The 142,113-nt window shown below is 46.0% G+C and overlaps 1 protein-coding gene across 1 annotated transcript; it reads right to left on the bottom strand.

Annotated features, from left to right (window-relative positions):
- Window positions 1–13,884: 13,884 nt before the first annotated feature.
- On the bottom strand, window positions 13,885–104,158 carry LOC133349220 (serine/threonine-protein phosphatase 6 regulatory ankyrin repeat subunit B-like). The gene is given in 29 exon segments (XM_061562528.1): window positions 13,885–14,684; window positions 20,355–20,495; window positions 21,198–22,581; window positions 23,913–24,119; window positions 25,782–25,979; window positions 27,633–27,747; window positions 28,605–28,744; window positions 30,570–30,668; window positions 32,512–32,613; window positions 34,567–34,773; window positions 37,346–37,444; window positions 38,905–39,105; window positions 41,061–41,159; window positions 42,470–42,586; window positions 46,576–46,704; window positions 48,220–48,348; window positions 49,794–49,892; window positions 53,735–53,836; window positions 58,631–58,831; window positions 62,215–62,313; window positions 67,163–67,264; window positions 72,234–72,335; window positions 73,591–73,689; window positions 74,599–74,631; window positions 74,633–74,704; window positions 75,532–75,645; window positions 87,862–87,960; window positions 91,932–92,033; window positions 102,984–104,158. Coding segments are annotated over 29 exon segments (4,956 nt in total). The 5' UTR covers window positions 103,137–104,158; the 3' UTR covers window positions 13,885–14,472.
- Between the last annotated feature and the right edge of the window lie 37,955 nt (window positions 104,159–142,113).

Here is a 142,113-nt window from a genome sequence, read left to right on the forward strand (position 1 = left end):
AGAGCGAGAGAGGCACAGAGAGGAGCAGTCGAGAAGCGAGTCGTGGTGGGGCAAGTCCATGGAGGGATTTAGAGACGAGTGTTGTTTTGTCCCATGTTGACTTTGAGTTGTGCTGAGTGTACGGTGAGTGCACTGACTGCTAGTGTCTTGTTCAGGCTGTTGTATTTGAAGTGTGTTGTATTCTAGTGTCATGTTTTTGTGTGTTGCTTTTTTGACGTGTCATTGTGCCTGTGGGAGCCAGTGCGGAAAGTAATTTTTTTTCTGATCTGTCTTGCTGAATGTATGTATGTTGAACTTATTTCGTACCGTACGTAGCTGGCCGTGCTTATCGGAGGTGCGGGGAAAGGACAACAAACTAAACACAAAAAGGAGTTCTAAAGAAATTAGTTTTCCATCTCGATTTAAACACGCATAGCTCCAGTGGCTTCCTAACATCAAAAGGAAGAACGTTCCAGACGGCCTCAGAAACGCATCTGAAAGCGCGCGATGCAGTGACCGTCTTTGTTCGATAGCCAGCCAAACGCCGCTGCGAGGATGACCGGAGTTCGCGAGTTGGTGTATGCTGCTCGACAATATCAGCAAGATATTGTTAATTTGTAGTAAGAATCTCGTGTGTAAAGTGTGCGACGTTATCATGGATTCGTTCGGCAACAGAAAGTCAATGCAGCTCAGCGAGCACTGATCTTGCAGTACCCGTCACGACACGTGCTAGAGGATGTTGTACACGCTGAAGCTTGGAAAAAACACATTTTGCCAGACGTCCCGTAGAGTAGTGAGTTGCAATAATGGAGCCTCTTCGATAAACTACTATTGCCACACGCCATCGTGTTAGCTGTGTCGCGACTCAGCAGTGGTCGAATGTGTCCTGGAGCCCCAAATATGAGCATTCCAGGGACGTGTTTTACGATCATCCGGCGCGTGCAGCGTGAAACGAGATAATTCGTATTTGGATGGGGAGTAAATTGGTAAACACGGATAGAAGTAGCGTGATGAGTCGCGCGATCTGGAGTTTGGGAAACCCTGATTTAATGTAAAGTAAAAATTTAATAGAACATTTAACTGTCTAATATATTTGGGATACATAGTATAAAAATGGGTTACGTTGAGTTCAGACCTACATGAAAGGGCCAATATATTTACCACCACAAAGGGTATGCGATTCGATGGACGATGTTAAAATGTTACGTGGAGCAAGAGAAACAATCTCAGCCATCTCATTTTTAAGTTGGATTTATCCTGCCATCTGGTGGTTACAACTGACCATTGCTTCATCGTTTTACGCATCAACTTCACGTCAACTTTCCGGAGAATCCTATTAATTATGCTTGAATTCATAGGATTACAATTAAGCTATCCCAGAAGGCCTTGTATTTGTGTAAGAAATACTCTAATTTTTTTTTATATATACATGAACTTGACATTTTCCGTTTATTTATTTCGTTACTTATGCTCTCAATAATGACGCTCAAACTATGTCGTGTCATTTAAATTAACATGAGTCACTGAGCTTAAACATCATCTGCGAAAAAAATATAGCTTCATAGCCCATTTGATTCCTCCAGTCGAAGTAAAGATTCTGATTCCTGGTATTGTATATATTTTTTCAAATGTTATAAAGTATTCCTGCCCACACTATGTCAGTCGTAAGTGATGTTTGACCATGCTTCACCAGACTGGCCGGGCGGAAACGTTTATGATTTCCCCCACCGCTGACTTGAGCTTGTGACCAGCAATTAAACTCAGAGGGTCGTAGGGTTCACCGTGCAGTGAGATTACCGCGCTTACTGCAACCCACAACAAGTCATCATAACCAGCCAAGATCAATCCACTGCTTGGTGACGGAAACCCCAAGACATCGTCCAGGAATCGCCGTCCTGCGATGCTCCATTTCTGAAAGCTCCCGCACAGGAGCCGATGTCATGCCATCACCCAGTGGGCACAGCCATCAACATCATCATCGTTGTCGTCTTCATCTCCTCCAGCGGTGTGTCCTGCCCAAATCCACTTCCCTCAACACCTATTGCTGTGTTGCGTTTCATTGTTGCAAAAAAAAAACAATTATGTACGAAATAATTTCAAACTTGTAACGCGCAAAGTATCCGCTCACTCTCGGAAGAAGAAAAAATAACAACGCGGGGGGCGTGAAACCCCACGGAAAAGCGAGAAAGGCAGCCACGCGATGACACCAATTGGCCAAGCTCTGCGGGCCCCTGCATATGAAGATGTTATCGGCCAATCAATGGGTGTTTGCATGCAGGAGGAGAGCGAATTACTCAGAGAAAACCGACGCGTGTGAGGTGGAAAACACTGTCATGCAAACCGAACAGTAGTCCACGTGCTTGCTGTATTCCCATCTCTTGGCGAGCATTGGTTACGGCTCCTCCTCAACGCTCACGGACGGGTCCGCAACGTCTCTACCGGTGATCCACCAACCCTCCCCCCCCCCCCCCCCCACAGCGCTGGATTGCAGGCTACCGGGAGTGCCATACATTTGAAAAGGAGAGCCGACACAAGATTGCAGGGGTTTCGTCTTTTAATCCTTTTCTCCCATCCACACCTGTCCCCAGCCGTCCCAATCTCGTTCCCGCCAAAGGCCCCCTCTTCCCGCCCGTTCTCCCCTTATATCTACTCGATCACCCCTCCCACTAACCCTCCTATTGGTGGGAATCCTTCCCCTGACACCCCTACACATTTCACGAACTGAAAACTGAAGTGTTGATTTTAGTGAGATCAATGAGCGCGGGAGATGGGACTAGCTTGCCTCTACTTTGAAGTAAATCCTGTTGCCAGTGAAATGTACGTGGATCATAATCGGGGCTATTCAGCGCATTTACGCTAATTAGAGTTTCTGCAGACCGAATGTGGTTGCGGATATTAGTCGATTGGGAGACACGTGGCGAGATGTTTACTAACTCGCCAGGTATACAGGAGATGTTAACTACCTCGCCTGGTACACAGGAGATGATAACTACCTCGCCTGGTATACAGGAGATGATAACTACCTCGCCTGGTACACAGGAGATGATAACTACCTCGCCTGGTATACAGGAGATGTTAACTACCTCGCCTGGTATACAGGAGATGTTAACTACCTCGCCTGGTATACAGGAGATGTTGACTACCCCGCCTGGTATACAGGAGATGTTAACTACCTCTCCTGGTATACAGGAGATGTTAACTGCCTCGCCAGGTATACAGGAGATGTTAACTACTTCGCCTGGTATACAGGAGATGTTAACTACCTCGCCTCGTATACAGGGGATTAATAGGCTCATCCCGACCCTCACGCCTGCTGTGTATTTGGAGCGTGCATGTTTCTCTCTCCCCGTGGTCGCGTGGAATTTTCTCCGGGTCCTGTTTTTTTTCCCCTGCACACTTCAAAACACGCGTTTAGAGAGCATTTGGCTGCAGTAAATTTCGACAAGATGAGCCACTTCGCTGAGCTATAATTCGTGACCAGGTCGCTTCTGGAAAACAGCTATGCAGCTCAGTGGGCCTTACCTGGTCAAATAAAATAGTTTCATATTGTCTTGTGTAATCAGGAAGAAGATGCTACGATGTGGTTGGTGCCCCAAGGTTCATTGAACGTTGAAGCACAGGTCCATGTTTCCTGGGGACGAACAGCTGGTGAAGTGTTGTAGGAAGGCATCAGCGGCAATGTGATCGCGTCACACTCGGGCTCAGTGTGTGGCACGTGTGCTGACCACAGTGTGGCAGTATTTCACTGCTGTGTGTTGTTTTTGAATGCTTGTGTCCAGAAAGATGCTCTTGCCTTCGAGCAAAATGCAAGACAATTCGCGTCGTTGTGGAGACTATAAATAACAAAATAGATAAGCGGACAATACGTCTCCTTACGCATATATGTTTGTCGCAGAGGTGGGACAAAGTCATTGTTATGCAAGTCCAAGTCGAGTCTGAAGTCATCAAATTCATGACTCGAGTCTGACTCGAGTCCAAGTCACATGACTCGAGTCCACACCTCAGAGGTGGGACAAAGTCATTGTTATGCAAGTCCAAGTCGAGTCTGAAGTCATCAAATTCATGACTCGAGTCTGACTCGAGTCCAAGTCACATGACTCGAGTCCACACCTCAGAGGTGGGACAAAGTCATTGTTATGCAAGTCCAAGTCGAGTCTGAAGTCATCAAATTCATGACTCGAGTCTGACTCGAGTCCAAGTCACATGACTCGAGTCCACACCTCAGAGGTGGGACAAAGTCATTGTTATGCAAGTCCAAGTCGAGTCTGAAGTCATCAAATTCATGACTCGAGTCTGACTCGAGTCCAAGTCACATGACTCGAGTCCACACCTCAGAGGTGGGACAAAGTCATTGTTATGCAAGTTCAAGTCGAGTCTGAAGGCATCAAATTCATGACTCGAGTCTGACTCGAGTCCAAGTCACATGACTCGAGTCCACACCTCAGAGGTGGGACAAAGTCATTGTTATGCAAGTCCAAGTCGAGTCTGAAGTCATCAAATTCATGACTCGAGTCTGACTCGAGTCCAAGTCACATGACTCGAGTCCACACCTCAGAGGTGGGACAAAGTCATTGTTATGCATGTCCAAGTCGAGTCTGAAGTCATCAAATTCATGACTCGAGTCTGACTCGAGTCCAAGTCACATGACTCGAGTCCACACCTCTGGTTTGTCGAAGGACAGAGTTTGCTGATAATGCCTGCTTAAATGATGTGCTCCCTGAAGGCGGTGGGGCTGATGGGATGTGTAAAACTAATTTGTATCTTTACATGGGGAGAGAATTGCATGACGAAGGCGTTGCCTACCGATATAGCTCTTCGGGATTGTATTATAATCAAGTCACGTGGTTTGGACCGGGCATTAATAAGATGTATTTCCACATAAGTCAAACAAACACTTTAATAAGCAATACAGTACGATAGTAATCTACATCAAGTCGGTACATCCACTGCTGGATGATGGAGTCCTCTCAGCTTGTGCAGCGTGAGGGATATTTGATCATACTTCGCCGTGCTGGTCAGTGAAGGCCTGAAACGCCTCCTACAGTCGTGTTTGTGTAGGCAATTCAAGCACCGTCTGTTGAGATCTGATGCATTCAGTGTGATTTGGCCATAGAAGGCAATGCAGCATTACAAGGTTTAGATGCCTGTTCAGACATTAAAGTAACAATGGTCAGCATGGCTCAAGAAATAGATGAAGGTGAAGAGGTCATGTAAATTGGCAGTGATGCCACCACGCTAGTCCACAGCCGACCTATAATGTCTGATCTCATAGTGTCCACGATCTGGATTTAGTAAGGACTGGAAGGATCTTTGTTAACGCAGGCATCGTCTGAGCTGGCATGGGGAATGTGTATGGGATCGCATGCCGTGTGGGTAGAGTGGTTGTTGGCCGAGCGCTCCTCTGTCAATGTTATTGGACGTTCTTGTCCTCTCGGGGTTCGTCTGCCTCCAGTAATTATACTGCACTGGGGACAGTGTCGTCCACTCTCACGCAGCACATGTGTCTGCACGGGGGTTTGCCGTATTTATCCACAGGAGAGCAAACCCAGAACATATTTCTCTCAAAACGAAACGATAAATTATTTGTATTTTACAAGGCAAGGCCCACTAAGCTAGACAGCTCTTTTTTCAGAAGCAACCTGGCCACAATTGACAGCTCAACTAAGTAGATTTTCACGTGAATATGTACAGCTGCCAGATACTCGAAACACGTGTTTCTAAATGCGGAGGGAGCAAACCAGAGGACTTGGGAAAAAATCCATCTGAACACGGGGAGAGAGAGCCCAAAAGTACGGGGAGAGAGACATGCACACTTCACATATACCGGGTCAGCATTGAACCCACGACCTCCTGTATACCAGGCGAGACAGTTAACATATCACCACTGCAACACCCCAGTCTCCACATTGTAAGCCACCTTTGTTGAGCTATGATTTATGGCCAGGTTCGCTTCTGAAAAATACGTTAATAGCTCAATGGGCTTTACCTGGTAAGATAGAATACACAGTTTTTTTTATTTGTATATTTAAAGTGATTTGTTTAACTTTCCTAGACGTTGCACTCCGATCCTGTTTGGTATTATTATTTGTTCTTGTAACGTTCTGACCCGCCCCTACTGGACATTTGTGATAAAAAGAGATTCATAGCTCATCAAATTCATCCAGTATAAATACATATTCTCATTCTGCCGACACTATGTAACACAATTTTTGTTCCTGGGTAGTAGGTGTTATTTCATAATTGCTTATGCCTAAAAAGTATGGAAAATTGCTATTATTCCCCACAAATTTTGCTTTTGTGACCAGGGCAGTGATATTTAGAAATGTACCTATTTTTTATGAGAAAACGGGCGAATTTGTGTCTTTTTGTTCACATTAAGTCAGAAGAAAACAACATATGAATAAAAAGTAACATGTATTTTAACTAAGGTAATACAAAAATTACTACAAATATTTAGAAGTGAGTAGTTTTTCGAGATTTACGATTATACTGTAAATCGCTTTCACGAATCAGCCCCCAAATGTGGTCTACCATCATGTTCTCTTTATACTATTCTTGGTAGTGGCATTCAAAGTCCAGTGTATCCTGGTGGAAGTGCTCGCCTTGCTCCTCCGAGTACACTCCCATGTTCTACTTGAATTTATCAAGATGAGCATCAAGGATATGGACTTTGAGGGACATCCTACAGCCCATTGTGCCGTAGTTCTTTACCAGTCTCAACCAGCTCCACGTAGTTTTCGACCTTGTGATTGCCCAGGAAGCCATGAATCACTGCGACAAAGCTGTTCCAAGCCGCTTTCTCCTTACTAATGAGCTTCTTGGGGAATGAATTGCACTCCAGGATTTTCTTTATCTGTGGTCCGACGAAGACACCGGCTTTGACCTTTGCCTCAGACAGCTGAGAGAAGAAGTCTTGAAAGTACTTGAAGGCTGCCGACTCCTTATCTACAGCTCTGACAAATTGTTTCATTAGGCCCAATTGTACGTGCAGTGGTGGCATCAGCACCTTCCGGCGGTCCACCAGTGGCTCCCACTTGACGTTGTTCCTCCCCACAGAGAACTCGGTCCGCTGTGGCCAGTCCCGCCTGTGGTAGTGCGCCTTGGTGTCCCTGCTGTCCCAAAGGCAAATATAGCAGGGAAACTTGGTTAAACCACATTGGAGACCCATCAGGAATGCCACCATTTTGAAGTATCTGATGACCTCCCAGCCGTACTCATCATACTTCAAGGCAGCCAGCAAGGTCTTGATGCTGTTGTAATCCTCTTTGAGGTGCACCGAGTGAGCCAGGGGAAGAGACGGGTACTTGTTACCATTATGGAGCAGCAGGGCTTTTAGACTCCTGGATGAGCTGTCAATGAAGAGGCGCCACTCATTCTGGTTATAGGCGATTTCGATTGCCTCAAACAGTGGTCACATTGTGGCAGAAGCAGAGCCCATCTTGACGAGTGAAGAAGCTGCAAAAAGGTTGGTGACGCTTCCTCTGATCTGCGACTTGCACACTTTCATCCAGCACGTTCCACTGCTTAAACCTAGACGTAAAAAGCTCGGCATTGAACTTGGTGAGACCAAGATCTCTGATCAAGTCTTTGAGGCATTTTTGGTTGGGGTAGTATGGGTTTCTCTCCTCAGCTCCACCTCTGAAATTGTCATTTGGATCTACATCGTCTTCCTCGCTCTCTGACTTGCTGCTCTCTTCTAAAGACGGCTGCTCTCTCTTCCGGAGGAGTGGGTACGGGGAGCTCATGGCAGTGTGGCACCGGGACGATGGATGAAAGAAGGTCCGGATACGTGATAGCAGGTGCATTCTTGGCAGTCTGACATTTGGAAGGGTTCACCATGCAGCAATAGCAGTTTCTTGAGTGGTCAGTGGGTTCCCGCCAAATTATTGGGTTAGCGAACTTCATGGCTCTCTTTTTCCTTCCGTACCATCCTACAAAAATACATTTATTTCACCCATGACTAATCTGTAAGAAATTCTCGCAACATTTTTCATATTTGATATATATTTTCAATAACATTGAAAATTATAAAAAAATTCAAATAAAAACTTTAACAATTTTACAAATTTTATAACATAAACTTCTGAGCAACAATTGTCCATCTTACCTTCCAGAGTTTTTTTTGCATTGCTCGCAGATGAAATGAGGTGCCCTGGGTTTGTCTTGATCCCTGATAGCTATGCCGAAATATGCCTTGTAGACCTCATACATCTTAGCAGATGCTTCCATAGAGTACTTTTTCGATCTTGTCTTGATAAATTGGCCGCAGACATAGCAAAATGTGTCTGCCGCATGCTTGCTACCTCTTGATGCCATCTCAGAAAAATGCAAATATGTATCCATTTAGGCAGCTGGAACTAAACTGAACTGGTGGGCTTAAGGCTACTATTTATATTACTGGAAAGTTTTAGAGTGTTCTAGAAGTTACTCCAAATTTACTGAATCTATCTGGAATGTTCTGGCGGGGTGAGGGGCCCTCTTTCCCTCCTACATTGTCTGTGCTCAGTCTCTTGTAAATGTGACTATATCGAATGAGGAATTTCCATCACTGGCTCAGAGATGCAAACCTGGCCCCCTTGAACAGATCCACTCATGATGTACAGCTAGGACAGGAGGATGGATTTGGGGATGTTTTAAACACGCTGCCGTGATGTTATGGTTATCACACTGGCTTTCCTGCAATTTTCATTAATTCCCCCACCTCTATAAGGGGATGCACCACAAGTAGTTGGCAAGTCACGTGCGGTGGGGTGAAAATGTTTGACGATGGAAGAGTAGTACTCTTTGGTTATTTCGGTAAAGTCACGTAGGTGAAAGAAAAAATAATGATAAACTCACGACGTTTCGGGCGCAACACAAGCGCCCGTCATCAGGTGGGACACAAGTTAGAAACAACTGCTGAACTGGGCAAGAAATCTGCAGAGAAACAAGATAAGACGCTATATTATGATTTATATAGCGTCTTGTTTCACTGCAGATTTCTTATTGCGCCCGAAACGTCGTGAGTTTTTATTTTATTTTATTTCACCTACGTGACTTTACCGAAAGAACCATAGAGTATGGATTCTTGCAGTCACAAAAACTTCAAATCTAGAATGATGGAAGAGTAGGCCAAACATTCCCTCGATTCAGAGGTCCGAAAGCTATTGCTGCCATTAGGGCCTCCACCAGAGCCATTCCAGAAATATCATGGCTGCACCTTGACTTCTCTTATATTTCAGTCGGCAGCCGGAGGAAGGTTGTATTTATTCATGGCCACAGAGGTTCACATGCGTACACGTGAATGGAGGACCCATAGTGTTCCCATGCACTGGGAGGCATTTAGAGACTTATTTTTCCTTCCTGACGTTTTGCAACATTCACAAGTAGCGTTTGCTTTTATAGTGCTCTGTAAATAGATGGCCAGTGTGTAACTGTAGTTAGTTTGTGTGTTCCGACACTGGTTCCGTGTCATTCCATGTAATCGTAAATATATCGGTGGAATTTCATCAATGGCTCAGAGATTCAAGCAGAGATGAACATCACCGTACTTTTGAGCAAGGGGAGAATCTGACATGAGAATGTTGACATTTTACAGCTCTATTGCTAAACGGAGGTCAGTGTTGTCATGTCTAAAAGACACATTATACTGGTAGGAACATCCTGGTTACACCAGCCCACAGGGGATTGTGTGTCCGTCCGTCGTGCATCCAAAAATGGGAAGGGTGGGGCTGGGTGGGGAGGGGCTGGGTGGGGAGGGGATGGTGGGGAGGGGCTGGTGGGGAGGGACTGGGTGGGGAGGGACTGGGTGGGGAGGGGCTGGGTGGAGGGTGGGAGGGGTGGGGCTGGGTGGGGAGGGGCTGGTCACCCCGTGGTGCCCTTATAAAACTCAGCGCTTAACCTACTCACGCCGGCTTGTGCCCGCCCTCCCAGTCGGCCATATTTGCGGAATACACCCTGGCCATTGACCCTGGCCATTGACCGAGCAACCCAACGTTCCTACCAGCTCCCTCCGCAGGAATGTGTTTACAAAACATCAGTGTCTCCTGGCCAAAATGAGCATTAGATGGGCAGGTGCTCATCACCGTTCATGGTTTTTAAGCCAGCAGATGAAATTCCACATACCCATGATGGCGACCAGTTTCTCCAGAGGACAATCAATCTCTGCCGATGTTGGGCCACGCAGAATAATTCACTGCACAGCACCTCTTGGTCAATCCACTGCTGGATGACGGCCCTCCCCACGCCGTATCAGTCATTGGGGTTGTCTGATCATCCTCACTCTGCGCTGGTGAGTGTCGGTCGGTCAAGAAGGGGGGGGGGGACAAGACCGGTTCGGATATCAGTCGACACTGATGTTCACCGCGAACTCGCACAGATCTACCGCACATTTACAAGCGGCATTGAAACCCATTGTGGCTGTCATTGAACGCCTCGTTAAGTGTACGTAACGTAACTCAAAACTACCGAGATTGCCCAATGCTGTATAGAGGCGGTTCCTCGACTTACGTTGGCTCCTCGACTTACGTCGATTCCTCGGCTTACGTCATTTCGACTTACGTCGATCGGCACTCACGGCAGGTCGCCAATCGTCACAGCCGCGTTGTTACTCTCGGCGCCGGTTCTGCTTACGAACTGACGTACGCACGTGTGTGTTGAACTTATTCTGCACATTACGTCTTATGGTTGTTATTGTTTGACTTGCATCCCACTGGGGTTTTTGCACACAGCGTTGAAATACGGTGTTTTTTTACTGGAAGACTTTGCTGTTTTTTCCTGGATTTTTCTGTTGCGTGTAGTCACTTTAACATGTTTCTTGTTCGTGTTTTTGTTTTGTTGCGGTTATATACCTAATAAATGAAACTAAAACGTAGCCAGCCGTGCTAATAAGATGTGCGCGGGAGGGAAGTGGACCAATCAGTGGGACTGCCGATTCCGCGCTCCGGTGCTAAACCTCTGTGCATTCGTAACTGATGCATCAGCATGTTTTAAATTTATTTCATCCTTTAAATATCGCTGATGAAAGGAAATGGGCAGCGCTCCAGAGATGACACTGATGTTCATTTACCTTCACATTTCTTGCAGTAATTCTCCCTCTTTAACTACAAATGTTCAGTTCAAATAAGCCGGGCATTATAAAGAATCGAGATAAGACCTTTCTAAACACTATTATTGTACTTTATATATGATTGGTAGTTTATTAAACGTGCTATTTGTATTCATATCTATAATAAATAAATAAAGTTCCATATCTCTGTGAAAATCGGTCTCAACTTTTCGTTACGACCAATGGCACGTTTTCTCGGAATATAACCTGATTGTGGGAAATTGCTTTAACAATTCTATCCACAATTGTGTTTCCTGATCAGAGTTCGTTGGCAAATTCATCCTGTATGCAGTCACCGGCATTCTTTCTCCCGTGGATACATAAAATAGATTCACAGATAAACGCACGGATCATATGATCCACGCTGTATATTCCCCACACTACCATGTAAAAGAGTTGTTTTGTTATTAATTTTGCAAGGCAACACACACAACAAACGTTATTGTGACCATATTTATTTATTTTTTAATGAATAAACGTATCATGTTATGGAAATAAATACTGTAGTTTTATACACCACTTCATGTAGTAGTAGTAGTAATAATACATAAAGTTGCACATATCATCACAAGAATACAAATCGAAATACTGAAAGACAACTGAATTACAATCGTACGGTCAACTGTTAAAATTCAGTCATAAAGGCAAATTGTCATCAACATACACACTGGCCTTCCACGGGAATAGAAGATGTTTTCTAAGGCAGCATCGGTGACCTGTCATGGAAATAAGTATTCGTGATTTCAACTCGCAGCGCACCGCCACCGCACAGAATCCGCTCGCTCTCCAGGACAGAGCGAGCAGCGACTCGGAGGAGCTAGGAGTAAACCACAGGCGAGGGGGGGGGGCAGCAATCACGTGGTGAGGAGCCGGTCCCAATGATTGCCCAAAGTTTAACACGTAGCAGGTTTTCGCGACCAATATTACTCATAATCAACGTTTTTGGGCTTAGATCGCGTTATTTATAAATGTGTCGTAACCCTCCACCACCCGACACGGCCAATCAGCAAAAAAGTGTCACGTTGACAAAAGACAAATAGTTCACTGCTTTAGCCCACCGGTGTGTTGAAGTGTGAAACCACAACATTTACAATGTTTGAGTACGACGTTTTGCTGGTAATTGCATGTCTTTTGTCAACGTGACACTTTTTTACTGATTGGCCGTGTCGGGTGGTGGAGGGTTACGACACATTTATAAATAACGCGATCTAAACCCAAAAACGTTGATTATGCTTGCGCAAAGCTCTGCCGTCCTCGGCCTATTAAGGTGTTATCCTTGAGGCATTCGTGGACAGCGCCTTACAGATAAATGTAAATTATTCTTATTATCATCAGCCAACTAATGAGTGCTTAAATATGAACGGTCTCTCGCATTCTACCGCATGAATACAAAAAAAGGCAGCGTCCAAATTATTGTGAAGAAAATGCCATGATCACTTGTGTAAGTGGTACTAATGTTATTAATTTAGGTTCCAGCCACAACTGAAAAACGTGTTCGCTGTATAATACATTGCGTAATTACTGCGAAATTGTTTCAACAGCGAAGATCACTTACGTAGGGTATACTGCATGCCATACGCACCAACACATTTCATATTAAAGCATATATCAAGTTGACGAAATGTCGACCGTTTGTCAATTAAGTTAAGCATGCCCTATTGCGTATTTATTACAATAGAGCTGTCATGGTTGTTAGAATTACATTTGATTGCTAAATTTGATCACAGCGCAGTCAATAATTAGCTTCATAAATCTAGAATCTAACCAGGCTATGTTCAGCATCAAAAACACTGAGAAATATCTCAGCAATTCAGCCAAACTTTAGCGCTTCATGCTGTAATGTAGTTTTCATTTTTTTTAAACTGTAAAATGAAACATTTGGATTACCCAACGCGTATACGTTCATTGTACAAGTAAAACTAAACATTCAGTAAGCTACGTTCATTGTAACATTTGGTTAGCACATTACACCATTGCCAATGCACTTCAGTAACTTGTCGGTGTTAATTCCACGCTGTTGACCTTCAGAACCTCAGCAACTTTGGTTTCAATTTCCACCTGGTTACAGCTCTGCATCGTTTGCAGTCATCAAGCCGTTTGAGTTCAAATTTGAAAGACACAAACACGGCCGGGCAGTTTGATTCACAGCAGGCGGATTGGTGGTTAATTGCGAGGCTATAAAGATACAAGATTGATCCCACCACTTATTTCAGAAAGTCCGGGAGGGATGCCGATGATCACGATGATGACGATGACGACAATGATGATAGCAAACGATGACGACGACGACGATAGCGATGACGATATTTTGTTGAGTTGACCTCAACTGAAACTTAACCGACCAGCAGCCCGTGTGTTACAGCGTAGGAGATGCCCTGTACTCTGCGTTGTCCTCGAAGATCCTGTTACGTGGCCAAAATCTGTCCGCATAAGTTCATCGAACTCGCAGGATAGATTGCTCCTCATTTTCCGGAGATATTTCGCAGATAAAATATGTTGCCACCGGTGACTCCTGTTATCCGTGGTTATTTATAGGATAATCCATGGGGCGTATATCCTAATATCAGTGTTTATCTGCAGAATCCTGTGAGATGATGTTGATGGATTGATGATGGTGATTAAGATGATGATGTTGGAGTTGAAGATGATGACGGTAAATTTCGATTTAAAGCTTTCGTGACTGCAGGGATTCATCTTCTTGGTTCTTTCGGTAAAGTCACGTAGAATGGAAATAATAAAACAATAAAATAAAACATAATAAGATAACGTCGTGAGAATGATCTTATTATGTTTTATTTTATTATTTTATTATTTCGATTCCTATTAGAAGAGTCGAGTGGCAAATTGCTCCTGTCATCTGAGTTATTTGTAGAGAGGCAGCAGTCCTGAAGTGATCGAATTACATTTTATAACGACTCGAGTGAGTGATGTCTGATGATTGTGAGCGCAGAGTCTCAGAGGAGAATCTGCTGAAGGTCAGGTGAGCGTTTGGCGGACGATCTACTCAAGGCTACGATTTTGGCACGGAGATCGTGAATCTGAATAAACTTTAAGAAGTGGCTTGAGACGCACGCTAGATTCGGAACTTCCTTCATTTCCTTTCAACAAGGCCATACGTCGGGGGCATTGGGGGGCGGGGGTGACTTTATTTAAACATGCAAACGGTCATTTTAACAGCTCATTCGCGTAATTTTTGTTCATTTATTTTTGTTATTACAAATATTGACACCGCTTTTAGGCGGGGCCGTCCTCCCAACTTATCCCGTGGCCAATCGACGAATGTACCCTTTTCTTCTTTGCTATCTCCCCGCCACCCGCGAATTTTCTACCGACAATCATTACCGGCGCCAATAAAGTAGCCTTAAGTCGCGAGTCCGGTGAGGGCGACCATGCGCCTCGCGCGGCAGCTACGCCTTGACCCCGTTGAGCGCGTTCGAGGCGACGAGGAAGGGCGCCCTCCTGCGGGTGCTCCTATTGCCCAGGGGGAACGGCGTCTCCGGCTGCTGCGGCCCCACGGCGCCTCGGCCCTTCATGGCGCGGTACCGCGCCGCGACGTCCTGCCAGTCCATGGCGTCCTCGATCCGCGTCGGTCCGTGCTGGCCCCTGCCCCGGTGAACGCCTGCGAGCGTGGCACGCGCGCACACGCACACGTGCGTACAATCGCAACGTACACGCACGTGCGCTACACTATGCGCGCGCACACTTACGCGTGCACACATTTACACGCGCACACTCGCGCGTGTGCCACTGGTGGGCAGATTGCAAAAAGGCAGACACGTGACTGTGCGCCACTAATCTAGAAGGTGCAAAGAGAAGGGCTGAACGTGCATCACAGTGCAGTGTGCTCACCACGTAGAGAAATAATAATATTATTATTATTCAACTTGTATCGCGCACTCGCTGCTGAAGAGCGAGAATGACTCGGAGCCACGAGGAACCACAGACACGCGGGAAGGCAGCCACATGGTAAGCTGATGCTAGCAATTGCCCAGGCTCTTCTGTGCTCCTATTGCCAGTTAGAAGTTTACTTGTGGGAGGAAACTGGAGCACCTGGATACAAACCATGTGTGCGACGGGTAAACACTATCCCATCACATGACGTGGATGTACAAAAGACTACGAGCTCTCATCAACCATACAGGCTGGTGGTACAAATGCTGTTATCGAGCACCTACTCAGGCTGGCAATAGCACAATGTTCGATTGAAAACTAATTTATTTTTAACTGCTTTCCGTGTTTAGTTTGTTGTCCATTCCCCGCACCTCTGATTAGCATGGTTTGCTACATACGATGTGAAATAAGTTCAATATACATACGTGGCTGATACCACGCTCCATTACCTTTGTATTCCCAGTGCTGAAGTTACACACAATGCCTGCTACTCATTTAGGGCTCAGTTTGGCCTTGGGGTGGTTCAACATGGGTTCAACTACACGTTCTGATGCTGGGCACCTGCTAACAGCACTTACCCCTGCTGCCAATCCAGCTGAATGCGAGCAGCAGTGCAGTAATGAATGTACTGGTCTCTCTAAGGTTGACTTAGCCTTAAATGTGTGTCTGGCAGTGTATACACATCAGCTTCTTGGAAGCAAAGGCAGCGAAGCGTGGTGCTGACTATGCCGTGCTGCCTTTATTAGGTGCTCACTAACAGCGCTGCCCCCTATGATCTATATAGCTAAATAAGGGATCTTTACTCTTTGGTTCTTTCGGTAAAGTCACGTAGGTAGAAAAATAAAATATAAATAATAAATCACGACGTCTCGATCGCAACACAAGCGGTCGTCCTCAGGCGGAAAAAATTATCCGGCTGTGGAACTGCGATCGAAACGTCGTGATATTTTTACTTTTTATTTTTCTACCCACGTGACTTTACCGAAAGAACCAAAGAGCACGGATTCCTGCGGTCACGGAAGCTTCACATGAAGGGATCTTTGTTGAGCGCCTGCAACATGCGACACGTCGGTACGGACAGAATCTCCGTGAAGGGCAATGCTCGTCTCCGCGTTGGCTGCTCTCAGCCAGTGGCACGAGATTCCACATTCCCATGGCAGAAGCCGCTCTCTATAAGGGCGGCCACTGTTAGATCCCCACCAAGTGGGGCTTTGTTTATTAGCCTCCAAAGGCGATGATTGGCTAAAACCCACTCTCTCAATAACCCGGAAAGAGGACAGCAAAGCCCTCTGTCTTCATTAGCCAAGACGCCACGCGCAGAGGGCATGCATCTAATGCAATCGCGAACCCCTTGAGTAGCCCAGCAGGGCACGAGAGGATCAGTGATATATTACCGTATTAACGAAATCAGCTTAGCCTGTATTCATTCCTGGAACACACTGCCCTGCCTTTGACAAGCACCCCAAGTTCAGCGTGTGTGCGTCCAGCAAGCCTCGCAGAACCTCGTGTGTGTGCGCGTGCACGTGTGTGTGTGCGTCACGACGGTAGTGGTAGCGATTCGCGCGCTGCGCTACGAACCCGGCGACCCGGGTTCGATTCCCGCTCACGGCCACCACCAGTGACGATTATCTGAACCGGTCCTGGGCCTCCCCTAGGTCGACTCAGCCTCAAGTGAGTACCTGGTGCGGTGTGTAAACATCGCCACTGGGGAGACAAAGGCGGTCGGGCGTTGTGCTGGCCACCCACCCCCTCGTGTACCGTTCCGGCCATCATAGGTGCTCGCTAACAGCACTTGCCCCCAGAGTCTGTTAAGGCTATACGGGGGATATTTGTCTTTGTGTGTAACCCCTCCAATGCAAGCAGCACTTTGAAATCCACCTAACCGTGCGGAGATCCTTAATCTGGGATTGGTGCTGGAATGCAGCCGGCATGCTCAAGTGCTGCCGTGCTGACACACACAGATTACACGCTGTGGCTTGCAGTGCTATGTAGAGGCGAGGTAAGGACGCATTGTTCAAGCCACTGCAGGTGCCGACGATTCTCTCTTCCATTCAACCTGTCCCTCCTCCTTCAAGTCCAGGCTCACTCTTTCTCTTCTGCCAACGATTGCCTATCTCCTCACTAGAATGCATAGACTATATATATACTACCGTCAGCATGACGCACATGTCAAAGTGTTTTGTTGAGCATCTTGAGATGCAGTTCCGCTCAGACGCTATATAAATCCGAATTGCATTGCACTGTATTCAATGTATTCAATGTATGTATGTATGTTGAACGTCTTTCGCACCGTACGTAGCCAACCCTAAAACAAACTATGACACCTATTTACACAGACTCAAGTAGACGGGGCACAATGTCAATGTTCTCAATGTCAATGTCCAGCCATAATTATTCAAACTTGTTTGAGTCCACGGACACAATTTGACTTGTTTAAAATTATCATTGTCCTCATCGCCTTTTATTACGTAACACAAATGTAATTTTTTGAGCAAGGTTAAAAGTGAGCCTTATAAATGGCCCTATTAATGGCCAGAAGGTATTTTAGTGAGTGACAAGAGGGGATTTCAGAGAGCATAGGGCCTTGTATAAGGCAGAGGAATTTTTAGTGGCGAGACGCAATTTCATGAGCAGGGCAGAGGGGCTTGCAAGTGGGCAAGGGGACATGATACATTGCAAAGATTAAATCTTGATTTGAAGCTTTCGTGACTGCAGGAATCCATACTCTTTGGTTCTTTCGGTGAAGTCACGTGGGTAAAAAATAATAATAGATCACGACGTTTCGATCGCAACACAAGCGACCATCTTCAGGTGTAAAAAAGGCACAGCAAAATAAGAGTTATACAGCAAAGTAACAGTTATTTTGCTGTGCCTTTTTTTTACACATGATGAAGGAAGCTTGTGTTGCCTCCGAAACGTCGTGATTTAATTTAGTTGTTTTCATTTATTTTATTGTATTGATTGTTTTACCTACGTGACTTTACCCAAAAAACCAACAAGTATGAATCCTTGCAGTCACGAAAGCTTCAAATCTCGAACCAAAGAGCATGCGAAGCTTCTGTTGGATTTTTATTGACTAAAGGTGTGACGAGGAAGAGGGCAACGCTCCACTGACTCTGCATGTTGTGTGGAGGTGAGGCAAAGACATTTAGTACGTGTGTAATAAGAGCCTATGTCGGATTCACGTGGTGATCGGCTTTGCCGGTCCTGCTTTACAGCCAATGGGGGGAGAGCCTGGGAGCATGGCCTCGGCGTGATCACGGGATGTCAGCTAGGTGATTGGTTTCGCTGGTCTTGGCCTCAGCCAATGGGAAGACAAGTCAGGGGCGTGGTCCCGGGAGTTGATGGGGGATCTGGAACATTCGGCGCAGGCTGTTGAGGATTGGCAGGAGTGTACCACGTGACCCAGGCATTAAATAAGGGGAGAGAGGAGAGACACGGGGTCAGACACGGAACGAAGAGAGAGAGAGGCCAAGCGCGAGTGGGACTCCGGGTGCCACGTGGTGGTGTGTCTCTGGTAGCTGTCTGCCCGCTTCCCGTTGCCTGCCAGCAACGGGAGTGTTTGTGAACTGCAAGAAGTGAAATAAAAGGACCGATTCCACAAGCCGTCTCCAGCGTGTTATTACACGTGTGGCAGCACGCAATGGAACGAGCATTGGGGGAGGGGGGTGGGGTCAACTCGATCGGCAGTCCTGAGCCAGTGGTGAAACGTTTAATTTGTTGAACCAGGTGGTGGTGAGAACTCAAGAGACCAGGATGAGGCATTTGCAAGGGTGGCCTGGGTCACCGTACAGATGGGATATCCACTCATAATCAACGTTTTTGGGTTTAGATCGCGTTATTTATAAATGTGTCGTAACCCTCCACCACCCGACACGGCCAATCAGTAAAAAAGCGTCACGTTGACAAAAGACAAATAGTTCACTGCTTTAGCCCACTGGTGTGTTGAAGCGTGAAACCACAACATTTACAATTTGAGTACTGTGACGTTTCTGGCGAATTGCGCGATGATGCTGGATGCAATTATCAGCGAAACGTCGTACTCAAATTGTAAATGTTGTGGTTTCACGCTTCAACACACCGGTGGGCTAAAGCAGTGAACTATTTGTCTTTTGTCAACGTGACACTTTTTTACTGATTGGTCGTGTCGGGTGGTGGAGGGTTACGACACATTTATAAATAACGCGATCTAAACCCAAAAACGTTGATTATGAGGGAAATCCACTATTGAATGCTCACTTGGTGAAGATCATATTGCTGAGCGAACAGGGACGATGGGTTGAGTTTAACGCCAACTGGAATTTAAGGACCGTTGGTGATAGAACACACATTTTATCGTACATAGTCCAACATTATGCAACAACTTTATTTATTTTCAGGAAAGTTTCCAGGAACATTTTTTTAAAGTTTCTGGCACACTCGGTGCAACCGAATCACCATCGTCCAAAATCTAGAGCAACTTCCTCATCGTCATCGCCATGATCACGTTGGTGACAATGATCACAACAGGTGCGCAATACAGTGGCACGAATGCGCACCAGGGTTGCGATTTCCGCATGGAAAATGCGGAAGGAGGGTTCAAATTTTCCCGCATTTTTGCTAAAGTCAACCGCAAACGGTGGAAAGACTACTCCTATGACCGCGCGCTTTTAACAACACGTTAATGCGTTCTATTGGAAAGGATACATGCAAGGCCCAGCATCACGTAGGGCTTTGAGTTACTGATTGGAATGAATATATGATTTCCGCATTTCCGCACAAGAACCACATACTTTATTCAAATGCGGAGCCGTGATTACGAGCACATGTACATGATGTATCCTTTCCAATAGAACGCATTAACGTGTTTGTTAAAAGCGCGCGGTCATAGGAGTAGTCTTTCCACCGTTTGCGGTTGACTTTAGCAAAAATGCGGGAAAATTTGAACCCTCCTTCCGCATTTTCCATGCGGAAATCGCAACCCTGGTGCGCACCCTGCACCAGGCATCCCCATTCGGGCTGAATTTGCTTGCGGGAAAGTTCGGAGCAGGAGCCACTGATCTTTGCCAGAACATGTTCAGGGCATCTCATTCACCTCTTTGCCACTGTGCAACGAACCGTGCCGGGGCCGTGCCAAGCCAGCCCGCGAAAGCAGCTGTCGTTACAACAACATTTTGGTGGGGACGACGGCCAAAATATCCGAACCGACTCCGGTGCGCACGGTGGGCAGTTGTACCCAACTTAATGTACGTGTGCATCTCGAACTTCTTTCGCGCCATACGTAGCCAATCGCACCAATCGTTACCGACCACGTGGCCGGTGGCCGCAGACGGCAAACGAAAGGCGTCTGTCCACCGCTACAGCCGCCGTGATGGAAAAAGCGACGGCGGTAAAAACGAGGAGGGGTGGGGGGCCTTACCGTCGGGCGTGACTCTCGCGCTGCGCCGCGTCAGCGACTCTGCCCACGTGCCCGGGTGGAGCTGCAGGTCCATGCAGCAGGTGTCGGAGACGCCGTCGAATTGCGCGACGTCGCGCGACGGCTCCGCTCGGCACAGCTTGCCTGCGTCCACGGGGCAAAGCGCTGCGTCGTTAACCCTTACGCCCCGTTCCGAGAAGCCTGCAAGTTGCAGTGTTTGCATGTTCTGCCACAAGTACGTGTGCTTAATGCGGACTTGGTGCCTTACAAAAAAGGTATCTGTTTGTTGTTTGAACATCTTGACACCTGCTTTATTGCCAGAAAGGCTCAAGCTCTATTATTATTATTCCATTAGGGTGGGTCCCGTTCACCGCCGAATCTCGGAATGTGCAAGCGGTTCGGCGTTAATTTTAGAGAGGCGTAGCGCCGCTGTTTTTAAAGGCACTGTATTCGCCGTGGAGAGCCGTCGTGACACGACCGCACTCGACGATAGCCGGAGCCAAACTGTGCCACGCACCCTCCCGCGTGGCCTTTTACTCCCGATTTCGTTCCATCGATGTACGTAAACGTACGTTGCTGTACGCGTACGTCATCGGAACGGGAAAAAGTTAAGTTGTGCGGTGCCCCGGCAAGGGACGGAGTGGGGGCGGCCGCGAAGGCGAGCGGCGGTAGCGGTGGCGGTGGGGCCGGTGGCTCCGAGGTCGTGCGGGTAGGCTGGGGGGGGGGAGCGGGGGGTTTGGGCTGGGGGGGGCGGGGGGGGCGGGGGGGGCGGGGGGGGCTACGAATACGGGTGACACGGGGAGCCGCGACGACGAGAGCTCGAAGCGAAACGGGCGCACGCGTTACCCCTGCGCCGGCAGCAAACGGCGACGTATTGGAAGACGTTGGTGAAGAGGTTGAGGGGCGACGCGGCGGACGACTTGCGCTTCATGTCCCGGATGAGCATGGCTCTTCCGAACTTCCACTCGGTGTCGGACTGCGCCTGGATGCGCTGGTACGTGTCGCTCATCATCGCGATCAGGAGGTTTATCAAAACGATGGAGGTCACGATGAGGTACACGCCGAAGACTATTTGGACGATGACGATGGTGAAAGGGGGCGACCGGCTGATGCTCGGCAGGTTTTCGGGCTCCACGAGTCCGAACAGGGCGAAGAAGAGCAGCACGACGATGTCGAGGGGGCTCTGCACGCGCGTCGCCTCGTCCGCGTCGCCGCTCGCGGTCACGTTCTCGGCCGTCTTGTTCTTCGGCGCCGGGTAGACGGGCTGGTAGACGGCGGTGAGGTGGAGCGTGAAGGCCGTGTGGAAGAGCGCCAGGATGATGCCGAACCGGGCGAGGTCCTTCATCAGGTCGCGGATGATGATGGCCCAGGGGCCGAAGAGGTGGTGGAACGTGAGGAACTCGAGGAACTGGATGAAGCACAGCGTCATCGCCACCGCCAGGAACATGTTCCGCGCGTAGAGGGTCTCGAGCCGCCCGTCCGTGCCGGGCGGGTAGGCGAACGCGAGCAGGTGGGACACGAAGCTGACGGCCGCGATGACCAGGATGATGACGCGGATCCAGGCGAGGCCCGCCCGCTCGCCAGGGTCCGTGAGCTCGGACACGAGCATGCCCGTGAGCCACGACAGCAGCAGCCACTCGTTCCACGAGGGCAGCAGGCGGCCGAGGAACACGGGGCTGAGCGGGGGCCACGCGACCGTGAGCATAAACAGCAGGATGAGGAAGATGTGCGACGCCAGGTGGCTCATGAACTTGATGATGGGGATCTTGTTGAAGCGGCTGCGCAGCGGCAGCGAGAAGGCGAGCCACACCGGCGGGCAAACCAGGAAGGCGAGGAACAGCAGCGACAGCTTCCAGTCGGCCCAGCCAAGGTCGCCGTACCACACGTCGGTGAGGTAGCGTTGCACGGCCGGGTGGGCCACCACCTCCTTCTGCTCGCACTCGATGAGCACGTCCAGCAGGCTGGTGGCGCGGTGGTCGACTGCGCGCAGCAGCACGCCGGCGCTGTGGTCGCCCGAGGCCATGGCGAGCAGCTCGACGGCGAGGCCCTCGCAGAACTTGGCGGCGCGCTGCAGGTCCACCGAGCGCTCCTTGTAGCGCAGCGCCGTGAGGCCGAAGGCACGCGACAGCTTGACGGCCGTCTCCAGCGGCGCAGCCGAGCGCAGAACCAGCTCCTCCATGAGCCGCGTGCTACTCTGCTGCTTGCCGCACACCATGAGGTCGAAGATGAACTGCGCGGGCGAGAGCGTGGCATGCGGGGCACCGCGTGAGCGAGAGCGAGGACTTTGTGGATTTGCATTTTCGTTGTCAGGGGCTCAAATGGCTCGGCGGCTCGATGCGCCGGACGTGGCATCTCCTCTCAACCGTTCCGTTGCTCTACTGCAGTCTGGGGCAAGGGGACCCCCGATGGTGGCAGCTGCCCCTGTGTGGCGCAATGTCAGCGGAGCACCAGAATAATCTGCCAGTAGGGGGGGGGGCAATATTGCTTCGTGGCTTTTCCCAATTATATAATCTGCAGTTAATTTACGTGCAATATTATGCAGGTCCACCGCTGGGCTTGAACCACGAACCTCTGCAACAAGCGGCAACTGCGCTACGGCTCGGCCGTGTCAGTCTCTCTGTTCAAATGAGCAATGGGGAGGCGATTGCCCTCATTGGCAACTCCAAGTGGCTGATGGCAATTCAGCATTGCAATGATGGGGACCAGCTTATCCATTGAATGACCACTGTTGACTATTCAGACAACCGCCGTTAATCTATCAACCCCGATGGGGCATTGAGTTGAGTTGAACATCAAACCAGGACTTGAATTTGCAACCATTTGATTGTAAATGGATTTCTTTAACCATAGCACTAAATGGCCTGATTAATAGCATGCCACAATCAGAAGGCTACGACTGCAAATTCGGGTCGGGGGCCATATCGGCTCAAAAATAACCTCCGGTGTCAATGAAACGAGCACCACTTTGTGGGACATTAACAGTGGATATTCAACGGATATTCTGGCCTCTGTCATCCAAATGTGGAGCTGCTACCACAAGTTACGGGCCATACAGAAATGAGTGCCACCCCTACACTCAATTGAGAGCAGGGACCCGTATACCCTTTTCCACTGGCACATCCGAGCCACTCCAGCACAAGGCTGGAGTGGCAAGGGGGCTTTCCACTGGCTACTTGATAAGCTCGTCTCACGAGACAACTGAATTTGGCTCGAGGCCATACAAGGCCTGGGGTGCGACTTATGACCCATTCATTGCGTGCGATATCAGTCAGCACGTAGTGTGGACACGAGGTCACCGCGTCATCTACAGGGGTCTCTCATTTACTTCGCTGTGCGTGACGTCAGCGGCACGTTCGGTTTCTGCAGTGGAAAAATATATAATCTGGCACCTCCTGAGGTGCTCCAAACTGGTCTTGAATGGCCCCGGCACGGCTCGGTTGCACAGCGGAATCGAGGCATTACACACGAGGCTATTGTACGAGCCATTTTTGTTCGCTGCAAACACAAATTAACACAACTACGAGCGAGAAACGTTTGGAAGCAGGGAATCCCCTCCCGTACCTCTCGGTCCTCCAGCAGCCGGAGCGTGTTGTGGCCCCGGTGCAGGAGGAAGCTCACCACGTCCTGGTGGTTGCTGGAGGCGGCGTACTGGATGGCCGTCTTGCCGTCTTTGCACTCGGTGGCCGGGGAGGCCCCGCTCTCGATGAGCAGCTGCACCACGGGCAGGAAGCCAGCCTTGGCCGCGAAGATGAGCGCTGTCCAGCCGAGCTGGGGGAACGGCGGGGCCCGAGAGACGGGCGACAGGCAGCGCGCCAGACAGAAGAGGTAGGCAGACAGATGAGGGGAAAGATCAAGGGACAATCAGGCAGAGAGGTAGACAGAAAAACAGGTAGATATAGAGGCGGATACCTTGTTTTGTATATGTTTACTGCTGGAGACAAATCAGCCTTAAGTAGGCGGATGGCAATGAGGAAGGTGTGGCTACAAGTTGGTGTCTTGCTGCAGCCACCCAAGCATCACACCACGAAACTGACAAGAGGCAACGTGTTGACATCGATGGCTTTGGCCACGATGACGTCTCGATCTTCATCTGGAGACGCACCGTGCGTGTTTAATTGTCGGGATACCTGCGTCAATTAAAAAATAAAACACTGCTGGAAAGATCCCTTAATGTGTGCGCAGTTTAGGGCGTGTTGCGACATCAAGGACGTGATTCGTGGGTGCTTTGCGTAACCTTTTTTGACCCCCCATTGACGGGTTCATGGCCTATGTATTCCGGAGCGGTGGGAAAATAAACAACAACAACAACAGAATTGGTACTGCATTGGCAGTGGTGGAGAAGCACCAATAATAACAAAAAAAAACACATTCGTCTAAAGTATAATAAAACATTCGTAGCATTCAGACGCTGTCTTTCCGACAGACCTGTTCTTCACCTGAGGACGGCTGCTTGCGTTGCGGCCGAAACGTCGTGAGAATTATTTTATAATGTTTTATTTTTATTATTTTATTATTTCCCTTCTACGTGACTTTACCGAAATAACCAAGAAGATGAATCCCTGCAGTCACTGAAAGCTTTAAATCGAAATTTATTCGTAGCAAAGATACGTATCTGCGATGATGTAATGATATTATGTGATGTTTTCTCGATAGGGCAATGTTGTTGGCGTCTAAGTTGAGTTTCTTTTCGACTGATGAGAGGTCGATCGATCGTCCGTGGCACTGGTGAGGCACAGGGAGTCGCCCCGACAGAGTGCACATGACGAGAGTCGTCACGGTAAAAACAAAACCTTTATTTTAGCTCTTTATCAGAAGCGACCTGGCCACTAACGATGGCTCGACAAAGTGGCTTGTGGAAATGTACAGCAGCCAAATACTGGAAACGCACGTTGTTGATTCTAAATGTGGAGGGAAAATCGGAGGAGGATCCCGGAGAAAAATCCATGTGACCAAGGGGAGAGAGAAACATAAAAAAATGAAATTAAAATTAATAAAAATAAAATAATAAAAATCACGACGTTTTGCTGCATCAAGTGAGCCTCACTTGATACAGCAAATCTGGCTGTGACGGTCCCACCTGATGACGGAGACTTGTGTTGCCTCCCAAACGTCGTGATTTTTATTTTACTATCATTTTATTTTTATTAATTTTTATTTCATTTTTTTGTACCTACGTGACTTTACCGAAAAAACTAAGAGTATGAATCCTTGCAGTCACGAAAGCTTCAAATCTAGAATTATGCACATACCAAATATACAGGCATAAGTGTGGGTGGTGGGGGGTAATCAAGAGTGTATCACGCTGTGATGATGGAACATGTGGACGAGATGAGCACGCCAGCCCACGTTCATTTTAGTCGGTGGGGGGGCTCTTCCCGACTCCTTAGCGTCACTCTTCTCGTGCCTGCCGCGGACAGTCTGCTCCGCTACCTTGTCGATCCCGTTGATCTCGGCTCCCTGGCCCAGCAGCACCCGCACCATCTCGCAGTGGCCCCCCGAGGCCGCCAGGTGGAGGCAGGTGCGACCGCTCTTGTCGCGCACGTGCAGCTGGGACGCCGACTTGCTGAGCAGGAGCCCCACCACCGCTGTGTGGCCGCTCTGCGCCGCCAGGTGCAACGGGGTGGCTCCCTACGGAGGAAGAATCATCATCGTCGTCGTCATCGTTACCGTCGTCATCGTTGCCGTCGTCACCGTTACCGTCGTCGGGTGTGAACGAGCAGCACATTCGTCACGGTCGCCATCGTCAGGCGTGTGGCTTCCGAGAGTGACAATCAAAATCGTTATCATCATCGTAGTCATCATTATCGAATCTTCAGCACATGAGTGCAGTTGGTAATTTCACAGCGCAAGGCTATCACGAAGGCCGTTGAGGTAGCCTCGCAGGCGGCGGCGTTGCTGCGTGGCTTTACCCAGCGAGATACTTTGCGAGCGGTTTTCAAAATGTGGACCGCGAAGATGGCACAAACACACAGACGGCCTACACTTTTACCAATCGGCATCACTGGAGCTTTATAATGTCCGCTGCGAAGCGAAGGCCGTGCATTTTTTTGGCGTTGGTCTATACCAGGGGTCGGCAACCTACGGCTCCGGAGCCGCATGCGGCTCTTTACGGGCTGATTCTTGACGATATGTACGTATGTACAGTATGTACTCAGATGCATTGCGGCTCTTGAAATACTGAATTTTGTACCGAATTGGAAAGAAATGGCTCTTCTTGTTATTTTGGTTGCCGACCCCTGGTCTATACGCTCGTTAATGTGGAACGCCCTTCCCTGAGACCTCAGAAAATCCGACTCCCCTGGTCGCCTTTAAAACTAGGACTGCAAAAGCATTCGTGAAGTTTTATGACAAAAAAGAATAACTCCTGCTGATTCCGTGACAAATGCAACGCACGTGTTTGAATGGGTTTTCTCCTTCTGCGCACTGCATACGGTAATGCTCTTGCGCTCTTTCTGTGACCTACTTTTAGAGTATTGGCTCTTGGTGAGTTTCCTCTTATTGCATGAATAGCTGTGAATCCCTCCCGTTTGTGAATTGTGCACCGAATAGATATAGCTGACCGTGACACGCGTGAGTGAATGATGCTCGTGCTAATGGCGTTCTAGAATAGATAGATAGGTCAAATATGTCACATATCTACTGTTAGAGCCTATGACAGGCTGTCCCCACTTTACGACGTTACAATGCTTTCCTGAAAACGACGTCGTAAATATAATCTTGTTTTTTTTTCCATAGACAGTAGAAACGGCAGAAACATCTCTTGCCGATGTATTTTTCCGTTTATCAGTCATATTGAACGGGGTTTAAAAGGTAAAAATCCACACAAAACACACCAAGTCACATCGCAAGCCAGGCTGCCTCTGTTCAAGTGTGTTCAGTCGTGTCGGAAGATGTGTCCGTAAATCGATCTAAGGTGGCATATAAACGTCGTAAATGTGGACCGTCGTAAACCGGAACCCACCTGTACATCTCACTAAAAAAATACCGATTTTTTTTTTTATAAAATAATTTCATACCCTGGGCTAAATTAAGGGTAAAATATTTAAAACTTTTAATTTTATAAACCCAGGCCTACAAAAGGTTTGTATAAGTGGTTTCGAAGGTTCATCATCGTCATCAGCCATTGTCTATCGACTGCCAGATTTTAGGCTTCCTCCAGGCCCAATCCTTCTGCTTTCCTCCTCGCTCCGGCCGCACGCTCCGATCCCGTCGCTCCGTCTCCGTGGCGGCGGACGCCCCCTGGGCACACGTTGAGCTGTTGCGACGACGGGGGCCCCTCACCTGCAGGTTTGTCTGCGCGTCGGCCAGCACGCCCGGGTAGTTGAGCAGCAGTCGCACCAGGCCCTCGTGCCCCGACTCAGCTGCCAGGTGCAGTGGAGTGAATCCTGACTGCGACACGCACAGAGAGAGGACAGAGAATGGGGGGGAAGGGGGGGGAGAGGAATTTAGCACTCAGCCTTCCGATAACGCTTTGGCAGCATCCACAGGAATCGTCGATGATCAGTCTACCCTCCGGGTGCCCACCAGGCTTCGAGGAGATTCGATTTTCTCATCAGCCGTTGGTTTCTGTCTCTCTTGGTGGTGCAAATCCATTGTTAAGGAGAACAGTGGTAGATCTGTATTGACAACGGTGCATGTTGCTGTTTGTGTATGTATGTGTAACTGTACGCGTGTGTGAGCACGTTTCTGTATGTGTGTGTGTAATTATGAGTTGTGCGTGCCAATCAGTCAACCCATGGCACCTGGGTCTGCCCCCTGACCTACTGCCAGCGGGCGTTCGACACTACACGTGGCCTCAAGGTGCACATGGCCTGGCACAAGCGTCGTGGTGACGTCATCGCCACTTAGTGGCGAATGGCGGTTGTTGTTGTGTGTGTGAGCACGTTTCTGTATGTGTGTGTGTGTAATTATGAGTTGTGCGTGCCAGTCAGTCAACCCATGGCACCTGGGTCTGCCCCGTGACCTACTGCCAGCGGGCGTTCGACACTTCACGTGGCCTCAAGGTGCACATGGCCTGGCACAAGCGTCGTGGTGACGTCATCGCCACTTAGTGGCGAATGGCGGTTGTTGTTGTTGTGTGTGAGCACGTTTCTGTATGTGTGTGTAATTATGAGTTGTGCGTGCCAGTTGTTACTTTGTGTGTGCGTGGGTGTTTGCGTATGCATGTTCGTGCATGTTCCCATGCGGGTACGTGATATGCTCGTCATGATTATCTTTGGGCAATGATCGCCGCCCTACCTCGTGCAAGTGCTCTTGGATGACGACGACGACGACGCGTCCAGAGACGCCTTTGGCGGCTGGCTCTGTACGGTTGCCGGCACCTTGGTCAGCATCTCCCGCACAATGTCTATTTGTCCAAAGTGAGCGGCCACGTGCAACGCTGTCATCCCGGTCTGTGCGGCGCGACACGCGGAGGGTAGGATAACACGGGGATCTGTTAAGGGGACGTCCATAAATGACGTCACGCACCTGGGGTGGGGGTCAGACATTTGTGACGATGTGTGACGAGGGGGGGGGGTGAGAAATGTGACGTCACGTAAAAATGCGCAACTTTAAATAAATATAGACAACACGTTCTACTTAATTAAATAGACTTTTTAATAAATGTGTTCTCCTACAACATCAGAGTGCAGCGCCACATTAAATACGCACTACAATGACAATAGTTTAAAGCGATTTGAAGCATGTTTTATATATTTGGGGGGGGGGGGGCAGAGCTTTGTGACGTCATATTTGAAGGGGGGTCTGACTTTTTGTGACGCCGTGTGACGAAGGGGGGGGGGGAGGCGCAAAAATCGGCCAAAATCGCGTGATGTCATTTATCGACGGCCCCTAATGGGCCGACTTGCAACCAAGCCGTGTCGGGGCTGCGTGCTTGTTCCTTCCCTTTGGAACCCTTGAGCCGTGCCGCCGATGACAAGCGAAGTGAACGCGTCGAAACGCGCGTGGGTGGCACGGTGACGACTGTGTGTTTGCGTCCGTACTGACGTGGCGTGCCAGACAATGAACGGCGTCATTATCCCTACCCCTTGAAACCCCCCCCCCCCCCTCCTAAGCCACCAAGCGAGATTCATATTTCGTCTTGCGAGGCCAGCTGATCGCGGTTTTAGATCCTGCTCGGCACGGCAAACAGCCAGTGGGCACAGGCGGTGGCTCAGCTCCGATGTGCCAGCGATAAGGAGGTGAAAAAGTCAAAAGTGTTACTTGATGCAACGCTCTACTCCACTGCCAGTCCTGAGCCAGTAGTGTGAAGTCCCTAGTCCTGTGGCAGGGGGCCCAATATATACTCATAGAACAACCACTGTTATCTTCAGCAAAAATAAAATGGTGCTCATTTAATTCACTCTGAAGAAATGATGGGCAGAGTCTTCCCCTGTGAACAGGTATGACCTCACAATTGTCTAATTGTAAGTCACATCACCTACGACTGCATCTAATATAATGTAAGTAAAAATACATTTTCGATATGGTCTTATGGTGATAATATATGCAACACACAACATATTACGTGTCGCACGACATGATTTCAGGAATACTAAGTTAGCTAAAAGCATGATAAATGACCAAAATAAATAGGCCAATGCTTAGAGTTTTAAACTGCTGGGGAAATAAACATACGAATCTTAATCACATCGTAATGGGCACCCATTTCATACTCAGCCAACCTACGTTATGTCCCTCCCGGCAATGTTGAAATACCATCTGCCACTAGTGTGCAAGCCAGGCTAGGAATCGAACTGCATCTGAGGTGCTCGAATCGTAGTTCAATGTGCAAGCCACTAAATCTCCTCTCTCCATGCACAACGTACACAATGCACACGTGGTTACTCACCAGCATGCGTGCACAATAAGACAAAGACAAACATCCCCCGTGCGGACTACATAGGCTGTTGGGACAAGTGCTGTTAGCGAGCACCTATAAAGGCCGGCACGGCCAACTTTGTCTCCCCGAGGCTGATGTTTAAACACGGTTGCAGGTACTTAAAGCTAGATTAATCTTAATCTAGGGGTGGCCTATCACTGGTCTAGTGGCCACTGGCTTTGGCTGTGAGCGGCACCCAAACTAAGGTTGCTGGGTACATAGCGCAGCGTGCTAACCGCGGCACCACCGCAAACGCAAATCCGATGTAAGCAGATAATTATGCCGAATGTAACGACGTGGATATTTTTTCCGGGAGCCTGAGCAGTGGGTGCATCGATGTTGCCCGTGAACCTCACCTTGGTACTCGTAGCTTTGAAAGAAACGTTGTCTTTGACGGCTTCCAGCACGTTGACGTGTCCGTTTTTCGCTGCCAGATGCAATGTGGCCATGCCTTCCTGCAGTGCGAGCAGAGCCACTATTACATTGAAGCATAACCACGGTTTAACAATTGGCAACACTTGCCAACGCTGTGCATTGCAGGCAGACCCATGAATGCCGAAAGGTTGTTGTGGTAAGAACATTCTCTCTTATCGCCCATTGCTGCACGTAAAATGTGAACTATCGAGACTGTCATGAGCCGAATGTTCGTACTCCAGTAACTGATTCATCGAGTCAAGGAATGGCCCCACAAGATGATGATGATGACGATGCTGGCAGAATTGCTTTTGGCGTCACTTAAATCGGTGCATTTCACCAAGAAGTTTATTTCGATTGAATCGGGCGAGAACTCGAGGAAGAAGAGGAGTGCGTATTTTTCAAGAGTGACCCCGGGTAAAAAATGTTTTTTTAAATAATGTTAAAAAAACATAGGCAAGTTAAAAAACAATGAAGCGTCACGGAATAAATCGAAAAGCAGTTCACAGGCATTAGTCGATATTAAATCAAAGACATTATACGAAAGTCGTGCTCATTATCAATTTACTTTAAAAAACCGCTCACAACAAAATAAAGTTACGGAAACATCACAATGGGTGATGGGCGATTTCTGCACTCGTACTGTGAACAGGCATGGAAATGCATCAAATAGAATTGCGGGTGAAGTAGTTGTAGGAATTGTACATCAGTGAAAACGTGCTTTATAGCTCATCGGATTCCTCCAGTATAAATACATATTCTGATTCTGTCACTGCTGCAGTAGTCTCTACAAACAGTACACATGTTGCAGCAATGATTATAAACAATTAAACTATTAGAGCAGGGCTAGATTCAATGAAATGAAGCACATTTTTCGTTAGCACAAGATATTGCTCGAACCATTAACCTGGAGCATGTTTTCGATTACAAATCAATGTTAATGATGAGAGTAAACGAGTTAGTTCTCGTACACCACTGCTTAATCGTATTCAAGTGTAAATAATGTTTTCCATGCAGTTGTTGCTGGTGTCTGAGTGAAGTCTTTCAACTCGCAGCAATCACCTATTTCCCAAGTGACTGTCCAAATTCAAATCCGAGATCTCAGCATTGTCCACCTCCGAGCCATGAGCAGCATGGCCATTTAACCCTCTCAGTAAAAAAAATAGCTTTTTAGCGTTCATGCGTTTCCATGAGCGGATGTTTACAAAACGCAAGGTCTGCATGCGACCCAATGGCAGCTGAGCCAATGCACCGCTCTGTCGTGTTTAGAGAGCGGTCACAATGCGAACATGAAAAAAAAAGCTTTTTTAATTTACACGCTTTTATTTAACTCACTCTGTCTGTTGTATCCTCAACTCTGTCTGTTGTCGTAACCTCAAATCTTGTAACTCAATTTTAACCCACTTCCCGATGTCGTATCGACTGCAAACTTGGTATACTTATGTCATACTGATGACAATACTATATTCTATCATTAAAAATACAAAACTATATATTTTTAAGCAATCTTTTGTATATTTTATGTTTCGGCTTGGGTCTAATTGTCCACGCTCAACTCACGTTGGCTGTAAATCACCACGACCCCTTGCGTTACGGCAAGCCTCGGGGCCATTTCATGGAGTCGTGGAGTTCTGCCATTACTCGTACGGTACATTTCATTAAAGCGTGTTTTTTTTAAAGTATTTTTTATATCTCTTATGAGTAAGGTGCTTGGAGGTCATCGAGTGATTCATTGAGACCGTCCGTTTGAATCATCGGCACCAATTTCCCACAATGCAATGTATGTACGTTGAACTTCTTTCGCACCGCACGTAGCCAACCGTGCTAATCGGAGGAGATGCGTGCAATGGGAGAGCCAGCGCGGCCTGAGTGAGACACACGTACGGAGTTTTCTTCGGACGCAGCAGCTCCAGCTGCCAGCAGCACCTTGACCACCTCGGCGTAGCCCCCAGCCGCGGCCAGATGCAACGGCGTGGAGTCGTTTGTCTGGGGCACAGGGAAGCGATTCGCGAGCGGTTCACCCGGCATCCGATGCCGGGTTCTGGCTGCTAGTTTCGAGTTGCTGCCAAAGGCAGGGGCCGTCCATAAATGACGTCACGCGATTTTGAACGATTTTTGACCCCCCCCCTCCTCATCGTCACACGGCGTCACAAAAAGTCAGACCCCCCCCCCTCAAATATGACGTCACAAAGCTCTGCCCCCCCCCCCCCACCAATTTATTTTTATAAAACATGCTTCAAATCGCTTTAAACTATTGTCATTGTAGTGCGTATTTAATGTGGCGCTGCACTCTGATTTTGTAGGAGAAAACATTTATTACAAAGTATATTTAATTAAGTACAACGTGTTGTCTATATTCATTTAAATTTGCGCATTTTGATGTGACGTCACATTTCTCAAACCCCCTCGCCCCTCCTCCTCGTCACACAACGTCACAAATGTCTGACCCCCCCCCCCCCTAGATGCGTGACGTCATTTATGGACGGCCCCTTAGGAAGGTGAGGAGTCACCGTCGCGCTCGATGACTTTACTTCGACCCGCAGCCACTTGCTGGCTGAGATAAAAACGCTTAAATTGTCAAAAACTTCCCCGACGCGCGGCAAACTTCACCCTGAGAAAAACTCACAGGAGAACCGTCAAACAATGCCCACGTAGCGGAAGCCTCGCCATTCAAGCGAGGCTCTTCTGGGCAAACACCGGGGGGGGAGGGGGAGCACGTGGCCACCTTAGCCGCCGGCTCCACGAGCGAAACCACCAAGCGCTCGTTGAACTTCTTTCGCGCCGTACGTAGCCAACCGAGCTCATCAGGAGGTGCCACACACAAGGCCACACAAAAAGATCCCCCGTAGAGCCTGAACAGACTTGTCGGGGCAAGTGCTGTTAGCGAGCACCTATGAAGGCCGTCACGGCACACGAGGGGGTGGGTGGCCAGCACGACGCCCGGCCGCCTTTGTCTCCCCAGTGGTGATATTTACACACATCAGGTACTTATTTGAGGCTGAGTTATCCTAGGGGAGGCCAAGAAAAGCTTCATATATTCATCACCGATTTTGGCTGTGAGCGGGAATCGAACCGGGGTCGCCGGATTCGTAACGCAGCGCGCGAACCGCGACACACACACACCGCGCACGATGCGCGCTCACACAACGTACACCACCACCACGCACACACAACGTACACCACCACCACGACCACGCACACACAACGTACACCACCACCACGACCACGCACACACAACGTACACCACCACCACGCACACACAACGTACACCACCACCACGACCACGCACACACAACGTACACCACCACCACGCACACACAACGTACACCACCACCACGACCACGCACACACAACGTACACCACCACCACGCACACACAACGTACACCACCACCACGACCACGCACACACAACGTACACCACCACCACGCACACACAACGTACACCACCACCACGACCACGCTCACACAACGTACACCACCACCACCACGACCATGCACAAACGTACACCACCACGACCACGCACACACAACGTACACCACCACTACGCACACACAACGTACACCACCACCACCACGACCACACACAACGTACACCACGACCACGCACACACAACGTACACCACCACCACCACGACCACGCGCAACAACCGTACACCACCACGACCACGCACACACAACGTACACCACCACCACCACGACCACGCTCACACAACGTACACCACCACCACCACGACCACGCACACGCGCAACAACCGTACACCACCACGACCACGCACACACAACGTACACCACCACCACGACCACGCACACACAACGTACACCACCACCACGACCACGCACACACAACGTACACCACCACCACCACGACCACGCACACACAACATACACCACCACCACGACCACCACGACCACGCACACACAACGTACACCAACACCAACCTTGTTGCGCGCGGACGTGACGCCCCCGCGGTTGAACTTGAGCAGCTCCTTGACGACGGCGACGCTGCCCTTGCCGGCGGCGATGTGAGCGCACGTGGAGCCCGACGCGTTGGCCGAAGTCACCAGCTCGGGCCGCTGCTTCAAGAAGAGCTTCACCACCTCGGAGTGGTCGTTCTCCGCCGCCAGGTGCAGCGGCGTCTGCCCGTGCTGCCCCCCCACCCCCCGCCGCACACGCCACGCGGAGAGATCGGTCAGGGCGAACTTTGTCCGCCGCGATGAAAATTTCCGCACAGAGAGCGCTTTCGTGTGCGAAACGTACAGGTTGCGTCGGTACGGTTTGAGATGCACGAAGAAAAGTCTACGCGGTTTTAAACATATTCAAGAGATTGTGAGATGCATCTTCAGCCCGATTTTAAAAACTGCAACACCTTCCTTATCAGACGCCGTTCATGGTGCACTCCACTTGACCACAACCTCGACCGGCACGCTGCACCAATGAACACCCTACACCTGCACCATGAACACCCTACATGTTGCACCATGAACACCCTACACCTGTACCATGAACACCCTACATGTTGCACCATGAACACCCTACACCTGTACCATGAACACCCTCCACCTGCACCATGAACACCCTACACACTGCACCATGAACACCCTACACACTGCACCATGAACAACATACACACTGCACCATGAACACCCTACACACTGCACCATGAACACCCTACACACTGCACCATGAACACCCTACACACTGCACCATGAACAACATACACACTGCACCATGAACACCCTAAACCTGCACCATGAACACCCTACATGTTGCACCATGAACATCGTACTCGCAGAAACCGGACTGGGAATCCTGATCCTCCAACTACGAACCCACAAACCTAGGCTATATAGCTCATAAACCTGGACTACGAAACCCACATCCTGAATTAGCAACCCGATAAACCTGGACCAAGAGACCACAAATGCAGAATGAAAACCCACAAACCGGGATAATGAACCCACTCCGAGCACGAAACCTCGTTCCATGCAGAAACCCATGGAACTAGCTTTCAAAGAGCTGGGTCTTCAGCAGCCCTTTGAAACGTGAATAAACGACCACCTTCTCTGATGTCAATTGGGAGGTCATTCCACAACCTGGGAGACAAACACTGGAAGGAGCATCCTCCCAAAATAACACATCTCGACCGAGGAACCGCAAGGGGGCTCTGCGCTAAAGCAACGGACACGAGATGCCAGGGTCGGTCTGTCGTCGGTGCTTTTACTCGAGTCGAGGGCGTGAGTTGGGCCCGCGAGATTTACGAATTGGCCGAAATGCATCGTCCTGCTCTGCCCTCTCCTCTTGCCGAGGTACCTGAATCTGGAGAGATCACCCATAGGGCACACGTGGCGTTGAAACTATGCCATGTGCAGGCTAATGAAGCGAGACAGAATTCTAGGGGGGAAAAAAAACATCTTCTAGCATGATACATATTTAGTATTCTTTGGGTCTTTCGGTAAAGTCACGTAGATAGAAAAAATTATAAAAATAATAAATATTATTTTGTATTATTGATTCTATCTACGTGACTTTACCGAAAGACCCAAAGAATATGAATTCCTGCAGTCACGAAAGCTTTAAGTCAACATATTTAGTAATTGCACGCTTTCAGATGTACTTCTGCGACCATCTGATATTGGAAGCCACTGGAGCTAGGCACTTTTAAATTTAGTTTGAAAACTCATTTATTTAAAACTGCTTTTTATGTTTAGTTTGATGTCCTCCCCCCGCACCTCCGATGAGCATGATTGGCTACATATGGTGCAAAAGATGTTCAACGTACATACATCAAGAAAGGTGTACTAATAAAATCAAAGCGTGCCTTTGCCCTTACACTGAAACTCGGCACCATTTTTCACTGAAACGATTTCGCCCTTTGTTTAACTTGATACGACATAACAAAACCTGAGAGCATTTTTTTGTTTGTAACGTTGAATGCTCTAAAATCAAATCCAGCTTTGTCTCAGGTGTTCGAGTCCATGTAAAACAAAATGTATCGATCTTCTTGGTTCTTTCGGTAAAGTCACGTAGAAGGGAAATAATAAAATAATAAAAATAAAACATAATACAATTATTTTCACGACGTTTCGGCCACAACGCAAGCGGCCGTCCTCAGGTCTGTCGGGAAGACAGCGTCATTCAGTCGCTGTCTTGCATTGTGGCCGAAACGTCGTGAGAATTATTTTATTATGTTTTATTTTTATTATTTTATTAATTCCCTTCTACGTGACTTTACCGAAAGAACCAAGAAGATGAATCCCTGCAGTCACGAAAGCTTTAAATCGAAAAATTTATCGAATCAATACTACTGCGTAGGCTGTCGCGGTTCTGCTCTGTGGCTCTCCGACGTGCGTTGGGATCGTGCCCGGCACAAGGTCGGACGTTTTACTCCCACGTGCTGGGAGCTTCATCAGGGAATTCATTCTTCAGCCGTGTGTGCAGAATTTAAACATCTGGTTTTTTGAATGCAGGTGCAAATGGAGGCTCTCATGTATCTCACAGCAGGATAAAGTGGGAAACTCGTTTCTACAGAAGCTTCCAGCAGCTGGGAGCAAAACTCGGGACATCATGCTGACCACACGGTACTATACGAACAACCACATCGGAGAGCTAACCAGAAATCGAATCAACGTTCTGACATTGAGTAGGGGTAGCCCTGCGGTTCAGAACGGAACGCTCTGTGAGTGAGTGGCGGGCTCCCGGACAACACGCTATACCCACAATGTCAGTGGCGTTGATGTCTGCGTTCATGCGCAGGAGGCTGTTGCACACATTCAGCTGTCCATTCAAAGCTGCCAGGTGCAAGGGCGTCCTTTTGATCTGCATATCAACAGACGCACAGACGCACCACACAGAGCAACACAGACTGGTAATGCAAAACCCAAACAGTGGATTCTGCAGTGCAGCAAAATCCACTCTGCCCACCTTCAAAAAGCCGCACTGACCAGCGTGGGGAAGTATGGCCAGCAATCCCTGATAGCCCACAAGGCTTTTGGAAGCCCACTCATCCAGCAGTGGATTGACATAACGGGCCGTATATATGTGTCCTTGTATGGCGGAGGGGGATTAACAGTTAATGTAAAGTGATATCACAGTGGTTAGGACACTGCAGTCTGTGCCCGATTGTTTTTAATGTCTTATATGGTGTATGCGTAAATTGTATAGAGCATATGCAGCATCCATGATAGTTGAGCAGGCTGTGCTACGAACCCAGAGAACCAAGTTCGATTCCCGCTCATAGCCAACACCAGTGACGATTATCTAAGCCGGTCCTGGCCCTCCTCCCCTAGGTCGACTCAGCCTCCAATGAGTACCTGGTGCGGTGTGTAAACATCACCACCGGGGAGACAAAGGCAGTCGGGCGTGATGCTGGCTACCCACCCACTCGTGTGCCATGCCGGCCTTCATATGTGCTTGCTAACAGCACTTGCCCAAACAGTCTGTGAAGGCTACAGGAGAATCTTTGTCTTTGTTTTTTTTTATATCCTTTTGTTAAAAAATCCAATTACCCTCCACAACCCTTTTTTGTTTCCTGTTGAATGCCTGGATTTGGACACCCTGTCATGTCCCAACACCCAAATGTAAAGTTTTCCTATCATTATGAGATCAATAATCATCCTTGTGTGAATCAGACCTCTCAGCTCTTTCTAACAATGGAGATAAATGGCCTTCTACCTGCTTAAGGAAAGGAAATCAATACATTTTGAACGGGAAATCAATTGTTTTCATCATATTTTCAATACTTATTGTAATGGAAGTTCGGTGGGTTTTTTTTTTGCTCTCAGCATTGTGGGTCCCGAAATTAAGCTCCTGGATTTTGAGTACAGCTGCATATGTATGGAAGGAATTTCATGGAAGCATAACATAAGCAACTTGGAGGCCAAGTTTTATGAAGAAGACCTTGCTGTATCGTGGAAAGCACAGAGGTCGCAAGCTTTCCCTCCAACAACTGGCGAATCTAGACAGAAGGAAGGAGGCGATGGCCTGCGGTGATGGCAGCAAAGGGACCGAGTCCTCAACATGGGTGGCGGAATCAACGATTGAAGTTCGTGGCAACAGTAACCAGGGCAGTCGTGATAGAAGAGTGATACATGCGGGGAACGGACTGCCAGTGAGCGAATTGGCCACCCAGGGTCTCAAGGATTTGGGTACTCCTGACGACGACAACTACTGCGGTGAGGAAGCGTGTGGGATTCGAGGTGGAGGTGAAAGAGCCGAACAAACGCCCCGACCAGCTCGCCAGCCAGCAGCAGCGGCAGCAGCTGAAGCCATGCACTGACCAGCGAGAGGGCATCGATGGTGGCGTGGTGCGTCTCGCACAGCAGCCGCACCAGCCGGTTGTAGCCGCGCTCGGCCCCCAGGTGCAGCGGCGTGAGGCCCAGCTTGGTCTTGGCGTTGACGAAGGCCTTGTGCCACAGCAGGATGTCGGCTATGCCCTCGTGGCCGTTCTCGGCCGCCAGGTGCAGCGCCGCCTTGCCGAGCTGAGGCGGCACGGGCGTGTGTGAGCAAGTGGACGCACGCGTGAGGGCACGTGGGGCACGTGCGGGAGCACGTGAAACGCGATGAAAGTCACAAGGGGGTGCTCCGAATGTCAAGACACAGAGTTATTATATTTATATGAACAATTCACGTTGGATGATTTCATTTATTTTAACAAATGTTCAAACTCACTCTCATTAACATTAAAGCATGCATGCATTCTATTTTAAATGAATTTAGATGACCCCACAGGAAGAAGAAAAATAGACATTACTAATGACAATAGATAAAATATTGCCTCGAAGACTAAGCAATTAAAATGTTGTAATGCCAGTGTTAAATAAACGAAACAATCCAATATGTCCTGACTTTCAGGGCAGCCTGTACATGATGGTGGCTAGGCTGCACGTGGCGTGGCCTGCAACCCAGCCTTGTGGTGGCAGCAGCCAGGGTTGATGGATCACCACGCAAATATTGCGAAATTCCCTTCACGTGGCCAACGTGGAGGGCCCATAACCCTGGCTCGCCACGAGAAGGTGGTGAAGCGAACATGAAGACTCCAACCTGTTCCATCTGATGGGATAGAGTGTTTCCCCCTCGCATGCCTGGGTTTGCAGTCCTCAATATTTTAATATATAGAGAGGACTGCATCATTGCAAGTACTGCAACGCGATGTGAATACATAGTATTAGTATCTATACAAATAGAGTTGTAGCTACCAGTTTAAAATAAAATGTATCACAAAAGCAAACACATATTTCTAATACTGGTAGGAACCCACTGGTTCCACCAGCCCACAGGGGATTATTGTGTCCGTCCGTCGTGCAGGAAGGGGCTGGGTGAGGAGGGAGGGGCTGGGTGGGGAGGGTGGGGAGGGGCTGGGTGGGGAGGGTGGGCAGGGGCTGGGTGGGGAGGGTGGGGCTGGGTGGGGGGTCGGAGGGGTGAGGCTGGGTGGGGAGAGGCTGGTCACCCCGTGGTGCCCTTATAAAACACAACGTTTAACCTACTCACGCCGGCTTGTGCCCGCCCTCACAGTCGGACATATTTGCGGAATACACCACGCCGCCGTTGACCCTGGCCATTGACCGAGCAACCCAACGTTCCTACCAGCTCCCTCCGCAGGAATGTGTTCCACTTGCTGTACTGCCATACCCGGGCAAGTCAGAAGATGGCGACCTCACAGCCCAGCGGCGTTTGGGAGCTTCATGAGTGAGGGCGTGATCCACAAACCTCGCTGCTGCCTCCACAGTGCTGGGCACCACGGTGGAGTGGTGGTAACTACCTCGCCTGTTATACAGGAGGTCATGGGGTCGGTCCCGATCGGGGCCCCGATGCCTGTATATTTGAAGTTTGCATGTCTCTCTCCCCTTGGTTGGGTAGCTCATTTATGGCCAGGTCGCTTATGAAAAAGAGCTACATAACTTAGTGGGCCTTACCTGGTAAAACAAAAAAAAACACGTTCCTTCGGAGTGGGCAGGTAGGAACTTGGTTGGACAGCGCATTCGTGCACGACAGACAGACAAATAATCCCTGGTGGGCAATGTGAAACTGTTGTTCCTACCTGTATTACAGTTTAGTTTACAAGCGTGCAGCAGCAGCACCCGAATCAAAACCCCTCTGGCATTGCCGTCAATCGCCGTACCGAGTTAATAATAATAATAGTACAATTTGTAACGCGCGCAAATTTGCAGACGTAGTGGCCGCAACTCAGAGGCGTGGAGCCAAGCTCAGAGTCGCTCAAAAGCATGATTGTAGAGGTGAGTTTTTAAATGTCTCTTGAAGGAGGCGATTGAGGTGATGCTGCGAATGTGCAGAGGGATATCGTTCCAGACTGTTGGGGCTGCCACCGAGAAGCGGCGCGTAGACATGACCATCCTGGATCTTGGTATCGAGAGCGTGTGGGCTTCACGAGTGGAAATCGATGTTCGAGGCAGCCGACGTGCACGCGCCACCTCACCTCATCAAACACGTCGACCCTTGCGTTGTTTTTCAGGAGGATCCTGACCACCTCGACATGCCCCTTCTCCGCAGCCATCAGTAGAGGCGACCACCCGTTCTGTGAACCAGAGCAAACGCCGCGGAGTGACTCGCGCACCGATCTTGGCTACACGTGCAGCATCAGCGACCGCTCTCGGTCAATCCACCCAGCCTTCGTGTGCAGTTTTTTTTTGCTCGTGTTAATTGGTCATTCATGACGTTACTCGTATATACGCAAACCTTTTAAATAAATGATTCTGACCGTAGATGTATTGCTATCACTAATCAGCACTGACCAGCGTGGCGAGGTATGGGCTAAAACAACTCCAACGTCCAACCACAAGCCTTGGGAGGTTTGCATGCAGCAGTGGATTGATAACAAAGCTGTACACGCACAAAGACACGTGTATTTGAATGTAACCATATTTTCATTGTAGCTGTCTGTATGTAAACAGCTGGGCGGCGCTGTGTCAGAGCTCTCGTATTCACATCTCGGTCCAGGGTCAGCTGAGCCCGTACGACTTTGTGGGAAGTCAACAGTGATTGCCAGTGATAAACTGGCACCCACCATACGAATATGGAATCGCCACCATGAGCTCAGGGCCATCAATGGAGTTGACGGCTCCATGTTCAATTTATCCTTAAAGAGACTTTGATGTTTTAAAGAAAACTAAAACATTATTTGGGTCTTTCGGTAAAGTCACGTAGATAGAAATGAAAATAGGCATCCGTATGGGTGGCTTTCCTGTAGACAGTGTCCCATTGAGGAGCCATCAGGTCTCTTTTCGATTGGGACACTCTGTCTACAGGAAAGCCACCCATACGGATGCCTATTTTTATTTCTATCTACGTGACTTTACCCGAAAGACCCAAAGAATATGAATTCCCGCAGTCACGAAAGCTTCAAGTCAAGATTTAAAGCTAAAACTAATTTTTTTCCACCAAGTAAGGCCCACTCCGCTATGTAAGCGCGTTTTCAGAAGCAACCAGGCCACAGATGATATCTGTGGAACTTGATAGCAGCCAAATACTCTGAACGCGAGATGTTGATTCTAAATGTGGAGGGATAAACCGGAAGACCCGGAGAAAAATCCACACAACCACGAAGAGAACACGCAAACTCAAAATATACAACGGGCGTCAGGGTCGGGATCGAACCCACGACCTCCTGTATACCAGGCGAGGTAGTTAACATCTCGCCACCGTGGAGCCCTACAACCACTCCTATTGCATTGGCATAACCCTTCATAAACCTGGCTTAAAACTGCACCCGTGACCCAGTAACTTTGTACTTTTTCATTTCCACGGCTGGGTGGGCGCGTCTGCGTTGGCGTCGACCCATCGCCGAGAGCTCCGTGTGTGTGCACGCGCAGCGGATTAAGGAATTACCTGGTCGGCTCTGTTCAGCACATGTTGCATCTGGTTTGCGCCGATGTGCTTCAGCATTTCTGTCAAAATCTCGGCATTGCCCGATCGTGCGCAGTAGTGAAGGGGAGACTCGCACGTCTGCACACGGCGTCGCGACGACAACACAGCATACGATTGTGACGTGAACTGGAGCGCAATTCACAACGCGAACAGTTGGTATCGGAGAAGCACAACGTTAGAGGTACAGGCCTGCAATTACTTGTCTAATTCCACTGCTCGTAGAAGAGCCTGCCCTCGTGGGAGCTCTAGAGCAGTGGTTCTTCATTTTTACTGCAGCCTGGCTTGGTTCTCAATCATTACAAAGTGTAAACTATTAATAAATACATACGTTTGATGAAACAAAGAAGTTGTACTTACGTGCCCGTGCTTGATTCATGTGATGATTTACCTTACTCTTTGGTTCTTTCGGTAAAGTCACGTAGATGAAAATAATAATAATAACAATAAAATGAAAATAACTAAATTTAAATTGTATTATTTTTATTATTTTTCACCTACGTGACTTTACCGAAAGAACAAAAGAGTATGGATCCTTGCAGTCACGAAAACTTCAAATCTAGAATGATTTACCTTATTTAAAAAATCTCCCCACGTCTCTCACACCTAAGAAAGGGCATCTCGCACCACCAGGTGGAGCGTGCACCCCAGGTTAAGAACCACTGCTCTTGAGAGACGAAACTTCCATGCTGGTCAGATGTCTCGGAATAGGTGGGTGGGTGTGCCCATAGTTTACCCCGCGAACGCGACATCCCCTTATTCGTCTTCTTCTTTCGCGTGGCTAATGTAGACGCAGAGCTACAACTACAATTTCACATTCAGATGGTCAAGCTCAGATAACCGCGTCAGGAGCCAGCAGAAGTGTATCGCTGTAATGTCAACGTCGTATTTGTGAATCGGGCATTGCGTCGTTGTATATTTTCTGGTCTGCACCCGACTGGAGAGTTTTTCATTTTGCCTTTGTGCGTTAGGTACCCGCATCTGCCATGGCTTGTGGTGGACAATAAGCTTCGTGGGAGATCAAACCGTTGACTAACTTTTGATTTAAAGCTTTCGTGACTACGGGGATTCATATTCTTGGTTCTTTCGGTAAAGTCACGTAGAAGGGAAATAATAAAATAATAAAAATATCTAACAATTTGGTTTATATATATCTTTTTTTCGTTATAACTTGCGTGTCGATAGTTAAATGTTAAATTGCCATTGTATTGCGGGACTGCTGCGTGGTGTTGTCTTGCTGTGGACTGAGATGGTTTTGCTGTTGCTTTTGCTGCCCTGCCAAATCCTGATTAATCGGACTTACATCGTTAATTTATGTATCACTTATTTATGTTCATTTAGCGAGTTGCTTACCATTTCCTCTACTTTGCACTCCTATCTTTCTTTGTTTGCATTGTTTGCTGTTGTAACTCAGTGACCCGCCCATACAGGACATCTGTGTAAACAAAGAGCTTCATAGCTCATCGGATTTCTCCTGCAGTCTAAACTAAGATTCTGATTCTGATCGCGCTCTTGCCTATGAGTTGATCTCATTGTTCCATCTCGATGCCGTGTCTCTTCTCAGGCGCGTCCCCTCCCTCGTGTGCCATTCCATCACCAGTTGTGCCCATTCCCATTCATCTTCTCCCATGTCCCAGCCAAGTCAACTTAATTTTGTCAACGGTCAATATGGCGTCTCGAAGTTGCATTCGTTTTCCTGATCCATGCGTAGTTATCCTTTCTGATTCGCAATGAATATCCAGGCATGCATCTCTCAATATTTATTTCATGCGTTTCAGCTTTTGTTCCATTTCGCTTTGGCGGGGCCTATGTGTCGCACTCTGCCTGAAGAGGAAAGGGCTGGGGTTAACTTCTAATTCATGACCTGTAAGTGAAATAATGTGTACCGATAGCGAGCTGTGTTCTCCAATAATTCCATATTTACATGGGCATTGTGTGCAATGCGACGTTTATGTGCCTGGAATAAACAAACTATAATAGGTCCACAAATCTAGGATGATAGTCTACGGGAATTAAAATTTTCATCTCCATCCATGTTAACAATGCCGCTTTGTTTCACAACAACAACAACAAGAACGTTAGGTTGCATTACCATTTTCTTGAAAGTAAAAAAAAATTGATTGAATGACATACTGAAATATCAATATCATTTTTATGTGAGTGAAGCTTTCACGGTCCGGGTGACGCAGAGGTGACGGCTTTGCCTCCTGTTCAACGGGGCTGCAGGTTCAACTCGCGGTCAAACTCAACTCGGGCCATCGTGTCTCGCAAGTCTCGAAGACAGGTACCGCTCTGTGAAAGGCCAACAGTGTTGTTCCATTTAGAGATGAGGCTCCTGCGAGCAATTGTGCGCCGGTGGTTCAGTCATGTGGAGAGACAACGGGAAAATCATGTGGGTCAGGAGGTGCAAGTGATGCAAGTGGAAGGAAAGAGATCAAGAGGAAGGCAGAAGAGGAGGTGGGAGGGGGGCGATGTGGTGCGACCAGACACGGTGGCACCGAAGAGCGGAATAAGAGAGATGGCGCAGGGCAGGGCAGCGTGGAGAAGTTTGGCAAGGACAGCGGACCCCACATGAGTGGGACAAACGTGCGGAAGAAGAAGATTGTGCGCCGCCGTTGTCATGGTCCAAATTTTCTCAACTAAAAATATTTCCTGAATTCCAGTCAGTTTGTTTCGAGCGAGGCCCATTGAGCCAAAACAAGCCCTTGTTCAGTCACGATCCGGCCGTTTCAAAGGTGACCTCCTCCTGGAGGTCATGGACCCTGGCTGTGAAACTACTGCAGCCTGTGTCCCTGAATCATAGCGCCTTCGTGAAAGCCTTGCGCTGTGACAATAGCTTCAAACACCAAACGCATTACGTTATTGGTGCAGTGCGTGAACTTCCATCGGCCTCACTGCGTGCTCATCAGCCCCTTCTCTGTGTTATTTGCTAAGGTATGCAAGCCACTGTGTTGAGCAAATATGATTCACGATTGACCAAGGGGTCAGGGTAAACTATGGTAGTGTTGCCTTGGGAATCCATAAGAGCATACTCTTTGGTTCTTTCGGTAAAGTCACTTCAAATCTAGATTGAATCCATAAGAGGTTTTTGGGATAGAACACATAATACTACACAATCTAACCCAAAAACCTCTATTATGGATAATATTGGTCGCGAAAGCCTTCTACACGTTAAACAGCCTTGGTAATGTTACAATCTAAATAAAGCACATCATTGATTAACTGCACTAATTGGGGTTGACCCTTGCGTGGAAAAGCAATTGTGTGCAACTAATTGAACATCATTACACAGAAAGCATGCTGGCTGTAAAGAACAGGGGGCATTGGTGGAAGTGGGAAGCAAATCAAAGAGAGACTGCGAGTGGTGTGAACATACCTCACAACCAATTCAACAAAAACCCTGAATTTGAATGAGAGCACATTTGCATTTGATTGCAGAGTGCAGGTGATTAAAGTTAACAAAGAGACGGCTAAACCGAAGCCCCTGGACTTTCAGTATCGCTGCGATGGGTGGGGCACATGGGAAAAGCGTAAGAGAGCAGAGACAGGAAACGGGGTGTAACGTGTTTAGCTTTCATATACTTTGCACTGCTATCGGTTTTATATTGTTTTTTTGCTGTAACTTTCTGACCTGCCCCTACCAGACATCTGTGAACAAGAGCTTTATAGCTCATCGGGTTCTTTCAGTCTGAATAAAGATTCTGATTCTGCTTGCAAAGCACTAAGGCCAGATGGTGGGACACTTGCAAGAGCAGGCCTGGGAGGTGACATGTTGGCTAAGCAATAGCGCGATCGACAACGCAGACACCACAAGTTGCGGTGTCAACATCATTTAGTCGTGATGACCTCATGACCTTGACTAAAATGTGATTAAGTGTTGCTAGACAGGTGTGAAGAAAAATCATTTCAGGGAGGATCATGCGTGCAAGCGCGTGCATTTTGACGCAGCAAATGGTTCCACGTCTGCCAATCCCTCCTGGGCAAGAGGTGACTGTGCGTAGGTCGGTAGGTCAGTAGGTAGGCCGGGCGGTGGCGAAGAACATGCATGAGAATAAAGTAAATGCACTCACGGTTTTGGTAGATGCGGCGATGTCAGAGTCGTACTCCATCAGCAGCTGGATTATTTTGATGTCCTCGCCGTCGCTGTGTATCTCGTCTTTGGTGATCTCGGTAGCAAGGTGCATCGGGGTCTCCCCGAACTGCAACACAACCGGCCGAGTGCCCGTGGTTTTTTTTTGTGAAACACTCACACGCCCTCAGTTTGTATGTGGGGGAAGAATGAATAATGGGGTATGACCGACGACACAATTGATGGCACAAAGTGCGCAGGCGTGTCGAGGTGTACAAACAGTGCTCCGGTAAAACTCATTTTTCGTGATGAACCCTCCACCAAGGAAAACAGCCCCATTCCGTTATTCTAAAAGTCAGAGTTATAGTCAAACTTTATTAGGTATCTGGAACAAACTCTTTGTCATCCTCGCTGTGTTCTCTCGAGCATTTAGATGACCAGCCAAGAGGACAGGAGACACCCCCGGCCATTCTGAATCATCTCCCAGGAGACGTCTCCATATCCACTGTTTGTTGTTGCAACCTTCTGACCCATCCCCATTGGGAATCTGTGAAAAATATTCTTGCATATGTGGCACATTAGGAAGAGACTACTCTTTTAATGATATCCTTGTGCAGCAAGGGAGTAAAGTGTGGTTCTGTGAAAGTCCTGATGTGCTATGCAGTGCATCAATGCATGTGTGTACAGCAGCATGTGATGACTGAGTTGGGCCTGTAAGTGGCTGGCAGGGTTAATGAATAACCGGACATGGACACCAGTCACGTGGTTAATGGCGACTCGAAAGAAATGCTGTTTGTGACACATGTGCTGGTGCATTTTACAGAGTGACGGTGCTGTTCTTCCCAAGATTGCTATTAACCACAACAAATGTGTCTGCCCTCGATTTGGAGCACCTGCCCACGTCCTTCATTTCGAGTGTGCAACACATAGCTCATCGGATTTCTCCACGATAAATAAAGATTCTGATCTCTGCCCATTTAAGATGCGGCGCGTTCACAAAGTTCAATCTTCTCGGTGCCTCCTCGGTGTCTCCGTGGAGTCTCCAAGGCACCGTAATTCTCCCGATTACAAAATGCATGAACGTTTTGTAAACGAGCCCAAAGCTGTGCGCGTGTGTGCATCTTGCTTTCTGCAGCATCTTATAATCTGGAGAATACGATAACGCTAGAAATATCAATACCTGACATCCGCCACTAAGTGACGCACTCAGTGATGGTGACGTCACCACGGTGCCTGCGCCAGGCCAGGTGCACTTTGAGGCCACGTGTCGTGTCGAAGGCTTGCTGACAGGAGGTCACGGGACAGACCCAGGTGTCATGGGTTAACTGAATGAGACGACTGCAGATGCACCAGCTATGCCCCCTACTGTGCCAGCTCGCTGCATTTTAGACACCCGGCACTCCGCTCGTTGTCGCGAGCATCGCTCCTCCGCTCTCCGTTGTTGTCGGAGGGCGACTGCCTCCAATCCAATTGCCCACTAGCGGCGTCCTTCACAAGCCCCCTCCACAACGGCCTGGTCTGCTACCATCTGCACCACAGAAGCCGCGGGGTTCCCCTCGGCTGAAGATGGAGGAGCCCCCGACCACAATCCTCCCCCCCCCCCTCAACTCACCCCCCCCCCCGCCCCCCCCCGCGGCGTCGTCACCTCATTTTCCTGGTGGACGCAGGCGACGGCCTCCGCGTGGCTCTTCTCGTTGGCGAGGTGGTTCAGGATCTTGGTCACCACGTGCAGATGGCAGTTCCGCACGGCGATGTGCAGTGCATTGTTGCCTTCCTGCAGACGCCGCGCAAAAAGGGAACGCGGTCGCGTTCCATACGCTCCGAGGGCGGCGAGTTCCCGCCGCGCACATTCACTCATCCATCACCGCATAGCCAGCGAAGGACCGTTTGCGACAAACATGTGACGTCTTGCGACAGCGTTCGTGTAAACTGCTCCCGCTGCCGTAGACCGGCGTCTCGAGCGATTCGCTTGACCCGCAGATCACGAATGGGCGGCGCAACTACTTCGAGGGCAGTCGCAGTCCTCGCTTTAAACGTCACCCGCCAACCGGGGGGCGCAGTTTTGCCGCTGGACGTTTGCGCGTCAAGACGGGGCGACGCGTCCACAAGGCGACAGCCGGGTCCTCCCCCGGACTGAGCTCTCAATCGCCAGGAGACCGGTCGCTGATGCAACGGTGACATTTCTGACCGAGTCAAACCGTCGGATGCCAAGACGGCATCGTTGGCATCGCACATAGCAGTGCAGCAAAGTGGGTTTCGAAAATCACCCGTGCATATTTGTGAGCGATGTCCTCCTCGGGCACCACGGAGCGCTCCGAGAGAACACCGCGCGCACACACGGAGATAACACGTGCAAATAAGCACCTACTTGCTCCACTGCCTTGTACATTCCACCCTTGCTCACATCCTCGTAGGTGGTGCTTCCCGCACCTTGGTTTCTGCATGACGTACCAACTCCACCACCGCCAATGCAGCATCACAACATAATCTGTTTCACAATAGGGTTGTTCCCCTTTTATTATATTTTGGTACTGGCAAAGGAGGTCTAATGATGTAGATGCTTACCCCTAGCCCTCATTACTTTTATAGTGCATTGTCTTTGAGCTGTACGCCTTTTGGCGTCATCTGGTCTCGCAACAATTGAGACGAGGCTCTAAAGAAAGCTGTCTCTGGTGTGGACCAATCAGTTTCAAGGACAATGCATATATTATCAGAATGTGTTTTTTGTTTGCATTTTGCCTGCAAGTATTGTGGTTAATGCAGACATGAATCCTTGTAGAAAGGTTTCAGTTTTGTTGCCAGAAAAAAGGGGAACAACCCTATTATTATATTTTGGTAATGGCAAAGGTGGTCTAATGATGTATAATCTGTTTTTTGTTTGTTGCGGTTGCACCCGATTCAAGAGCTGAATGGCTCACAGGGCTATACCTAATAAATGAACTTGAACTTGAATAATCTGTCTCGTTATGGATACTCAGCCGTGGTCGTGCAAAGGAGGGACTGACCCCGTCCAAATTCCACAAATGGCTTAGGACCACCACGTGAGTTTTGGTTTGAACAGGTTAACAATTTGGTGGTACATAAATTCTGCATTAGACTTATCTGACCGACAGATACAGATTCCAGAATTGACAGTGGATGAATGCACAGACTATAACTCTGGTGTGTTTCTTCTTAGCGTGCAGGGGTGTGGTACAATACAGCGATGTTTAGTTTTACCTTGGATCTCCACAGAAGATCTCCTCCCTCCCTGATGAGGAGCTGCATCACCTTCAGGTGCCCGTGTCTTGCGGCAATGTGCATCGGAGTCTCACCGTTCTGGGGGGGGGGGGGGGGGGGAATAGAAAATAAATCCAAATCTGTTTAAGACGTAGGCTTTAGCGACCAATATAATCAATAAGAGGTTTTTTTGGGGGGGGTTAAATCGCATGAATATGAACGTGTTGGTAAACCCGCCACCAACGGACACAGCCACTTCGTAAAGTTAGTCACGTAAACAAAACATGCCACGATGATGAGGCTGGTTGTAATTACCGGCGAAACGTCGTACTCAACTTGTAAACGTTGTGGGTTTACTCTCCAACACAGCGGTGTGCTGAACTAGTAAGGAATTGGCACGTTCTGTTTACGTGATAAACCTGACTAATTGGTTTTGTCGGGTGGTGGCGGGTTTACCGACTCATTTATATTTACGCGATCTAACCCAAACCAAAGAAACCTCTGATGGGAATCCAAATCGACAAGTGTCGTTTTGTAATGTACACAGAGGCCACAAGTCTGCGGTGTGTTTTGACACGCCAAATGCGCTGCGCTTAAAAAAGAGGAACAGGTGCTCGCTCCACCTCGTTTGCATCCAACAATAATCCTCGTCACATCCCTGGTCATTACAGGAGCTAATTGCCTGCTCATAACACGCGATAATTGCTGCCCACAGCTGTACGAGGTGGCGCGTACAACAACAATGCTCGGGTTGCCGGCTTGTGGAGCGCATTTGAGAGTCGTGATGGCTACAGTTGAGGCTGCGTACAGTCAACCAGTGCTTTCATTAAAGGCCAGTGCTTTTTTTCAATTTTCAGACAATCGAATGTCACCTTTTGCCAAGTAGCGCATCGAGCACGCTGCGGAGAATTTATATCATGGAAAAGTTTCAATGATCTGGGCTAAAGTGGGAGGGATTGACGAGACAATGCTAAAACACGTACAGTCCACAACTTGAGCGAATCGGGCTGTAACGAGCAACGTTGTACCCGTGGCACACACCACGGTAAGGGGAGCAGAGTTAATGATATAATGTTAAGGGAAAATGCACAGAAAAGGGAAGCGAAAGAATGGGAAATAAGAGAAAAAAGTATGAGAAAGCAACTGACAAAAGAACCAACACACATACGCATGTAATATCATTTTACAGTATGTAATTACATTTTTCGTAAGCGTGCTTAATCCACAACTAATCCACACGCAGGAAACGTGAGTTTCAACGTATATTGATTGCAATATTTCAACTGTGCAAACAGTCGTGTCATGACGCAAAGGAATGTCATTCCATAGCTCCCTGCAGTCAGGAGGAGATCACGTTGCCAGGGAACTGGCCTGGAAAAGGACACATCAAGCTGTCGTTTGATTCTCGAGTTACTTCAGGAGTCACAACTCGCACCCAACACGAACAGAGCAGCACGTCGATTTTCTTCAAGAAGAGCCGTTGCCCAAAATCTCACGAATTATTAATATTTAAAGGCCGCGGTATTGTCGATGAATTCTAGATTTGAAGCTTTCGTGACTGCAAGGATCCATACTCTTAGTTCTTTCGGTAAAGTCACGTAGGTAAAAAATGAAATTAATAAAAATAAAACAATAAAAATCACGACGTTTCGGAGGCAACACAAGTCTCCGTTATCAGGTGGGACCTCCGAAACGTCGTGATTTTTATTGTTTTATTTTTATTAATTTCATTTTTTAACTTGTTGATGAAAGTGTTAAGTCTTTTTTTCATACAACGTTTTTTTTTCGAAGCAGCAGATGACAGAATTCCAATAATTTGATATCCGGTGTTCATAACAACACTGGCCCCGAGACGGGCGAGGTCCAATTAAGTTAAAGCCATCGTTGCGTGATGCTCTCCGTGCATTAGCGGTGACTCTAACATCTTCAGCTCAATCCAGCTTTTAATCAAAGTGTGTGAAGTCATTAGTGTCCAGGCTGAGACCATCGCATAAAACTTGTTTAATCAAGATATGCTGGCCAGCTTCATCCCAATATATCCAAGTTAAGCTAAACTATATATTTTTTACGAGGTAAGTCCCACTGAGATACATAGTTATTTTGACAGTTTATACATTCAATCTGGAATGTTTTGCCGGCGGTGATCTGGGACGCCACGAGCCTCGGGGTGTTTAGGAGTGAGCGCAAGACTCACGATTTTCTCATGGCTTTTACTTCGACGTCATTTCATTGCCTTTGCATTTTATTTTGGTGTACAATGTTCTGATACCCACTTGAGTGGAGGCGATATTACATATAACATAGAATACTTTTTTCAGATGTGACCTCGCCACAATTGATAGCTCAACGAAGTGGTTTATCGTGTGCAAATGTTACAGCTGACGAGTACTCTAAATGCGTCTTTATAAATGTGGAGGGAAACCCGGAGGACCCAGAGAAAAATCAGCGCGACCACGGGGAGAACACGCAAACTCCAAATATACAGGCGTCAGAGTCGGGATCGAAACCACGACCTCCTGTATATCAGGAGAGGTCGTTAACATCTCGCCACCGTGGTAGTTACTGGCTCAGAGGTCTAATGTGGTCCCTATGAGACCCCTATGGGGTTGATGTTACCACGTGTAATCCCAATTGAGTGTTTCACAGGTAATCTTTCAGCATCGGGATGTTTTAGCCAACACCAGTTACATCGTATGATTTTCATTATACCTGCGAGAGGAAAAAACAACGGACAAACCTGGAGGAAACCCATGGTGAACGAGGGGAGAGAACACACAAACATCACACCCGGGTCCTCCTTGCCGTGACGCACGGGTGTTATCGCCTCGCCACCTCAAAGTGAGTTTTGTCTCAAGAGGCAGGCGGTGCTGAGAACTGGCAGGAGCAGATCATACTGAGGGGCGTAAGTTGACAATCTCACGCGTCGCGCGTACGTTATTTTACTTGTGGCGTTTTATTAAATGCATTTTCCCTTGTTTCCCTCCCCTCCTCCCCTCGTCATCTCTTTACCCTCCCCCTTCCTTCCCTTTCACGTGAGTTATCTTGATAATTGTTTTTTTACCCTTCTATCTGGCAACAAAACTGACACCTTTTTACAAGGAGTCATGTTTGCATAGACCGCAATACCTGCAGTCATAATACAAACAAAAGACATAACTCTGATAATGTGCACTGTCCTTGAAGTTGATTGGTCCACACCCGAGACAGCTTTCCTTAGAGCCTAGTCTCACATGGGTTTGACCAGATGACGCCAAAAGGCGCACAACTCAAAGACAATGCACCATCAGAGTATGAGAGCTCGGGGCAAGCATCTACACTATGGGAACCTCATTTGCCAGTAAAAATATGATAATTGGTTTTTTACCCTTCTATCTGGCAACAAAACTGACACCTTTTTACAAGGAGTCATGTTTGCATAGACCGCAATACCTGCAGTCATAATACAAACAAAAGACATAACTCTGATAATGTGCACTGTCCATTATAATACAAACAAAAGACATAACTCTGATAATGTGCACTGTCCATTATCAGAGTTATGTCTTTTGTTTGTATTATGACTGCAGGTATTGCGGTCTATGCAAACATGACTCCTTGTAAAAAGGTGTCAGTTTTGTTGCCAGATAGAAGGGTAAAAAAACAATTATCATATTTTTACTGGCAAATGAGGTTCCAATGGTGAGTTATCTTCTCCCTTACCACCTCCGCCCACTGCCCCATTATAAATTTCTTTCACTTCTGTGCTAGAGGCTCCAGGACACGGGTACTGCGGAGATCCCAACCCGCCTCTCGTCGCCAAGCCCTGCCACGCGATCTCGGGCTTCTGCTTGCGGGGTGTAATGCCACCCCACCACCACCACCACCCCCGCTTCTTGTTCTGTGATCGTTGAGTTGAAATAAATGAATTTTTTTAAAAAGGCATCGTGGTGGGTGCGTGTCACCTCCTGCTCTGCATTCACGTCGGCGCCGCTCTTCAGCAGCATGTCGGCCACCTTCTCGCCCTCCTTGACCTGCGCGGCGATGTGCAGAGGCGTCTCCTGGGCCTGGCGGAGAACGAAAGAAAAAACGCAGAGGGAAGAATGAGTCGATGCAGTGCGTGGAACGCTCACTGTGCCATCCACGGTTCGTCGTGGCCTCGCGTTCTTTCGAAAGGGTGGAATGCACCCCTGTCACCATCATTGTTAACGCCTCTCGGTAATTGACAACAAAACGCTCAACAAATTCGTCAATGACACTGCCTTAAAAGGAAACATTTTTTAAAAACATTTTTTTCCTTAAAAGGAATTAAGATGTATTATATATATCATTCTCATGTAGGATTATTGATTTTTTGTTGTTATTGATACAAATTTCATGTCAGCTTAACCCCACCCACGGAGCCAGTTAAAACGTCACTGATACCAGTACCCAGTAAACACGCAGAGATGCACCAACGTTGGTGCAACGGTTGCAACCACATGCCAATGTTGGCGCTACTGTTGCATGTTTACTGGGTAGGTGTTACCAATTGAATTCCGTTCGTATTCATTACACTAGAAGCCTCAATGAACATACATAATAATAATATAACTGCATGTCCATGGGGATTTTTTTTGGAACGTAAATATTCGTGAATTTTTCGCAGGAAAATACCAACTAAAAGTGGAAACACAATCACTTTTCACCGTCTTTAACAGCAATCCCATTTTATAAACCGTCTCTACTGTAAATCCTGCAGCGGAACCCAAACACCCAGGTGTGTTCCCCTACTCTTTTCACCTTTCCGAGGCCCGGCCAGGTGAAAATCCCACATTCTCGGTGCCCCTAAACATTGCCCACTGTTGACTTCTCACAAAGGGGCACTCGTGGTATTGACCCTGGGCAAATAACGGACTGATAATGCAACTGTCAACCTTCTGAGTGCGAGTTTGGCGCTGCACCCACAGTGCAGTTTCTCACCCGCTCTGAAACACTGAGTGACCGCGTGTACTTAATTAATGCAATAGTGAAAATGCAGCGTTTTTACAATGCTTGGCACAACAGGTAGCCGAATTTCCAAAACGTTCTGGCAAATTGATTGTCTTGATAAATTCAGTGGGGAAGGGGGGGGAATGGTTTTTCACCAACATGCAAACCAGGTATTCTATTTTTATTATAGAGCCGTCAGGTGCTTTTCAGTCTGTTCTCATATAACGCCTCTAGAGTGGATGAGAGGTGGATGTCAGTCCGTTGACAGTTCATTCTTGCTGGATCCCAGGGGAAATGTGATGCGCACATGCGCCCATGTAGGTTGAGTGGAAAGAACCATTCACAAGACATGTAACAAGTAAAGGTGCAGCCCTGAAATGTTTTAATCACACCGCTGCTCGATAGCAGCGTGACTCGTGTCGGGCAGGCAGGGGTGCCTTGCACCCCCCCCCCCCCCCCACGGTGACAAAAGCGACGATTTGGGACCCCCTTGACAACCACCATTAGATGTGTTTTCAAAAACAGTGTAAAAAGGTGTCAGTTTTGTTTTGTTGCCAGATAGAAGGGTAAAGAACCAATTATCATATTTTTACTGGCAAATGAGGTCCCCATAGTGTAGATGCTTGCCCCGAGCTCTCATACTCTGATGGTGCATTGTCATTGAGTTGTGCGCCTTTTGGCGTCATCTGGTCCAACCCATATGAGACTAGGCTCGAAGGAAAGCTGTCTCGGGTGTGGACCAATCAACTTCAAGGACAGTGCACATTATCAGAGTTATGTTCTTTTGTTTGTATTATGACTGCAGGTATTGCGGTCTATGCAAACATGACTCCTTGCAAAAAGGTGTCAGTTTTGTTGCCAGATAGAAGGGTAAAGAACCAATTATCATATTTTTACTGGCAAATGAGGTCCCCATAGTGTAGATGCTTGCCCCGAGCTCTCATACTCTGATGGTGCATTGTCCTTGAGTTGTGCGCCTTTTGGCGTCATCTGGTCCAACCCATATGAGACTAGGCTCGAAGGAAAGCTGTCTCGGGTGTGGACCAATCAACTTCAAGGACAGTGCACATTATCAGAGTTATGTTCTTTTGTTTGTATTATGACTGCAGGTATTGCGGTCTATGCAAACATGACTCCTTGCAAAAAGGTGTCAGTTTTGTTGCCAGATAGAAGGGTAAAGAACCAATTATCATATTTTTACTGGCAAATGAGGTCCCCATAGTGTAGATGCTTGCCCCGAGCTCTCATACTCTGATGGTGCATTGTCCTTGAGTTGTGCGCCTTTTGGCGTCATCTGGTCCAACCCATATGAGACTAGGCTCGAAGGAAAGCTGTCTCGGGTGTGGACCAATCAACTTCAAGGACAGTGCACATTATCAGAGTTATGTTCTTTTGTTTGTATTATGACTGCAGGTATTGCGGTCTATGCAAACATGACTCCTTGCAAAAAGGTGTCAGTTTTGTTGCCAGATAGAAGGGTAAAGAACCAATTATCATATTTTTACTGGCAAATGAGGTCCCCATAGTGTAGATGCTTGCCCCGAGCTCTCATACTCTGATGGTGCATTGTCCTTGAGTTGTGCGCCTTTTGGCGTCATCTGGTCCAACCCATATGAGACTAGGCTCGAAGGAAAGCTGTCTCGGGTGTGGACCAATCAACTTCAAGGACAGTGCACATTATCAGAGTTATGTTCTTTTGTTTGTATTATGACTGCAGGTATTGCGGTCTATGCAAACATGACTCCTTGCAGAAAGGTGTCAGTTTTGTTGCCAGATAGAAGGGTAAAGAACCAATTATCATATTTTTACTGGCAAATGAGGTCCCCATAGTGTAGATGCTTGCCCCGAGCTCTCATACTCTGATGGTGCATTGTCCTTGAGTTGTGCGCCTTTTGGCGTCATCTGGTCCAACCCATATGAGACTAGGCTCGAAGGAATGCTGTCTCGGGTGTGGACCAATCAACTTCAAGGACAGTGCACATTATCAGAGTTATGTTCTTTTGTTTGTATTATGACTGCAGGTATTGCGGTCTATGCAAACATGACTCCTTGCAAAAAGGTGTCAGTTTTGTTGCCAGATAGAAGGGTAAAGAACCAATTATCAGTGTAAAAGTTCTAGATTTGAAGCTTTCGTGACTGCAAGGATTCATATTCTTAGGTTTTTTCGGTAAAGTCACGTAGGTAAAATATTTAAATTAATAAAATCTTGATACAGCAATCGTGCTGTGACGGTTCCACCTGAAGACGGAAGCTTGTGTTGTCCCCGAAACGTCGTGATTTTTATTTTATTTTTATTTTACTTTTATTAATTTTTATTTTTATTTTTTACCTAAGTGACTTTACCGAAAAAACCTAAGAATATGAAAACAGTGTAAAAGAACAAACACTGATTAAAAAACGCAGTTTCGATTTTTTTTTTTTTTATGAAAATGCTTTCATTTACGTTCCGCGTTTAATGTCAATTGAATCGGGGCGGTAAATGTTGTCTTTCGCAATTTGCGCAAATCTAATATCGGGGCCCCAACTGACCGATCGCCTCACCCTCTGAGCTGATAATGTTACGCCGCTGCTGCTCGCTATGCATTCAACGCACGCCAAATATCAAGGAAGAGGTGGAAGTGCCCACGATTTACCCCACCGCACGGGGACTGCCGATCGACCAACTGCGGCGGTGTTACCCATTTATACTGCTGCGTGGACAACGTCGCGGGTGATTTAAGAAACCTGCCCCATTGCTTCAACTGCCGCGCCGGGACATCGAACTGGTGACCTCTGGATCGCCCAGTCCACTGCACTGACCATTGCACGATGGCCGCGACGTCCCATCGCATGTGAAGTGCTCTTTATAACGCATGGTTCAATTGTCCAGCTGCTGAGAAACTAATGACTCGTTCAGAAAGCCTAATCAGGAGTCAAGGTGGATGAATAATTATCACACTCTAATCGTACTTAATGGAAATTATGCGAATTAATAATTAAACAGGAGAAACATCTTAAGGATAATTCACAAATTATCAGTTAATTTGTAACCAGCTGCACCCAAGATAACAGCACAGTACAAAGACAAAGATCACCGTATAGCCTCCAACATACTGTTGGGGCAAGTGCTGTTGTAAAGCACCTATAGAGGCCAGTGTGGCACGTGAGGGGGTGGCCAGCACCCCATGCCTGGCCGCCTTTGTCTCCCCAATTATTAACTGGGTGCTAGGATGTATTGTGTGTGTGTAGCACATCACTTTGGAAGCATCGTATGGTGGATCACGTATGAATTTAGATGCACAGAATGCTAAAAACCTCTTGGCAGGATATGTTGGGGTAGGCCAGGGGTTGGCAAACCTGCTGCTCGCTCTTTGACGACTTGCTTCGTCAAGTCATTTATTAACGACCGCTGTCTCGAATTCACATGCATTGCGGCTCTTGAAATTTTGAGGGGTTTTTATTTTCGAATTCTAAAAATAAATGGTTCTTATTGTTATATTAGTTGACAACCCCTGGGATAGACAATTCACGAACTTGCAATGGAAACTGACAGGGCAATGTAGACATATTGAGGAAGGAGGGTGCGATAGGGGTGGGCGCGTGTGCATGAAGGGGGAGGCAATGTGACTGAGGCCGGCATTGGGGCGGCACCCAGAGGTGGGTGACCAAGGGGAAGCCCTCAAGCCAGACGGTGAGATGCTGAACGTGCAGATCTTTGAGAAGTCATATGGATGCCTGTGCAACAGCTGCAGAACATAGCAGGAAAAAAGTTTGCGATGACAATGTACGGGTGGCACGAAAGCTATTGCCGACAACCTCTCGACCGTGACTTCCAAAACACCGATAATTGCCGACCAGAGGCAAACCAAATTTATTTTTTTAATTTTCCCCACCGCAATGAAAATTCGCACCTTGCCGCCCTTGAGGTGAAGCTGCGCCCCGAAGCCGAGCAGCATCTGCACGACGGGCGGCTTGCAGTTCTGCACGGCGATGTGCAGCGCCGTTCGCTTGTCTCTCGTGAGGGCGTCCACCAGAGCCCCCTTGAGCAGCAGCGCCTTCACCACGGTCACGTGGCCCCTGGCCGCGGCGGCGTGCAGGCACACCGCGCCAGCCTGCGACGGGCGGTACGTACCGTGTCGCGACGCGGTCAAAAATATAAATGTGTCCTATTTTTAACTCTAAACTATTCTTAATTTTACCGGGTATTTTTTTTTTAAACCAGGTAAGGCCCCACTGAGCTATTTTTTAGAAGCGACCTGGCCACAAATGATAGCTCAACGAAGTGGCTTATCACGTGGAAATTCTTTGGCAGCCAAATATTCTAAATGCATGATTCTAAATGTGGAGGGGAAAACCCGAGGACCCGCAGAAAAATCCACACGACCAATATACAGGCATCAGGGGTCAGGATCGAACCCACAACCTCCCGTATATCAGGCGATATAGTTAACATCTCGCCACCCCGGCGCCCATCCTTTGCGAGGGTTGTCACCTCTGAGATACATAACAATACAAAAATACCCAAGGCACGCAATGAGAATATGAATATTATCCCGCAATAATTAAAAAAACTGGAGAATTCGATGCAAATGCATTGCTTTGAGTGATGTGTTACTATGACTAAATCTGGATTGAAAAATCTTTTCTTTAGAACAGATTTTTGCGTTTAGTTTGTTGTCCTTCCCCCACATCTCCAGTTGGCTAAAAACGGTGCGAAATAATTTCAACATATATACATACTGTAGTGCAGCTGATAAAAACAAACACGATGTTTAATGTCCCTTGAAGACTGACAAATTTCCCAGGACAGCTATGACTCAACAAGAGGATGTCCTGGGGAAAGCAAAACATGTGACAACACGAGCCCATGGCAGTGCTGCGTTCAAATCTACTTCTGTCTCAAATTCTAGCTCCCCATTCCAGGATGCTGTGCTGTCAACTTTTAAAGTCCTCTCCATGCACTTGGGATCCATGGGCCAACGTAGAGCAGAAAACCAATTCCGATTATTTCTGCGAATGTCGTTTGTTGCAGGAAAACTTCATGGTACGAGTCCAATGGCCGCCCTGGCTAATACTCTGCGGGTGTATTGATCAGAAAATATATGCCGTCCGCTTCGCAATGGATGTCGCAGATCTCCTGATGCTATTGGTCAAAGGTTTGGGCCACGTGTGCCAGCATCATGGTCCAAATTTGCCAATTTAGACCAATGCCAGTTCTTGCAAATAGCCTGAATGGGGTAAAGCCACAGAGAAGCATTGCCCCATTCTATAAAACTCGTGCAGATTATAATCGTCCCTGAAACATAGCACCTTCAATATAGCCTTGCACTTTAAGATTGGTGCAAATACCAAGTGTACTAATTATTTGATTTCATCAGACTGAAAGGTGTGTGCAGGCTGGAGACCAACGATAACTGCTTGAAATGGAGCAGATGCCGCAAGGCACTGTGCATCATTACAATGTCACGGTAATTGGGCTGCCACAATCTGAATAGGGTAGAAATAGCTCCTGCGTAGCTTTGACATCACAAGTGGAAACTGTGGCGGTGCACTTAAAATCTCAAGGCTAAGCCTTTCAATTATTTGTTTCCCTATTATAACGAAGCTTCAATCTCTTTTCAGAGTACCTGTGACATATAACCTAAACACATTGGTAAAAATAAATATCCAGATTCGAGTTATTGACGTCATGTCCTGAGACAAAACACCCATTCAGATCTCTCTCAGAGCAAGTGCAACCCTTTTGTGTTAAAGAACAGCCCACAGAAGGGGATATCAATGAGCTACCTCTGAGACCACTTCAAGTGACCTGATCCACACAGCAGATGGCAGCACTTTCTCACCCGCTCTGCCATATCAGAGTAATGTTCGATATACATTTCTTTTTCGCAGAGCTGTAATTTAGCAAACTTAAGGGCAGAAACAAATTTTACGTGATGTTGATTTGAAGCTTTCGTGACTGCAGGAATCCATACTATCTGGTTATTTCGGTAATGTCACGTAGGTAGAAAAAAGCACAACTCTACAAAACCCCAACCCCTCCCCCCCGTGGCTATTTAAAGCCACAACATCAGATCATTCTTTCTCACCTGATGACGGCCGCTTGTGTTGCAACCAAAATGTCGTGTTCTTTATATTATTTTTTCTACCTACGTGACTTTACCGAAAGAGCCAGAGAGTATGTTAACGTGACGTGTTTTTTTCTTCTTGGTTCTTTCGGTAAAGTCACGTAGAAGGGAAGTAATAAAATAATAAAAATAAAACATAAAACATTATTTTATTACTTCCCTTCTACGTGACTTTACCGAAAGAACCAAGAAGATGAATCCCTGCAGTCACGAAAGCTTTAAATCGTGACGTGTTTTGTTTGCTGGCGTAGTTATTACTCAACAACATGCGGCCCCCTGGATTTGAACCCAGGATCCCAGCGGTGTCAGCTTAGCACTCCAACTTTGAACCACCCAACCAACTCCCATTACTCTCTCTCTCTCGTGGCTACCTTCAATTCCCACACATACACAATATAACTTCCATTATCATCAGCCTTGGTGAATCCACTGCTGAATGAAGGCCTCCCCAAGTCGCTACCATCTCTCACAATCCTGTGATGTGATAATGCACCTAACTCCTTGCACACTGGTTGATTCCCTCGCTCTATCTCTGCTGGCACGTTCTCTCGAATCCCCGTTTCATTCCTTGCCTGCCATACCACAAGTATATTATTGTTGTTAAACTGCCATCATGCATTCTAGCAATGGGTCCTGCACACGGCCACTTACTTTTAGTCACAGTTTCAATAACAAACTGAATCTCTGTGTTCCTCATTCTGTCTCTCGATGTAAGTCCAAGCATCCACGTCCCTCCGTGGTTCTCTGTGCACGTTTCAGTTGTTGTTCCATTGCTCTTTTTAATGACTTGGAACTACATTACTAATTCAAAAACTTCGTTGTATTTTTCTTCCTATATAATTCACAAGGGTACAATAGGAAAGCACTGTTGAGATACACCTGATTTAGATTTGAAGTTTTCGTGACTACAGGGATCCATACTCTTTGGTTCTTTCGGTAAAGTCACGTAGGTAGAAAATAACATAAATTTGATCACAATTTTATTTTTATTTATGATTAAATTTAATTTATTTTATACCTACGTGACTTTACCGAAAGAACCAAAGATTATACACCTTATTATTATTTGAATAACTGAGATACATGTGCCTTGGTTCAAGAAAGGCGCCTTCAAAGCATGCAAGTTTTGATTGTTTCATTATTGATCATTGGATTAGTGCGACGTCGTAATCTGGCCGAGTTTTTACGGTGAAAACCTAAAACTGAAAAGTGCGCAGATAACCATGGAGACAAGGATACTTGGAATTACATTGGCTGGTAACATCGACTGTGGGTAAAAAACCTCGACTATGGGAAAAAAACCTCGACTGTGGGAAAAAAACCTCGACTGTGGGAAAAAAAAAAACCTGTGTTACGTTAAACTCTACCTTGTTTGGCATGAGCAGAGGGACTCCCTTCTTCAGGAACATCAAGGCAGTGTCAGGGTGACCGCACATGGCAGCAATGTGTATCAGCGTGTTTCCGTCCTGCGACAGGAGAGAATGTTACATTCCATGCTGCGCGGAAACACACAAACAGCAGATCAAACACAAGAAGCACGCAGCTTTAAGGCTGTCAGTATTTCACATTTACAAAGCTGCCTTTCCAGAAATGCCTTGGTTATGTAATACGGGCTTGTGCTGGGTCTAAACTACTGTATCATAAAGCTTTTCACAGTGTAAAAAATCAACAAGGCGCAAAGCAGGGCCATGAAGAGTGAGAATGTCAGTACTATTCGTTGGGTCTTTCGGTAAAGTCACGTAGATTAGGTGCAAAGAAAAGAACTAAAAAATTACAAAAAACTCCGACATTTCGATCGCTTGTGTTGTGATCGAAACGTCGTAGTTTTTTTGTTTGTTATTTTTGGTTATTTATGAATTTTAATTCCTGGAGTCACGAAAGCTTTAAGTCAAAATGTCAGCAATGTTGACAAAGTGGTGGCAAGTTGGCTGCTTTTGTGGAATGTTTCATTTGGCAAGATTTGGTATCATTATTTGCCTAACCCGTCGTGGGTTTTTTTTTCGTGGATTCGTTTGATTTAATTCGTTATGTTTTGGTTAACATTCTATTCACTGAGCTGTATCCGACACAGCAGTTAACAATATTAAACTTGTACATCGACAAGTTTGTTTCAGATTTCTGGTAAGAACAGTCCTCTAGCGACACACTTAAACATTCTACAACTGTCTAGTTTTGGTTTCCAAATATTAGTATAGGATTTGTAAGGTATATCATATTACTGGTTGTTAAATTAGATAACAGGAAACTTACTCAATGGAAAAAAACAGACACGATATTGCAAAATAGTTGTGTTGTATAACACATTCCTGCAGAGGGAGCTGGTAGGAACGTTGGGTTGCTCGGTCAATGGCCAGGGTCAACGGCGGCGTGGTGTATTCCGCAAATATGCCCGACTGTGAGGGCGGGTACACGCCGGCGTGAGTAGGTTAAACGTTGAGTTTTATAAGGGCACCACGGGGTGAGCAGCCCCTCCCCACCCAGCCCCACCCCTCCCACCCTCCCCACCCTCCCCACCCTCCCCACCCTCCCCACCCTCCCCACCCTCCCCACCCTCCCCGAACTGAGGGTCATCATGCTGTGAGGAACATGTGTTACCACTGGGCCACCATACATGTTTACTGCATGCGTGTGGATGGTTGTGCTTATTTATGTGCAGGACGCATGTGCCGTACCAGTGTCGGATTAAATGGGGTGATCGGAGCAATTCCCCTCCACCCCCCAAGCCCTTGAGACCCTGAAGAAGCTGTTATGTTATTGATATTTTGCAGAGTAAATACTTTTCATTTTTATTATCATGATTAATGTAGCTCCCCGTTTGAAAAGCTTGAAAGGACCGTGGCCTACCCTCCTACTCTGGGAATTTTTATTTTAAATCCACCTCTGGTACATACAGTACCTTGCTGTGTGCACCCTGGTACATATTATTCTTAATATTGTTATTCCAGATTTAAAGCTTTTGTGACTGCAGGGATTCGTCTTCTTGGTTCTTTCGGTAACGTCACGTAGAAGGGAAGTAATAAATTAATAAAAATAAAACATAATAAAATATTTCTCACGACGTTTCGGCCACAACGCAAGCAGCCGTCCTCAGGTGAAACCAGGTCTGTCGAGGCGACAGCGTCTGAATGAAACAGCATATGCATATGCAAATTCTTTTGTCAAGGCGCCCTTTCCCCCCCCCCCTTCCAACCCAGCTTATATATATGCTCCAAGCACGTGTGCTGTTTCATTCAGACGCTGTCGCCTCGACAGACCTGGTTTCACCTGAGGACGGCTGCTTTGCGTTGTGGCCGAAACGTCGTGAGAATTATTTTATTATGTTTTATTTTTATTATATTATTACTTCCCTTCTACGTGACTTTACCGAAAGAACCAAGAAGATGAGTGTTATTCCCCTGCACGACCTATCCAACACCGCACTATACAGGCCCCTTGCAATTAACTGCTGTAGAAAGCGACCAATGGGTTCAGCAATTATTATTGATAAGGTCAACTTGGGGCTTAAAGTGTTTTCCTCTGTCGCGCTCGAGGAAAAGGTGGGCTTGCCTGATGCTACTCGATGTGAAAGCGCCAGAGGAAACAGCCTCTGAGTGTGTTGATAGTAATCACCCTGCTGTTGCTGCTGTTTGCTGCTGCTGCTCCTGCACAATGAGCTTAATCGGCCTCACTTTTCCACTCTCTGTCTCCAGGAGTCGAAGGCTTAAACTATGAAACTATTTTTTTTATTATTTTACCAGTTCAGGATCACTTGAGCTATGTAGCTCTTTTTTAGAAGCGACCTGACCACAGATGATAGCTCAACAAAGTGGCTTATCGCGTGTAAATGTATTGCAGCCAAATACTCTAAATACACGTTTCTAAATGTTGAGGGGAAAACCGGAGGACCGGAGAAAAATCCACGCGACCACGGGGAGAGAGACACGGAAACTCCAAAAATATAGCCGTTAGGGTCGGGATCGAACCCACGACCTCCTGCATACCAGGCAAGGTAGTTAACATCTCGCCAACCAAACGGGTTCAGCAATTAATCGCCATTGATATGATTAACGCTTAAAGTGTTTTCCTCCGTCATGCTCGATGAAAAGGTGGACTTGCACTGATGCCACTCGATGTGAAAGCGCCGGAGGAAACAGCCTCTGAGTGGACTCGTATTAATCACCCTGCAGTTTGCTGCTACTGCTTGCTTGCTTGCTGTTGTACAACGAGATTCACCGGCATCGCTTTGCCACACTCTGTCTCCAGGTATTCGAAGACACCACCTGACAACCAAGGTGCAACATTGGATGTCAGTTGCTTTGCTGTTGAATGGGTGGTTTCTAACCTGACTGAGAGAAGGCCAGGATTATACTATTATACTAATATATATATACACACACCGAGTGCATAGGAAGCTAAAGTAAATACTTAAAATCGTGCTGCCTTAATGCCAGGTCGAATTAAATTGGCTTTAATATAAATTGTTACTTTGGACTGACTTGTGCCTGAAAATCTGTACCTGCTCAAAAGGGTGTGGTGTGGTGCTCACATTCGTTGGTGGAAATTCCACATCCCTACAGTAGAGACCAGTCTCTGTATGGCAAATACTCTTAGCTTGCCACTACGTAATAATAACGACGTTAACAGTTTTCAACAACTCCCAATGGAGAATATACAACCAAGAGTTGTAATCACTCCTGATTGCACATGTGGATTGGAGGACATAATGCAGGAAAACGACATCAATGGGCTTGGGCAGGACACGTCACGGCTAGAAGGGCTGATGGCCAATGGTCAAGAATAATGACGGAGTGGCAGCCAAGGATTGGGACGCATCCGGGAGTCCGTCTGCTGCAGAGATGGAGCGCTGCTGCACTCTGGTCGTGTGTAGAGTTCGATTCCCGCTCACGGCCAATACCAGTGACAAATATCTGAACCAGTCCTGGGCCTCACCTAGGTCGACTCGGCCTCAAATGAGTACCTTGTGCAGTGTGTAAACATCGCCACTGGGGAGACAAAGGCGGTCGGGCATGATGGTGGCCACTCAGCCCCTCGTGTGTCGTTTTGGTCTTTATAGGTGCTCGCTAATAGCACCTGCTCCAACGGTATATTAAGGCTATACGGGGGATCTTTGTCTTTGTTATCATCGCAGGTTCGTGAGAAATGGCAGTGGCTTGTAAAGTCCTTCATCCAGCAGTGGATTGGCCATGGCCGGTAATGAATTATTGCTGCGACTGATATACTCCAAACATGTGCATATGTATTACACATCCTTGTGCAATACACATGTATGAATTTGACTGCTTACATACGTTGTATGTGTGTGTGTAATTAGCATATTTTGTTGTGTGTATGTGTGTGTTTTTTTGATATTCCCAAATTCAGCCAGCGTCTGGAAAGCGAGAGTACAAATTGTCCACTGTGCTTTGTTCTGCGCAAGTCCGTTAACAGTGGTGGGTTTACAGAAGCTGCCAGAAATTATGCAATGCCTACGAACATCGCAGCATGTGGGAAATCACTGCTGGGGAGGAACACTGAGCAAGGAGAGATATTTCTCTCCCCCCCCGCGAGTCCGTGATGAGCACATACCTGTCAACCCCTTATCACGGCCTACCTTATTACAGACCAATTCAGACCTTATTGGTCACCCCGTGCCCCTTATAAATCTCAACGTTCATCCTACAAAGTCACATCACAAGGGAGAAACACAAACAAATCGACAAACAATTTGTTTTCCCCGTACTGAAACGGCTGTATGCCGTGTGGACCTGAAAGACTCAATTTCCCTGTACAAGAATACGTTGTAAAGCGTATGGTTTGACACGGTATGTGAGCACATCAACTCCGTTTTTGGTTCATTCTTGTCCCACTAGAAATTAAGGGGGCGCAAAAAATTCCTCAGCCCTGGTCACCGTTGTCCCAAGGGGTCGCCATGCGAGCATTTGAAACAAACAACAAGAAGAAGAAGAAAAAAGCCGCTCCTCTCTCTCTTTACCGAACGGTCACGATCCACAGTAACAGATTCATTATAAAAAACTTCACAATCTATTCTGTTGCCCCGAAGTCGTTTTTTTTTGGTGAGATAGCCGAAGGGACCACAATGCAATGCGCCGCTTCTACCAAACTGCCAAGTTGTAACTCGCATGTGGACATTAAGGTGTGGATTTCAAATTGTCGTTTGGAGTTCACTCGGAAGATCGTTTCTTCAGGCCAATAAAACAATTGTCACATTGCAGCGATGGTTTATTTATTGACAGACTGGCCCCTGTGATAGTTAATGTGGAATTCCCACTTGCAGTGTGGAGGCAAATGCAAGTTGCGCTGTATTTGTGCCCGCACCTTGGTTCTTGCGAACACGTTCGATTTAAACTTTTCGATGAGAATGTCCACAACTGCCGTGTGGCCTCGCTCTGCCGCGATGTGCAGCGGAGACCTGTCGCACTGGGAGAACGGGAAGACAAATCACGTCTTGGCGTGGATTGAATCACACTCTCCAACATGTGCCTCTCCTCTAACGAATGCATTTAGCAGTACGGAAACCAACATGTAGTTGTTAAGAAAAATGCGTGAGCATGTTTGCAAATAGTCCCATTTTCTCTGGTTTGGGTCTTCAAGATTTGGAAAACCCTTTGGCCGGTTTCCAACAAGGATTGAATCAAATTCCCTAATAGCAACACGACTTAAGACTAAAGTTTTGCTCATATTGGATCATCGTCACCCCACTGCATACACGGGCAGAGCAAATGCGTGGACACGTTCCACCTCATTGGGAATTTGGGAAAGCGTTAAAAACAGACTTCTCATTTGAGAATGCATGCACGTGCATGTGTGTGAGTGCAGAGCGGTCGTGTAGCAGTTAGCACGCGTCGCTACGAACTCGGCGACCCGAGTTCGATTCCTGCTCACGACCAACACCAGTGACGATAATCTGAACCAGTCCTGAACCAATCCTAGGTCGACTCAGCCTCAAATGAGTACCTGGTGTGGTGTGTAAAAACATCGCCACTGGGGAGACAAAGGCGGTCGGGCGTGGTGCTGGCCACCCACCCCCTCGTGTGCGTGCCGGCCTTCAGAGGTGCTCGCTAACAGCACTTGCCCCAACAGTCCTTTAAGGCTATACAGGGGATCTTTGTATGTTTCTTTGGGGTGAAGCCGTGAAGCAATGGTCTGCTTGCTGTGGTCCAAAACCGAATAAAAAAAATTGCTTCTGAGCTCACTGGGCCTTGCCAGCTGAAATAAGGTCTGTCTGTCTGTCTATTGCTACAACCCCGTGGCACGGGCTTGATTCCCTTCCATGAAAAACAAGGGTAGCCTACCTTCGCGAGGTCAACTCAGCCTCAAATGGTTCGTGCAGCATGTGAATATCAACCCCGGGGAGACAGGAGTGGCTGGGTGCGGTGTGACTAGCCAGCCGTAATAGGAGCTTGCTAACACTGCTTGCCCCTAAGGTGTACATGGGCGGCAAACAGGGCATCCTTGTCCGGGGCCTGCTGTGCGTGGGTGCACCCAGTCAGAAGGGAACCTGAACGAATACCAACTACCTTTGCAGGAACCGTTACCTTCACAAGCTAAACACACACTACGAGTACAGTCCAACGTCACATGTGTGACCGTCATGCGTCCGCCCTGACCCCATCGCCACCCACACCCAGTGCGGTATTTTCTATAGATGTTCACGTATCTGTGCGACGTTGTACTGCACTGTAGCTTTAACAACGACAGCACAAGCATGCAAGTGATTGTTTCATGTCACCTGAGCATACATCTTCAGCCCACAAAGACAAAGGTCCCCCGTGTAGCCTTAACAAACTGTTGGGGCGAGTGCTGTTAGCGAGCACCTATGAAGGCCGGCACGGCACACGAGGGGGTGGGTGGCCAGAACAACGCCTGGCCGCCTTTGTCTCCCCCGTGACGATGTTTACACACCGCACCAGGTACTCATTTGAGACTGAGTCGACCTCGGGGAGGCCCAGGATCGGTTCAAATAATCGTCATCGGTGTGGGCCGTGAGCGGGAATTGAACCCAGATTGCCGGCTTCATAGCGCTACACCACCGCTACGCCACCGCTACGCCACATCAGCACACACACTCGCAGCGCTATAGCTGGGCACAAGCGTTGGCAGAGTGCTCGACTCACGATCGGAAGAGGTCGTGACCTACAATGTCAGCACACCGGTTAACTTAGCCCACGTATCCCTTCTGCGACAAGACTTCGTTTTTTTTTAACCTGTCAAAAACAAGAGTCGGGGGTGCGTCTTATTATCTGGTCGTCGAGTGCGTGTGTGGGGGGGTGGTTGTCATCTCAGTCGACACTTCACATGGCCTCAAGGTGCACATGGCCTGGCACAAGCGTCGTGGTGATGTCACCGCTACTTAGTGGTGAATGGCGGTTGTTGTTGGGGTGGTTGTTGTAATTTTGTTGACTAGCGGGCAAACGTTTTGGGGTACGTCTTACTTTGTAGAGCGTGTTATGAAATGGGGAATACGGTACCACGCTTTCGGGAGTCGTAATCATGCTTTGAACGGATTGCACTGTCATAGGAATGTGGAATTTCCAATGCCGGTTCAGTACTGCCAATGAAATGAACAGCGACCCCATTGCCCGTTTGAGTAAAGCCCTGCACATTAACTCCAAATTCCGAATAGTTGTAGCCTTTTATTGAAAGCGGTTAATAATTGTTTAGACAAATTGTTTTTTATATGGTCACAACTATGATTTTATTGTTAAACTAAAAGCCTTACAATTCTGGCAACTGCCCAATGATGCTGGTTGTAACTGCCAGCAAAACGTCCACACCGAATGTTCAGTGCTGTGGATTACTCTACAAATCACCGGTGCGCTGAAGCAGTAATACATTAGTCACGTTTGTCCACGTGACAACTTCATCGTCTGCGTTGGGTGGAGGAGGGCTTACGACGCGCGTTTTACTCACGCGATCTGACCCAAAAAATCAACCGCGAATCACATCGGGTCGCGAAAGCCCCTGCGCCCGTGTCGAATCTAAAACCTTCTGCGGAGACATTCTCTGTCTTCACCACTGCCACCCCTCACCCTCACCTCACCACCTACCCCAACTCCTCTACAACCCCGGCTCCCACTCTCCCCGTCCGCCTCCTCCACACCACCGCTCTCCCGTTCCCCCCTTGCTGTCACGCTGCTCTGCACGCACGGTTAATCCCCGGGCATCCGACCAAGCGCACAGTTTGTGTTGTTATTTTATTTTTGAAAAACAACTCACGTCTGCTTTTTGGACCGATATACTGTACTGCTTTGGTCCCCCCCTCCCCCCCTGCGTGCGCGAGCGTGCGTGCCAGTGGCACAAATAGGGCCCACAGGTGGCGCATCGGCCAGGCATCTCAGTCAGCCGACCCGTGACCTCCATGCCGGCGGGCGTTCGACACTTCTCGTGGCCTCGACGTGCACCTAGCCTGGCACAAGCGTCGTCGTGACGGCCACTTAGTGGCGGATGGCGGTTGTTGTTGTTGGAGAGCGCTCGCGCAGTGGTTGGCGCCGCTTACCCGTCGAATTGGATTCCTGCTCATAATCGAAAGCAGTGGCCTATATTTTGACTAGTCCTGGGCCTACCCCTAGGTCGACTCAGCCATAAATGGGTATCTGGTGCGATGTGTAGACATCAGCGGTGGGGGAGACAAAGATGGCCAGGTGTCGTGTTAGCCAACCCATACCCTGGGGCGCCGTACAGGCCTGACAGCACTTGCCTCAACAGTCTGCTCAAAGGCTACGTGGGCGAGATTTGTCTTTGCAGAAAAATAGCGGAGAGTGGTAACACAGCGTGCTACGAACCTGGCGACCTGAGTTCGATTCCCGCGCACAGATAACATCAACGGCGATTATCTGAACCGAACGTGAACCGCGAGGTGGTAACATTGCCGAGGGTAAACTCGGCAAATCGTCCCTTTTGGTGTTTCAGCATTCGTGCCAATTTGTCGAGAGCCAAACGTAGTTGACCTTACAGACTTCTGCCAAGGGAATGTGAAATCCACGACCGGTTCAATACTCGCCAACAGGGGTTAGTCCTGCCGCTCGCTTGTTTGAGAGAGAAAGGGGCTCTGACTTTTGTTGACTTCGCGTAGAGAACACTGAACGTATTTTGTTTTTAATGACTGAAATACAGGTCGCTGGACCGTGCATATTGGCAACAATTTGTAATGTGAATATGCCCTGAGTCTCGCCTAGATTGGCTCAGCCCAAAACAAGTGAGAGCACAGCGTGTGAGTAATGGTAATCTTTGGCGTCTTGCAAAATAGGTGCTCGCTAACAATACACGTCTAATGATCTATAAGTGTTAATTGGGGCGGCGGGGAGGTCTGTTGTATACTGCATGACTATAAAGCGATGAATTATTGCGTTCGAATTTAAACCTAATGAACGACAATTGGGAAATTCTGTGCTAATTTTAGACTAAGGTCACCCAAAGGGGGCCCTCAGAGTGGCCTCTTCGTGGCTAAGTGGACCAATGGGATGCTCTCACTGAGAACACACGGTGAAGTGGAATAATATCCCGTGCAATGAGCATGCAATAAGCCAAACTCTCTGCAATAGCTTAAACATGCGCACGTTAGATAAAGATGCAGCCATGAAATAATTTGCCAACGCCACTGTTGGTGAAAGGACCTCTACTAGAGGGAGTTCTATAGAGCCTCTCTTGGAGAGTACTTTGGCCTACTCTTCCACACTGGCCAGACGTCTTGGAAGAGGTGTGAGTGCCCCACACTTGTCACCACCACACACGTGGCCTGGCATTGACTGTGATGCACCCAATTACACTGCTGGGCGGGCAGGCGGTGGGGTGTAAGAAACTCGCACCAATGATTCAACTGTCACGCCGGGGGAGATGGAACTTCACCTGTAACCTCTGGATCACAAATCCAGTCTGCTGACCATGACACCACGGCAGCAGGTACCACGCATTTCAGAATGGACATACATTCTTTTTTTACTTTCATATATAATCAGAGGTTATTAATCATTCCCAAAAAAAACAATATTGACTGAAATGTCCATATTTTTTATACGTGGTATACAGGAGGGCATGGGTTTGATCCCGACCATGAAGCCTGTATATTTCGAGTTTTGTATGTCCCTCTCCCTGTGGTCACGTGGATTTTTCTCCGGGTCCTCCAGTTTTTACCTCCACATTTAGAAAGGTGTGTTTAGAGTATTTGGCTGCCATAAATTTAAACATGATAAGCTACTTCATTGAGCTATCATTTTTGGCCAGTTCGCTTATGAAAAAGAGCTATATAACTCAGTTTTGTAGAAAAGACATTTACAAAATTTGAAAATGGCATTTGTCCGAAGTTGGTGTAAGTTGTAGTTCAAACTATACGTTTTATGTGGGCCAATGTTTTGCGCTGGCAAACTCCCTTGAAGTGTAGATGGATTACCTTGTCCCCAATGTTGGGGTTGGCTTTAACTTGGTGGAAGAACTTGAGCAAGATCTCATCGCCTTCCCCGGCGGCTATGTGCAAAGGAGTCTGGCCTTCACCCTACAGAACGCACGTTACAATACACAACGAGGTTGGAATATCAGAATCTTTATTTAGACTGGAAGAATCCGATGAGCCATGAAGCTCTTTTTGCACAGATGCTCAGTAGAATATATTTACAAGGTAAAGGTGCAGCCCTGCAATGCCTTGCTTGCGCCACTGCTGATGGACGAATCTTCACTAGCGGGAGCGCCGGAGAGCCCCTCTAGGAGGATATTTTGGCTTCCTCTTCGCACGCTGGAAGAGGGAGGAGCGCCCACACTTTACCCCACCAAAAGCGACCTACTGGTCGATAAACTGCGGCGAACCTATTTACACTGCTGAGTGAGTAGAGGTGGGGGGATTTAAGAAAAGTTCTCGGTGGGTAAACTGCCACTCCGGGAGATCAAACCGGCGGCCTTTGGATTGCAGGTGCTGACTGCTGCACCATGGCAACAACACCAATGTTTTTCGTGCCGAAAATTGAACGTGTTTATTTCCAAAGCTCGCGTAGTTGTGGAAATGGCATGGAAAGTAAAGCGCAAAAATAAATCTGCGGAGACGTCGCTGATTTGTAACAACCTTGGCTCGTGCATAATTTAACATTATAAGAGAATCGTACTGACTGATGGACACAGTGCCTCGGCGGAGTATTACTGGCTGAAATACATTCACTGAGATTGGTGGGAGACTTGTAGAGGCCTTGCGATGCAGTGTTGCCTCCCGTATAATTAATCATTTTTAATTTCGTGGGGTGTCTGCAATTGGATCGCCACTGCGTATCGACGGTGGAGTGAGCGGACGTCCACCAGAGAGGCGGAGTGATGAAATGAGCTCGTGTGGTGACGCTCCTTGGAATGCTGCATCACGGCACCGTGAGGAACGGTGACGGATTGGGAAGACATTCATTCAGCAGTGGATCGATCATGGCTGATGACAATGACGACGGCATCTTAACAAGAGCGCGCACTTTTGCACATCTTTAGTCGACAAGATTTTAGCACATGGAGGGGCATATGTCCTCAAATGTGTCAAACAGCAGCTCATGACTGTGGCTGTCTGATGTCTTATGAAGAAGGCCCATCGCTCGATGTAGAGACTCGTTTCAGCCACAATAATTAATATTTCCACACCTGGTTCACAATCATTTGACCATGGGGCTGTTCTTATCTTTGTTTGAATATTTTTTTAAATATATATTGCTGTGTATCATAACTGTGAGTTGGGGAGAAAACCCTAATCATTATGTAATATAAATTATGTGCCAATGACCTACATTCTGAACATCTATGTTGGCTCCAGATTCTATGAGGAGTCTTGCCAGTTCCAGATCCTTTTTCTTGGAAGCCAAATGCAAAGCAGTGTCCCCATTGTCCTGCCAACAAAGAAAAGAAGGTACACGCACTGATGTAAATACTTAACAATACCTCGACACACGAATATATATATAAGCCGCGGCCCTCACCAGGACAAACGGACTGAGAAACGAAAGAAACAAATATATAACGGTAAAGGTGCAACCCTGCAAATTTATCAGCAGGCCACCACAGACGACCTGCCCATGTTAACTGTGGTGAATAACATTTTGTATATAAAAAAAATACTTTAAAACATGTTTTTATTTTACCAGGTAAGGCCCACTGAGCTATATGAACCTTAGGGCGGGAGCCCAGGGTACCATAGTTTACCGGCTCTCGCATAATGTCTGTGATGCAGCCATTTTTAGTCTGTTGATGAGTCGGCAATACGGCAATCGACTCGTCTCGACGAGCTGTACACGATGCACTATTCAAAGTTGAAATTTTCGATAACGGATTTTTTTATGCTGATGTTTGGCGTTTCGACATCGTGGAGTAGCACTGACGTCGGATTGATTGGTACCCCAGTAGCGGAGTGAAGTACACCCCTGGGAAAAATAGCGTCCCAGAAATGCAATATTTAATTGCCTCGGCCATTTTGTATTATTTGGTACCACGGGGTACTGCTATAAGGATCTTTAGCTCTTTTTGAGAAGCGACCTGGCCACAAACGATAACCCAACGAAGTGCCTTATCATGTGGAAATGTATTGCAGCCAAAAAATCGAAACGCATGTTGATTCTAAACGTTGCAGGAAAAACTGGAGGACCCGAAGAAAAATCCACGCGACCATGGGGAGAATACGCAAACTCCAAAAATTAAACAGGCATCATCAGGGTCGAGATCGAACCCACGACTTCCTGTATACCAGGATGCCAGGCCATCGTGGCGCCTCCGTTATTCTGGGGTGCGGGGGCGGCAATTACCGTCCTGTGAGCGTGGAGCTGCTGCTCAGGCCCCCGTCGAGAGGAGCTCCCTGCAAACGGCCACGTTGCCGGCCTCGATCGCGGGGAACAGCGCGATCGAGCCGTCCTGCGGAAACACACGCACGGGGGTCTCGTAACGAGCGTGCCGTCTGGCATCGTTGCAGCCGTATCCATACGCGCCGAGATAGAAATCGAAGCGCCGATGTGGTGAGATGTTAACTACCTCGCCTGGTGTGCAGGAGGTCATTGGGTTTGATCCCGACCCTGACGCCTGCTGTTGTATATTTGGAGTGTGCGTGTCTCACTCCGCGTCGTCGAGTGGGTTTTTTTTCCGGGTCCTCGGGTTTTTGCCTCCATATTTAGCAACATGCATTCGGAGTATTTGGCTGCAAAATTTACACTTGATAAACTACTTCATTGAGCTTTCATTTGTGGCCAGGTGGCTTCTGAAAAAGAGCTCTATAGCTCAGTGGGCCTTACCTGGTAAAATAATTGGTGTCGGTTTAGTTTAGAAGCAGACGCTTTGTACAAAGCACCTATGAAGACCGGCGAGGCACACGAGGAGGTCGGTAGCCAACACCACGCCCAGCCACCTTTGTCTCTCCACTTACGAGAGGCCCAATGACATCAGCTATGAGCGGGAATCAACTTCAGGGGTGCTGGGTTCATAGCGCAGTGCACGAATCATAGCACTACAGCTCCCCAATACTGCCATGAAGTGATGGAATGCAACTCATTTGAGAGGACCACCTCCGAGGAGGAGATGGAGTGATGAAATAATCTCGTGTGTAGGTGCAAGGTGCACTATTTCATCGCAGGATCGTGAGAGATGGCATCAGCTTGAGGATGCCTTCATCCAGCAGTGAAGTTATCCTGGCTGAGAATTATGATGACAATGATGACACCTACACGATGTGTGAAGTTTCTTTGTACCTTGTCTGGAACGAAGCGGGCATCCTTGCCGGACGCTTTCAGCAGAAGCAGCACCGTGCTCAGGGCACCGGTCGGACGTGCGGCTGCTACGTGCAGTGGCAGCTGCTCCTTCGGCTGAGGCAGTAGAAGAGGCACGCAGGGAAGAAGCCACATTCATGAGCACATGCCTATCATCATCAGAATCATAATAAAACACATTATGCATTTAGTAGGCACCGTTACCGGAGTCTGTCCCCCCCCCCCCCGCTCCAACCCTCACGCCCACCCCCCGAGTCTACTTTAGAGTAGATTTCAAGAATCTCATGTTTTTTTTATTGTTAAGCCTTTATAGATGTAATATTGTTGATATTATTACTGTATTATTACGTCACTATATAGGCTGAATTTATTATACGTATGCAAGTATTCAACCGACAAGAGAAAATGGAATTTCATCACTGGCACGTAGCCACCCATTGCAATGAACGCCACCAAATTATGATTAGAGATTTCACCGAATTTTACTTTATGAGCAAACGTATTTAAATATGCTGAATCATATAAGCAGGGGAAACATCTATAAAGTACATATTGTGCATACAATAAAAATTCAACATCTGTCAATAACACTGCGATCCTAAAAGATACAAACAAATATAACTGTTAAAGTTTCCAGATTGAGTTGGTCATTTGAGTCGGAGGCTACACTCAAGAACATGGGGCCTGGTGATAAATTAATATAAAAACAATTCTGATGGCCAGTTTTTAAATACACAGGGTGGCCCAAAAGTCAGGGTACATAGGGTTATTATATTTACTTTAATGAATCACACAGGGTAATTTTATTTATTTTAACAAATGTTCAAACTGACTCCCATTAACATTAATGCACGAGTTAATACTCTTTTCAAATGAATTCAGGAATTTTTGTTCCGTTTTTATTATATTTCAGTAGGAGCCCCGGTACAGAGCACAAACCGCGACATATGATTCGGGGGGGGGTATACAGAAACCCCGCGCATTGTCACTTTAACCACTCATTGTCACTTTAACCACTCACTGTCACTTTAACCACTCACTGTCACTTTAACCACTCACCAGAGGTGAGACAAAGTCATTGTTATGCAAGTCCAAGTCGAGTCTGAAGTCATCAAATTCATGACTCGAGTCTGACTCGAGTCCAAGTCACATGACTCGAGTCCACACCTCAGAGGTGGGACAAAGTCATTGTTATGCAAGTCCAAGTCGAGTCTGAAGTCATCAAATTCATGACTCGAGTCTGACTCGAGTCCAAGTCACATGACTCGAGTCCACACCTCAGAGGTGGGACAAAGTCATTGTTATGCAAGTCCAAGTCGAGTCTGAAGTCATCAAATTCATGACTCGAGTCTGACTCGAGTCCAAGTCACATGACTCGAGTCCACACCTCAGAGGTGGGACAAAGTCATTGTTATGCAAGTCCAAGTCGAGTCTGAAGTCATCAAATTCATGACTCGAGTCTGACTCGAGTCCAAGTCACATGACTCGAGTCCACACCTCTGCCACTCACTGTCAATTTAACCACTTACTGTCACTTTAACCACTCATTGTCACTTTAACCACTCACTGTCACTTTAACCACTCACTGTCACTTTAACCACTCACTGTCACTTTAACCACTCACTGTCACTTTAACCACTCACTGTCACTTTAACCACTCACTGTCACTTTAACCACTCACTGTCACTTGAACCACTCACTGTCACTTTAACCACTCACTGTCACTTTAACCACTCACTGTCACTTGAACCACTCACTGTCACTTGAACCACTCACTGTCACTTTAACCACTCACTGTCACTTTAACCACTCACTGTCAATTTAACCACTCACTGTCACTTTAACCACTCATTGTCACTTTAACCACTCACTGTCACTTTAACCACTCACTGTCACTTTAACCACTCACTGTCACTTTAACCACTCACTGTCACTTTAACCACTCACTGTCACTTTAACCACTCACTGTCACTTTAACCACTCACTGTCACTTTAACCACTCACTGTCACTTTAACCACTCACTGTCACTTTAACCACTCACTGTCACTTTAACCACTCACTGTCACTTTAACCACTCACTGTCACTTGAACCACTCACTGTCACTTTAACCACTCACTGTCACTTTAACCACTCACTGTCACTTGAACCACTCACTGTCACTTTAACCACTCACTGGCACTTTAACCACTCACTGTCACTTGAACCACTCACTGTCACTTGAACCACTCACTGTCACTTTAACCACTCACTGTCACTTTAACCACTCACTGTCACTTGAACCACTCACTGGCACTTTAACCACTCACTGTCACTTGAACCACTCACTGTCACTTGAACCACTCACTGTTACTTTAACCACTCACTGTCACTTTAACCACTCACTGGCACTTTAACCACTCACTGTCACTTGAACCACTCACTGTCACTTGAACCACTCACTGTCACTTTAACCACTCACTGTCACTTTAACCACTCACTGTCACTTGAACCACTCACTGTCACTTTAACCACTCACTGGCACTTTAACCACTCACTGTCACTTGAACCACTCACTGTCACTTGAACCACTCACTGTCACTTTAACCACTCACTGTCACTTGAACCACTCACTGTCACTTGAACCACTCACTGGCACTTTAACCACTCACTGTCACTTGAACCACTCACTGTCACTTGAACCACTCACTGTTACTTTAACCACTCACTGTCACTTTAACCACTCACTGGCACTTTAACCACTCACTGTCACTTGAACCACTCACTGTCACTTGAACCACTCACTGTCACTTTAACCACTCACTGTCACTTTAACCACTCACTGTCACTTGAACCACTCACTGTCACTTTAACCACTCATTGTCACTTTAACCACTCACTGTCACTTTAACCACTCACTGTCACTTTAACCACTCACTGTCACTTTAACCACTCACTGTCACTTTAACCACTCACTGTCACTTTAACCACTCACTGTCACTTTAACCACTCACTGTCACTTTAACCACTCACTGTCACTTTAACCACTCACTGTCACTTTAACCACTCACTGTCACTTTAACCACTCACTGTCACTTGAACCACTCACTGTCACTTTAACCACTCACTGTCACTTTAACCACTCACTGTCACTTGAACCACTCACTGTCACTTTAACCACTCACTGTCACTTTAACCACTCACTGTCACTTTAACCACTCACTGTCACTTTAACCACTCACTGTCACTTTAACCACTCACTGTCACTTTAACCACTCACTGTCACTTTAACCACTCACTGTCACTTTAACCACTCACTGTCACTTTAACCACTCACTGTCACTTTAACCACTCACTGTCACTTTAACCACTCACTGTCACTTTAACCACTCACTGTCACTTTAACCACTCACTGTCACTTTAACCACTCACTGTCACTTTAACCACTCACTGTCACTTTAACCACTCACTGTCACTTTAACCACTCACTGTCACTTTAACCACTCACTGTCACTTTAACCACTCACTGTCACTTTAACCACTCACTGTCACTTTAACCACTCACTGTCACTTTAACCACTCACTGTCACTTTAACCACTCACTGTCACTTTAACCACTCACTGTCACTTTAACCACTCACTGTCACTTTAACCACTCACTGTCACTTTAACCACTCATTGTCACTTTAACCACTCACTGTCACTTTAACCACTCACTGTCACTTGAACCACTCACTGTCACTTTAACCACTCACTGTCACTTTAACCACTCACTGTCACTTTAACCACTCACTGTCACTTTAACCACTCACTGTCACTTTAACCACTCACTGTCACTTTAACCACTCACTGTCACTTTAACCACTCACTGTCACTTTAACCACTCATTGTCACTTTAACCACTCACTGTCACTTTAACCACTCACTGTCACTTTAACCACTCACTGTCACTTTAAACCACTCACTGTCACTTTAACCACTCACTGTCACTTTAACCACTCACTGTCACTTTAACCACTCACTGTCACTTTAACCACTCACTGTCACTTTAAACCACTCACTGTCACTTTAACCACTCACTGTCACTTTAACCACTCACTGTCACTTTAACCACTCATTGTCACTTTAACCACTCACTGTCACTTTAACCACTCACTGTCACTTTAACCACTCACTGTCACTTTAACCACTCACTGTCACTTTAACCACTCACTGTCACTTTAACCACTCACTGTCACTTTAACCACTCACTGTCACTTTAACCACTCACTGTCACTTTAACCACTCACTGTCACGTTAACCACTCACTGTCACTTTAACCACTCATTGTCACTTTAACCACTCACTGTCACTTTAACCACTCACTGTCACTTTAACCACTCACTGTCACTTTAACCACTCACTGTCACTTTAACCAATCATTATCGTCACTTTCATCACCGTTTATTTCACGCGTCGTCATCTATAGCCATGCGCTGCCATCATTTTCATCAACTGATCTCTTCACACTCTTCTGCTGTACAAATAGTTAATTATTTTGTTCAGCGCCTTATTTGAGGCGCTATATAACATGCAATATTTCAGCAACATCGGCTGAGTGATCCTCGCGCAAACGTAACCGGCATAACTCACTGGCGTTACGTCTCGTACTTCATAGGGCGCGTTCTGTCCGCCAAGTCAAACTTGTCTCACCCATGGTTTGTATTTCCAATCGGCTTTCAAAGTAATGCTGGGCGGTCTGCGTTGTGTAGTCCCTATCCACGTACACGTTGCGCTGGTTTGTGTTATGATCACTGTTTCATTGCTTTATTTTGGTGATTTCGAAAAGTTTACCGGTTTGGCCATGTTTGTTTGTTGTAGTACGGAGTAAGACTGATGGCCTTAATCTAAGTTGTCTTGTGGTTGTTGTTGTTGTTGTTTGACTTGCATCCCACAGAGATTTTTGCACAGCGTTGGTGTACAGTGCTTTTTCTGCAATTATTGCTGTCTATTCTTGGATTTTCTGTTTGCACTTAGTCACATATTCACTGTAAGATGTTTTCTTGTTCATGTTTTAGTTTTTTGTTTGTTGCGGTTGCACCCGATTCAAGAGCCGAATGGCTCACAGGGCTATTCCTAATAAATAAACTTGAACTTGTTATGCACGCATCATGCGTGTTAAGAGTTAAGCACGCGCTCTTCCTTCCGATATTAGGATGCGACTGAAGCTGTGAACTTTTAGGTCATCTACATTGAAATCTCATTCCTTTCCAACCACTTTTTTGTTTTAAGTTTGTTGTATCATGGACGTCGGTAGCAGGAATGCACGCGTGTGCTATGCAGGATCGCAGTACGAACCTTACGCATGCACACACTGAAGACACCCACGCACACACTGAAGACACCCACGCGCACGCGATCACAATGGGAGATTCGTTTGCGCCAGCGAACGACGTGGAGAGAGGCTGGATGGAGGAAGCATGAAGCTCACTCCGAGGGTCACGTGACCGCAATCTTTGTTTATCCTTTGCGGTTGCCGTGGAGACCGCACACTCATTGGAGATTAAAAGAGTGTGATGGAGCAAAGCAAAAATGGACCAAAGTGAAAGTGTGCAAGGCCATGAGCATTTGTGGGTCAGTTAACAAAAGGGTCTTGTGTATTGCATTGAGGTATAACTGTACGGCGACTATCCTCATTCATATGGCCCTATTACTGGTAGGAACCACCTGGTTACACCAGCCCACAGGGGATTATTGTGTCCGTCCGTCCGTCGTGGATCCAAAAATGGGAAGGGTGGGGCTGGGTGGAGAGGGTGGGGCTGGGTGGGGGGTGGGAAGGGTGGGGCTGGGTGGGGAGGGGCTGGTCACCCCGTGGTGCCCTTATAAAACTCAACGTTTAACCTACTCACGCCGGCTTGTGCCCGCCCTCACAGTCGGCCATATTTGCGGAATACACCACGCCGCCGTTGACCCTGGCCATTGACCGAGCAACCCAACGTTCCTACCAGCTCCCTCCGCAGGAATGTGTTTTTATTCCCGCAGCTTGACACGGATAAGAGGATTGGCCCGGAGCTCATGGAACATCCATCGTATTATTCAATGACAAAGATCCCCCTTATAGCCTTCACAGACTGTTGGTCCAAGTGCTGTTAGTGATCACCTAAAAACGCCGGCACGCCACACGAGGGGGTGGGTGGGTAGCCCCACGCCCGACCGCCTTTGTCTCCCGAGTGACAATGTTTACACATCGCACGAAGTACTGAATTGAGGCTGAGTCGACCTCGGGGAGGGAGGCCCAGGACCAATTTAAATAAACATCACGGATGTCAGCCGTGAGCGGGAATTGAACTCGGGTCTCCAGGTTCGTAGCGCAGCACGCTAACCACTCCCCACATTGTTTTATCCACATCTTATACCACAAACAATCGTGCAGAAAACAGGATCAATTTACAAGGATATACGCAAATATTATGACCCATTAATACCACTCCCCCCCCACCGCCCACATCGCTACGGATAAGAGACGTTTCACTGCACTATTTTAGATGACAACAAATGTTTAGCAACATTAATAATCCGGGCACTTTACAGGCATAATTGGTGGATGAAGCAGATTTCATCAAGCGTTGAGACAAACTGCAGGTAGACAAGAGGGTGGACAGTATATCACAGTAACAGCAAGTAGGTTGTTGAAGATCTCTATTGATTGTCGAGTGGTATCCCCCAGCCCCTGGATGCACTTTCTCTGAGCTGTTTGGTTTCCGTCCAAATGCAAATTATTCGTGACGGAAATGGCCAAATGTGTTCGTGCAGGACTCTCCCGCAAGAGTCTTGAGCCTCAGTGAGATGCTTCTCAACAAAGCCAACGGTCACGACCCTGCGTTAGTTCCAAAGAAGATACCTCGCCAAACATCTCAAACGTACAAATTACAGGAAACCAAATTGTGATTGAAAGATATATTAACGGCCCCTAAGTAGCGTATATAGTTTCCCATTTGTTCTTACAAAACGACATAATGAGTTTCAACTGTTTTCTCTTAATTTGGTGAAATGACGTGTCATTAAATTAACTCAAAAGGGCTGCATCCAATATAATAGATTAACTGTTGATACGATACTAGCACGTGAAAATTGGTTAATTCAATCTTGCATCTCTGGAGTTAGAGTGCTCTTCTCACAATTGGACCTTGCACGTTTGTTTATTTTATTTTATTCCAAGTTTTTTTCTATCCTAATGATATTCCACTCTCTCTCTCACTAAGAGAGCATACATCTCAATATAACACCTATTAAAATAATGCGACAGGATGGAGACAATTCCATTCGCAGGTTGTGCAGCTCTGGAAGATGTGAAATTATTAGAATATTCGATCAAATATTTGTCGTCAAACACCTGACATGTCATCGTCCAGGATCTGTCCACTGTTGGATTAAGGCTTCCCCCAACGCTGTGACCATCTGTCACAGTTCTGAAATGCAACAATCCATCCTGGCTTTTGGACATAATGTAATGTTATCACTCCATCTACAGAGTGAACGTGCGCTTTGGCTACAACTCCATAATAAAACTAAACTAGTTACTAAACGTTTGAATTTAGCAGGTACGAGCCACTGGGCAAGACAGCTCTTTTTCAGAAGCGACCTGGCCACAAATGATCGCTCAATGAAGTGGCTTATCACGTGGACATTCATAGCAACCAAACACTCTCAACGCGTGTTTCTAAATGTCGAGGTACAAATCGGTGGACTTAGGGCAAAATCCACGCGACCACGGGGAGAACAAGCAAACTCCGAATATACAGCAGGCGTCAAGGTCGGGATCAAACCCACGACTTCCTGCACGGTACACAGTGGCGCCCCTTCGCCTCGACCATCCAAAGTCGTCCCTTCTCACGACGTGTACTACCCAAGCCCACTCGCTTCTCTCAACATTCCGTGTGGGGCCTTTAACTCGCACAAGTCACGCAATCCACGCGTCCCTTTCCCTCTCTGTCAGCGTAATTCCACGCAGGAATATCGCATTGTATTATAATTGTTGTTGCTAAAGATGGTTAAGCGCCGTCAATGGAGATTGGCCACTACCACTTACATAAACAAGTAGATTCAAACGCTCTATTATTATAGATTTATCTTCATCGTTGGAGTAAACCAGGGGTCGGCAACCTACGGCTCCGGAGCCGCATGCGGCTCTTTACGGGCTGCTTCTTGACGATATGTACGTATGTACAGTATGTACTCAGATGCATTGCGGCTCTTGAAATACTGAATTTTGTACCGAATTGGAAAGAAATGGCTCTTCTTGTTATTTTGGTTGCCGACCCCTGGAGTAAACCGTTGTTGTGATACCGCATTGACAATAGTGCCACAAGCCACACTCATCAACGACACTGCCCCAAATGGAAAACAATGATATTCGTCGTAACATTTAACAGGCGACGTTTTGGGCCATTGGCAGAGATATGCTCTGGCTTCACAACACGTAGATGCTCTCTCTCTGTTATGAAAAAGTGTTCCTTCAACTATGGACAACGGCCTTTGCCCGAAACGTCGCCTATTAGCTATGCTGTTTCCTTTCAGGGCCGTGTTGTTGACGGATGCGTTTAGTTTCCATCGCGAGCCCGCAGCGCGAGCAGCAGAAATGCTCCCTAACCGCTGGCGCTATTGATTTAAATATAATCACAGCTGCGAATTCACGAGGTGCGTATCATCACCATCATCACCACCATAATACACGTATCATCATCACCATCATCACCACCATAATAAACGTATCATCACCAAAATAAACGTATCATCACCATCACCAAAATAAACGTATCATCATCACCAAAATAAACGTATCATCACCATGACCAAAATAAACGTATCATCACCATCACCACCATCACCATCATAAACGTATCATCACCATCATCAAAATAAACGCCCTTTGGAACGCAGCGCGACGAGATGCCCGCCGTGCCGGTGTCACGGCAGGACAAGCCGGAGAGAGAGGAGAGAGGGGAGAGTTATAGGAGAGAGAGGAGAGGGGAGAGGAGACGGGAGAGAGAGAGGGGAGAGAGAGGAGAGAGGGGAGAGGGGAGAGGCTTCCACTTCTTTTTTTTACGATCAGTGGAAACAAGAAGATGCTCGGTGTATTCGGCACTTTGTTTCGTTCATCATTTCGTAATTTTTTTTTATTAAAACTGGGCTCTATGGAACCCCCCTCTAGCTCACTCTCTCGCTCGCTCGCTCGCTCTTTCTCTCGCTCACTCTCTCGTTCTGTTCGCTGTGACGGACCCGCGCACAATCGCGGTTTCCACTGTCAAGGTCTCTCCAAAGACGTTTCTCCGGCCGACATGCACATTGCAGCAAAGCGGCGGTGTATTGCGAGCCACTTGACTCACAGCGTCGTAAGACAGCGGCGTAAATCGATAGGAGCTCGCACGCTCATTGAACACGGGCTGGATTTTGAAATGCTTTGGATGCTTCCTCAGCAGCAGATGAATAGTTGTATTATTCACCACTAATGTAATGAACGACGCTGGAAATCTGCAGCACGGTGCTACATTTCACGCAGACACGGTTATTATTATTATAATAATAATAAGATTCGCACTGCGAGGTAGGGGTGGGTAACGAGGCGATGTTTCGTAAAGTACGCACACATCTAAAAAAATAAAACGTTTTAAAGTCGCATTCGATTTGATCATGGTAAGTAAGAAAACGCTTAAAAACATGACGATGTCATTGAGTGAAGACACTGAATGGTAAAATGTAGTGAGGTTTAAGTTGTGGGGGGAAAAAGTCAGTGAATCTCTTGTAGACGTATACAGCCTTGCACAAATAAAATCTCCGTTGATAAAATAAGCGGTGTGGGATGTGCACGTATTAAGATGCATTCACGAAACAAATGTCCGTACAAAGATTGACCAGAGAACGACTAAATCATGCTCTTTGGGTCTTTCGGTAATGTCACGTAAATAGACAAATAATAAAATAAAATCACGACGTTTCGATCGCAACACAAGCAATCGTCTTCAGGTGAAAAAAATACAGCAGGTGGACTGCTGAATCATGAAGAAATGCAGCGAGAGAGCTACTGCAGCCAAAGGTTATATTCGTTTGGGATGGGTACAATTCATTTTTTTCTGCCTCAACAGTCCGCCTGCTGTACGGTTTCACCTGAAGAAGATTGCTTGTGTTGCGATCGAAACGTCGTGATATTTTTATGTTATTACTTTTCTACCTACGTGACTTTACCGAAAGACCTAGAGAGTATGAATTCCTGCAGTCACGAAAGCTTTAAGTCAAGACTAAATTATGATTAGAAGCAAATTTAATTATTGGAAGCAAATTTAATTATTGGGATGTATGGTCAATTTTGTTAGCGAGCGATTCGAATGGGGGGGGGGGGTAAGTCGAGGCTTGCATTACCCAGAGAAAACCCGAACACGCGAGTGAATATCACTTGAAGAAAGTGGCACCGTTAAGCCAGCCACCTACTTGCTGCGCTGCCCCATCTAACCACCCCCACCGCTTCCTGACGAAGGGCTTCAACATCCTTTGCATGGCCCATTCACGTTAGCTCCACTGCTACACATCATGGGCGTGTAATAAACAGCCTGCGTGACCTTACATTGGGCTGGAGATAGATAGCAAAGGAAAAAATAACAATTGTTTAAACTCGAAAAAGTGAGGTGATGGTAATATGATTACGCACCGAAGCTTGGTCGTGCACGACGAAGCACTTTGTAATATTTGGCCAAAACACCTTATCCAGGTCTTCTGCAAATCTGAATTGGAAGCTGAGTCGCAATGAAATATCTATTTCAATAAACTGGCACATGTATTGCTCTATCTCCGTCTGTCTCCCTCTCCTTGTCTCCCCCTGTCTACCCAATTTCCTGTCATTCTCTCTCTTTCTGACTTTGTCTCTTTCTCTCCCCCCCCCCCCTGTCTCTTTGTTTCTGTCTCCCTGTCTCTCCCAAGTAACCTTCCATGTTTACTGTGTCTGTGTGTCTCTGTTTTCCTCTCTCTCTGTCTCTCTGTTGCTCTTTCATTCTCTTTGTCTCTGCATTTATATTGTAGATCTGTCTCTCTGAGTTTTTGTCTCTGTTTCTGTCTCCATCTTTCTGTTGTGATCTCGTGAGTGGTGAGGCTGCCGTCAGATTACATTCAGCTGCTAGCTGAGCTTCTGAGCAAGGATTGGAAATGCAGTAAATGCACAGTATTAGCAGTATCACTGTCTGTATATCAGCATCAAAGGGCATTACTTGACTTCTATAATGAAAGCATTACAAATACATACATGCTATACATTTATCATGTTCCAGAAAATCTGTTCTAGTTGCTCTTCACAAGCAGTACTGGACATACACATACAGTGTGTACTTTATGCTTCCATAATCTAATTTATTGTGACTCCCTCATTACAGATTAGCAGGTGCACCAATTGGCTGTGTGGGGAAAGTGTCCAGTGTGCAATTAAATTGTTCAATGTAATGTACCTATCTGTCTCTCCGATGAATAATTTATTTATCAATTAAGAGCTGATCTGATGTGGAAATTGCCAGGAATTAATACTATACGGTAGGCCTACCAACGTCACTGTTTTTTTAACACTTAGGCTTTGGCGACCAATATTGTCCATAATAGAGTTTTTTTGTTGGGTTAGATCGCGTCAATATAAATGTGTTGTTAAATCTTCCACCACCCGACACAGCCAACTAGTAAGGTTTGTCGCGTAAACAAAACATGCCAATAAGTTACTAGATCAGCGCACCGGTGTGTTGGACATTAAACCCACAACATTTACAATTTTAGTATGATGTTTCGCCGGTAATTACAACCAGCATCATCAGGCGACAGCCAGAATTGTGGAGAAATTCTCCTTCTGTTTCGGTCTTCAATAGAAGGGGTAAATGTGGTGTCATCACTCGTGAGCCAATCATGGGTTTGACAGCATCGGTGACCTCCGTTTTGTTTCCACACATACATAATAAACACATCAACGATGACCCGTCAGCATCTTGCTTTTCCAGACCAATGTTATCCCACAACATGCGTTTAAGTAAGCAAACTCTGGACACAATTTCATTGGTTTTGTTAATTCAAACCCGACTGCTAATGAGGCCCAGAAGGTCCAAACGAATCGAGAGTTTATTTTTTTTTATATGCTAAAACAAATAATATTGGTCTGCAAATCAAAGTATGTTTTTGTTGATACGTGGAGACAAAACGGCGCTCTGGTTATCTGCGTTCTCACCGACAATGCCCCTCGACGGCTGCATAATGAGTTTGTGTGCGACTGCGAAAGGAAACATTGAGGTCGTGAGGGAAAACGTGATTATAATTTAAATAGAAATATTCTCACCCCTCCGGGAATGTTTGGGTCAGCTTTTCTCGTGAGAAGAAGTTTCACCAATTCTTCCTTGGAGTGAAAAGCGGCAATATGAAGGGCCGTGCGGCCGTCCTAAAGAAACACAGACACGAGTGTCACATTATATCGCTTGATCATTGTGAAATTACTCATTCGTTAGGACACACACGCCGAATATTTGTGTCTGTTCACCAGTGTGCAGCTCACAGATGCGTGCCTTGAGGCAACAACAAACAAAACAAACATTTGTTAGAAAAATATCTCTCGAAGGAAAACAACCACGCGCCGTGTCGGGGAGTGGCCCTGCAGGAAGATGATGTGACGCAACTATTGCTGAACTCACGTCCAAAAACCTCACCTGCCCAGCATTAGATACCACTCCTTCATGCCCAACAGCAATTAGCGTGAGCTATACCTGCGTGTATGAACGTCAGAGCTCAGCGTTGAGCAAAGTTGATGAGAAACACTGCACGTGATGGTTTTGTTAGTGCGCTTATTAGTGGCTGGGCTGAGACCATCAATCTCACCGCATTTGAGAAGCGAATGTGGTCACGAGTGGCTCCCCTGATTCAAACCCAGGATCTCAGCTGTGTTGGCTAAGAGCTCGTGCTGACAAAGACGTTAGTAGCCCCAGACCATCTCCCACGGGATAAAGATTAAGATTGTATATCTTTCAGCAGGAAGGGCCAAATTAGCTGTTACAGTAAAACCTTGGATTGCGAGTAACTTGGTCTGCGAGTGTTTTGCAAGACGAGCAAATTTTTAAAATAAATATTCATTTGATAAACGAGCGAGGTCTTGCAATACGAGTAGTACGTGTATACGCTTTGTCTGCCGAGCGTCACGTGATCACAACTGATATACGAGTGCTTTGGATTACAAGCACGTTTCCGGAACGAATTATGCTTGCAATCCAAGGTTTTACTGTAGTTTATATTTCAGTGGCCTCGGCGATGTTATATACTGAGTTGTGTTCATATAAGGTGTAATATTATTTATCCAGTGAATCTGCAGACCAAACACAAACACGAAGTTGTGCCAGAGTGTTTCTGCGTGGAATGAGGAATGGAGGAGTGGTAGGTTTTGCAAGTGGTCCTGAACGTGTGGGTGGCAACTACACATGTCCATGGAAGGGAATATAGATCTCCATTGGAAAAAAAACGCCGATGATTTCCCACAAACTGATGCCCATTTTGCTCACCTCAAAGGTATTGTGCCGAGGATCTCAACTTGTATCCTTCCAATTGTGGGTCAGGCACTCTAACGATATGGCAATGTTGGTGTTTTTATTTTTGATCTCTCAGTGTGTGTTAAAAAAATTAACTCAATATATTTGTCCATTACTTATGTTGTCAAGAATGCATTTTCATTGGAGAGTTCTACAGCACAACCACGAATATCTATCTCGTAGGAAGAGGCCCTGGAATTTATCACGCTACTGCTGGAAGAAGAGCCTCCATTGGAATGACCTCAGGAGCGTATTCGGTTTACTCTTCCATGCTGCTCAGACAATCTTGGAAGAGGTAGGGTATTAACCCACAACTTACCCGACCACACGTGACTTTTGCCAATCGACTAACCGTGGTGAATCCATTCAATGTATACTGTTGGGTGGACACCAGCTGGGAGGTGGAGGGAGTTTAAAAAGAAAAGCGTCGCCCATCGTTTCAAATGCCGCACACTGGGAGACGCCATCGAACCGGTGACGTCCGGATCGCTAAGTCCACTGCGCGAACAATAACACCACGCGAGTTCTGTGTTCTTCTAATCCAAGATTATTGCGGGTTTTGGGGATTAAATCGTACACTGCCACTGTGTCTGCTTCTTCTAAAAGATGTTCGAGAGAGAGAGAGGGAGAGAGGAGGGGGGTGAATAAAATGAAAACTATTTTTGCCCACGTCACCGGAGCAAGCCGTGAAGTGGGCCCCTCTCTCTTTGCGCTGAGGTGGGCCTCACTCGAGGCTCGGGAGGCTGAGGCACGCACGGCTTATTTATTGCGCACAAGTGGCGGCTTCACGCGGGCCCTCGGCAACCCTCCATTTGACGCGTAAACGCCGCGCCCAGGACGAGAGAGTGCCTCTCTTCATCTCGATTGCCTTTTGCAACAACAAAAAAACCTCCTTTTGACATTTACCATCTTTGCACTCGACACATGAAGGTAAACAGTAAGGGTGCAGCCCTGCTATTGCTCGTGCGTATTAATGTATGGTGAACTTCTTTCGCACCGTACATAGCCAACCATGCTAATCGGAGGGGCGGGGGAAGGACAGCAAACTAAACACAAACGGCGGTTCTAAAGAAATGCATTTCACGCCACTGCAGATGGGAAGGCCTCCGATAGAGGCAGAGCCTCTCTAAAATGTAGAGAGTATTTGTCCTACTTTACCATGTTCGCCCAGATATGGGTGTACCCACACCCAGCACACCGAACCAGCCAATTTACTGTGACCCTCTTTGAAGTGTATTTCTTTAAACCCCACCAACACTACCACCCATAACTACGACGACACCACTGCCACTACAAACATTCCATCACCAACAACCACAACCATGGATATATGTTGAACTTCTTTCGCACCGTACGTAGCCAACCGTGCTAACCACCAACAAAAAACACCTCAATCACCAGCAACCATACCACCACAATCACCACCACACTAGCAGGCACACTACCACATTCACCACCACCACTACTTCCAGCAGAACTGCACTAAAATCATAATTTAGGTATCTACACCAGCCTGCACAAATGTAGTGAAATAGAATCGGTCACGTAGCAGCATAGCGCTGGCTGCTGACAAGGAAGGGGATCTGTAGCTTACAGCAGCCCTGGCTGACAGCAGGTCACGTGATATACCAGAGAAGGATCTTGGGGAAAGGTCACGGAAGGGGCACATCGAGAACCCGCGGGTAGGTTCTAGAAAGGGGGCGTGGCCGGGGGCGTGGCCGGGGGCGGAGCCAGGCCACGGTGACAGTATAAGAGGGGCCCCAGGAGGGGACCTCGGGGCTGTTGTGTGGAGTAGGGGGTTTCCCGTCGTGCTGCTGCCGGAGTCTTCACCGTCTCGGCGTCGCCAGTCAGGCAGTCTACCAGCTGTCCTGACTGGGAGCCGTAGTTACTAAATGTTACTGTCAGGCCGTGTTAATAAACAGAGTGCCTCCTACTTTAAGTGTCTCTGAATCAGTCCCTACACAAAGATAAAGTGTCATCAAACAACCCCACAACAAACGTTAGTTTTGAAATGACTCATTCATGATTCATGATTACCTAATGTTTAAATCTTTAGAGACTCAAGAAACGTTGTTCCATATGTTAAAGTTTTAACGCGACAAAATATGATTAAAATGCTTGTTATGAACAGTGAGGTTTTTTTTAATTATCATCATCAGCCATGGTCAATCCACTGCTGAATGTACGGCCTCCCCAAGCCATCACCATCTTCCATGACCCCGCAATATTTCAATCCGACCAGCACCTGCACATGAACTGATTTCACTGCTCCATCTCTTAGGTGGACGAACTCTCAGATGAATTCCATTCCTTAGCTGCTACTCTGTAATTACTCTTGTCCATTGGCCACCATCCCCTTTATTGACGTGTCCTGCCCAAGCCCACATCATTTTATGAACAGTTGCAATCATGCCTTTAACCTGTGTATGTTCTATAATCCATGTATCCCTCTTACTTTCATTGAATGTAATTCAAAGCATGCATCTCTCCATGATTGTTTGCGCAATTCTTAGTTTGTGTCCATTGTTTTATTTAAAGGCCAAGTTTATGAACCATATCAGATAACATTTGAGTTTTCAGTTGTTTTTAATCACCATAAACTTTCAACAACAACAATCATTCAAACTTCTAACATGCACAATATTTGCTTACTCTTTAAAATGGAGCATGACTCGGAGGCACAACGAGTGACAGGCTGATGGGACGTCAGCTCGGCAGTGAGCCGGCAACCATCAATTGCCCAAGCTCTGTGATCCTCCATATATATTCAGATATTTCAGTGACGTCATGGGTGTTACTACGTGTTGGGGACATTCTGCTGTTCAACTGCCCTTACCTTTGAGCGGTCACCGAGGTTGACTCCCAGATCAAGGAGGCGATCAACCACAGCGATCTTGTTATCCTTCACCGCGATCATGAAGGGGGTTAATCCTGAGTCCTGCAGAAGACACGTTCATGTAATACGCATTGTTATCTTTATGACGGTTAGCAATGCGGTGCTGGGAATAACATTCGTGCCAGTTGTGGTAATATCTCTGTTTCACGTAGTCAAAAAAGTGTGTACCTGTTCCATGCATGGATTGTTGGTAAATGTCATTGAAGGCCCTGAGTCCACGGTGGAAATTACACATTCCTATGGCAGGGGGCAATTATCGCCCTCGAACAATCACTTTTGGCTCATCACAAAGTGTTATTCCTCGTATTGACTCCTGTGAGTTACGTGTTGAGCACTCTAACCATCGTTTAACTTGGCTGGATAAATATAAGTGCGTGATATTATTGTTAATTCCACGTAATTATTACAAATATATAATAGACACCTGAAGTTAACGTAAACACGTTGTTCATGATAAGGCTTTTGCCATGGTGTAAAGGTCAGCACGTTGGATTTGCAATCAAGAAGTCGCCGGTTCTATCTGCCGGCGCAGAAGTTGAAACAATGGCAAAGTTTCATCGTACAAAGGGTTAGGGTATACCACCCTTGGCAGGTCGTGTGTGCTGGGGTAAAGCGTGGGTACTCCCATCTCTTTTAAGAAATCTGGACAGCGTGGAAGAGTAGGCCAAACATGGGCCAGCAAATGCAGAGCTAAACTTGCACCTTAGCTGTTCAGGTCACAGTGTCTCGCCTCCTCGAATGAAGAAGGTAGTAAAGGAGTGACATTCATTTGCATTCATGAACCCGAGTCAGTGTTTTCACATTTACAAAGAAAAGATATACATTTCTGACCATTTATCTAATTGCATAATACAATCTGTACCGTTGCAGGTCACCCATGAAATAGAGCATGGCATCTCAGTGGGCCCTGCTGAAATAAATACAATCTAAATGTAAAAACAAACAAAACAAAAACAGATCTAAGAAGACACGTGTAAATTGGTAACTCCTCTTTATCCATGGTTGAGTGAATACTATTGAATCTTTGATAATAATAAAAAAATAAAGGTTTTTGGGTTATATCGCATAAATATAAATGTTTAATTAACCCACCACCACCACCAAACACCGCCAATTGGTAAGGTGTGTCACGTGAACAAACGTGCCAATTAATTGCTACTTCAGCACACCGGTGTGTTGGAAAGTAAACCTTCAACATTTACAACTTGAGTACGACGTTTCGCTCGTGATTACAACCAGCTTCATTAGGCGCTTTGCCAGAATAAAGAATCTACAACATTTTCAATGCCTTGGAAAAAAAATACTCAGGTATGTTGTGTTCGCACTCATTACACGAGACAACGTGCTTGCCAGATATGAACCACACTACCTTGCTGATATCGTCAAGGAGCATAAACTGCACCATCACGCGAACTCTGGTCATCGCAGCTGTTTTTGGTTAACCATCAAATACGGCCACTGCATCGTACGCTACAGATGCGCTGAGTTATGCAATTTTGAACCGAGAATGAAAACGAATTTCTTTAGAACTCCTTTTTGTGTTTAGTTCGTTGTCCTTCCCCCGCACCTCCTATTAGCACGCCTGGCTACGTACGGTGCGAAAGAAGTTCAACGTAGAATGGAAATAATAAAATAATAAAAAAATAAAATTAAAACGTAATAAAATAATTCTCACGACGTTTCGGCCACAACGCAAGCAGCCGTCCTCAGGTGGAGAACAGGTCTGTATAACTCTGTACAACATGTGCGTTAAGCAAACCACAGTCAGGAGCCAACTGAGCCCATAATCCCTCCAGAGTTAATAAAGAAAGTACCACTTCATGAGACTCTTTCTTCTCGACAGACCTGTTCTCCACCTGAGAACGGCTGCTTGCGTTGTGGCCGAAACGTCGTGAGAATTATTTAATTACGTTTTTATATATTTTTATTTTTTTATTTCCATTCTACGTGACTTTACCGAAAGAACCAAGAAGATGAATCCCTGCAGTCACGAAAGCTTTAAATCGAAATTTAATTTCAACGTACGTACACACGTAACATTGCGTCTTTTCTTGATGACATCACAGTGGGTTCCACAATGTCCCTCCTCTGTCCTGCTCTGGGACCTGCGTCCCGTTGAGGCTCACGTCACCCATGGCTCATAAAGCCACCACGAGGCTCACTTTGCCTTTGTTGTCTTTTTTTTATTGACGAAAAATAAATAAATAAACATCTTATGAATTAACAGTGCAGCCTGAAACATTTCACAAATCTCCCACCATAGTGACGATGTCGTGTGAGTGATAGGGTGGTCATGAATTAAATAGATTCGACCATTAATTCTCACTTCGGTGTCAATATCTGCGTGCAGCAAATCAATTTTTAGAACAGCACAACGTGTGCTCTTCTTAAATTAAAAACTGAAACCAATAAAGCGAACGTTGTACTGCTGCTGGTTTCACAGCGTCTCGCGAGTGCGTGGTTGCCGTGAAATGGCCTTACTATATTATGCTATACTATTCGATATAAGGTCCACTTTAATCATATCATTTGTTTCTGCAAAATATCCCTCAATTATTGCGATTTAAAAAAAACTTTATTTTCCGATGGAATAGTTGTGAAATAATAAACACAATAACGAAAGCTTTAAATAAATTCCTGAATCACAAATTCAAGTTAACCGAGACTACTCGCAGAATTTTTTTCTTCATTTCCCTCTTGTGTAGCTACTAGAATATGCATTGTAAGCATTGTAGATTGTAACGTCACAATGCTTAGAAGACTCAATGTGGGATTATGCTGAATTCATTACTGCAGGAGGATTTCTAAGTCAATCTCTCTGTCCGTACTGGAAGCCCAGCAAAGACCATCTGCAGTGTTGCCTATAAAAAATACATGATGTAATTAGGACAATATGGGGGGATCTCCCAGTAAACATGAAAACGTTGGGCCAATGTCGATGAACGTTGGACGTGGACATTGGAGCAACGCTGCATGTTTACTGGGCTGATGTCATTCGAATTGTCACGTCGTCAAAACGATTATTGCATCATGAAAAATTACACCAAGGCACACCTCAAATGTATATAACTCATACCCTTTGGTGCTTTCGGTAAAGTCACGTAGGTAGAAAAATAATAGATCACGGCGTTTCGATCGCAACACAAGCAATCGTCGTCAGGTGGGACAACCACCGCAAGAAGCAGTTTTTTTCCTGCTGTGGTTGTCCCACCTGATGACGATTACGTGACTTTATCGAAAGAACCATAGAGTATGGATTCCTGCAGTCACGAAAGCTTCAAATCGATAACTCTGTACAACAAGTGCGTTAAGCAAACCACAGTCAGGAGCCAACTGAGCCCATGATCTCTCCAGAGTTAATAAAGAAAGTACGACTTCATGAGACGTGAACAGTGGTTGTTCTCCAGAAAGATTGACCGCACCCCCCCCCCCCTCAACATAGGAACATGGAATGTGAGTTCTGTAATGACTTCAGCACTGGGCCGATGACAAAATCACCCGGAATTTGCCTGATCTCGTCAGATCTCGGGAACTTGACAGGGTTGAACCTGGAAAATTGGGTGACCAACACGCAAAGACAGGTGTTATGGGCTATCTTGTGGGCAGTCTGTCCAAATCCATTGTTGTACTGTACTATGCTCCCACGTCTATGATCCCTGTCTAAACCAATCCGCACCGACCAGCGTGGTGAAATATGGTGAAATAACCCCCACGACTCGCGACTGATTGGGGAGGCCCTCTGTCCAGCTGTGGATTGACCAACAAAGAGATGCACGGACTGTGTACGTAGCGACTGAACTCAATGGCATCTATTGAGCACTCACAGTTCTGCAGGGTCCGCCGAAACTGCCGTGTTCTACGAGGCACACATGGCACAAACGCGCACATGAATGCGAGAGATATGAAAGATGTAAGGGGCCCCACAACGGTTCAGTTTGTCACATGTCAGCCACTTCAACGGAAGCCCCCGCTGCGCTTAAGATTTAGGCGCACGGTTGAATACGTGCCAAAGCGACATAATTCAGACGAGTTGACAATTCATGTGGCCTGGGTGCGACCACAACTTGGCAGGGCATGTCGAAGACACCATCGATCATAATTGAAGCCGAAAATGATACCGTGCGTCACAACGTAGATTTATTTAGGTGTCTAAATGGAACTGCATCTTCACGGTGGTGTACATAAACAGTGTACGTGTGATATATGTATTTGTATGAGAAGATATATAATCGTAGGCAGAAGAGGAGAGCCTTGAGCTTGAACTGGAACAGGGGCAGGGAGTGTACAGCACAGGTGGCTGGTGGAGGGAGTTCCTGAATGTGGTCACAGCAGAGGAGAAGGAGTGATCTCTGTTTGTCAGTGGCTTACCGATACACATCAAAGTACATGTGGCCTGCCGTTTAATGGATGCATGAAGGGGCTTTTATAAACATCATTTAATCTTCACAATATATTGATATTTGTATCCATTATAAACTGTATATAGGTATAGCTAGCTGGGAAACCGAAAACATGTCCAGTTTGTCATTTTTATTCATCAATACAGACTAATCTTAAGCTCAATACGTATGATATAATATGCGTGCGTCAACCACAGTACTGCATTCGTGAATACAACTAGTCTCTGATAGTGTGTGTTATTTGCATAGAAATATGACAGTTATAAAACGTGAAATACAAAAGGCAAACTATTTTTAATTGCATGTTTTGGTAAGAATGTAAGAAAATAAAGACACCAAGTCTTTCATATGCACATATTGAGTCGTCATGTGTGTTTAAATACGACACAATGAACATTGTACTACTACATTAACGTAAGCAAACGACTATCTTCCTAATGTTCACAAAAGCACTACCTGCAATTATAGTGAGAATCGCTGCATTCACGGAATAACTTCCAGGTTATATACCAGGCCATACTAAAAACAATCACCACTATTTCCAGGTGTGTTGAGTATTCACGAGTAGCTGTAGTGGTGGATCTAGGACATAATACAGAATTCATCTTATCCGCAATCCTATTCGCCATGGCTCCCATAATCCGCAATCCTCTTATCCGCGACTCCCATAGTCCGCAACAGTTGCAAAAATTCCTGCGAATTCCTATTAACTTTATATTGCCGGACGGTTAGATGTGGTGCTAAGTGCAAGGTGTTTGAAGATTTTAAAATCCTTTATATTAAGTTCGCTTGCTTGCTTAGGACCGTGCAAATATTTCGGTCGTTTTTTAACCCACTTCCCGTGATCCAATCGAGCTGACATTTTGCACACAGACTCCTTGTGCGTAACAATGCAAAATTTGACACTGTTTAGGAAAAAAAATTAATATTAATTACCAATTGTTTAATGCTGCCAGACAATCATCTGACGCATAGGTGGCAGCCATCTCAAGCCAGAGGACGAGAGGACTCTAGCCGCCCCGATGCCACGCATATAAAGGATTTATACTGAAAAACTTTGTTTTTACGGGTTATACTTGTTTACAGTTATACACGATAATTTCAGAACAATATGTACAATCAGATAGAATTAGCACTGCACTGGTGTAGTTTAAATAGTTTTATTCTGTTTTGGGAATAGTGTTGGGTGATCATGCCTGCAGGCTTCATTGCATGGGTAGTACCATTGTCTGGAAAGTGGTTATCTAATGGAAAAACTAGTCCTTGTCACAGGAACGTGGAATTTTCAGCACTGGCTTTGTTATTCCGACGGAGATGAATCAAACCACGTGCTCATTTCATCAGAGATGCACTTGGAGTATCACCACTTTCTTTCATTACGTATGCAGCGGTGCCGTGTATGATTTTATATATAGAAAACAATTGTATCACTCATTCGTCGCTTGTATATTTCTCACTGCCCGTTTTGGTGAGCGCACTGCGATTGTCATGAACGGAGGCCGGCGGCAACCTGCCGCTCCAGAGCTGAATGAAGGAAGCTCTTTCAGGACCGCTTCGTGGCTCCCCGACACTCAGAATTACCATTGCCAAGTTGTGAACAAAAAAACACCGAATTCGTTTCGATAATTAGCGGTGAACGTCGAACCAGCCCGACGATGATTTGTAACGCGGCATTGCGCATCATCGTGCGTGCGCCGAAAAGTACTGTTTGACGTGCATTTCCCATAAATATGCTAAATTCCTTTTGATATGCAAATTCCTTTGTCAATGCGCCCAGCTTATATATATGCTCCAAGCTCGTGTGCTGTTTCATTCAGACTCTGTCGCCTCGACGGACCTGGTTTTCACCTGAGGACGGCTGCTTGCGTTGTGGCCGAAACGTCGTGAGAATTGTTTTATTATGTTTTATTTTTATTATTTTATTACTTCCCTTCTACGTGACTTTACCGAAAGAACCAAGAAGATGTTTGACGTTATTCATCCAGGACCGCCTTGCGTCGGCGTGTTGTCGTTTTTATTGTTGTTGTTGTTGCGCTTCGAGTGAATTTGAAGAAATGTTCTCTGCCCGTTCTTCCGCTTGCCGAGCCCCCCCCCCCCCCCCCCTGGCCGTTGAACAATACGCCGCCTCGACGAGACGCGGATTCGTCTCGATTGTAAATGTCGCTTCCTCCACACGGGCACACGCACACGCACATACACGCGCGTGTGTGCGTGTGTGTGCGCGCATGTGTGCGCGTGTGTGCGGGTGTGTGTGCGCGTGTGTGTGTGCGCGCGTGTGTGTTCGCGTGTGTGCGTGCGCGTGTGTGTGTGTGCGTGTGTGCGTGTGTGTGTATGCGCGTGTGTGTGTGCGCGCGTGTGTGTTCGCGTGTGTGCGTGCGCGTATGTGCGTATGTGCGTGTGTGCGTGTGCGCGTGTGTGCGTGCGTGTGCTCACGTGTGCGTGCGTGTGTGTGTGCGCGCACACAGAGGCACCGCTGGCTCTGTGTGGATGGTGGCACTTCCCAACAAGCTGTGTGTAACGCATGGCTGCTCAACGCTGTGGTGGTGGGGGGGTTGCTGCGGGCAAAGCTTCTTCTCAACACGCGGAGCGACAGTTTTGATTTCTTAGCGCTACAGGGGGGTAAACGCGCGGCGCTTGGGAGAGCGAGGGAGTTGTGTGTGTGCGTGTTGTGTGTGTGTGCGTGTTGCGTGCGTGTTGTGTGTGTGTGTTGTGTGTGGTGTGTGCGTTGTGTGTGGGTGTGTGTGGTGTGTATGTGTGTGGTGTGTGTGTGTGGTGTGTGTGTGTGGTGTTTGCGTGGTGTGTGTGTGTGGTGTGTGGATGTGTGTATGTGGTGTGTATGTGTGTGGTGTGTGTTGTGTTTGTGTGGATGTGTGTATGTGGAGTGTATGTGTGTGGTGTGTATGTGGTGTGTTTGTGTGGTGTATGTGTGGTGTGTGCGTGGAGTGTGTGTGCGTGTGTGGTGTGTGTGGTGTGTATGTGTGTGGTGTGTATGTGTGGTGTGTGTGGTGTGTGTGTGTGTGGTGTGTGTGTGCGTGTGTATGTGTGTGGTGTGTGCGTGTGGTGTGTGTGTGTGTGGTGTGTATGTGTGTGGCGTGTATGTGTGCGTGTGTTGTGTGCGCATGAGCCAGTGTGCGCCCGCGTGCTTTGCCCGAACGGGTCCTCGCCCACAAGATGAGTAAACCTGAGCCGCCGGTGGAAGTGTTCAAACATCCACGAGGTGGGAGACAAAGACACGTGTTGCTGGGCCACGCACCCGTCGCCAGCCATGCCCAAAAACAGAACTCGCCACCCCCCCATAGTCCGTTAAAGGCTATACGGGGGATCTTTGTCTTGTGTGTGCCTGCGTGCTGGGTGGCACAGCTGGTGCCAGGCAAGGGGACACTTTGGCCGCACGTTAATAAGTGCGGGACGCACGGCTACTGCTGCTGGGCGATTGAATTCCGAATAGATTCTCCGTGCAGCGAGTTCACACAAGCGCACACCGCACGGGTTGTGTGTGTACTCACAAGGAGGCGGCTGACCACTTATATCATCACTTCCTTATCACCCTACTATCGCTACTACCATGGTTACTCTTCCAGTGAACTTCACTCATTGATCCCTCTGCTTGCTCTCTTAGACTCCCAAATCCGTCCATGCAGGGCTGGACTCCACCACCACCAACCCTGCAGGCCAACTCGCGTCACTCGCTTGATCATTCCCCTCCCGCTGCAGCCGCAATTAACAATTCAATCCATTCGTTACTTTTATTTTTCTCCAAGCTCTGATGGCATCATATTCTTAGTTTTTTTCGGTAAAGTCACGTAGGTAAAAAATTAAAATTAAAATGAATAAAAGTAAAATAAAAATAAAATAAAAATCACGACGTTTCGGAGGCAACACAAGCTTGCTGTATCTTGATACAGCAATCGTGCTGCCGTGATTTTTATTTTATTTTTATTTTACTTTTTTTTATTTTAATTTTTTACCTACGTGACTTTACCGAAAAAACCTAAGAATATGAATCCTTGCAGTCACGAAAGCTTCACATCTGATGGCATCGTTACATCAAAGCGACGCGCATCGAGTCCCGTCCTTGACAAGTTTAATCGTGCCGTGTGTTGCCAGGCCCCGTGTTCAACAAAACAGAAATAGGAGAGGCAAAGTTCGCCACGATTCAGCTCGTCCACCGTGGTGGTCCTGAGCCAGTGGTGGAAATTCCACATTCCTGTGGCGGGAGCGAGTCTCTGTACAGGACAACGACTTTCGATTTAAAGCTTTCGTGACTGCAGGGATTCATCTTCTTGGTTCTTTCGGTAAAGTCACGTAGAAGGGAAGTAATAAAATATTATGTTTTATTTTTATTATTTTATTACTTCCCTTCTACGTGACTTTACCGAAAGAACCAAGAAGAGGACAACGACTGTTAAACAATCAGGAGGCTTTGAGCTCACAAGTGATTACGTAGTCACCCTGAGTTTGTATGCACTACGTACAAATATCTTATACGGCACTTGTATTACTTGTATTACTGCAGTGTGTGTATATATAATATGTCAAAGTGATCAACTATTCATCTTCTTGGTTCTTTCGGTAAAGTCACGTAGAAGGGAAGTAATAAAATAATAAAAATAAAACATAATATTTTATTACTTCCCTTCTACGTGACTTTACCGAAAGAACCAAGAAGATGAATCCCTGCAGTCACGAAAGCTTTAAATCGTGATCAACTATTATGCATTAAATATATTCAGGTGGGAGTTTCGGTTGGTATTTGCACACAAATGACCGCGGTAAGAAAACCTCACTTTAGGACTGAAATAAACTGAATATGCGAGGCTACAAGGCTCTCTCTCTGCTGTGAACAAGTGCCATTGTTCAAATCATCACTTTACTTCCGTGGATATATGTACGGTGTCGCTATAAGCCAGAGATGATAATAATAATGCTCTGTATTATGGGAACCTCATTTGCCAGTAAAAATATGATAATTGGTTCTTTACCCTACTATCTGGCAACAAAACTGACACCTTTTACAAGGAGTCATGTTTGCATAGACCGCAATACCTGCAGTCATAATACAAACAAAAGAACATAACTCTGATAATGTGCACATTATAACTCTGATAATGTGCACATTATCAGAGTTATGTTCTTTTGTTTGTATTATGACTGCAGGTATTGCGGTCTATGCAAACATGACTCCTTGTAAAAAGGTGTCAGTTTTGTTGCCAGATAGAAGGGTAAAGAACCAATTATCAATGCTCTGTATATTTACGTGTAAATTATCGCTCACGTTTGTAAGAGCAGCTTTGGCATCTCAAACATGCATCAAAATTCCTAGCCTATCATCACTTGTTAGGAACTTAGAAGCCAGCTCTGGCTTTGGTAAACTGGTACCTACCATGACAATGTGGAATTTCCAACACTGGTTCAGGATACTTAACGCCTTCATGCCATGCCCACTTGCTATTGTTAATGACACTCACTTGCCACAACTGCAATGTGTCTACCTGCACCAAACTTGGCCAGATTGTCAAATCCCAATGTGTCTGCTTACATCAGTGTTCGGCGGTGATCATGTCAATTGGTGGCTGTGCTAGTGGCATAAATTCCACGTTCCCATGGTGGGGGCCACTATACCCATTGGATGACCAATTCAGTATCGCCTTCCCACAATGCTTTATTCAGGTTACCAAACCTCCAGAGTTAGCAACGACCACTCGAGAAAGGAATGACCGTCTTGAGCCAGGGCCTGTTATTCGCGTGCATTACAATGTCCGCGGTGCGACGGGCGGGCGGACGCACCTGAGAGACGTCGTTGAAGTGTGTGGGCGCCGCAACGGTGAGATGTTAACGACCTCACGTGGTATACAGGAGGTCGTGGGTTCAATTCCGACCCGACGCCTGTGTGGATTTTTCACCGGGCCCTCCAGTTTTACCCTCCACATTTAGAAACATGCGCTGAGAGTATTTGGCTGCTATACATTTCCACTTGATAAGCGACTTCATTGAGCTATCATTCGTGGCCAGTTCGCGTCTGAAAAAGAGCTATATAACTTACTGAACCTTTCCCTCATGAAATAAAAAAAAGTTCATAGTGATATAATTTTTTTAATACTCTATAGTTCCCTGTGCCCACCCCGTGCCACAGTGGCCGTGCCGCTGGCTGGCGCCACCCACCAGGCACTGTAGAAGTTGCAGGGGTCCCACTGGCGAATGGTTCCTGATGGTTGCTGGTGAGATTACAGAGAGGGATCCGTGGAGTTCACCCACAGCTCGGCGCCGATGAAAGGAGATCCGCTGCACTACGACTATGTCGACTCCACGACAACCACTGGCTGCTTTGAGACCTTGTGCAAATTGTGCTTCAGAAAACCGAGTTTATTATTATTGACTCAGAATTGAGCCTACTGTTTGTGCTCTCCTTTGCTATTTGAAGGCTCTGTCACCTTGTTCAAGAGCAGGACTCAAAACACACGCAGACATATATTCACCAATATAACTTTTTTGTCTAAAACGTTGTGCGTTTCTCTTAGCCATGTCTAAATGTGTTGAGGGCTACCAGACACCTCACGACAACCACAGTGCCACCCACCGCACAAGCGCGTACCTCGTCCACGTGGCCCAGCTCGGTGGCCCCGCGGTCCATGCCCCTCAGGGCTTGCTCCACGGCCGACCATTCTCCCCGGCTCGCCAAGTGCAGGACCCTGTTCCCACTCGACTGGACCGTCGACGCGGAACTGGCGGACAGAGCGTCGGACATCTCGTCGAGGCGCAGGAACGGCGGCGAGGGTCCGCGGAAGGTTGTAGACTCTGGGCTCCGGATCAGCGACCCACGGTCGCACTTCGAAGAGACATCGTCGTCGCCAGCGGCAGCGGCAGCAGCAGAAGGGTCGTGGCCAAGCAGCCCAGGCGCGCAGTCAACAACGTGTCGTCTAACTACGGGGACGACCTCAACAACGGCTCCTCCTCGCCGCTCGTGACTGAACGCTCGGCATGTCGTCGCAGCCAGGAGGACTTGCAAAGCGGCCGTTTATTTTGGGAAACATTTAGCGGGTGAAACGCACGGGAGGGGTTTCCCGACGTAAACCTCCGTTAACTTTTGTTGAGATTTTACGACGGGGTCAGCTCGCGTACGAAACGCGGTGCGCCTTTCTGGTGGCCGCCGCACGCTCGCCTGCCTCGCACCGGTCTCGTTCCGTTGCTCAGCGCCCGACTACAGCAATGGGGGGGGGGGGGGGTGTGGGATTGAGGTGAGAGGCATTTGAGAACGAGGCAGGAGGCCTCCCCTCCTCCCACCTCCCATTCCAGCGTCACGCTGCCCTCACCGTGGCCCTTAAGGACGACCCGTGCCGCTCTCTAAAGAGGGCTTTAACTTGGCCCGCCTGGCCAACTGCATTATTCCAACTGCTGGCAAGTGGTGCTTGTTTAAAATTACTTACTCGAGTGAAAGCCTTTGGTCATATTGCCTTTACTGTATATATATATTTTGCGTGTGGGTGTGTGACGAGCAGAAGTGCAGTGGCCCGTTCGAGATGCTCAGATTCCAGCAACCTGAGTTTAATCTCGAGTCAGAGAGTCAAAGTAATGACGCATGGCATTTGGCCCTGACCTGGGCAACTCCTATGTCGACTTAACCATCACATAATTGAGCGCTTGGAGAGGCGTGTGAGCATCAGCAGGCTTACATATCCACTTCAGAATCAGAATCTTTATTTGTCCTAGAGGAGGAATCTGATTAAGCAATTGTTTACAGTAGGAGCAGGTCAGCGAGTAAGGTAGGCAAGTCACTATGAAGAATATATGTAAATACAGCATGGAAGTACAAATTGCACTCGTACACAAACTCCGGCAGACCCACCAAGACCAAATGCAAGCTCTGGCAAGACAGAAAAAACAACAACAACAACAATCCAAGACCACACCAAGACAATACAGTCCCCCGATTACACTGCACTACAAATTGTAACCATCGATAACGTGGCAGGGTTTACTTGTGACAGGGTATATTTCTTGACAGCTTTAATAAGCGCTTGCTGACAACGCGTGCCTCACCAGTGGATGATGAAAAAATATGACATCTTTATTGCAAGTGTGTGTGAATATGTGTGCGTTAAAGCAGCGGTTAGCGCTACGCTGCGCTATGAACCCGGCGACACGAGTTCGATTCCCGCTCACGGCCAACACCAGTGACGATTATCTGAACCGGTCCCGGGCCTCCCCTAGGTCGACTCAGCCTCAAATGAGTACCTGGTGCGGTGTGTAAACATTGCCACTAGGGAGACAAAGGCGGCCGGGCGTGGTGCTGGCCATCCACCCCCTCATGTGCCGTTCTGACCTTCATAGGTGCTCACTAACAGCACTTGCCCCAAGTCTGCTACAGGCTATATGGGGAATCTTTGTCAATGCATGTATGCGTGTCATAAAAAAAAAAACTACATAAAAATGACTGTTTCTAACTATAGAGAGAGAATACATTGATGTTTAAATTGAATCTCACCAGAAAAAAAAAATTCAAATCTTGAATTATAAAAAAAAATGTATTGTATAGTATGGTACTTATTAAATTATCTTGGAAACAGCAGCAACAATGAAACTCTAAAGACCTATAAACACAGACCCCGCACATCATGTACCTGCTAATTTATTTCATTATAACTGGGACTTAAAACTCTTTGAATGCCAATTAGTTTAAAAAAACATAATTGTATTTGTTCGTATTGCATTCGAGCTACAGGCTGACACATAGATTGTTTTTGCATACGGGAACACAAATGGATCGGATTAGGATGGTATCGCATGTGATTTTTAAAAATAATTAGATGCATATAATCGGATTGCTCTTGAATCGTGTCATATCATGATGGGCTGATGACACCACCGTCCGATCAACCGATCTGATTGGAAGCATTTTAATCAATTTCCCCATCAATTCAAACATATGTTTACTGTTAAGAATGTAATCCATCATACACTAAACAAAGTGAATACTATTGACCAGTGAATGAGTTACAAACATTCTAGATTTGAAGCTTTCGTGACTGCAAGGATTCATATTCTTAGGTTTTTTTCGGTAAAGTCACGTAGGTAAAAATTTTAAATTAAAATTAATAAAAGTAAAATAACAAATAAAATAAAAATCACGACGTTTCGGAGGCAACACAAGCTTCCGTCTTCAGGTAGAACCGTCACAGCTGTGACGGTTTCACAGCTGTGACGGTTTCACAGCTGTGACGGTTTCACCTGAAGACGGAAGCTTGTGTTGCCTCCGAAACGTCGTGATTTTTATTTTATTAGATTTTGTATTTTACTTTTATTAATTTTAATTTAAATGTTTTACCTACGTGACTTTACCGAAAAAACCTAAGAATATGAGTTACAAACAGTCCCGAGTTGTCAGGAGTACCGTCGCGTGGAGAGCAAGACGCCCCCTGTGGAAGAACATTTCATCTCAGGGCTGAACCCAGCTGTGGAAATCGCTTATTCCAGGAATCGGCAACCAAAATAACAAGAAGAGACTTTTTTTTCCGAATTCGGAAAACAACTCGACATTTCGAGAGCCTTAATAAATAACGTCAAGAAGCAGTCCTTAAAGAGGCGCATGCTGCTGCAGATCCGCATGCTACCAACCCCTGACTTATGCTGTAATTTATTTATTTGAGGAGGAAAAAAACAATTCCTTACTGCTTGCAATTATTACAGATTAGGCTTTAGATAGATGTGTTAATTATTGTAATAACTTTTTTTAATTTTTGCATTGCAGTGGTACTGAGCCTATGGGGGGGGGTGGGTGGGGGGAGACTCAGCGTGCACAGCTGCGTCACATTGAACCCGATCACATGGCTTGGATCGTGATTGTGGTTGTTGGTAGTGGTGATGATGTGGTGAGCGGTTGTCCAGCGGTTAGCGCACTGCGCTAGGGACCTGGCGACTCCAGTCCAATTCCCGCTCATGGTCAACATCGGCGACGATTATCTGAACCGGTTCTGGGCCTCCCCTAGGTCGACTCAGCCTCATATGAGTACCTGGTGCGGTGCGTAAACGTCGCTAATGGGGGGAGACAAAGGCGGTCGGGCGTGGTGCTAGCCACCTTACCCCCTCGTGTACCGTTCCGGCCTTCGTAGGTGCCCGTTAACAGCACTTGCCCCTAAAGTCTGTTGAGGCTATACGGGGGATCTTTGTCTTTTTCATGGTCCACAGGGGGTTGCGGGGCCCGAGGCAAATCTACCGTGCCCCCCCCCCCCCGAACACCTTCAAACTAAACCGGGAGTATTAACATCTGAAACCGTGACGTAAAAGCGCCCCCCTCCCAAAGCGCGGGGCCCGGGGCAGTCGCCCCGATTTGCGGTACCGGAGATCATGGTAGCGGGGTTGATGATGATAGTGAGTGTATGGCAATTGTGGTGACAATGGTGGTGTAAGTGGTGTTTGTAATTATTGATTGGTAACAGTTGTGTGGGTGGTATTTGTGGTGGCAATGGCAATACTGAATGAGTTTTTATGACGATCTCGGTCTTGGTCATGGGAGTGATTTTCTTCCGCGCTTATTTGAGTAGTATTGCCATTCAAAATTGTATCCTATCGGCATCATGTCATAAGAAGAGTAATCCGTTCTATTATTTTCTGATACCGTGCAAAACAGTGCGCCACGTGTAAAGGAGAATGGCCTCTGAAAGCCATTTTTCAGAGAACGTTGAAACTTCCTGACGGTGGATTTTTGTCTTTACACAGTAGGGGGAGCACGTTCCTATAAGCTCTGCACGTTCCCATAAGCACGTTCCTATAAGCTCTGCACGTTCCCATAAGCACGTTCCCATAAGCTCTGCGGGTTCCCATAATCACGTTCTGATGAGCTCTGCACGTTCCCATAAGCACGTTCCCATAAACTCTGCACGTTCACATAAGCGCTGCAATCAGATTGTTGCATAGCAGTCAAACCAATCATTTGTACTCCCACTGCAGGAATGTAGAACATTTTAAAAGCAAAAAAACACATTTTATGAGGATTTTTGTTTCAGGCATCGGTGTCCACACCGAGACCACCACAACACTTGAGAACCCGGTTCAAACACAACGAGGACGATATCACCTGTCCCTGGTTTTCTGAAGACGTCCCAGGACACCGTGGTGGAAAGATGTTAACGACCTCGCCTGGTATACAGGAGGTCGTGGGTTCGCTCCCGACCCTGACGCCTATTGTATATTTGGAGTTTCCGTGGTCGATTGGATTTTTGCTCTGGGTCCTCTGGTTTTTCCCACCGCATTTAGAAACATGCGTTTAGAGAATTTGGCTGCTTTAAATTTCCACATGGTGAGCCACTTCGTTGAGCTATCGTTTATGGCCATGTGGCTTCTGAAAAAGAGCTACATTGCTCAAGTGGGCCTTACCTGGTCAAATAAAATATATATTTAGTTTAATTGATCTCTAGGAAGACCTCTGCTAACATCCCACAATTCACCACCATTGGAGATTTGAACTTTAATCCCTCACGACAGTAATGAGGTTTAAAACATGAAAACTCAAATTGAAAACTAATTTCTTTAGAACTCCCTTTTGTGTTTAGTTTGTTGTCCTTCCCCCGCACCTCCGATTAGCACGGTTGGCTATGTGCGATGTGAAAAACGTTGAAAATGCATACAGTACAACATTTTGCAACACATTTTAAACTGTGTATATTTCATTGTAAGTTATTTCATTCCTTTCAAAATAATTTATATTTGTCTTGGTATATCTGGAAATGCCATCAGTCACCCCACAATCATGCATTAGAATGACTGTTGATGTTAAACAAAATAACTTATTAAACTATTGCTATGCCAAATTGAAATGTGAGAAGAGATTTATAACGGAAGTGTAGGTTTCAAGGGGCAGGTTACGTTGCCTTGACCATCCCCCGTGTGGTGTGTGTTTTATATCCATGGCGCATTCTCCAAATCCATTGGAGGTTTTTGAGGAAGTTTGAAGTTTTACATGCAATTACTGTTTTATATACATTAAATAAACTCAGACTAAAGTGAGAAACTAAGAGCATGAGATTACTATTTTAAATAAGTTATCTGGTTGAATATAATTAGTGAACCAATTATACATGCCACTGCGTTTTCGATTAATGATAAAACACCATTTTTGGTTAAAATATGGCATTAAAATTTGCTGCATACACTGTACACTTATTTCAGTACCATATTGATCTACTTTCTAAGCTTGATATTTATTCTATCCCTCTTTGTATAAATTGTCAAGTGGCACTGTGATTAGAGGTCCCACGAACTTATTTTGGTGCTTCCACCGTGGTTGGCACTGTAAGGGGTTACAGCCGGTGGTGGTGCATCTACCAGTCATCTCAGTCAGCGACGCCATGGTCACCTGGGTCTGTTCCGAGACCTCAGAGCTGTATCGGAGGCGGCAGAAGGCAGCAGTCAGTGGCTCTGGATGAAGAGGAAAGACCCCAGCTGGACCCCAAAGTGAGAGGGCCAGGAGGTATGCAGTCAACAATGCTTGACTCAGGGAGGAGGACGCCCCTGCCATGCATAGTCCCATGGGATGTTGGCTATCAACAACAAGGCAACTCTTATGACTAATTGGGAATGGGACGCAAGCGTAGGATTGATCACCCTGTCGCTGGCCGCCTTTGGGGAGGGTGTATAGTATGAAAGGCCGAAACACCCTAGGAACCAAAGGTTCACTACTGACGATGCGCTCCCCAAATTTCACCAGGCTCACTGTTCATGAACTCTTGGAAGTGCTTGCACAAAGGATAGTAACATCTCATCCTGTGTTCTTGGAATCTGTCTGCGAACCTTCGACACTTGACGTGGCCTCAAAAGTGCACCTGGCCTGGCACAGGCGCCGTGGTGACGTCGCCGTCACCGAAGTGGCGAATGGCGGCTGGTATCCGAGGTCCCAACTGATAAGAGGTCGCAAGTTCATTTCGAGGTCAGCGATCAACTCGGCTTATCATCCCTATCGGGCCAATAAAATAGGGACTGTGCCACTACGCAGAAAGTCAACAAGACTTTGCATGCAGACGATGACTTGTCAGAGTGAAAGTGGATTCCTACCTGCGTGTGAACGGCAATCGAAGCAAATGTCGAGATCCATGTCGGCGAGGTGGATTCCACGTCTCGTCGGTGTTGGAAAATAGCGAACACGAAATTGGACTAAACGTTCGGGGCGAAACCTCACTATCTCGGCAGACAACGGGGAATATGGCGGTGTCATACCATAAAGTACATTTTAACATATAATGAATTACCTAAACGAGAAAGAATGCATTTTTAATAAGTGCAATAATATTTATTTTAAAAAGTTCATGTAAATGTGTATGGTATGGGGTAGAGCGGTGGTGCGGTGGTTAGCGCATTGTGAAAATGATCCGGCGACCTGGGTTGCAGGGGAAAGCCTTTGATCGTGTTGGGCCAGTTTTATACTGGATCGGCAAAGTCGCTAATCGTAACGAAACGTTATCGTTGACTTTTGTTCAAATTGGATCGTCTCCACGAGAGTTACTGTGCCCCTCTTGTGCTGTTACAGACAGATGCTCACCGCCACAATGCACACATTCCTTTTAACCGTAGTCTTGAATTTAAACATGTAAGTGCCGTTAAGAACGTGAACGTTATACTCTTTGGTTTTTTCGGTAAAGTCACATCACAGACACACCGCTTAAGTGTGTCTGTCGGTTGTGCTTTCGCTACGTTGTCCCCGCCTGAAGAAGGACGCTTGTGTTGTGCCCGAAACGTCGTGATTCAATTTAGTTGTTTTCATTTATTTTAATTATTTTTTTACCCACGTGACTTTACCGAATAAACCAAAGAGTATGAATCCTTGCAGTCACGAAAGCTTCAAATCTAGAACGTGAACATTTTTAGGGTTAGCGTTTGTTTAAACACATATAATACGCATGCTACCGCAGCACATCGAATGGTGTGTGTAAGAATCGACTCGACAGTACGGCATACGATTCGAACGGAACGAGTTAACGTGATCTTCGCTACCACTAGAGGCGCTACGTTCATCGCAATCTTAAAATAAAAATCATTGAATTCAAGTGCGACCTCCAGTAATTCAAATTCCATGATGGGTGAATCATCCCATGCCTTGTGCACTGTTGCTTGTCTAATGTGTTATTGTGACGCTTGAGACCCAGGAAAGCCTCACTGAGTCTCACAGCTCTTTTTCAGGAGGGTCCTGCCAAGTTTTTTTTTTTGCAATGAGGCCGTTGATTGATTGCTATGCACAGTATATTCCAATTGAAACGTAATTGTCATAATGCAATTGCTAATACATACAGATCTGCTCTAATACCTCATGTATAATGCACGTTAATGTATGCAGCTGTTAAAGTATCAAATGCAACTTTGGGGGGTGAGGGTGGAGTTTGTTGCATGGTTATGGGATTTAAAAAGAAAATAGGCAGCGGCGGAAAATTTAAATACAAACCTTGACTCTGGGTAAAATTGGGTCAAATTGTGTTTGCTCATGGGGAGCAGCCGATTTGGAGCAATGATTTTGTGCAAAGTTGACGTCACAGTCACCTGGCAGCAAGGGCTCCAATCGCAGCGAGAGAGATACGCGGTCACAATGGAGCCTTCCTTTCGCAAGAGTGTGAACGCCCCACGAGTTGAGTTTGTAAGTGCTGATTTTAAACGCAAGACTTTTCCTTTCATCAGCTCGGGGGGGTCTTCGTCTGGAGCAGTGGTCACCTCTGGTTGTCCCGCAGCCCGTGGGAAGTTGTCAGCAGGAACTGTTGCAGATACGATAAGGGGCCGTCCATAAATGACGTCACGCAATTTTTGACGATTTTTGACCCCCCCCCTCCCCCTTCGTCACACGGCGTCATAAAAATCAGACCCCCCTCAAATATGACGTCACAAAGCTCTGCCCCCCCCCCCAAAATAAAACATGCTTCAAATCGCTTTAAACTATTGTTATTGTAGTGCGTATTTAATGTGGCGCTGCACTCTGATGTTGTAGGAGAAAACATTTATTAAAAAGTATATTTAATTAAGTAGAACGTGTTGTCTATTATTATTTAAAGTTGCGCATTTTGATGTGATGTCACATTTCTTAACCCCCCCCCCCCTCCATCGTCACAAATCGTCACAAATGTCTGACCCAACCCTCCCCTAGGTGCGTGACGTCATTTATGGACGGCCCATATCTTCTCCTACGTGGATATTCGTTCACGGCTGGCAGTGGCCCATGGGTTGAGAATGGATGGGATCCAACTGTTGAAGAGAGGAAGGGCCACACTGTAGAGATGTGGAATTTGTGCCACTGTCTCAGAGCCGTTTCCGAGACGTGAGAACACACCCCAATACCTGTTTGATCCAGGAGATAGTGAGACTTGTTTTTTTTTCCACTAAAGTGCAACTTTCCATTTTCGGTGTATGTTTTAAAAAAACAATGACTGCCATTTGTCGTCATCGTAGGTGTGCAGGCAGGGTTGCAACTTCCGATTTCAAAGAGGGGTTTGCAAGATACGAGACTGTGGGCCCCCCTACTTTCTCCCCAATCGCTTTTGCTGAAATAGCTACGGGTGTTTTTAACCCGTATACAACAATGTGTAGGCTATAATTACTGCATATATATTGTTTTAGTTGCACTGTGTATTATTGGGTTCGGAAAAGACAGTCTCACAGTGACGGTCATAATAATAATAAAAAAAACATATTTAAAGGTACAATACCCACAATTAACTTGTCACGCGTCTTGCCCATCAGTCTGGGATTTCCTCAAAGGGGGTGGATCGTGCAACTTCATGCTGCTCTATGACAGCCAGATGCCTTCATATGGCTTGGCCCATGGTAGACCGCAGGTAATTTTTGAATCAACACAATTTTGTTTTGAATACTTTTTCCTTAAAATGTTTCACTTGTGCATCTGTCGATTCGGGGCCCCCTTGTGGCCGACTGGGCCCACCACCACCCCCAACCACAACCCCATCTAGTTGCGCCCCTGTGTGCAGGGGTGTGGAAGGCGCGGACTGGGACTGTTGGGGCAATTACTCATCGCCTCGCCGTTGACGGCAGCAGCCCCGGAGCCAGTTTCGGCTCACTGACGAGCAGAGGTGGGACAAAGTCATTGTTATGCAAGTCCAAGTCGAGTCTGAAGTCATCAAATTCATGACTCGAGTCTGACTCGAGTCCAAGTCACATGACTCGAGTCCACACCTCAGAGGTGGGACAAAGTCATTGTTATGCAAGTCCAAGTCGAGTCTGAAGTCATCAAATTCATGACTCGAGTCTGACTCGAGTCCAAGTCACATGACTCGAGTCCACACCTCTGCTGACGAGACCATATGTAGACGGAACGCGTCCCTGTTTCTCAGACTGTCGGTTTGCCCGCAATGACCTTCCTCAAAGTGTGTTGGCGAAAGTTTTTGTTATTTTTTTTGTTCGCTTTCCCGCAAAATAAAAGCTCGCGTTTCTAAGATTTTTTTTGCGCAAGAATGCGAATTCAACCACGTTTTTGAAACGGAACTCTTCCTGAAGCAGCATCAATGTGAGATGTTAAGGTGCAGCCCTGCAATTACTTGTTCAAACCGATGCTGGCACAAGGGACTCCCAGTAGAAGGAGTGCTCGAGAACCCCTCTATAGGGTGTCTGGCCCACTCTTCCATGATGACCAGACGTCTTGGATATCTTTCCGTACGAGATGTTCCGTCTCAAGGGATTGTGCATGTCAACAATTGTAATGATCAAAAACAAGGCAGGTGTCCTCACACTTCACACCCACCAGACGCGACCTGCCCCGATCGAATCACTGTGGTGCACCCATTCATACTCCGGGGCGGACAGAACAGGATGCTTTAAGAAACTTGCACCATTGTGTCAACTGCCATGACCAGCAAACCTCTGGATTGCAAGTCCATCGTGGTAACCATTTCACCACGGCAGAATCTCCGACAGAAAACAGGACAAACAACCCGTATACTCGAGACAAATTGCGTATAGTGATAGGCTCATCTTCTTGGTTCTTTCGGTAAAGTCACGTAGAAGGGAAGTCATAAAATAATAAAAATAAAACATAATAAAATAAAATAATTCTCACGACGTTTCGGCTACAACGCAAGCAGCCGTCTTCAGGTGAAGAATGAGACACTGCCAAGCTAGGAGCTTATATATAAGCTGGGTTGGAGGTGGAAGAGCGCCTTAACAAAAAGAATGTGCATATCAAGAGGAATTTAGCACCTCCAACCCAGCTTATATATAAGCTCCTAGCTTGGCAGTGTCTCATTCTTCACCTGGAGACGGCTGCTTGCGTTGTAGCCGAAACGTCGTGAGAATTATTTTATTTTATTATGTTTTATTTTTATTATTTTATTACTTCCCTTCTACGTGACTTTACCGAAAGAACCAAGAAGATGAATCCCTGCAGTCACGAAAGCTTTAAATCGAAATTTAGTGATAGGCTATCATTGACAGCATCATCCATATGGCATAAGGCATACAGTGCCGTGCTACCATAAACACGTGTGATGGACGACGACGTGTGATGGCTTGCAGTTGCGACAAGTAGCAACAAGTAATAGTCGGTCAAGCGATATTAATATTTTAAGAACGCATTGGTCTTCTCAGAAAAGCCTCAGCCGAGTCTCAATACTTTTTTTCAGGAAGTGTCTGCTTGTGATGTGTGACCAATTTCATTATTTTTTCGTGTATTTTCTGACATCTGAATGGAAACGAGAGTGGAACAAACTAATCCATGTGCAAAATAAGATAGCATTCAACAATCCACACAGGCAAGGCAGCCATCTATGCATTGTACACACACTCACTGAGTTTTTTTGTGGAGCATTATGGGCAAAAACATGCACTGTATGTGTCTCTGTGTAAACATAGATTTTTATTTCTTTCATCAGCCAATTTTTTTTTTACAGTCCTGACTGATGAGACCCACCCTGTCAAAACCAGTCCAGAGTGTGCTTTCTTAACCAATGTTGCTTTGTAATATTTATCTGGATCACCAATAAGCCAAACTTTTTTTTTTTAGTTTTTCATCATTTCTACAGCACTTGCTGTACTGTCTTCTTCGGGCCACTCCGTAGTGTAGCCTTGAAGCTCGGTATCTCGCGCAGAAATCTCTGCGCGACCCACCAACCCTGCCTCGAACGCGCAGAATGCACGCCGCCATGCACGTCCGATTTCAGCTGCAGGGCGACCTTTTGACCCCGACTGAGACACTGTTGTTGTTGAGCCTCCTTTGTTGTCTGAGCCTCGTCTGGTGTGCTCTGTGCGTGGGCCAGTGCCAGGGAGCTCGATTCACCCGGGACCCATTCACACTTCTCCCTTTGATGATATTTTTCCCACGTTCCCAAATTCTTTGTCGTTAAGGGTGGTCGGAGCGATTGGGGCGGTGGGTTGCACTTTGCGTTACAAACCCCGGCGTCCTGAGTTCGACTCCTGTCAACTGCTGACAGCAGTGGTGAGTGATATCTGAATTGGCAGCAAAACAACGAGAAAAACCGTCTCAGACCACACCAAGACAACACCCAGTGCCTCAATAAAATTGCACATTAAAATGTAAGTATAGATACACGTGTCAAGATAAAAGTTACAAATCACTACTCTTTGGTACTCATTTTATTGAGCCCAGTGAAATGATGAGCTTAGTTTTATCTATTCTCTGCCACCTTCAGTAAAAAGCAATGTTCAATTTGAATTTAAACAAGATACGTCTAATAGTGGCGTCCAAATACACAAGCAACGATGACACATATGCTGATGTAGCATTGCGGAGTAAAGTATGAACAGCACATTACAGTAACCACAATACATTTGGTGCAACAAAATAATGCACTAATTGTGCCAAACGAATAATAAACCCGAACAATGTGGGTTTCACATAGCAACGGGATGAAGATCGCCAAAGCAAATACAGAACAAGGAGAGGTTTTGAATTTCTCACTGAATATCATCCAGGTCTCGCCGGCAGACTGGAGCAGGCGCGCAAACTACTAACTGCAGCCACGTCGAGCGATACACGTGATGTGGTGTGCCCTATGTGGAAATATTTCCTGGGACGCCGACCCAGACAGACCCGGCTGTGATGAAGCCCCGACTGTAGGCACACGTGCTGTTGTTGGGGCACTAGTGTAGCTTCCTTGGAGAGCTTTGGATTCGACCTGAAAAGCTGGGAACCCCTAACTCAGGACCGACCTGCCTGGAGAAGAAAAGTACAGAACGGTGCAGTCCTATGTGAGAGCAGGAGAAGCTGCTGTGCTATCTCGAAGAGGCAGCAGCGCAAATGTACCAAGGAAGAACTTGTGGCTGCACCTCTGAGCTCTACATCCTCCCTGACCTGTCCAGTGTGCCACAGATAATTCCGGGCTCGGATTGGCCTGTTCAGCCATCTGCGCACTCATCAAAACCCAACAAAATGACAAACGTGCCATGGTCATCATCAACTTGATGAACGAACAAGAGAGAGAGTGTAGCGGTTAGTGCGCTGCGCTACGAACCCGGGGAGATCCCAGCTCGATTCCCGCTCACATCCAACACCAGTGACGATTATCTGAACTGTTCCTGGTGCCTCCCCTAGGTCGACTCAGCCTCAAATGAGTACCTGGTGCTGTGTGTAAAAACATCGACACTCGGGATAACAAAGGCGGTCGGGCATTGTGCTGGCCACCCACCCACCTTGTGTGCTGTACCGGCCTTCATAGGTACTGGCTAACAGCACTTGCCCCACCATTCTGTTCAAGCTATAGGGGGGATCTTTGTCTTTGCTTTCGGGCCACCTGTTGGCACTAGCGTCTCAGCCATGCAGGTGCGACTCCAAACAACAACAAAACCCTGACTTACAGGGAAGGAGTGCACAGGTAAGAAGCTAGTTGAGGAGCTGGGGGCGAGGGGCCATGATTTGTAACCGCTCATTTTGCTATTCAGGTGATACTAGTGGGATTCCTGGGCCAAATCAATTAAGTTGTTCCAACAGTAACGACTAAGGGTGTCTGTCTCTACAATTCGAGATCGTTACAGTGCACTGGCATATGGTAAACAGGGATACGGATTGTGAAAAGCAGACTAGCAGGGGTGAGTTAAATGAACATAACTCTCTCGAGCAGTGGTTCTCAACCGGGGGTACGTGGCAATGTCCCAGGGGGTACGTGAGCTGATTTATAAATGTGTGGAATTATATCGTACGTGAGAGTCATTGATGAATAATCACGCATGGAATTTGCCAAAACGAAATAATTACGATACAATTAAAATCCACATGGTAGCATAGAACGACGTTAAATATCTTTCTAAGCTCATGTATCGTAAACGAACAAATGACGTCACGCATGCAGAGATTCCTTTGAATGTGTTTTATTTGCTTGCAGTTACGAGCTCGTTAGGATACCTCACAAAATGGACAATTGGTAAAAAAAATATCTACGTTCATTGTTCATACACTTGCTTCTCAGAACCATGTTGGGTCAGGCAAGGGGGGGGGGGTACTCATTTGAAACAAAATTCAACAAGGCGCACAAGTAGCCACAAAAAAATAAAAGTTGAGAACCACACTGGTCCAGAGCGTTGCAGAGCGCTTTTCTATTGAACGTCCCGTGAGCCGAGGGCGCGTATCGGCGGGATCTCAGTTTTTCAGTTTCATTTATCTGGTATAGCCCTGTGAGCCATTCGGCTCTTGAATCGGGCGCAACTGCAACAAATCAGAATCAGAAATCAGAAACGGTTTAAATCGCCATGTAAGTTTGCACAAACAAGGAATTCACTATGGCAGGACGGTGCATACATTGAACAAGTAGGAATCTTAACTTATATAAAAGGTATACACTCTAACTATACTAACGTTACAAAGTATAAGTAATACTAAAGGGCTAAAAGCTTTAAAATTATGAATAAGTAGACCTTATAAAATGCGAAATGTAAAATGTTAATTAGCCGTATTAAACAATCTTAAAATACAAAAATACAAATAAGATTACACGTTGTAAGTATGGAAAGGTGTAATTATGTAGATAAAATGTTATAGTAAGTGTAACAGTCAGTTTAAGTGTAAAAGTCATTTTAAGCCATTGGCTTTGTTGCGGAGGCCAACAGCGGATGGGAAAAAACTGTTTTTATGACGTGAGGTTTTGGTCTTGATGGACCGCAGCCTTCTGCCGGAGGGGAGTAGCTGGAACAGAGAGTATCCAGGGTGCGAGGAATCGTCCGCAATCTTCCTCGCTCAAATAAAAAACATGTCTATGCGCAAACAGAGAAGTCCGTGAGGAGCTGCCGTGCTGAGCGTCATTAGGTGGACGAGTGAAATCGCTTCAAGGTTGACGGACAAGTGACACCAATGCAGCTGTTTTTGTTTTGCCATTGTTCAATTGTTTTTTTTTCTTTCAGACAGCACATATGTGGATAGTGAACCCTGTTTTTGTGTCTACATATATTATTATTTGTATTTTATGTTGTCGAAACTAAGTCCATCTAAGCACAAACAACATTCTTTGCTACGTTTCATTAAACCTACACACGGGGAGTGAGTGTTTTGTACAGTGTTTGGACTTCTCGTTTAGGATCCTATGTTAAATGTATGTTTTGTCATTTCAAAAGCGCCAACCTAACACAAAAGCGTCAATAAGAGCGAACTTCTACCTCGTAGCACCACAGCAGCGTGCCCTGGCCCATTCAACACACCCCTGATGAAACGGAATTGTGGACTGTGTATAAAAATTGTGAATAAATAATCAACTGGGTACATTCGATCAGGAGATGCATATGATGTGTTTGTGTTCTGGCGGCGTTACACGGCTCATAGAATACAGAGAAGCAGTAAAAAGAGGCAATTTAACCTTGCACGAACATTTTGCAGTTCATGAATTGTGAAATTACATGAATAACTTTGTGACCGGGTCACTCTGAGGTCAGAGTGCGTAGCTGGCACTGTTGAGATCCCGAGTACGTTTCCAGGTGTTAGCCGCCTGTCATTAAATCGGTTTCTCAAGTGTAGTGAGTTGGTTTCAACCTGCTCATCAATAACTGCAAAAACAGCCCCCCTCCTCACACCCATCATGAAATGTTATTTGGTTCGGTGTGCAATTATCCTCGATTATCTGTGGATTAAAACATTAGTTTTACAATCAAGTGACAAACATTACTGCCAGTGGTAGAGTGGCTGAGAAAGTGTTGACTTCTACTGTGTGGACCAGAAGTTACTTAAAGAAATCTCAGAAGAAGTTCGGCAGTATCTGCTTCTGTAGGTCAATTTTTAATACGACGATTGGTATCCTGAGAGCGTTCAGAACAGATTTTTAATCTCATGACACGGATAGCCAGGGCCACTTCAGATATCATTCGCCACTGCTGTTAACCGTGGCCCGTAATCGAACTCAGGTCACCATGTTTAGAGTGCCGAGTGTTTGTCACTGCACCACCACTCCACCTCAATCTCCTCTATTGTATACCAATGGTTAATTAATTTGCTTCAGACAGTCGACCACTGTTATTTACTCAATCATAATGAGATCATTTAATGGATGCCCGCCGATGACTTTTTTTGTTATGGTACACATTTGTCAGCATTCCGGATTATTGAGACGTCTCTAAAAACGGTTAATGTCATACATTTGTATTTTATTTTATACCTACATGACTTTACCGAAAGAACCAAAAAGAGTATAATGTCATAAAGTCTTACCCTTGCCCGCGAGTCTCTTAATAGCTACACAAGACCAATAAACTCAGTCAGGTCTGTGACTTCAATGACCTTAGTACTTTTTATTCCATTGTATCTCTAGCTCAGAGATAAGACACGCTGGGGCTCTGAGTGACTCAGCCCGAGGAACAAAATGGTCAACACGTTGTCAGTCATAATATAATGACCGGAGTAAGGGTGGAGTCTGCAGTTATTTTTTCTCTATTTCAAAATTTACAGAGCAGATTTGACCTGAACACCCTGCCCACGATGAGTGATCCTGGTTGGTCAGTAATCTGCATCCATCTTTTATTCAAACACACCTGCACAACATTTGCAACTGTTTCAGCGAGAGTACATCTATACAAACCGGCGGTTTGCAACAATAATTAATATTTTTGTTGATGGGATTATTTATTTACGTCCTTCACTGGGTCTGATATTCATTGTTTAAATGCATACGTCTGTGTAAGTCATACATTTTAAATGTGTGTACACGTGTCATTATTTGTATGCAAGGTATGTGTCAACTGATCCAGGGCACCCTTGCAAATTAGATTGTTTTTGCTTATCAAGGGACTTTTGAGGTGAAATAGTTCAATAAAAAACATGAATATTTTCCACCAGGTGAGAATATTTTCCACCAGCGCACTTTGTATTTCGTTCCAGGAATAACCGGACCCCCATGCATCCAGCAGTCATCACAAACTCGCAGTGTTTTGAAATGGTCGACAAAACAGTGGGCGGTCTTGCTGTGGTGATCAAAGGCGTTGCGTGTCGTACCACTTCCACAATAAAGGGCACGGGCAGTCCGGCTCTGTTCTCCAGCCTCGCGCTTATCACTTCATTTCAGCATCTCATCTCCATCCGAAACTCCAGCTCATTCCAAGCCTTTCCTATAACGGAATCAAAACCCCCTGAGGAGATCCGTTTCTTCTCCCTCCCCCATCCTGTCCCTAACCATAATCTCGATTGTTTTTACTCTGGTCTTTCACTCACTGGCACCAGAGTTTGGTCCCTTGGCTCCTAGGATAATTCTGCTATTGTATGTGTTATCTATCTGTGTTTGTATATATGACTTTCCAATCCATTCCAATTCCCTTCGTATGCTGTTATTCCAATGACTGCACGCCATTGTTCACGTTTGTCTCGTGTTTGCGGCGCCTCTCGAATTCCCTGGCCTGCAGTGTACTCTCAAGCAGAGGAAAGTCATTGGGCGTCCACGCGTTTATCTAATAGTAAACATTTACCCAGGAGATTAGACTCGTGACAAACTGGGGATGTTGAAGAGCGCCGTGCATAGAGTAATGTTATATAATAATAACTGTAAAACCAAATTTCTCAAAAAACACTGTGGCTTTAAAAGAGAAAATGCATAATAGGTGATGTCTTTGGGCAACGACCCGTCTAAATAGCGCGATTAATGCTACGAAGACATGCGATTTCCCGAAACGATTACAGCTATGGATAAGGACCATTGCCTGAAACGTCACCTTCAATTTTATTTTAAGGCAGTGTCATTGACGAACGTGTCCAGTTTTTTCGTTGCTATTTGTGCTCGTGCACTACTTCCAACAGATCGTCACTCAATCATTTGTTTACGAATTCTAATCATTTCATACTCTGCTCCTGTTACCTACTTGTGTGTTAAAGTCTGGCGTTACGATGTTGCAAAGTATTTGTCCCTCGTTTATACTGATAACGAACACCTTTTTACACGCTTTAATTATTATTACACACTTTTATTTAACTCACTGTGTCTGTTGTCGTTTTCTCAAATCTTGTAACTCAATTTTTACACACTTCCCAATGTGCTATCGACTGCAAACTTGGTTTACTTATACCATACTGATGACAATACTATATTCTATCATAAAAAATAGGAATAAAATATTTCAAAACATTATTTTATACGCTTTTTAGAAACTCACTGTCTGTTGTCGTATTCTCAAATCTTGTAACTCAATTTTAACTCACTTCCCAATGTCGTATCGACTGAAAACTTGGTATACGTATGTAATACTGATGACAATGCTATATTCTCTCATAAAAAAATAAGAATAAAATATTTCAAAACATTATTTTAGACGCTTTTTATAAACTCACTGTCTGTTGTCGTATCCTCAAATCTTGTAACTCCATTTTAACTCACTTCCCAATGTCGTATCGACTGCAAACTTGGTATACGTATGGCATACTGATGACAATGCTATATTCTATCATTAAAAATTAAAAATATTTATTTTAAACAATCTTTTTTTTGTTATGTTTCGCCTTGGGTCTAATTGTCCACGCTCAACTCACATTGGCTGTAAATCACCACACCAAGCTTCGGGGCTACTTCCTGGAGTCGTGGAGTTCTGCCGTTACTCGTACGGTACATTTCATGAAAGCGTGTTTAAAAAAAAGTATTTTTATTTTTTTAATGTTACTTAGAGATGTCTCTGTGCTCAGAGAATTCTACAAAGGAAGTGGTCGCAGGCAGGGGCGATGCAAGTTCCACTTAAACATTTCCAAAGAGAAGGCGAAACTACTTGCAAGCAAAAAAAACACGAAAGTTAAGATTACAAATGTACTTCAGGGAACAGAAGTATGTTGACCAACTCGAAGCCAGAGTAAAATCGCGAGAGAAGCAGAATAATGAAATGGATGTCAGCACATTAATATATCGAAATAAAAAATATTGCAATGGACATCGCACTGAAATTGGAGGCTTATCGAACATGTCGTCTGAAACCAATAAAAACAACAAGAGTGTGTTGAAGAAACTATATATATACACGTGTATTTTAAACAATAACAAGAAAAAAATATGCAATAGGCAGTTGTATGAAATATCCTTCTACAGACCGCTCTTCTCTCATAACACCCAGGGTTACACTTTGCAAAACCATTTGGAATAGAATGAAACAAGATAGAAAACACAAAACTAAAAATATGATATCACAATAAGCAATGGGACCATTAGAGTAGCACACTGTAAGTTGATGAATGGTAAATAACAAATAGCAAGCTCTTAGAGTGCAAGATGAAACCACAGAGCATGGCAAAGACCGAATTGTAAAACTCGTAGAGACATTCAAGGCAAATATACTCCAGCAAACAAATAATGTTTCAGTTCAGGATGTCGCATGTGTTACACCTGAATAATTAACTGCAGTCCTTGGCAATGTTTAAAATACAGATAGCAAAACTATGGAAATTATTAACAAAACAGTGGGATCAGCTGTTCGATCCAAATTAGCATACCTAAATATTACAGTTTCAAACAAAAATAAAATAACTCATATAACGATTCCTGTTATTCTTCTCGAGAGACAACACTGATTTGAGGAATCACAAATCAATTAGCCTGTCATCTCACTCCCGTATACATTGTTCAAGGTCAGTCACAGAGAACCAATCAAATAATTATTTAGGGTACAAAAAAAGACATGAGAAAGGTGGCATGAGAAAGGGGTTTTATCTAAGCTGCAACTGATGCAGTCGTCCAAGCTCTGACAAACTAAGGCCTTTATAAAAAAAAAATACTTTATATAAAGTATCAAACCCATCTATAAACATGGGACAAGTACATTGTGATCGCATCGATGACCACAACACAAATCAGAGGAGTTAAATGAGGACAAATGTTCTAATCAAGTCTATTTAGTAATAGACAATAGTTTGCAAAAATAGGATTGGTGAATAAAAAGTATGAATGTAAATTCAGAAATTAATTAAATGTGTTACATTTATTGACAGTCATTTTCACAACCAATGCAAATTAACTGCAGGAAATTACCACATAATTGAACAAAAAAGCTTGAAAAGTTGGGCTAAAGTTGAACTTTAACAAGTCACTTGCAACAAGTTTGATAATCAAAAGAATGTCTTTCTTGGAGAGTACTACTGAAAACAGCAGAATACGGTTTAACTGGGGAAGTTACTAAAGGTGAACCAGAATCAAAACGATGAAATAGAGGGTCACAGAGCAAGTCTGTGTCTTTTTGGAAAATGTATTTGATCACAAAAAGCAGCATAGCAATGAGCCTAAAGAGGAATCTTTTCAAGTGGTGCATATCACCCACTGTGAGATACGAATTGGGAATTATATCGCACACAGTACTGATAGTAATTTCAAGTTGCAAAGCACACATTTATTTGTTCGCTCTCGAAGCGAGAGAGAACAACTTAGAGGCGCGAGGAGGGACCACAAATGGGAACGTCAGCCAGAAACTGAAGCATCCAGAGAAAATCCAGGCGTGTGAATGTGTAATGCCTTCCCATACAGATGAAACAGATGAGCTCCACATTTGTTGTATCGCCCTTTGGCAAGCCAGGCTATGGTAGGTAGCACGATGCCGACAGGAAGGGAGTTTGACAATATTTGTGGGATCTGCCAACGCTCACTTCCACAGTGCTAGATTACAGGTGTGCACCACCACCACTCAGTCATTCGAAACACGGATATCTTCTTCTTTCGTATGGCTGATGTAGATGCAGGGCAATTACTACAATTTCACGTTCAAGTAGTCAGCCAGATAACCGCACTAGAAGCAGTGGAGTGTATTGCTGTGATGTCTCCTCGTATTTGTGGATCGGGCATTGCAGGTAGTGACTGTTAAGGAGACTGTGCTTGCACTGGACGAAATGATGGTCAATGGACGAGACTGGTGACATATCTTCTTGGTTCTTTCGGTAAAGTCACGTAGAAGGGAAATAATAAAATAATAAAAACTAAAACTAATCAAATAAAATTCTCACGACGTTTCGGCCACAACGCAAGCAGCCATCCTGAGGTAAAGAACAGGGCTGGTGACATAGTGGCAGCCATGGGAGAGATTGAGAGATGATATTAGCCCATGTGCAGGATTGTGGCATAAAGTACCGCGGGCAGTGGCAACAACATGGGGACATTTCACCAATAGTGCAAAGACCATGGCTGATGGGGAATAACATAACGTCATCAACAACAAGATGACTGATGCTAATCTATTCAATGCAAATAGTCGAGTTTGCACAGAGAGCCACCCTTCATTATTATCTTTGCCCCACAAACACCATAAATGCTTTCGGTGCATTGTGGTTCTTAAGTTCCATTTTAATATTGTGTTCTGCATATACTGTAGTGCATTGTACCAGTGCTTTAGCTGATAGTGTATCAAGATGGCATAATATACGAGAGGAGTTTGGTTAGTTTTTTCAATCTAAAATGTACTCCAAATGATGGCAATTTAGTAATCGTATTGTCTTTTTCACATGCATTGCTCATGGGAGTTCTCGTTAGCTATTGCAAATACGTAAAATGTTAATTTATTTGTAGTAAAATTTTCATTTAAACTGTGTTTTCATGACGCTGATTGTACTGTAATGTGATACACCCAATCAGTGAAACTTTGAACACTTAACACAAAAAAAACATGTTGACACTTAGTAACATCCATTTCTTTCATTGTATACATCTCATCGCACCATCTATATATATAAAAGGGACATTTGTGAATGTGTGTCTGTTCCAAATGTTTAGCGTACTTCCCGACATGCAACACACTTGAAATTTGCCATGTGGGTACTTTCCAGACTGTACACCATGCAAAAATTATAAAAATAGACTTTTGTATTTTTATGGGGCGGCCGCAATAATGCATATATATTTTGCACGGCAAGTGAGCTGTGACGTCACATCTGTCATGTGACCAGTATTTGGAAGCGTAACGCGGGTAAAGTAAAATACAAATGTGTTGCAGGTCTAAGGCGTTCTTCGCGCAGCATTGATTTATTATTTGAGTCGTTTACTGCCATACACACCATGAAAGTTGCGTGTGTCTGCAGCAAGCGCGTGTATGTGTACCTATGGACGCGCGCGCGCGTGTGTGGGGGGAGCGGTGGGTGTAGTGGTTAGCGCGCCGCGCTACTGAACCCGGCGATCCGAGTTCGATTCCCGCTCACGGCCACCACCGGTGACGATTATTTGAACCGGTCCTGGGCCTCCCCTAGGTCAACTCAGCCTCAAACGAATAACTGGTGTGTTGTGTGAACATCGCCACTGGGGGAACAAAGGCGGCCGGGCGTGCTGTGCTGAATGCAAGTCCCGGGCGAAGCCGGGTAGTAAAGCTCGTATAACAATAAAAAGAGCATTGCATTTTTTCTATGGCTAAGGTGGTGGTACTCAAGCCACAGTATATAATGGTGAGTCATATTGTCCTACAAACAACTATTTACCTGTAGCACACCACGGAAAGATAAATAGAGTCAAGGATATAATACGTGGCAAATAAAAACATGGGAAATACTGTAAGAGGAAAAGGATGGAAAAGGAACTGAAAAACGGCAGCAAAGATGAGGATGGGAATAGACTACAGACGGGGCCTCACTGCTTCACGAAGCAGCGTTTGTTTTCACAGGGGGCAGGGAGAGAAAGAGGGATTCAAGAGAGTGGGTGGCCACACAGAAGGCATGCAATTTACCGGACGCTTGACGGATGGACTGATTCTTGCCATAGAAATGTGGAATGTTTACCACTGGCCGCCAACAATAATGCATATTGCCCCACCATTATATTAGCAGGGGGACATGTATTGACTTGTGACAATTTTGTCCCAGCAAGAGTGCAATGTGGTGGCGAGATGTTTCACTGGTATGGAGGGCGTAGGTTCGATCCCGACACCACGCCTGTAAATTTGAATTTTGCATGTTCTCCCCGTGGTTGCGTGTATTTTTCCCTGGGTCCACTGGTTTTCCCCTCCACATTAAGAAACATGCGTTTAGTGTATTTGGCTCCGAGAAATTTCCACTTCGTTGATCTATCATTCGTGGCCAGGTCGCTTCTGAAAAATAGCTAATAGCTAAGTGGCCTTTACCTGGTAAATAAAACTGATTAGTTTTGGTTTAGTTTCATAATAAATCTGAATATATATTATACTGGAAGAATCTGATGAGCTATTAAGATTTTCTTCACATTTGTTCAGTCAGGGCAAGTCAGAACGTTGCAATACAAAAACACAATGGGAGTGAAAAGTATAGGATAGGTAAACACATAATTAAAACATGTACATACAAATAAAACGAAACAATTTTTTTCATATCTCACCAGGCAAAACCCACTGAGCTATTAGCTTATTTTTCAGAAGCGACCCGGCCACAAATGATAGCTCAACGAAGTGGCTTATCACGTGGGAATGTATAGCAGCAAAATAATCTAAATAATAATAGAGTTTTCTAAATGTGGAGGGAAAAACCGGAGGTTTTCCGGGTTAGATCGCGTAAATATAAATGTGTTACATTTACGCGATCTAACCCATAAAACCTTTATTATGAATAATATTGGTCGCGAAAGCCTTAGGACTACGTGTTAAACTCGGCTTTAATTTCTTCTCTCATTGACCATCTCTCCACGTGTCCGAGCGCGTTCACCACGTGGCGCTGTTTCGCTCCGCGCGTGACCCCGCGCGCCCCTCACGCCAGAGCCCCCGCGCGGTGACGTCAGCGTCACGCGCACGTGGGCGTCGCCCTCCCCCCACCCCCCGTGTCCGTGCGCGCGCTCACCGACGTCACGGACCCCCCCCCCAATACCGCTCCTCCCCCCACCTCCGGAAATACCGGCTGCGCGATGACGTCACCGGCGCTCGCGCCACGGCGGACGCACGAGAGCGAGTGGCGGGGGGGGGGCGCCTCCTTCGGGCGTCATCGCGTTGCGTGGTGACGTCACGTCGCGTGCGTGGCGATGTTTACGACCGTGCGCGCTGACGTAACGAGGGGAGGGGGGAGCCGTGCGTGATGACGTCACGTCGCGTGCGTGGCGATGTTTACGACCGTGCGCGCTGACGTACGGAGGGGGAGGGGGGAGCCGTGCGTGGTGACGTCACGTCGCGTGCGTGGCGATGTTTACGACCGTGCGCGCTGACGTAGGGAGGGGAGGGGGAGCCGTGCGTGGTGACGTCAGAGGGGCACGCCGCTCCTGTCGCGCTGGCTTAAACCGCTTTTGTGTCTCAGTCCCGCTCGAATGTGGCCGCGTCTGCCCGGCACTCGACACTTCTTCTCCGCCGAATCTCCTCGCCTGTTCGCCGCTCTTCAATGAACGGACATATCGCAGTGAGTGGGCCCTCTTCCCGATCGCCTTCACCCTCCCGCGCGGCTCTCGGTTTGCTTCGCGGCTAAATGCGGCGGCGGCGGCGGTGGCGGTGGCAGGAAAGGGGGCTTGGGGCGGATGGGTTTCTTGAGGGGGGAGGCTTCAGTTTGGATGCCGGTGGACATGCGGGATGTGGGGAGCCGAGGCCGTAGTGGAGGCGGCTGTTGTGGTGGTGGTGGCGGCTCTGGCCACGGACCGTGGGCACGGGGACACAGGGCAAAGCGTGTGCGTCTCGCGGTCTCTCCGTGCAGGCGAGGATGGGGTCACCCCCCCCACCTCCACACCGTCACCCACTCCCCTATCCGACAAAACCCCCCACGCTTTTGTCGGTGTTAATTCGGTACCTGATTTTTTTTCTTCTTCTTTTAATCAACGCAATGCCCCCCCCCCCCATCAGCCACAGTGGTGCCGCGACACCTGTGGCTCTAAATTGGCCGTCGATGGCCCCGTGAGGGAGTTAGTTGGAGGAGGAATTTTGTGGAGAGCCGTGAGAATGTTGGGATGATTCTGAGATGCCACCACCATCACCATCATTCCTGGGGGGTGGGTGGCCTCGTATCACACAATGGAAGCCGAGGCCATCCTTTAAGTTGTTAAGGACAATAGCCAGCGCCTTTGCTCAGATTAAGACGGATAACTGTTCAGTCTAATTAGCGTACACGGTTTAATATGCATACGTATAGATACACACACACACGTTAGTGATGTAAATCTGTGGTGTTAAAATAGCGTGGCGAAGCGGCTGGCGTAGACCGATAGCACCCTGCCGGTCAAGCTAAGTTCAATCCCCAACCACGGTTTAACATACTTGGGTGAGTGATAATCTCATATTCTCGCTTCGGCCAACAAAAGAGTGAGAGGTGTGGTGAATGATGATCAAACAAGCCGCCGTTTGGGCATTTATCCAGCTGTAGATGATAAGAAATTATGTGTGTAAGTGTGGTGTCAAAACGTATCTTATTCAATATACAATACTCTTAATATTGTGTTTATAATTTGTAAAAGGTGCAGTGTTTGAATATGTAAAAATGTATGATTACATTTAAACAAAATAATAAGGAAAATGTTACGATTTGAATATTTAAATCAACGCAATTGTTTCAACCTGCAGTTGCCAACAATTTGCTTACAAACTGGTATGATCTGCATTTGTTGTTTTCGTTATGTTTACCTGTTTCCGTCTCACGTGTAATTACGAACATACAGCCCCCACCATTCTTCTTTGTACACTTGTCGTTTGTGTTCTTGTTTTGTAAGTGACCTTGTTTGTCACCCATATCAGGTTAAAAACTGAAACAAAGCTGAACACTTCCCACGTGTAGACCCCTATATGGCTGTGACGATGTCATTGATATTATGAATGCATCAAATATAGACTTCTTTAAACACGTGTGGAGTAGATCACAGTATTTGCATTTCCCAACCTGAAGTATGGTCAGACAAATCCAGTGAATGCAGGCGTGGGGAATCCTGAATCCAACTGGATTATTAACAAAGAGCCACACATTATTGTTGTGTTATAAACGTGAATCTAACCTGCTATTGTACGTATAGTTTTACTGAACAAACAACTTGATCAGAGCATATAGTCGTACTTTTTCTTGGAAACATCTCATTAATGACATTCAAGCTGTTAAGAGCGTGATTGGGTTTGGGCAGAATGCTTCAATTGAAGGGCTGATGGCTAAGAATAATGATGGAGTGTCGACTGGACATCTGTGAAAAAAAAGAGCTTTGGCCCGCCATTGGATTCCTCCAGTATAAATATTCTGAAATAAATGATAATGATGAATAGAATGCGTCTGAGGACATTCACCCAGGAGATGGGGCGATGAAGTTCGTGTGTAGTTGCTAGGTGGAACGCTCCATCGCTGGATCGTAGCATCGCTGGATCGTGCGAGATGGTGGATTGGGGGGTGGGATGCCTTCAAGCAGGTGGATTGGCCATGGCTGCTGATGATAAGAATGTCAGAAACAGTATAACGTGTAATATATATACTGCATGGTTCATTTATAGATACAAGTTAAATATGTTTCGGACACAGCGCCGTTTAGTGTGTGCGTAGTCGTGTTTCAGAAGTGAAAACTGGCAAACATTAACAGATAAGGCCATTTATTTATTCAAGGTCCTGCCAGGTCTTTGAAAGGTGACATTTAAAAAGGCAAAATGACCGTAATTGGGAATGAACACACCACTTACTATTGTACAATATGTAAAACGTGCCGAGATGAGTTGTGATACGCAGGGTTAATCACGTTGCTGCTATTTCGCAAGAGGCTCTGGCATTGGGCACACACACACAGGGGAGAAGAGGGGGGCTTGTAGGCCGGCTTTGACTGGTTGCGGTGGCTGCTTGTGGCACTGGGTGTTGCTGTGGGAGCGAGCGCTGCACGTGGACATAATAAATTGCTCTGGTGTCCCTGTGCCCCAGTTAGCATAATAAACCCACAGCTAGTGACCCACGACATGTTTAAGCCCATTAATTGTACCGGCGGGTTGTGTTTTTTTAGATGTACAGTTAGCATAAATGGTATATGAGATATATTATGTTGTGTGTTTATTTTGTTGTTGCCACAATACTACTTTTTGAATGTGGATTATTTTAATGTTGTAACTACTTTGGATGCCACTCAATTTTCAAATCTGTCATGGCAAAAGACAATTTGTTTATTAATTACTATTGGTGACCCATGCAATTGTTGCACACTGAGATGAGCACGGACCACATTTGTGTTTAGAGCCTTATTTGTTAAATAAAATAAACACACTATGGGGACCTCATTTGCCAGTAAAAAATATGATAATTGGTTCTTTACCCTTCTATCTGGCAACAAAACTGACACCTTTTTGCAAGGAGTCATGTTTGCATAGACCGCAATACCTGCAGTCATAATACAAACAAAAGAACATAACTTTGATAATGTGCACTGTCCCTGAAGTTGATTGGTCCACACCAATCGTGCGCCTTTTGGCGTCATCTGGTCCAACCCATATGAGACTAGGCTCGAAGGAAAGCTGTCTCGGGTGTGGACCAATCAACTTCAGGGACAGTGCACATTATCAGAGTTATGTTCTTTTGTTTGTATTATGACTGCAGGTATTGCGGTCTATGCAAACATGACTCCTTGCAAAAAGGTGTCAGTTTTGTTGCCAGATAGAAGGGTAAAGAACCAATTATCAAAATAAACACAATTTGGTCAACGAGTGAGATAAGCCAATTAATCGTTGCGTCATTTATTTTTCATGTGAGAGGGACCTGAAGTTCCCTGGGAAACCCACCCGTTTCTGTGTGCTCAAGTCTACTGACCCCATATCGATCAGAAACCTGGTTTCTGTGCTTGCCTCTGAAGGCACTTCTCTGCAATAATAGGTAGCAAACTTATCATGCATCATGTCCACTTGGCCACCACACTCCGTAAGTCACTATTCAATAATGCATTTGAAATAACTCTCATGGGGTAGGAATCATGATTTTGCTGCGCGTCTTTATTATGGCATCTATTACACTTTACAGAAATGTCATGGAAACCATGATTAGTTCTTATTGTAATTGAGAAGCTTGGGTGGCTTAGATCAGCGGTCCTCAAGCTTTTTGGCACCAGGGACCAGTTTTGTGGAAGACAATTTTTTCACGGACGGGGGGGGGTCGTCATTGGGTCTTTCCTCCTTTTCAAAGAAGCCCTCCAGCGACGTTTGTTTTTTACTCATTTTGGCTAGGGTTAGTTAGCTTGTGGGCTTACCAAAGCTGTGACTGAGACAAGTGCGCAGTGCGGGAAAGAGGCAGCGGGCGGAAAGTGTTAAACAAAATAATGGTCAGGCTATGCGCGGACTCACCGCTCATCATCCTGCTATGCAGCCCTGGGATTGGGGACCCCTGGCTTAGATGAAATTGGATCCCTCTTGGTCTCAATGATGTGATACAAATTGTCGATTTGTATTTCCTAAACCAGGAAAAGCCCTTTAAACTATGATGTAAGTCAGGTTAACTGGTTAAGAGACGTGACAAAAAGATTGGCATTGCTTGTAAGAGTGAAATGCTAACTGAATCTTATGGTGGGACCTCGGGGTCCCGACTAAAGGGACGTCAACATCGTAATTGATTTATTTTTGGCGACTCTGTCCCACCGTGCACATAAACGCTGCGACTCACCTGGCGCTGATCATTCTGTTGTCATGTCGTCCAAGTACAGCGAGGATGAATGCGCAGAAGAGCTGAACAAGCGAATGCACTCTATGCTCGGGTATGGGCAGGATCATAAGTCTTATCCAAAGCTGCTCAAACTGCCTATGCGACTTAAGTCCTTTATTTGTCACAACGGTATGCATAATACAGTGAAACTGCTCTCTTATCTTCATTATTATTTGTGACCTACCAATGTCTGCAGCCAGGATGAATCTATGACAATCCTATTACCTGCAGATATTTAACAGATGAGATGCGTTGCACCGTTATAACACAATTTTTGTTCCTGGGTACTAAGTGTTATTTCCTAATTGCTTATGCCTCAAACGTACAGAAAATGGCTATTCCCCACAAACTTTGCTTTTGTGACCAGGACTTTATGTGAACGAAAGACACAAATGCACACGTTTTCGCATTGAAAATAGGTACATTTCAAAATATCACTGGCCTGGTCACAAAAGCAAAGCTTGTGGGGAATAATAGCCATTTTCTGTACTTTTGAAGGCATAAGCAATTAGGAAATAACACTACCCAGGAACAAAAAATGTTTATTGTTACACAGTGTAATACTTCTCTTGTCTGAATTCATCTGTGCAGATTGGCTTAACTGCAAAAAAAACCTTACTCCCCACATACCACTCGTATCAATGCGGATAAGAGAAGCGGCGACCCACTACTCTGTCGAGTAACATTAGTATAAACGCTTGTTACAATATGAACAGCGCATTGAAAACGCGTACTATTTTATCTACTGTTTACAGATTTGTGTGTTCACAAATCCACACTGAGAAATACGATGATTGACGGAGGGGTGTAAATTATTTTTTCGATAGTGTATTTAAATAGAGGTACTGCAGGGAAGTAGTTTTTAGTTTCGAAGGCATAGTTTAACAAGCCAACACTTGCCACCATCCTTCAAACCCATTGGTGAAAAAGAGCAAAGTTTTTGTGTCCATTATAATAGAATGTTTACGCGAGAGCTGGGAGCTATGGGACCCCGGGGTCCCGCCATAAGGTTCAACTGTGGAGTGAAGGAAATGGTTTTATAAGGCTCGATACAGTTTTAGCTTTTAATGTTGGCAGGGCTTTATGGGTAAATGAACTAAGACCTACGTAATTTAAGTAATAGGTTGTCATGGCCATTGCAGTTGATGCACCGAGCCATTTATTTCCTTCTGTTAGATTGATAGCATTTGTTGCATATCTAACACCTGACCACCAAACACAAATATACAGTTTGTAAATCGGAGGTTTAATTTGCAGACAAATTCTACTGAGTCGTTCAAGAAAGACCTTAAGAAATTACTCGACTGCTTGATGTGGCAAGTTGTATTTGGGGTGCCGACATGACCGGGCGATAGTGCGTTTGCAAGCTTGTTGCCGAGGTTCATGGTTTATTTCGGTGGCCACCCCGATTATTACTGCAGGTGTATTAACTGTAAAGACGCACGCCGTTTGCTTCACAGCGGACATAAGTACATATTTGTGTGCCAGTGTTATTGCCAAAACTTGCAAAAGACTATTTTGGTATATACACAGCAATCACTGCACCCAACTGCGACAAGCGTGTAGGACCCCTCCTGTAAGAGGCATGATACCCAATAAGACTTTCTTGATTAAATTAAGTTAATACAAAAAATTTGACCGTCACTGGGTTGCCCCATTCGATAACCAGCACTCACCAAGTGGTGAAGTATGATTAACCAACCCCCATGCTGACTGATACAGCGTGGGGAGGCTTTGATTAATCGGTGGATTGAAAAGTGACTAAAAAAGAATGTATTATTAGTTTGTATATGGTTTAAGCATCAAGATGCTAACCGTGATGGTTATTTTTTTGTGGAAAGGCAATTGTCACGTTCAAGATAAGTCTTAATGCGTGCACAAATAACTCGCTATTTCTATACATTTATTGTATCACTTATAGTAGAACATCATTTTCATCACAACATGTGTTTTAGCTGCAGCTAGATTAGGCTCATAATAAGGGCTCGGTGAGAGGCAGCTTGTTATTTAGTTGATCGCCCCCTACTAGCAGACTAATGCCGCAGTCCACTTGCAAACGAGACGATCCTTGTCCACAGTTTTCAGTTTTCACCTGGTTAAGCAAAATAAACTGAACCCAACTGAATAGCTGAGAATTGTGAGGACATCACAGTCCAGCATAATTTGTCAAGTCCAACGTGTAGCTTTGTTAAACGAATCTCTCTCAGACTCAAAAGCATAATATATGCAAACATGACTCACTGTTCATTTTTTGCGAGTTTGGGGACACAGGTTTGCTTTGTGGTTGATCTTTGTCATTTACATTGCCTTCAGCTGTATTTTAGCTGTAGGCATATTGGCCTTTAAGAGTGAACGAACAAGTCGATCCATTATTGCAATAAAAAAACCCAGAGGAAGTTGTGTTATGATGTACTTAACCTGTGTTTTGTGGTTACACGTTACGACACAAGTCGAAGATCATGGCACTTGAAAAGGAGGCTTTCTGCATTCCGTAACATTTGCACAATGCCTTATTCGCATTTTTAGAATTGCGAGAATATTTGTTCTCTGAGTGGTTGGTCACATTTTATTAAAATCATGGGACACACAGGAGAAAGAAAGGGAACGGCTTGGCTTACAGTAATATTTCCATTAGTCACACATGCTTTCACGTACATGGCAATAGTAACCACGAATTCAAACACCAGAATGCTTCTCCCGAAGCAGGCAAAAGTGACATGGTAATTTAATCGAGGTAACACTGTAACCGGTTACTCAACAGTAAACGGCTCATTAAAGTATGTGGAGTGGCACTGGCTGCCAGACTGGTAAAGGAACCCTTTCCAGAGTGACCTTCTCCATTCTGTGTAAACAACCTTTAAACAGCACCTAGTTATCCAGTATCCAAGTGTATCTGGAAAACACAGGAGCTTCAGGTCTCCATGGGGTGGTCGCTTTTTGCGGCTAAAGATAGATGGTCTTTTGGCCGAGCTGGGGAGCTAATGCGCTAATAACCAGCGTTTGGATCGGGTAACATCTGCAAAACATTACCTTTCCATATTGTTGAATTTTCATATGAAAAAACGACGGCTGTTTACATTTCACTCTGTCACCTCATTGTTAGCCGTATTCATGGTGGGACATCTGTTGATGGTGTTTTTTGTTAAAATGGTGAATAGGACAACACAAGTAGCGTTGGCTGTTCTCTCGTGTGGCTGGCACTGCTGTTAGTTAAGCTTTGGAGCGCAGCTGGGGAGAGAGGCCAGGCTTTAGTGTTGGAAGATCTTGTCTGTTTGGTATGAAGAGAATGAGGTCCGTGTAATCCTCCGATGCTGAAAATGCCCCCTTCCCCCCCTTTGTTTAACAGGCAGAGTTTCGAGTTGCACGTGAATTTAGTGTGTAGTATTTAGTAATACGTTTTTTTACTGCCTGTGCTGAATGAACATCTGGATTGATAGAGTATGTGTGCTGCTGATTTCAGTGGTTAAAATGTGATAAATGTAATATCCTGCACCATGATTTGGCATTTCAACACTGATTCACACACCAAAACACTCGCCGAAACGTGATCAGCCACCGTAAAAGTACATGAAAATGCCACGGTGCTGAGACCGATTTGGAGAGGGGCAAGATTGGAATGAGGTGGCACGATTTGTCGAACAATGGTAAGAGTTTAATTTGAATGCAAAATTCTATCCAGTTTGTACTAGACCAGAACTTTAGGTCCTGTGTTAAAGCCCTCAGGGCTGAGTGTCTTGGGAGGCTGATGACTTGACAGGGCACTTTGCCAGCACTGTTGAGGTTCTCAGTTTTAAGTAATGGGGCCTGGTGTCTCTCTGGAGGCTGGTGCCCATGTTAGGATACGCCTGCGTTTTGACTCTTGGGTAATCTGTACTGTTTCAGCACAGATGTACAGGCACAATTGGAATAAAAACAACAGTATATTGTGTACTTGTCAAATTTACAGTAAAGCATGTGGGAGGCACTGGGCAGAATGGTGAGAATTCAAATACTGGTCAGGGATGAACTTGGACTTTCTTTTTTGAGCTGATTAAATTCGTAGATCTCTATATGAACAAAATATTGGGTAGGTATTCTATGGTGAGTTAAGGTCCTTGCTACGGCAATGTGGATTTCCAACTTCGACTCAAGTCTGGTGGACATTACCCAATTGCTTATTTGAGCAGGTGGGCACTTTGGCTCGACACTGTCGAAGTCAATATTATTCAGTTGTGTGTTGACCGACCCTCTGTGTTGTATTACATTACATTTCGATATTTGGCTAGGTTATTGAATTTTAGTTTGTCCTTCTGATTTTCAGACTTGCTTGCCGTGTCATCGCACTTGCAGAACCTTGTTTTTGGACCACTCATTGATATGCAAATGTTTTCTCCAACCCCCTCCCTCTCTCTGCCTCCTCCCCCCTCTGTCTATTTAAGGCCACCCCACAGAGATGATCACTCCTCTTTGTTACCTGTGTTGCTCCCTCTATGTATCTTGGTGATATCTGTCTGCTAATATGTCTGTCTATAGTTTTCTGGTTAGATTTTATGTCGCTATTTCATTATACCTGATGATGATTGCTTGTGTTGCAATCGAAACGTCGTATGCTATTATTTAATTTAATTTATTATTTTATCTTTAGACGTGACTTAACCGAAAGAACCAAATAATAATATTATTCAGTCTCCCTTTGTCGGATGTTTATCAAGTGTAATGTTTGCATAATGAGTTTGTAATTATATAATTTAGACTAGTTCATAAGGCGAGATTGCTTGTTCAGTCTGGAGCACCTGCACAGTAACCGAGTTCTGGGTGTAATATGTGCTTGTTGGTTGGACCTCAGTAAAGTGCTTGTAAATTGGCAAAACAAATAGTAATGTTTATAAGCTCCTGTGGCAGACGACCACCTCTGACAGTTGTAAACACTTCCTTAAACTTTTAGAGGAAACGCAAGCCGGGTCATTAATGTAACTGCTCAATCTTTAACTTGAAAGGCAGAAGTGAAACATGTTGCACGTTCTGTGTAAAATTGTTGCATTGCAAGCATTGTGTTTCGGTATCACATACATGTTTAACAGTGCAGTATCGCTTAAAACATTGTCCTGCATGTGAATACCTGCTAATCAAAGGGCACTTTATTACTCATTGACAATAAAACACTTAACTTGGTTGTTTGAAGTCGTGCTCACTGCCACGAATGCTGTTACAACGTGCTTTACAAAAGCTACATACATGCTTACGTAGTCATTCCATGACTAGTATAAATATATATAATTTTACAAGTAGCACTCACATTTAATGAAATAAACGCTTAGCCACCTATCTTGGTTTTCGTTGACTTCAAACTGTAGTTTTCATATTTCCTATTGTTCCTTTTCTCGATAATGATGACATTTACAAGATATGGAAATGTTTTCCCGTAAGCATTTTTCTTTGCTAAAGCAAGTATTTAGTATATGTTGAACTTCTTTTGTATCGTGCCGAGCCAACCGTGTTAATCGGAGAGTTGGGCTAAAATCCAAGTGTAGATTTTATTAGAATAAATACTGAAATAGATTTTTATGTGCATGCAATTTCAGTTGAGCCCAACAATTAAATAAATAGTCACCTCCTGTTGATTGCAACATTTATTGTTCGATTGCTAAGCATGTAAATTTGTTACTTAGTAAATCTTGACTTAAAGCTTTCGTGACTGCAGGAATTCATATTCTTTGGGTCTTTCGGTAAAGTCACGAAGGTGCAAATTAATAAAAATAATAATAAATATAAAATAAACCAAAAACTACGATGTTTCTATCACAACACAAGCTATCTACGTGCCTTTACCAAAAGAACCAAATAATTTGTTACGTAGTGTTTGATTAAATATCGGAATTAAATCCACTTGGTGAACCATGAACGTACACAAGCTTAAAAGTGCACGAACTGTGCTTGCCATCTTACACTTAAGTCAGAAAACTTGCTGTCAACGTCCCTGAGACCTCGATACTTGTGCCGGTACCAGCACCGCTTCATGTGCAAAATGGCCTCTGGTGTGACTCATACAGGGAAATCCACCATATTATCTTGAGTTATTTTTGTTCACAAGATAACATTCTTAACCAGCGTTGTGAATAACACTGATGGTGTCTTGCACATGTTTTCCGAAAATCATCCACTTGCACCGGAAATAAACATTAAGTGAAAACTTGTATACATTCATTTACTTTGTGACTTCTTCGTGGACACAGTAACGTGTTCTACAAATTGCTACTTCCCAGAACTCTGGATGGAAAGACTGGGGAGCCATTAGCATGTTGTTAAAGTGACAGTTTTATGGAGTGTCCCCCTTGTAATAATCTCTGCGAGGGTTAAAAACAGTACGTTTGCAAGTTAAAAACAGCAACCACCTTTGGATGATGCTATTCTGAGCGGCCGGCACTGGTGCAATAGCCTGGCGCGTGCCACGCTAACATTCCACATTTGAAGTCTAGCAGCTCTTTCTCGAGCATTGGTGTGAACTCCAAAGAACTCCCCTTTTAAGACTTAGCCGTGAGACCACATAAAAAACGCAATATTGCATTTCAGCTGTGTCTATGGCGAGGGCGTCGGGAGTGAATTCACACAATACGGGAGTGTGAGATAGCTAGCTCCTTGAAGTCTGCAGAGGGGCGTTGACGCCGCTGAACCCATTGCAAAAAAAAGGTCAACCGCTTAACTGATTGGAAGGCCTGCATGATGACGTGAACGGGGGTCCGTAGCTTAGCGTGTGACTGCGGTCACAAAGATTCCTTCCTCTGCCCAGCTGCCTAAGTGTCACAAGAAAGTAGGGCTCTCGAGTGCATTTTGCATTGTGAAATGAAAATGCATCTGCCACTGCAGCCGCTGTAATTTTTGCTGTTTTCGGAGATCTTTAGAAGTCACCGCATTGGAATGAGTTGCAGTAAATCCCCACTGAGGCTGAATTAAACTGAGAACATGGAGAGAGGAGAGGGACATGTCACTGTACCCAGCGGGTTTTTCAAAACGGAGCCCACAAGTGTAAGTGTGATCCTTGTGTCATGCAAGTGGGAAATGCTTATTGTATAGTACCCAATGTTAGACTGCAACGTTTTTATTATTTGCATATGATCTGCACAGATGCTGTGGTTTAAGCAGCCTTCGATAGAGAGATTTGTATTCTGTAGGCAAATCAGCGTGATTGGGCATACTGCCAAATTTCCCGTATGTAAAACAGTCATGTGACTGTTTTTGGATTGCACCCAGGAACTCTCCAAAATTATAATCTGTTCCTTCTCATAATAGCCTAGGAGCATGTCCTCTGTGATATTTTCCAAATTATTGTGAGATCAAGGTAACGACATAACAAATGCTTGGTAATACATTCATGATGTACTGCTTACATTGAGTGTGTATTGGTTGACATGTATTCATAAAATAGCATGAGGGTAGATCATTTTGGATTCATGCACATTTTGTAAAAAAAAATCTCTAATCGTTGTAATGCATAAGACAGTACAAACAAGCCAGAGCAGCGAAAATAATGCAATTCAAATGATAGATGTCCATATGAGATGGACGATAGACGAAGCAAGTAAGACGGACCAATATCTTTACCCCCGCGTAGGTATATATACCTACACACCATCCATACAACAGAGGAAGTATTATCTATTGAATCTGTAGTTGTATCTACTGACTGTACAGTAGTAGCTACTGACTAGTAGCTACTGACCGTAGTAGTATCTAATGGCCCTACAGTAGTATCTACAGACTCTATAGTAGTAACTATTAACTGTATAGTAGTATCTGCTGACTCTATAGTAATATCTACTGACTCGCAGTATTTACGGACCGTAGTGGTATATTCTGGCTAGTTTGCCCAGCCGGCCGAGGTGGCACCTTGGCAGGCTGGGGGCTGGGCCACTACCCTCCCCACTATCCTCTTGCCTGTGCTACAATAATACTATCTAAGTGCTATCATATTAGTCTCTACCTACCCTATAGTAGTAAGTGCACACATTGGGGTGGGGGGGGGAGAAGAGGACATGACACTTTGATGAATTTACCTCAACGTTGTGTGTATTTTTTTGCATTTTGAACCCGAATGAGAAATCCCCCTCCACTGATGACGCGTGTGCATTGCGAGGGGCAACCCCCAGGCAGCTTTAGCGCTCGCGTAGCAGCGCGATGAAATGAAAAAAAAAATAGCACAAATTGTTAATTTAACTACTATAAAGTTTACGGATGGGAAAACGGAATAGCGCTGGCTCACCACGGGGCTTACGGCGTAGTACCTGGCTACTTTTTAAAAACGTAAACCCGACAGGTTGCGAGCCAAATCTTTCGCAAGTTGCGTCCACAGACGGACAGACACGGACTAAGAATGCCTTTCATAGGTAAGAAGATAGAGTATATGCGACAATAAATAAAACGGGCAGAATGAGACCTGTACAAATGCGACAGGTATTCCAGTAATAATATAGCCCATTTGTAACTTGTACACTTCTCTCTGTGAACAAACTCATGTTCGATGCCAAGGCAGGCTCGGGGTTCTCCATAATATGCTTGTCTTCAGCTGCTTCTCAAGTGGAAGGCACTTGGATTTTGCATGTCTGTGCAGTGGGGATAACGTTCCAGATGACAGGTGTGGCCACAGAGTAACGCCACCCGGCCGAGACAGTCCTGCATCTGGGGATGCGAGCACGCTGGGGAACGAAAGCTGTGGATGAGTGCACTAATGCAGAGTAAGGAACAAGACTGCAAACAGCAGACGGTGCAGATGAGAATTAGACAAATGGTACAATTGAGAAGTACAACCAAGACAAGAGGTTTTTTTTTTATTAAGTCGTGACTCCAAATGTTGATTATTAAATTGTACATGTTATGAGTAGAAAGGTTTCCGCACGGTTTAATGTGTACACTAACATATGTTAATGCATGACACGGTTATCCCGTAATGCTTGAAACCATGCAGCGGTTAGACTTAAACGGATGCAAGCAGTAACTTGATGCGGTTGAAATGCTATTGGAACTACTTGAGCTACCTTAACCGCAAAACTACTTTACATATCATGCTGGAAAATTCTACCTTTATTTGAGCATCATTTGAGGCCACTTTTATATGATTAGGTAACTATTTGTATTGCCATGTATTTAATGTGCCTGTTGCCATTTATCAATTGGATTTTTTTTCGATCCGAGGTATAAATGGAAGTGCCATAAATAGATTTGGGCGTCTTTGGAGATGAATATCAGTGGAAAAAATACTGCCTTTCAGTGTTGCCATTGGGAAAAATACAGGGTGTTTCAAAAAGATGGACCCAATTTCAAAGCAGTATATTTCACGATGGCAACATGATACAATTACACAAAAAGTTAGCAACGGTTTAACGAGTTATCAAGTTTTACTAACCATTTTATAAATGCTCTATGTGCCCTCCACCTGCTGTATGGACAACATCGAGACGATTGTTGAATTCTTCCCAAACGCCTCTCAGTGTCTTCTTCCACTGAAGTCACCGCTGCCGTGATTCTGTTTTTAAGGTCATCCAGATTAGTCGCTAATGGTGGCACAAAACACGGTCTTTGACGTATCCCCACAAGAAAAAGTCGCAGGGTTTGATGTCTGGGGATCGTGGGGGCCCAAGAGTGTAGCGCCAAGTCTTGGGGTCCCGTGCGACATATCCAACGTTGAGGCAGTGTTGTCTTGAGAATGACTGAGGCTTTAGGGGCTGTTTGTGCGCTGGGAGAGGCATCTAGCGGTCATCATTTGCAATTCTATGCCCCGCCCTTTCAAGTGGTAAGAGTTTCATTCATGGGCTGGTTCGTGGTTGCAGAGATATAGGATTTCAAATCGGGTTTATCTTTTTGAAACGCCCTGTGTGTAACAAGTTGTGTTTTTGTTCACTTGTTATTGTTTCAGTGGCTGGTTCATTCACAATGAATAGCACATTTTAGTGGGTTTTTGTGTTTGGTTTTATATTTCGTAGTGGTTATTAAAAGTGTGTGCAAGTTTGAATGCTTTATCTACTCGTTTAGATAAAAAAATATTTGTAGCTTTGTAACATACAAATATAGTTGGGCAGACTCTCTGTCAACAGCTGTTGCTCAATTTAAGCCTACTCTGTTTTCTATGTTTTCTGTTAAAGTAAAAAAAAATCGTTAGGCATTATTCGACCATTGAGCAAGGATCAGTTCTGCAATTCTAAAAAGTGGTCAACTTGACCAATCTTGTAAGGCTGAAGAACTCTTGACTACCATGTTTGTGAGTCGAATAATTTGCCAGAGAATGGGCGTATGTTGGTGGTTAGCGCACTGCGCTATGAACCTGCTGACCCATATTTTATCCTGGCCATATATAACATCGATAATTAGCGATACACCCCCCCCCCACCAAACGACTTCACCAACCCACATTTACCATAGGTGGTGCGCAATTGTCTTTCAAATACCAGGACCGACGTGGGGAATAATTCATCTAGCAGTGGATTTTTTGTTTTGCTATATTAAACACATGTACTCACCTGAAGTACCACCTTGCTCTAATTTCTGTTTAATAAAAAGCAGTGTTCACAACATTGGTGGGCAAGCTGTTTACAACTGCGCTTGTACACAACTCCTGACATATTTACTTGCATTGTATCTTGTAAACCAGGCTGTTTGCAGTATATGCTTAGCAATCTTGATTTGATTCAGTATCTTAAAAACATAGGGTCTAGTTTTCCTTTCAGACATAGCTGCATCTAAAGTGATCACTTGCCTGCACAATGAGAGTGCGCTTTCTCCTTTGTCTAAAGTGCCTTTTAAGATTGTACTTGCATTTAGAGATCTACCAAACAGC

This window comes from Lethenteron reissneri, chromosome 29, assembly GCF_015708825.2.
Source record: "Lethenteron reissneri isolate LAM-NWPU_2019-01 chromosome 29, ASM1570882v1, whole genome shotgun sequence".
NCBI classification, from domain to species: Eukaryota; Metazoa; Chordata; class Hyperoartia; order Petromyzontiformes; family Petromyzontidae; genus Lethenteron; species Lethenteron reissneri.